The following is a 143,870-nucleotide window of genomic DNA, read 5'->3' on the forward strand; positions in this document are numbered from 1 at the left end:
GCAAGGGATCAGGAGCAAGGTCTATGGTGCATAAACTGTGAGGTAGTCACTGTTACAAACAAATTCCTCAACATGCTAGTTGGCCTTCTGTCTAGTCCCTGGTTCGATATGCTTGTGTTCTCAGCCCTAGTTTATTACACAGACCTTGCTACAACCTGGCACTCTGACTGAGAGGAAATACCTGTGCTCGTTCTTTTAAGTGGTGGTTTCCTCAGGAGCTGGGTGGATCCTGGCTCAGATTCTGAAGCTTCCTGGGAAGGGGGAAGAGTCTCCTCATTCACCTTGAGGGCCCTTGCTTTTCCTCTATTGCCAGTGTGACTCGTTTCAGGACCTTTGACTCTGCCTCATCTGGAGGAGTCAGGGCATCTCTGTAGCTTGGTGCACTCAGGTCTTTCTCAGTGTTTGAGGGGAGCATGGTGCAACCTTTTCCAACTTAATTTTTTTAGCATAAATACACCACAATAAATATGGTATAGCAAGAAAAAGTCAACTTAAATAAAAATGAAAGGGATGGCAGAGGAAGGAAAAAGAGGAAATAGGTGTTGATCAAGGTTCATAGAACTTGCTTATTCCCCAAGTGTTCAGTTTATTTGTATGTCATAAACAAAAACCTTTACTTTCATCTAGTGACTGCCAGGCTTGATGGACCTTGACTATTTCTGTAACTTGATGCTTTATTCTCATAATGACCAAATGGTTTTGTTCTAGGAACTGAATATATTTTCTTGCTTAGAAAGAAGAGCTCTGTTTTGCTAAATTGTCATTGGTTCATAAACTTCTGTTGAACGGTTTTCTACTTTAGCCTTTCTAGTGTTTTTGTCTTGCTACTGTCCTTTTAGAGGGAAGATATTTTGGGTTAGGACAGACAAGCAAGCAACTATGCTGAGGTGTTCCAGTGACATGCAGATGTTAGTTTTCCACTTAGGATGAAAATGAACTGTGTAATAGTGCCTGCCATGTTATAAGTTGTCATTCAGTTCTAGAAAGCCATTCCAACAATCCAATACACTGTGGTGTAAACAGAGAATTGAAATGAATAACAAATTCCACAAAGATATAAAATGGCAGCTAAGACATACCCAAAATCTATCAGTGGAAGGAGTGTAAAAAAATTTAAATAATAAGAATGAGACTTGGTATTTGCAGTCCATTGTGCTGTAACCGCCAAGCTGTTTACTCTGTAATAAATCAAGTGAAGTCAAGGAACTATCAGGGAGTAAGTAGCTTGATAACTGTTGTAAAAAAATGTATATGCCCCTTGCACTTCATTGCTTCTTTAAGCTTAGCTTGTTTCTGTGAAATTAATAAGAATATATGGAGATCTCTTTGGTGTTCCTGCTATTTAGGACCAGAAAGACAGACTAAAACATTTTGAATTCTGGTGCATTTTAAACTTAGAAATCCAAAATCAATGAGGTTCTCTGTTCTACAAGTAAATTCAGAGTAACAGAAGCTGTTTCTATGGAAAATAATTTGTGGTGCTATTTAATCTCTGAACTAGTTATATTTACACTTGAGTGTTCTCATTCTAGGACAACATTGGTGAACTGGATCTTGACAGGCAATCAGAACTTAAAGCCCAGCAGAAAAAAGAAGAGGATGAAAAGGAGAAGGGCAGGAAGAAGGCAGTTCTCTTTGGAACCAGTGATCTGTGTGACTCTATTTTGGCCATGGAAGAAAAAGTGAGCTGTGTGTTTCCATTAGACTTCAAAGAAGCCAGGGAAGTCTTCTTGGTGGGTCAGAATTATGTCAATGAAGCTAAAGAGTTCTTTCAGGTAGATGGATATGTCACTGACCACATTGAAATTGTTCAGGACCACAGTGCCTTGTTCAAGGTACTTGCTTTCTTTGAAGAAGATTATGAGAGGCGTTGCAAGATGCACAAGCGTAGGATCGATATGCTTGAGCCAATATATGCAGGCTTAAATCCTCAGTATTATCTGCTCCTCAGTAGGCAGCTTCAGTTTGAACTAGCAGATACCTATTATGAGATGATGGATCTAAAAGTGGCCATTGGTAATAGATTAGAGGAGCTTGACTCCCACACAATAAAGAAAATAAATTCTCTTGCTCAGCTGGCAATAAAATTCTACGAACTCTTTTTAGATTCACTGAGGAACCCTGATAAGGTTTTCCCTGAGACCCTGGAAGAGGATGTTCTTCGCCCTGCAATGGTGGCCAAGTTTCACATTGCACGCCTATATGGCAAGCTTATTACTTCAGATGGCAAGAAACAGTTGGAAAACATGCAGACCTCATTGGAATATTACTCTTTTCTAGTAGACTACTGTGAGAAGCACACAGAGGCTGTCCAGGCGATTGAAACTGAGCTAGAACTCAGTAAAGAGATGGTTGGTCTTCTTCCAACCAGAATGGAAAGGCTAAGAGCCAAGCTTTCTACTTTCACCTAAATTTCTTCCTTCTGTTGAAATGTGCAATATTAACACAATCTCTGTCCAAAGAGATGATTTCCCTTACAGCAGTTGCCTTGCAATACCCCAACGTCATCTTTTGTTGTGAGCTCCCACCCGTGACAGGCAACATAGAGCCGTATCAAATGGAAAGCTGTCAAATGTTGTAGTTCTCCCCACAACTCAATATTAAATATACAATGAGTGGCCAACTGGTGCTCTGTATTGCTTGCTCTGTACTGACATGTGACCCCTCCTGCCTTATTTTGCTCCATCCACGGTGCGGTCCAGTTTCTGAGTATAGTTTTGTTTTCCAACAGTTTCCTGCCATAATTAACTTTGTAGGTAGATTGTGCTAACAGTTCAATTCCTCCCCACCAAATAGGCTTTAAATTTGATGGCACAGGGAGAATTTTAGATACCTCTTTACCTGTCCCTTAAGAGTTTTTTAACAGATCACTAATTTAATGGTGTCATATTTATTTTTGTATAAGTTCAGTTGTCCTTTATTTAGCCCTTTAAAGGGGGAACAGTAAATAAATATGCCTGATAGTACGTCCTCTTGATAGCCTTTTCTTTGAGTGTGTGTTGCCTATTTAACAGTGTAGGCCTGCTCTGCTTTTCTCCTCAGGTTATAGCCTGAGTCTTAAATATGGTCTGGATTATGTCAGGGCTTTAGTTACACTATTCTAAAATTTAAAAAGTAGAAGATATGCCAAGATAACCAGATATCATGTAAAGAGAACTGGAGTTCTGCAACCGGTATAATTAATGTGCACCTGTATTGTATATGTCTAGGTAATAAGATCAAAAAGGTATAGAGATAGGACACTAACACCCCACCTTATGACCATAGAGAATCTAATTTCTTTAACTGTTAAATTATTGACTTGTTGTAAGCTACCTTGAATCCTTGTTGATAAGACAGTCTATAAACATAATAAAATTAAGTAATTCAACCATGCCTCAGGTTTTGAACCTCCACAAGACTTTTCTACATACTTTGAAGTCTGTTTTAACTACGGAAAGGATCAGATGTAGTAAACACTGGGATTCTCTGGAAACTGATGTTTGGGCTGAGGACTACCTTTTGAATTTTTCTGTGCTTGTTAAGCACAGCAGAATATAGCTGACTTTGTCATAAGGTATAGTCCATGAGTGGAAAACAGGAGTTTCACTTGGTGCTTCTGTAGCAGTGTGCTGTTTTCAAGGAATAGGAATGGCATATGTATGTACCTTCAAATATGCATGTCTACAAGGTATGTATATAATTTCTATATAATACTGAATGCAGCTCTGTGGGGATATATTGGGACACTTGGTGGTTACCCCGTAAGTGTAACGCATCTAGTTTTGCAGGAAATTGTGGTTGTTTATGGTCTCTGTGCATTCCACATATGGCTCCTTCACCCGCATGGAGCCCTGTTGAGGAAACTTGTACAGCTGAGGAATTTTGGCAGGAACCCAACCCCACTGTCCCATCGCATATGACGAGAAGTCCTGTTCTCACTGGTCCCCTCAGTTCTCTCTTGATTGCTGCTTTTTCAGTCTTGTTGGGAAGCTATTCTGCTGTTCCTCATCAGGATGAAAGAAAATGTCAAGGAGGATATTGTACTTTCCATTTTTCTCTTCCATTTGCCTTGTTCTTACCATGTTTGATTTTGTGTTTTTAAATTTCTCTTTGAGTTTTTTTTACAACAGCCTGAGGGCTTATGGTCTTCTGGAGCCCCTTTCTGCAAGTGTGTTGACTGTGGGGGTCAAACTTACATCAACCACCAGGCATTCACTTCTGTTTTTCATAGCTTGGCAAAGGACACAAGGTGGACATGTGCTTTTGGGCCAGGGATTTAAAGAAGCACATGTGGCATAATCAATCTGCAAGCACCAAGTTGTGTGCTGGAATCGGGCATTGTGAGTAGTGGCTAAAACAGTAGCAGAACAGACTGTTGTCTATTTGTTCTTCTAGAGGCTTGGCATTGTTTCCCCCCTTTTAAAGGACCCACTTCAAGAAGTGCAGTTACTAGCCACCTTTAAGAATGCAAGTGACAATCTAAACACTAGATTCATCCCAAGGACTGTCTAAAAAGGCTAATAGCCACTGAACATGTGAAGTAGAAGGTCTCTGGCCACGGTTCTCCGGTACCAGTATAACTGCCAATAAACCTATCCATCTTAAGCGCTAAAATTCAGTCATTCATACACTGCAGTAGGAAGGCAGAGCTGGCAGGCATTAATTCGCATTATGGATCTCCTTACTAGCCTGTCAACATTCCAACCAGCAGGAGCTGCCAGAGCACTGGCTTCATTGAAACCTCAGGTGTTCCCACACTAGAAGGTAGGGACACATTCAGATCAGGATGTGGATAGTGTGGAAAACCACCTAGAAATCCAATGCATTCCACCTTGTGTTATATGATGGAAAACCACTGTCATTATATTGGTACTCTGCAAAATGCTATTTTTACAAACGAGTTCAGAGCAGTATACATTTTACTTTAAGAATAACATTGGAAGTAGGTTAGGCTAAGAGTACAAGATCATTCAGTGGGTTTGCATGGAGATTTGAATCTGATACTTTCTCTGTTCTAGTCCAACACTGGGTAGGTTTGCATGCCACAACAAGCCGCCCAGTGAGTAAGGTACAGCCTCCTGCCCCCACCCCCAGCTGTTCTCCTGTGGTATCCCAGAGATCTTGTGGATGTCTGCAGCAGGCCCCATTTTGTCTGCCCTTCCTGCCACAATTTTGAGCCCGTCTGCTCTTGCGGTGGTTTTTGACTGCATTTTAGCACCCCCCACACCTCTAGAGAGAACATTTTGTGGTTTCCAAGTAGACAGCTTGTTACAATCTTTTCGCAATACCCAAGCAGCATATTGGAGGAGCTGTCACTGATTCATTACCTTTTTAACACAAGATATCCATACCATTTTTGTACATCTTTTCAGTTTCTTTTTTACTTAGACTTGTGCAAGTGTGCAGGTGTGCTCTTCACTCTTGGGTGAGTCTGAGCTGGCAAGCCTTTCCTGGGCTGTGTCCTGGAGGGTGTCTGTTGTCAAAACATAGAAGGCACTCCCTAGAGAGCCTGCAAATGAGTTTCTTTTTCACTTGGCTTTCTCTTGACAGCTGTCAAAAGGTGAACTTTCAAGAGAAACCAAAGCAAATTCATGTCAACAAGAGAAGGTGCTATAAAAATGTCCTGAAAGAGAGGAAAACAGACGCACCAAAACAACAACAGGGAGGTTTGGGAAGAGGAGCAGCCACCTTCTAGGGTAGCCTTTGCAGTCTTGGATTCTCAGATGATGATAGACTATAACTCCTTTCATTCCTGGCCATTGCCCTGAGGATTATAGGAGCTGTAGTCCAACACCATCTGGTAATCCAGAATTAGGAAAGACTAAGGGAAATAAACTTTTATATGAACTATAGGGAAAAATGGCCAACATATCTCCTATTCCTTGAATTGCAGGCAGATAAAATGGCTTCTGCTTTATTCAAATCCTGTTATAATGTTCTGGATTTCACAGTTTTGCCACCAACTCAAGTTTTTGTGTTACAAATTCATGTGATAAGTTTATGGAGTGGGGCGCCCATGTTGCCATCCCCGTGTTTCCTGCACTGTGACTGGAAGGATTGTCTGTCGGGGACACACACATGAGTAGACCTGATGCCACCATTTCTTTGCCCCTCCTACATTAGAGGTGCCTTCCACTCACTATTTGACAAAGATAACTATATTCAGAGGACACATCATAACAGGATGTTTATGCAGTTAATTGCAAGTTCATGGGTAAATGTTGGTTTTAAATGGCAGGGAGGTATCATTGGGAAAATTATCTGTTTGATGCAACTTGGCTACAGTTCTTTGCTCCTCTCTGCACTTCTGCTGATACCACTTTGGTCCTTGGCTAATGCATTATGGGATTCTTCAATGACAGGTCAAGTACCATAGACAGCCACTCTAGAATTAGAAGCCTGTTACTTGTTTGATTCAAGTCTGGAGTATGTTTAGTTTTTGCTGTTTTGTTACCAAGGGGAAAGAGTTGCGAATCAATGCCCTTGTGGCACCACACATACTCTTTTTCTTGTCCTAACAAGACTTCTTTAAAAGACAAAAGCCAGTTGTGCTATAAGCAGCTGTCAAAGGCTCTGGCTGTGTTGGGTGTCCTGTAGAAAGTTGTGGAAAAGGCTAGATGCTATTTCTGCTCATCCCTTATAAAAGTGTGCATGCTTATGCAAGCTACCAAGAGCCATGAGTATAGGATGGGATAAATAATCTACAGGGAGCTGCCTTTGAAGCTGGTTCTGAGTGCTGTAGCTAGGCTGGGCTGCCATCAGGAGTTGGCTATTTGAATATTTGATATTGTGGATTCCAGGGACTTAGCTGGGGACCTTCTAACATTAGTGTGGGGAACTGGCCCTCCTGACATTTTGGCTACAACTCCCAGCATCCCTCAGCACTGGCTACACTGGATAGGACTGATGGGAATTGTAGAAAAAAACATCTAAAGGGATTCAAGTTGCTCACCCTTATTCTTCATGTAATGCACCTACTTTAAAAATTGAGCCACAGTCTGACTCTGAACCTCCTCAGGGTCCTATTCAAAGTGCCGATGATTATTATATTTTAGGCTGCAAACTGCTTGGACTCAGAGTATTCATAAGACCGTTTGCTCCTCTATATGTCTGTCCATCTTCTCAGATCTTGTGGAACGGCTCTGGTTTTTCTGACCATTTCTGTGGTCAGTCCTAGCTACCTTCAGAGGGTGCTCCCTAGGAAGCCTGTTCAGCAAAGGGTTGTAAAGACAACTCTTTAAAATTGTTTTTAATGCATAATGATCCCCTATTTGAATATTTAGTTGTTGCCTTATTGGGGATGCTTTGCCATTTTTAATTGATAGATGATGTATGTTTCATTATGTAGTTTAATTGAGTAGGGCAACAGAATTTTGCCAATTTCATGACAGAAAAGAGCTTGTAATGCAATAAATAAGCCAGAAAGCATGTCTGATAAGCCCTTGTTTTACCCTTATATTTGATACAAATCCTAAATACAATTTGACAATTTATGTGCTACAGATTTAATCCTATGTCATCACCTCCCTCAAAGAGTCTTCTAAATGATTCTAAATTTTGTGAGGATGGTGAGAACTCTATAACTTAGAGTCTCAGCTGCCAGGGTTTCTAGACTTTTAACATTCAGTTGCAACCCTAAAAACAATTATAAAGGCGCAAACTCCATTGAACACCATGGTATTTCTTATTTGTATTTACATCCCACCTTTCAGGGAGCAAATGTTTCCAAGGCAGCTTACACATGACAACAACAAAAATACAGTAATCAGAATCTTTTCCACAGATGATGGCAGAAGGGTGTGAAGCAGGTTGGGAGAAACTGTTCAACCTGCTTCTCTTTCTCAGAATTCTTCCTGCAAGCAGTTGATGTACTTTCAAGGTTTGTTTCATCATACAAGCATCTTCCCTTCATAATTGATATTCCTTTGCTGTAACAAAAACTAGCATACATGCAGCAAGCACAGCTGCAACACATATATGCACACTCTGACTTAATTTACATGAAACAACAACCCAGAGTACACATCCCAATGGGCTGTTTGATTGAATTGGGGGTTATCATTACAAATGAACTCTACCATATGGTGAAAGTGTGAGCTGTTAGCTATGAACAACCCAGAGTTCACGTCCAAATAAGAAACTATGGGTTATCTTTCTGGGTTCTTTGTGATTGACAACTCATGCTGCAGGGTTTACATGTAACAACCTATGATTTGACAATACCTCTAATTCAGTGACAAGCCATATTCAACTCATATTCTGGGTTAATGCTATGGGTGGGCCAGATCACACAATGTAAACTGGCTATGAGGGCTGACTGTTCATTGTGTCTAATGACATTCTGAATTGTATCACACCAATGTTATTGAATTCTATTCTTGTTAATCATGTAGAGGGAAAATGGAGCTATGAAGATCATAGAGGGGAGCCATACTGGGAACCAGAGAGGGTAAATGGAGCTATGCAGATTAAGGAAGGCACATCTCTAACCACTGGAAACCTTATTTCCACATTCAGATCTGTTATTTTAACATTTGGTGAGCCAATCTGTGGTGACAACGCAATTTCCACCTGATCTGCTACAGTATAGTCCTATGCACATTACTCAGAAGTAAATCTCACTGTGTTCCATAGGGTTGACTCCCTAGTAAGTTTGCTTAGGAGTGCAGCTTAATAGACTGCTCTGAGTAGGATGCATACAAATCCAAGTAGTTTGTACCAGTTAGGTGTGAATGACCTATGAGGTTTAACTCTCCATAATCATAGCTCCCCAGGAAGGAAAAGAAAAGCCACAGTGGGTCAGAGAAGTCACACAGAATACTTCTCAGAGGAAACTCTTGAAAATTACATGAGTACAACAGCACTTTCCCGCCCATATTCTCCAGCAACTTGTTCTTGATAATACTGTGGGCGCTTTAGTTGTGATGTTTATGATTGGATAAAATGAATCAGTGAAAATAATAATGGTTTCAAGCTTCTGGTTTCTTGGTACAGAAAATGTTAGTGGCAGCATGGTTTCCCTTCCTGGAAGATCTCAACGCTGATAGTTACAATACAGAAACTGGGCAGTGATGACCAAGATTAATTAAGACAACCCACAATTCATTAATTGTGGGAGGTGGTATAACCACATATCTTGCTGCTTTAATATGCCTTTGTGAAAATACTTGAGGCATAATCCAACAAAAGGGTAATCTAAGTCCCACTGATTTCAAAGAGTTAAGTAGGTACACTTTAAATGTACAAATAAAGAAAAGACAATACTTAACACTACACTATCCGCCTAGAAAACAGAAATATGCCTTATGTGATTTCATATTTTCACATAGTATTAGGCACACAGTGCAATTTGTATATTAAAAGATGACAAGTTTCTTTGAGGGGTATAGAATGAGGCTTATCCATTGATTAACAACTTTCCTCTTTGCTCATTATTCCACTTTAGCAGAGGAGGTTCTTGAAATATGGTGCTGCAATTTATAATACTATGGCAATACAATTCTTAAGGGTGGTGAGCAGCCATAGATATGGCTGCATGATCCATGCAGACTTATGCAGATGGAGCAAGCTCTATTGGAAACATGCATGAGAGTGGACTGTAAGTGGTTAATTTGGTGTTTTATTTATTGCACAGCTTTGCGACATGTCTACTTAACATCTCCTGTGGTCTCAGCATGAAGCAATTGGTGTGAAAAGCAAGGGAATTACATTACCCTCCTAACGGTTAGCCCACAGAGGCAAGGACATATGTTCCCAGAAAATGAGTCCTGGCAACCATAGCCTAGACTTTAGAAAGAAGGGGAGGTGTTAGAGCTGTTTCTGGATTGTATCACTTTAGAACTGCAGGCAGGCCTCACATGATTGTATGTAGTTATTATATGCAATAAAAACACTCGCTGACAGAAAAGAAGGGTCTTAGGCAGCCTATCTTGCTTCCTGTCATACCAGCGTTTCCTATGCAAGATGTTGTTTGTTTGCTGGAAACAGCATTCAATTATGTACTTTGAAAAAATGAAAAGGAACCACAGGGGTCTCCTCTACCTTTTCATATCAAGGAATTTTGAGAGCATGGGTGCTTGCATAAAATGGCTGCCAGAGGGAGGAGCATCACCATTTGCAAAATGGCTGCATGGTCACTCACAAAGCATCCATATCTTAGGAGGTAAGCTGGTAAGACTACAAGAAAAGTAGCTTTCCCAAGAAGATAAGCCCAAGGCAGAAGTGGGCTCTGAACTCCAAAACACAAAGCTGCTCTTTTGAGCCTACATGTCCCTGCTCCAACAGGCATGGGCAAAAATGCCCTCTATAGAGAACACTGAGTTTCAGAGACTAATAACTTTATCAAGACACTGAATACAAGATGGAAGTTGATTTGAGTCCTAAATTCCAAATCATACTTGCCTACACAAGGCACAACAAAATATCAATTTCACAGAAGTCAGTTTAGTAATGTTCAGAGAAACAAACAGGTAAAGCACACATGCAAACACAAACCACAGACAAAACATTCTCCCTTACTCCTCCACCCCTGTCTAAAAGGGCCATCAACTTTTTTTTCTGGGTGGATCAACAAGCCACAATTTTTCTTTCTGAGAACACCTGGAACATTCTGGATAAATAAAATGGAAGCAGCTACCAAGAGAAGCTGTATGGCGACCAGAGGAAGGTAAGCCCACACTGCCACAAATAATGCAAATATGAGTAATAAAAGGAACCAATTTGTCACTAAGTATATTAGTTTCAGAAAAAACAACTGAGCTGAATGAGTCTTGTTGCATTCTGTTTTTCCTTGGTTTTGCAGTATTTTTAGTGAATTGCAGGGCAGAATCAAACCATTTTAACAGGTCCAGAGGCAAGAACCCAGAGGAAAAGATCTATTACCATAAAGCAAGGGTGGGGACCCTCATCTCCCATTAGCCCCAGCCGGCATAGCTAATTGTCAGGGATGATGAGAGTTGTTGTCCAACATCCAAAGGGGTATGGGTTCTCCACCCAAGACCTAAAATCAGCTCTTAAATTAAACAGTTTTTTTTAAACAGCTAGAAAAGGCTGGTGGTGAACTGTGAAGTTTCTTTTGCTTTATGGGCAGTTGTCTTGAAAATGGAAAATACAATCTGGCCAGGCTGTACCTTTGCTGTTATGTCGATAAGTACCCACTAACTACTGTAACCTGTGTGAAGTGGTTCTTAGAGGAAAGTTTATCTGTCCTTATCTGCTTTGGGTAAATTTTTGCTATCCATCTTGGATACAGTTTGAAACATGGTTTGTGTTCATCTATATCAGAAGGACTACTCTGCTGTTTGCGTTCGTTTTGATATAGATTGGATTGTTATGAAACAGCAGTTTGCTCTTTTTAGAAATGGTCCTCTAGTTCACTTGATTTGTGGTTTTTATAGCTAAACTATTCGTTTTCTGTAAAAAGCAGTCTTGAGCTTTTTTTCCCTGATACAGTTCTATGATCATATACCAAGTTTCTGTTTTAGCACAAGCAACAGTAGTGCAATAGTATTAGTTATGTATAGATGCAACATATTCTTATCATAAATTCTTGCAAGAGATTGGCTTCAAATTAATGTATATTAACAGTTTATCCAGAATTCAACTGATTTGCACTATGGGAAAACTCATGACAAATTCACAAAAATCACCACTCTTGTCTGAGGTTGACTGCTCCCTGCCCATCTTCTTGTTTGAGCGTACTTGTGGAGAATAGATTGTTCAAACCATTAGCCATGAACAGAAACTGCCATATTTGCTCAGCTGCTGCAAAACTAACATGGACTAAGTCAGAGAAACCAAAATGGCAGCATCTGGAAAATCAGAAGTGTGTGTGTAGAGGGATCCATCCTGTAGCAGAGTAGCATCATTTATACATTATAGGGGGGTTTTGGTCAATTAGTTGGACTTATCAATTGCAGGGTCCTACTTTATAGAAGACAGCCCTCCATCTGAAAAGCTGCCCATTCCCAGTTCTCCAAAGAACCATAAGAAATGAAATCAAGGCCTTTGCCTACTGACAATTAATTCCTGGACAACAGATTAAGCAGGTAGCATTCCCTGTGATGCTGAGATGCACTATACTTTAGCTTTTTGTCAGTACACATCTTTGCATATATATTAGCACATGTAAATCATATGCAAATCCCTATAGTTGGTGTAAGTTATCATCCTAACATATTGGCATGTTGAGTGAATCCATGCAGTGATAAGCACGTTACAGTTAAATTGATAGCACTGCTCCAAATCTGCCCAAGGTGGGTTAACATGGCTTAATAAATGCAGGTTGAGGATTCTGGAGCTGTGCTAAGATTTTTGGGTTGAAAGGCTGCTAATAAAGGTAGCCGTATGGCTAATGGGGTGGGATGAAAATCTAATAAATAAAATCCAAATTCTTTGAAATGTTTGTGCCTTTTGGCATGCTTCCAAACAAGGCTTCTATTGTTCAATCACCCTTCCTGATTCACAGAATTTCATATTGATGTCATTTTCTATTTGTACCCATCCTGGGCTTTCCCACTCCTCCTTCCTTCTTATTTTCACAGAATATTCTATAAGGAGGAAAGGATAGAATAACTGCATAGAGTCTCTTGAATGGTAGTGCTAAAAGGCATCCAGTGGAAGTACCATTGGCTGAAAGGAGGTTTTGGCATTCCTTACATGATGTAGGATTTTGCTGCTTGCTTTTAAATGCTTTTATGGCATAAAGGCCCTCTTTGATGAGATGAAATCGCCACCAATCATGTTTTGCTTAACTGTGCTGTTGATTGGCCTTTTATTAACATATTGTATCCATTCCTTAAGACAATTGACCTGGTCCATCTGCAGCAGAGCATTCTTACTCAGAAGCAGTGCTTTTTTTGGAAAAAAAAAAAAAGTGCCGGAACTCATGTCTTGGGGTCACACTTTTACACAATGGTCGCCGCCGGCAGTAAGCACTCACGCGACCATGGGCTGAACAAGCCACTTCCACGGGCCACCTGAGGTCCAGACTGGAGGGTGCCCTCCTGTGCTTTAGAGGCGCAAACAAGCCCTGTGCCACTCTCTGAAAATCACCTTGATTGTGTAAACAAAAGGGGGGTGGTGAGCGAGGGCAAATGGGCAGCTGAGTGCTCTTATGTCCTCTTGTAACAGGGCAAAATGGTGGAGGTGGTGGACCAGAGGAGGGAAGGCTGCGGCTTTCCAGGTGATGCTGGACTACAGTTGTCGTCTTCCCCCTCCATCAGCAAACTTGTCTCAAACTAATGGAGCCCAGCAACATCTGGATGGCCACAAGCAAACCGCCCCCACTGCAGAGTCTCTCAATTGGCTGGGCTCTAACATTTCAGACTGCAGGGGGGTTTGTGTGGGCAAGTGCAAGAAAGTGAATGTATGGCTGTTCCCTTGCATCATCCTCAAGCTCAGAGTACAGCAGCAGCACCTGCAGCCTCCCCCACACACACCCTCAGACATTGCTGAGCTATAATTTCCATCAGCCCCAACCAGCCTACCCACTGGCAAAGTAAGATGGGAGTAACAATTCCCCGTATCTGGAGGGTTGCAAGTTCCCCAGCACGGGGGCAAGATCTCAGTGTGGCCTCCCCCCATTACGGTTCTCTCTGCGAGTGAAATGATTTCACCTCCTGCAAAGGAAATGCTGCCCTGGGAGGGCTGCAGGCGCTCCCCAGAGACTGGCCGTCTGGATGCAGCCAGCAAGGCCCAAGCCGCCAGGATGGGGGAAGGTGAGGAGGTGGCCCTCGTCCACAGACAAGCGGGCTGGGAGCAGGCCCGGGCAGAGCAGGCGGGCTGTCCCGGCAGGGAGACCGCGAGGCATGGAAAGCAGAGAGTAGGGGAGGCGGCTGTTTATTGGAGAAGAGGTCTGGGCCCCACCGGGGCAGGAGACTGAAACGCCGAATGGGAAAAGCTTCGGGAAGAGAAGGGGAGAGACCAGGGCAGCTCCAGAGCAGGGATGGGGAGGGAGGAGGGGAAGGAGAGCAAGGCCGGGAGAGGGCTGGGGGTCGCGAAGGAGGCCGAGAAGGCGGAGGAGGGCAGCGGGGTCGCAGGCTTGGCAGGCACGGTGGCAGGCGCGGCCCCAGGGCTAGCTGAGGCCTTGTCCTTGCTGTGGGTGCGCTGGTAGCGGTTGAGGTGGGGGCTGCGGCTGAAGCATTTGCCGCATTTGGAGGGATTCTCACCAGTGTGGATGCGCTGGATGAAGGCCTTGCCGCACTGGTCGCGTGAGTGTGGTCACGCGACTTGACTTGCCACGACCACACAACTGAACCCAAGCCGAGCAGCGCCCTCACAATCAGCGCCGACACACAAGCAGCCTGCAGGTACTATGTTAATGATTTTTGCTGCTGATCTGCTACGCCCGACAGGGTGATTCACAATCACTTGGAAATATCCGCCAAAAAACGGTGCCAGAACACCATTCCGGTGCGTTCTATGACAAAAAAAGCCCAGCTCAGAAGTAACTCCTGCTGAGCAGAGTGGAGCTTATTTGGGAAGGAAGAAAGGGGAACTGAGACCAAGGGAATTCATGCCTTAGTGGCCTGAGTGAACTCTTGAACTTTTTGCTTAGCTTGTTTTTATTGTTGTCAAACATTGTAAAGTTGTTTAGAACCTTGGGTGACTTAGCAGAAAGATGTGCAATAAATAACAGATGTTTCCTAAACTTGCCTATAAGATTGCATCTTGTCAGAAGTTGCTGGAATCTGTTTGAACCGTCCTAGTATGGAGAACCACTGAAGTACCGGTGGTAGTTTCTCAGGTCCTGGGCTGACTCCACCCACTCATACTGGTCATTGGACAGAAAATAATAGAAATGGACTTCCTGACCCAGTTGAGACATCTGCATTCTGGCACTTCCCTTTACTGTTGCTGCTCACGGCCCATCTCTGATGGGGACCTCAAAGCAAAGTAATGAATTATATATATGTATATTAAAATTAGCACCTTTAAGAGTTTGCCTGAAACTCAGCAACCATTATTTTTTCAACCTGTGTTTTGAGCCCTGCAAAATAAACAGCAATAGCTCTGAATGACTAACACTTCTCAGCCAAAACAGCATCTTTTGGGACACAGGCTGTTTTAGCATTCCAAAATAGACATCCTCTTACTGAGTGGTGTGTACTTTTTGGAAACAGCATTCCCAGTCATTACTGTGAATTTGGCACTACCGGTATATCATTACTTTGCCTCATGCTGCTAAGACCTTGTGTTATGAATAAGTGAAATCATCATGTTTCCAAGCCACTTATTCTGTGAGTGCTTCAATTGCAGGGTGGCATTTTCCCCAAAGGCAGTGGAGGTGTTATTCTGCACTAAATTTCTTCTCTGTAGAACAGTGCATATGGCGAACAAGTCTAAGAGGATCTGCTTTTGCTCAAGGAACAATTCCATGTAGGGAAATGCGGTGGCAGAACAGTAACAAGATTTCATTGTGTGGAGGTGTTAAAAGAGGATTCCAAGATGGTTCAGAGACTCAGTCTTGGATACTTTCAAACTTAAACTGTCCTGAAGCAGTATGTTCCAAAATAATGGTGACCTTGTAATTTATATAGGACAAACAGTAATTTATTTCAAATATTTATATCATATTTTGCCCATCCCTGCCTTGTGCAGTGGGCCAGTTGTGTACTTTTCTGTCTGATCAATTGATGCTGACACTACCCCTCATTTTCCCTCTAACCCTGAGTTGGGGATCCCGGAATTGACAAGTTGGTTATCTGCTTAGTGGCCAGATGAGGTAGTGACCAGCTGAAGCTTCTTATTCTGGGCAGCGAAGCCAGCCTCCCTGTAGGTACAATCAGTGAACATAGGTAGGTGAGCCAAGTGGCTAGGCAAGCGGGGAGAATTCCATCTGGAGTATAGAAGTTACTTGTCCTTCTTTGTCTTTAAAGCCACATCTTGGGGTCGTATTTCCATCCCTGCATAAGTAGCCAGAGATACAAGTGCTCCTGTGAAATAATATGTAGTCCTCACTTTTCATAAATGACAGTCATTTCACACAGATAGTCTTCTCCAAAATAATGGCTCTTGTAGTGAGTGAACCTGCTGGCCACTCTTGCTGAGCAGCCCAGAGCCACCATGACCTGGATCCTGAAGAAGAGCTGTAGAAACCCAGGGAGATGCAGAGACCTTTGAAGTGCCCTTCAGGTCTCTGCCCACAAGTTCCCAGGCCAAACCTGGGAACAGGAGTGGTCAAAGAAGGGGAGGAGGGAGAGCCATTCCCTCACCTGGTACCTGGTCCCATGACAAAGCGTTGAGAGAGATAAGCTGCCCAGTTAGAGGGCTTGTGTAGGACTTGCCCGCTGGCCCTTCACCAGTGGGAGCCACACTAAGGGTGGAGCCCAGAGTTATTGAAAGGGGAGGATTTTAGGGGGAAGTTCCCACTTTGGGTTCTGGTTCAACACTCTACATGAGCAAAGGCTTATCTTCCAGCTTATTAGAGGGCCTTTAGTTAGAACCTAAGGGCAGGAAGGGGAGGGCCAAGTTCAGGACAGATCTACCAAGCCTTTGCAATAGGGTTGCAACCCACCACCCTGATGAGGGCCCAGGGAAGACAATAGCCAACTTTTCCTGTCATTGTTTGGACAGTCTGGGGCAATGATGTCATTAGGGTGTGCCCATGAAGACAACCTGATCTCGCCCCCTTTGAGCTAACTTGCAGGCATATGGGAGCCATTGCCAACTTTGGGATGTTCCCACAACTTCCTAGGCATTGTTGAGCAACAGGTGTCTTTGGCCTCCTTTCTCATTGCAGCCTGCCCTCCCATGATGAGCACCCATACAATGTGGGCATGCTCTAGAGCGCTCTCTGTCCCCAGTAGCTCTCATATACTCAAAGCCTTCAAGGAATGTTGCCCTCGACAGAAGAAAGGGTTGCTCAAACCTACTGTACGGCAACCTATAATACAGTTAGCTGGAAGAGGGGCAGAATTCCTCTGTGGATTTGAACTAGCATGTCTGCATCTACTTGGCACATTCCTCCACGGGGGTTTCTTGCTTCCGCCGCCACCACATGTCTTTCCTACACTGGAGCATGTGTTGGGGGATTTGGCCAATGGTAATGGCAGCGATGGGTGGATGATGAACCCAAAAACCCGCTCTCCCTGGGTGGAACTTGATTTGGCATTCAGCCCTGCTTGCTCTTAAGATGATTTTCAGCATGTATTCTGTTATTTTATTGTATTCTTAAGGAAAGATGCCAAGCTTCATGTGTGCACCTGACAGAGATGTTGCTGGACTACAGTATTAGGAATACTGATTTGGATTATTTTGATTAGTATGTTTGTTGGGAGAGGATGAAGTATCTTGAGGAACCTGGTCTGTGTTGAAGTGTCGGACTATACAGACTTCAGATGTTTCCAGTTCGTATAAATGGTATTATGTGCTACACAACGCCTTTTGATAACTATTTACTTCCATCCTTCGTGCAGTGATGCATCTTATATATGGTATTTATGGCCATAGATAGTCTGTAGATCAAATGTATAATAGAATCTTAGGAAAGAAATCACTTTGTGAGTAAGATCTAGATAATATTCCATAGACAGGTGATAATTTTGAAGGTTCAAGTGCTTATCTGCTCATTACGTGTTATTTCTGAATTTCAGAAATAACCCAAAGCATGCAGCAATAAACCACATGGGTCTGCATGGACAGGCAGGCCCATAGCATTAAAAGAAAATAAATCTCTGTTCCTAAATTAATGCTCTGGAAGAATGCAAAGCTCTTAATCTACTTCACAAGTGGCTTTAAAATATCACTTGCTATTTGGTCCAAAGTTTAAGAAAACAGTTAAAGAAGTATGTAAAGAATGGACCCAGTGGAATATACTGCAGGGCCCCTAAACTTCTTGGACTCATGGGCACATCTGGGAATTTGAAAAGCTGCTGCGGGCACAAACACAAAATATACAATCAGTGGTTATTTGCTTAAGTGTTACAAAAACCCCTGAGAACTCATTGCGTGTGCAGGGTTCGTTTGACCTACATGGGTGGTTGTGCTATCCTGGCCTGTGAAAAGAAGTGAGTCATTCACCCCTTTCTCAGCAGAGACCTTGCCTATTTTGTGGGGACTTTATGTGTCTGGTTAGTTTTGCAACTGTCCTGAAATGTTAGTAGATCAGGAACATGCAAAACTTCCAGGGGTCCCATGATGGGGATTACTGCTCATAGGGTTTGTCAAACTGGAAACCACCTTTTAAATGGAATTTCTAAGGGGTTAAAAAAATTTTTTTTCTACTTTACCAGCAGGCATTCCCCATCCCCTATTATTCATCCAAGGTTCCTTATTGCCATCCCCACATAACTGCAATTGTTCACAATTGCCCAAGATTTTTTTTTTTTATCACAAAAACATGCAAAAACTAGTGGGGACAAATTAAACAAACTACTTGGAAACCATGGGCAGTCCCTCCAAGTGCCACCAGGGTACTATGGCGATATTGCTTGTAGGGTCAAAAGGAGGATCAGGAAAGCTAGCTTGAAAGCTCAAGTTCCAAGGAGAAAAAAGATAATGAAAAAGCTGAGGGACGCCTGAAAGCACTTCTGCTGTGAGACGGCAAAGAAAATCTAACACCTTCTTGCAGTGTCCTGTGGGATACCCATGGGAGGAGCCACAGGGGAGGGAGAGGCCATCTCTCCTTGCTGTTGCCAGAGCGTAGGACACGGAATAATCAACTCAAGTTGCGACAACCCAGATTCAGGCTGGGCATCAGGAAGAGCTTCCTCACTGTCAGAGCAATATGACAGTGGAACCAACTGCCTGGGGAGGTGGTGGGCTCTCCCACACTGGAGACATTCAAAAAGAAACTGGGCAGCCTTCTGAGTGGGATGGTGTGCTGCAACAGCAGGAGGCTGGACCTGATGGCCTCCTTGGCCCCTTCCAACTCTACTATTCGATGATTCCCTAGATGGATGTGGTTTTCTGTTGGTATATCAGAAATATGCCAACAGAAAACCACATATAGTGGCTTATAGATCACACTGGGTAGCTTACGTGGATCCATATTTGGGCATATTCAACTGTGCTTGCAGAAGATTTCCCTGCCCTCTCACCCCGACAGCTATTGCTCCAGCTCCCTGAAAATATCACCCAGATGGTTGAGAGAACTTGCTGAAAGAGATGGCTTGTCGTGCAGGGGATGGTGGGTCAGGCAAAGGCACCTTCTGTGAGCAGAACCTTTCATCCATGTAAGGACAGACCTCAATTCAACCTAGAACGTCACTTAATGCAGGTGAGAGACAACAATAAGCAAGGGCTTATTATATTGTGCATGTAACCCCTTGGTGAGGCAGTTGGCTGTATTATCCAGCCAAGTGACAGAAAGAATTTGCCACATCTCCACACCTTATAGACATCTGGGTAAAGAGAAAATGGCCAGAATATCCTAGGTGACAGAATAGAACACGAATCTACCAAGTAGTCACACTTACATCTTGGAAACCACACGGCCTTAGCAGATGGCTCTCTGGATTAAGTCAATATTTGGTCCTACAGATGAAATAGAAGGGAATTCTGGTCTTTATAAGAATGGCCTCATGAAACAAAACCGATACAAGGAAGTATGCAATAGAATAGAATAGCAGGGGAGTCAGAAGGGACCTAAAAGGTGATGGAGTCCGTCCCCCAGCATTACTTTTGCAAGCGGTCACCCATCTACAAACAGACCTGCCCCTTTCCAGCTTAACGAAGGTGACTTGACATGCTAACTTGAGGTATACCTATGCAGGCAAGATGTCAATGTTTCAAACACTGAAGAAGGGGTTAAAAGGAGGAGGAAGTGTCATGCTAATGAAAAAATTCTGTTGAATTGCAAGATAAGTCTTGTGGGATTTATCAAAGGGCAGCAGCTTCCTTCAGGGAAGAGTTTAAATTATCTTTGATTATCTTTTCAGATTTTTGTCTTGATAGCTACTTTAAACTCAACTTTACACGTCTTCACTAAACAAGCATCCCATGGAGTCAAATATTTATGACTTTATATTTGATTTGCTGCCCTACTGGAGTTTCTTCAGATTCTTTCTGGGATTTAGAACAGTTTTTTGCATATAGTTTTCAAGAGTTTTCCTTTCCCTTACACAACCACAGGGTGGTGCTTCATTATAGAGAAATTGCACAAATATGCTATGGGTTTCATGTCACCTATTCATTGATGTATCAGACTTCCCTTGTTACCAAAAAACATGGTTCCAAAGCATGGGAAAGGCTGTTGAAGATGATGATATCAGCTAAAGCATCCACAAACTACTGTGATGAACAATTCTCATCACAATAAATGCCTTGTGCAGAAAGATTCTTGGAACCCATGTTTTATCTCTTACCACAAATGTAGGTCTTTTTCATGCATTATATTTATGATTTATGGTTAAATTATTCTGCAGTGAAAATGTTTTCTCCTGCTTGGGCAACATTCATGTTCATTCAGAGATACTTTAGACAACACTCTTCCCAACCTAGCATCCTACCATAATGTTGTGAGTTGTTGAACATTTGTCTTTCTAACTATGCAAAGGATTGTTGCCCTCAGTAACTCATGGGGAATATTTTATTTCTACTTGAGGGAGGTAGATTGGAATATCTGATATAGGCAATGTGGCGTAGCTGTGAACCTGCCACGTGATCTTTTAATGTCCGTGAAACAGGTGGGGAGATTGCCTGAAAATGAGGGCTGTCCGTTATATCTTTCGATTTATGTGGAAGTGCAGAAGGATAGACTCCATATATCATAATCAAGAACAGATCTAATACTTTTAATTTTCTCATTGGGAACATACCTTTCCTTGGTATTAGTCTGAAAGACTGCTTTGTTGCTTTTTATTAAAATAGTAACCATAAGGAAAAGGAGGAGGTAGAAGGAGAAGCAATAAAGATAATGGAACAATAGGATCAGGGATGTTCTTGCTTTTTTCTGGCAGGGCTGCTTTAATAGTTTCCTGTCAGAAATTGAACCAATATAAGCATCTTCACATGTTGAGCTTGTGCTTTTCATGCAGCTGTTAAGATAAGATATAGGGGCACTGTGGGGGGAAAACCCTGGCAGATCCACCAAAACAGAACAGAACTAAACTGCCCTGGGGTTCTTTTCTGACCCTCTTCGGTTGTTGAATTGCTTTACTTGTGAAGCACACAACTAAGATTCCCCTTCAATGGCGTACACTTACACACAATTCTGAACTTTATAAATGCTTCTCCATTCCTGAGGCCTGTGGGAGAACGGTAGCCCCCCTCCCCCCACCCACAACAGCTGCAACAACCCTGTTTGATAACTGGGATAAAAAAGAAGAAATATTCTAAGCATGTGCAGTTTTGCATTTTTAATCACAGCACCATCAGTACAGGAATAAAATTGACTTGCTTTTTTGCTCCCCTGATACTAAACCCATATCATCAGAATAAGTACCATTAAAAATAATATAACAAGAAAACATTATAAAGTGACTATGTGTAGCTATACATCCACCCAGCTGCTGCCCCCAACAAGAGAGAGAGAGAGAGAGAGAGAGAGAGAGAGAGAGAGAGAGAGAGAGTTTTAAAGAAGGCAATCTGCTGAGATCAATACCAGTCGCAGTGAGCATTGGCATGTTGGCCCATGTGCCCCTGCCAGGCCTTTTGTCACTACCCATTCATCTGCCACTCTCTGGGCAGTCATTTCTCACTCCACCTCTTGTCTTGCCAAACAGTAGATTTCAGTCCCCAGATCACACTCTAGCTGCATCATCCCTTCCGGATTTTATGGCCTATCAGCATAGCTGGCACAGACAACGGGGACGGGAATTGTAAGCCAAAACATTGGGAGTTGCCCACTCCTGCTTAATTAAAATCAGTACAACTCGCATTATTTCTAGGCAAAGGGCCCGGATGGCATTGCCTTCCACATGTAACCCTCTTGGCATTTTCCCACCACAGCAAATTCATTAAGGAGGAAAGGACAGAAGACCTGCACAACATATTTTGATCGGTAGTGCTTGGAGCCCTCTGTGTAGAAGTGTTGAGGTCCCTGCTAGCCCGGTGACTTACAGACCCGCTCAACCAAGGGCCAATGAGGTTCAGTCAGGCGGAGAGTCGTTCAGTTTTGAGCAAAGCAACCGGGTGTCCGCTCCCTACCCGCAGGCAGGAAGCGACACACACACATTCCACCAACTCTTCCTTCTTATACCTTTTGCCTTAATCTCGCCCCCATTGTTCCCTCACCCAATCCCCTCTCAGGGTCTGCCTGACCCTTGCATATCTGACTGCGTGCTGATGTTTATCTACGTCCAATCCCCTTACAGGGAAGCGTGATGACTATGTGCCAGACCTTGCGTAGTGGGTCTTCTTCACACTACCTCTTTGTCTTACTTTATCAACATTCTTTTGCCTTCCCTTTTTCCTCTCCAAGCAGTTTTACAGAGAGCAAATGGCGTTTGTTAGACTAACCAAGCTCCTATGCAAGCGGCTTTTTACAAAAGCAAATAGCGTCAGTTAAGCTAATCAGGCTCCTTCAGAAGCACTCTCTCTCCGCATCTGCTGCCACAATTCAATTTTAATCCTTGGGCAAGAAGAATGGTTAAGGTCTTTCAATACTGGGCCCAAAATTAGATAGGCAGTGGGATTCATATAATCTAACTCTGGCTGGATAAACTAGCTCTACATACCTAGCATATCTGGAAAACTTCTTTGTAATTTTATTCAGTTTGAGAAGCTTCCATGGAAAGATTGATATTGTTATCTTCAAAATATTTTCTGTGACATAAAGGAAGTTGCAGTAGCCTTCTGAGTCTTCAGGCTAAAGAGTCATTCTGTTTAATTTCCTTCTGAGGGTGTTTATCATCTCTTTTTAAAAGAACTGCTTGTCAAAATAGGAAATAGCAAGTGCATTTGAATAGGAAGTAAACACTCTTGTTGTTGAATGTGTGGTCGGTTGGTTACTTGAGGTGTGCTTCAGCTAATTTCTGATGTGAGGAGAAACATTCAAACTAAAATGTGTGGGCATCCAGAGAAAGTGTAAATTGCTCTTTACTTCTTTCAGTATCATCTCTTTCCTTTGGGCAGGGTTGTTGGGGAGCCGTAGGGAGTATGAAGGAGGCTTTTGAAATAAGGAGTTGTTCCCATAAGCCTGTTACTTGTGGCCTGTACAAGAGTTGCTACAGCACAATGTGGTAATGACTCTGGTTTTGCTTCTCTTGCCAGTGAAACAAATGTTTGTATTACCATCCTTCATCTAGCTCATGACATATTAGAACTGCTTGGCTGTTTAATGAGGAAGGAGAGAGTGAAATTACTATGCAGTTCTTCTGTTCTCTGAACAATTACAACTATCTCCTAGTATAGGAGTAAATAGTATAATCAAAATGAAAGAAGACACTGGCAGATTTACCAGTGCTACTTCCCCTTAATTAGTTATCTGCTCTTCTCCTGGTCAAAGTGGGTCCTCCTAACTTCTTTGATCTGCCTTCTAACACCATCATGGGGAAGTAATGACATAAGTTCCAAGGACAGCCCTTACTAGGGTTTGATTTCCTTTGGAAGAAGTGGAGCTGGACCAAGCCAGCTTGCTTCCTGAGGAGATGAACCAAACAGCAATCCCTTTCTGTATGTTCTATGTACAAAAATGAATGGCAAATGAAATACGTTTCCAACAGTGATGAGAGGACCCAGCATCAACTGTGCCTCAAGAGGTTTGGACTGGAAGATACACAGCCTTGCATCTGCAAGTGTCTGTCAAAATAAGGGCCATGAAAGCTGGCTGCCAAGCTAGTTTTCATAATCTCAAAAGGAAAAAGGGTAATTTTTTTTAAGGAAGGGAAAAAAGCAAGAAAGAAAATGGCTGTGGTGAACTCACAATAGTTGCATGATGGGAGAAACACATCAGACTTGTAATGGTGTCCCCTGGAATGCCAATGAAAGGACCAAGGAAGGTGGTGAATAAGACAGAGTGAGTCCAACCATCTGTTGGGTACACTGTGGGTTGCTTGGCCAACCGACAACCCACTTTGGCTTATTGACAAGGTGGATTAGCATGACACGTGAATGTGTCCACTGTATTTTCAAACTTGCATCTCAAGTTGCAATTTTTACTGTGGGGCAGGGTGAATTTGATTTAAATCACTAGTCAGTAAGACTAGATTTAAATGATGATTTTGTGCATAATTTGTATGCATGGCTGCCTTATCCATAGGTATAGGAACTTCACTGAAATATTCCCAAACTTGGTCACTTTTACAGCATGCTGCCATTACAGGTTTTCTCCTCCAGGGAAAGAATATGATAAACCTCAGGTTCTACACAAAAAGATCCAAAGACTTGTGGAGTATTCTGCTCAAAACGTTTCGCTTGCATTTTTCCTGCTTGCCCCTCCTTCCTCACACTTAGCTACTTGTGCAGATCTATTCCACTCTCAAGAATCTTCTTCTATTCATTTAATGTTTAAAAAACTTTGTGCTTAAGAGATAAGGGGTTGATTCAGTGTACATGGATTCGCAAACAATACAATTAAGCTTTTCTCAACTTGGGCAGCAGTGTATAGCGCAGTCTTTGCAAGGGTTTCCAGGGACATGTCTGTAATTTTCCTGCCATTACTATATTTTCTGGTTATATGTTCTTTCCCTTCTCTCCTGGGTATACATACACTGGATATGATGGCCACTGGAGTAGCACTGAGATGCATTTACAAGATTACTGTATGCATCTGCCCTTAAATAATTTCATCGTAATTTGAAACAACTCAGGTAGTTTCTGGGATGTTGTCTTCTCTTCCTAACTGGGTATGTTCAACATACTGAGTATGTTCTCTTTTCTTCCTAATTGTTGTTTTCATGTTCAGTAATGTGCCCCTCCATCCTCTACAAACAGACATTTGTTTTAGGAACGGTATAATTTAGGTCTATATTGAATAATATTGCGGACAGTGAATTTCTAAAATATCTGCCAGAATGGCTTGTCTAATTACTTCAAATACTTACAGTAGAAGTTGGGTGAAGAATAAGGGACTGAAATGGCACAAGAAATCTAACCTTTTATAATACTTAGAGAATGTCCATAAGCATATGAACAGAAGTGATCTGTTGGATATTGTTTACTCGGATTTCAGAAAGGCTACTGACAAAATCCTTCACCGGAGACGCTTGAGCAAATTTAGCAGTCATGGAATAAAGGAAAGGTCCTCTACTGGATCAGTAACTGGTTAAAGAATAGAAACAGAAAAAGAGTGGGAGGAAATAGTAATTTCTTCCAATTAGGGATGTAAACAGTGGAGTCCAACAAGGAACTGTATGGACACCAATGCTTTTCAAGTCATAAATGATCCAGAATTATCAATGAGCAGTGAAGTGACTAAATTTGCTGATGACACTAAATTATTCAGGGTGGTTAGAACAAAAAGCAATTGTGAGGAGCTCCGAAAAGATCTTTCCAAACTGGGAGAATGAGCATCAAAATGACAAATATGGTTCAATGTAAGTAAGTGTATAGTAATGCTTGCTGGGGCAAACAATACCAACTTCAGGTAGAAGCGGATGGTATTTGAACTAGTGGTGGCTGACCAAGAAAGATCTTGGGTAGTGGCAGACAGCTCAATGAAAATGTTGGCTCAGGATGTGGAGCTGTGAAAGAGGCAAAGTCAAGGTTAGGCATAATAAGGAAAGGAACTGAAAATAAAATAGTCAATATCATATTGTCTTTTTACAAACCCATGGTGTGACCATACTTGGAATAGTGTGTACAGTTTTGATAATTTCACCTAAAAAGGGGGATTGTGGAACTGGGAAAAGTACAGAAATGGGCAACTAAAATAATTTAGGAGCTGGAGCAACTCTCCTGTGAGGAAAGGTCACAACATTTGGGTTTGTTTAGCTTGGAAAAAAGGGAGGTGAAGGGAAATCTGAAAGAGATGTAAAAGTTTATGATGGTGTGGAAAAAATGAATAGTGAGAAAATTTTCTCCCTTTCTCCGAATACTAGAACCCAGGGTTATCACAGGAAGCCAATTAGTGGGAGATTCAAGAGAGACAAATGGAAGTACTATTTCACGCAATGCAGTTAAACTATGGAATTCGAACCAATTTGGATGGCTTTAAAAGGAGATGAGATAAATTCATGGAGAAGGCGGCTACCAGTGGCTAGTAGTTCTAATGGCTATATGTTACTTCAGTAGCAAAAGCACTATGCCTGCATATACCATTTTCTGGAGAACCTGCTCCAGGGGGTGCTTTACACTCATGTCCTGCTTGTGGTTTTCCTGTGGGCTGGTGGTTGGACAGTATGTCAGCAGAATGCAGGACTAGATGGCCCCCTGGTCTCATCCAACATGGGTTCTTCTTCTTATATTATGTTGTTACATTCCAGTAACAAGTGAATGTATTACACTTTTTCACTGTAAAAGTGAATGTATTCACTTTTGCCAGTTCCTTTTAACATATGAAATAGCTGTCAGAACCATTCAGAAGTATTATCCATAAGTCCTCCTTGTTGGGTTTTTTTGGTCATTGTTTTGCCTTTTTTTAAGTGGCCAGGCATTTTAATGTCTGTACTATCTCCAGACATGGTTTGTGAGCTTCTCCTCATAGTTTTGCAAGAGTTCACTGTCCCATGAAGGGTTCTGTATTATTATCTAAATTATTTAAAAGTTACTACAAGTCTCTGATGTTTTCTCTCCTTAGGAAGCTTAGCAAGAAGCACCTAGTAGAGAACCATGAAGCTTTGTGGATTTATTCACACATACTGGCCTTCATCTGAGGATGTAATGATGGTTTACAAAAGTTAAAACAGTAAAACAACAATAATATAAATGATGTGTGTTACTGAAGGATGCTATAATATTTATACTTACATGTATATTTAGTATTTCATAAAATCTTTTCCAATTCTTCAAAATATTTAGGTTAGTATAAAATTGACCAATTGACTAGTGCCAAAAGAAAGCTATTAACTGCTGTAAGTTAAATGAAGACTCACACTGAAACAGTACAATCCTGTCTATGCCTTCTCAGACAGAAGCCCCACCAAGAAATGCATATGTAAGGGTGTATAGGATTGCAGCCTAAATGCTTCATCCTTAACTTTCTTCTTTATCATATTCATTGTTGTGGTTTTGTTCTTCTGAGAGAAATACGTATTGAAATTCAGGCTGCAATTCTATGTACACTTGCTTGGAAGTAAATCTCACAGAATTTGGAGGGACATACTTCTGAGGAGACCTGCATAACTTGTGCGGTCAGTCTTTTTCAGACAACATTCTTCCACTGGCAAGTGCTCAAGAACTGCCGAAGTCGGGGCTAAGTTTTGATATTCGATGTGTCACTTTTCTGCGCTCAGGAAGTTGTGACGCAAGTCATGGGTTGGGTTTGAGGTTTTGGAAACCTTTTGTAAAGGCAGTCGCTCTCCTTGTTCTGTTGCATTGGCGGAGTAGCACTGACAGTTGGCGGAGTGTGGAGGTATGCAGGCCAAAACGGAGATGATTGTCAGACGTAATGGGCGGATTTTCCTGACTCTTTGTATAATCCTCTTTCTGGGATGCACAGTACAAGGTAAAATTGCAAGTGGCTGTTCTTTTTTGTAATCTCCTTGTTAAGCTGTGTAACACTATGCAGCAGAAACCAAATGTGAGTCCAGCAGTGCAATTCTTTACATGCCTATTCAGAAGTAAGACTCATTAAGATCACTAGGGGCTTACTCCTACATTGAATGTATCCTAAAACGTAGGACTGTTTCAAACAATGCCCTCCTCTCCTGGACATTATTCTTAGTAAGATCTACTGGGCTAGCATCAGTAGTCTGATGTCATTTCCACATAAGAATGTGGAGGTAACACTCCTGCTCCAGAAATGCTGGAGCAAAAAGCCTCTAAAGCTTCAGTAGGAAAAGAGAGGAAAAGAAAAGTGACAAAGAGTCAAGTGAAAGGACAGTGCTGCAGAAAGAGAATTGTCTTATTGGAGTCCTTTTGTTGATATTGTTTGCAAAGGGCTTGAAATGCTCTTCCAATGTTTGAGTGCTAAAGGAACATTCTACCTTTTCTTTTAGAGGTCACCAAATGGCTTAGGTTTGCAGATCATTTGTCACCAGTGATATCATGGCACTATAATATTCAGCCATAGCAACCCACAGTTGTGATGGATGATGTGAGTTGTGTGTGTATTGCGGGTGGGGGCATTTTCACAGCAACAAAACTTGGGAAAATGTACCACACATATGAAGTGAAAGGAAATGTTGAGTAAAATCTACACATTGATTATGCTGTAAAATGGGAATGGCTTTAGAGGAACATGTTCTCATTCAAGTATAAAGTAACCATGATAAATATGCCAAAAAAAAATTCTGGTTGCTGTAATGTGAAGGTTGCAGAACTAGCCACACATATTGGGAAGTAAGTTTGATTATTAAAGTAAAATCATTTACCCTTATATAAAATTCTATTTGAATTGTGTTAAAATTACTGATAGCAGCTTAAAATGGACTAGTGTGCTAAGCTACAGAAAGTGTTCATTAAAAAAGCAACAACGCTTTAAGCCCCTCTTGGTAAGATTGGGAATGTATTAATCTCATGCCATCTTAGGCAGCATTTCTTTCAGCTGTGTTTGGAAAATAATTATAGCCAAAATATATTGAGTAGATCAATCCAGTGGTTGGCCTAAGGCTACAATCATAAATGGACCCATTTACTTCTAAGTAAACATACTGGTAGCAGCTGTATGAAGTCCGCCCCCTCCCCAAGTATGTTTGTGACGTGAGGCAGGGTGGAAGATGCAGAGCAGTTCTTTTCGTGTCGTCTATGAGAGGATGTGGGCATGGCCTGTGGTGTTTGAGCACCAAGACTGGAGGACCTCAGTGCTTGGACTCTGAAAAATGGTCTCTTAGATGATTTTAGAAGCCCATAGGGTTGTGCTTTTAACAGTTGCATTGCCAATTCAACATAGAGTAATTTAAATTAGCCCTCTAAGTTGTTTCTGGAAAACTATTTAGTAATCAGCAGAAGAATGGGCAAAATATTTGTTGGAAAAGGATGTGCTAACCATATTTTCTGTATATGAATGCCTACATGTTTCATTGGCTGTGTTTGCATGCCACTTTAAGGAAGGCATCCTGACTTAATAAGCCATCATGTAAAAGTGCGTGCAGTCAATTGGTGCCGCTTCATTCCCAGGATAGAAAGATTCGTAACACATCCGAATTAAAGATTATGGTTCACTGTGCTCAAACAAGCTAAGATTCATAAAAGAGCTTTAAGGAATGGCTTGCTGTTGACTTGCATGTCCTAGCTTATTTAGACATACTTAACATTAATCCTACAGTATGGATATAACATGAATCTACCTCTTCTAATTAGCTTTCCCCATGGTTTATTAAGCTAGGATTCCTGGTTCACACTTATATGTAAACATGGCATTTACTTGGCTTATTTTCCTTGTGGAATTAAAGAATATAGCAAGATATTTGAAAAGGTATTCAGTTTCCTTTGTAAAGTCTTCAAATTTCTGTTCTGGTGCAAAAGGAAATTTGTGCAAGCGTGAAGAAATTGTGGGCTCTGTTCGTTAGAAGTTACCACACAGGATACTTACAGCTCCGTTCTATGTATGTCTAATCAGAAAGAAGTTCCACTTTTAATGGATCTGCCTCACAGATAATAACGTGTACGTCTGAAGCCCACAACAGTAAAAAGGAAATTCAATTCACAGTCCAACAACATAGATTTATTTATCTTATATTCTAATAGTGAACTCATTTTCTATGTGTTGATCCTTCTTACAGATCCAAGGCACACATCTATGCTTAGGGGGAAAGTAACAGCAGCAAATTTTGGGAAACTCCACAGTTGCAGAAATATTTTTTAAAAATGAAAAGGCATCTTAATGGAGATAACCCCAAAAGCAGTTCAGTGGGGACTGAGCACTGAACTCTGATGGATGGGCAGTGGGGCAGGAATGAGAAAAATATATAGGGACGTATATGTCAGAGGGCACAGCAGGCTGAAACCCTAAAAAGGAACCGTCTACATTAGGGTGGCCAGATGCAAGAGATATTTAGATGAAAAGCTACACCTGCTAAAATTCCCCCTCCTGATTCATGATGCAAATGTCACGTCCTCCTCTGCCTCCAGCTGCCCTACTTCAAGCGGCAACATTTTGTTGCATGTTCAACTTGTCTAATTTTCAAGTTACCCTTTCCTATTGGGCTAATGAAAACAGTGCTTTATGCTAAGCTGTTGCTGATCTTACGTGTTTCAATAACAGCATTATAATATTAAACATTATATTCGAAGTATTTAGCTTTGCAGCTAGCATCCTAAAACCAGATTTGGTTGAAACAGCGGTCCTAGCCAGTCGGCGTTTTGGTTTTTCCTGCTGTCTGAATGGCTCACCATAGCACAAGCTGCTCTCACAATTTGCCTTGGTTTTGCAAACAGGCTGTTTTCATAGTATCTCCTTGGGCTGATGGTACTGTGCATGACCAAGTGCTGAACCTCCTCTTCTCCATCGGGTGAATTTCAATTTGGAGAAATTCTCTGGGCCTGCATTCCACTAGTGAGTGTAGCTGAAGACAAAAGGGGCAGAAATAAAAATATTAGTATATCTTTAGCGTAAACATCTTGCTTTGAGTAACTAAAACTTGGCAGAGATATTTTAATCCTGTGGAATTGTTTAAACTAAAAGCTACCAAGCAACTGTTGATTGGGGGGAAAGGGGTCAATGGTCTTCTGTGGAACCCCCCACAGGGCTTTAGCTTATTTATCTCCTGTATATAACCAAAAGCCGAAACAAAACCCAAGTGTCACAAGCCTTTCTACAACTATTCCACATATATTGTTTAATTAATAAAACTGTCTGTGTGTCTCAGGAAGCTGGGAAAACAGTTTGCTGCAAACTCTGAAGGAAGCAGAACCAAAAAATTCCACTGTCATACAACCCCAGTGAAACTTGAGGAAAAAGGGCAACAAAGAGATGAACACAACTAAAATGTTTGCCATGTATAATCAGTTAATACTACTAAAGAGAGGGATGAATGATCAAATCTACAAATTGCTCAACATGGTTTCAAGTGTTTCAGTCTGCTCCTTTGAACTTCAGAAAAAGTAAAAATAAAAGGCCTGCTTTGGAATGTGGTTAAGCTAAAAAGGAAGACGTTGAATTGAAACACTTCAGTCCCTTAAGTCTGAAGGTATTTAGGAAACATCTGCAGCAGCTATTTCCCACAAGTGGTGAACAGGCCTTTATGAGGCTATCCAGTGATACAGCTAAGCAATTTTAAACCCCAAATGTTCCCTCTCTTCATGCACCTTTACACAATATCTGTCTTATGGATTACTTCTGTAGTGAAGGGAGCAACTAACATGTCTCTTTTCCATCTACCCATCATTCCATGTGTAACAACTGCTGCTGAATTCTAGACATGTTAAAGCAATATAAAAATAAAGTATTTTTAAAAAGAGAAAGAAATACCTTGAGCACATGCAGTTTCGCATTTTAAACTCGGTTAAATCATAGCACCATCAACACTACAAGAATAAAATGGAGTTTGCTTCTGTTGCCATGTTGCTAACCACATTTACTTGGGAATAAACATTATTTTGTGGCAGGAAAGATAATGTATAGTTAAAGTAACAATGATAAAAGGGCAGCCAGACTCGCTCAATGGAAGATAAGGTAAAAGTCAGATGTTTGAGAACTGCAGGTGGGTGCCCACAGGCGGCCAACTGCAAAATAGACTCAAAGAGCCACATGCAGCTCACGAGCCTCTGTTTGTCCACCACTGTAATAATAAAATGAGCGCCAGAAACTGTACTACTCAGCTAGTCACCTTTGCTTACAACGTTTTTGAAAGGATCCTGCAGTGAGCTGCATCAGCATCAGTCAGACTATGACAGACCAGGTGCTGACATGGCCCGCTAGCTGCCTCTTTCTGGGTGATCATGGTGGGTCTGGAGAGACCCCTCGCCACACAAAAGTTAATCCATCCCAGCCTTTTCCCAGAGTTTGGGCCTGGAGAAGGGCCCCACTGAAAATAATGTCAACAGGAACTCACTGGACAGCGAGAAATGCAGACCAGGTTCAAGGAATTACACTGCTCCAAAGGCAAGTCTGTTGTTAGGAGCTCAGGGCAAACAAGTTCCAGTCCCACCTGCATCACGGAGGCGATCACCTGTTTCCATTGCCTTTCTGTAAACCACCTTTTCCTGCTTTGAGTTAACAAACTGGAGAGCATTCCTTTGAATGGAGCAAGTATTAGTATCTTGGGGAACCTAAATACTGAGTTCTCTTTTTGCTTTTTGCTTCTGCCACTCATGCAAATCAATCCACCTTCCCTTAGTGCCAGACATGGCTTGTCACACTTCTGATTCCTGTCTTTGAGTTGGGGAACTAAGTGAGGCAACAGGGCAAAGGTGGAAGTATTTTGACCTTTCCCCACCAGCTTTCCTTCTGCTGAAAATATCCCCCCTTCCACTTCCCCCCGAATCTGCAGACATGCTACATTAGCGATCCCCCTAATTCCCACTTGGTTCAGTCTTCAAACCTTCACTGAGTGGCCCCTGCCTCCAAATGTACCATTTACAAATCTTAGCTTATCACCAACCAATAACAAGTATTTGTTTGCAGTGATGTGGTAAAGGACTGTGCATCTGAGCATGTGGAGAATGCCTTTGCCAGACCAACCACAATTGCCTTTCCACATTCATTTATCAGAAGGGGAGGTTAAATTTCAGGTTGGACGGCATAATTTCTGGGCAGCTCAGAACACAAGGATCTCCTTCTTTTCAATTTAAGTATAGCCTTCACCTCTCAAGCCAGCATTATGAAAAGGTAACTGACAGTCTGTGCCTTGTCACACCGACGTCCATTCCCATTTTCCTCCTCTCCTTCCTGCAAACTTAACAACAGCAAAGCATCCTTTTCCAGGACCAGGATTTCCACTTGCTTGCAAAAAGTAGAGGAGGCTGCACAGAGCAGATCCTCCGCAGCTCTGCTGGATTGCTGGAGTTTATGGGGAAGAGGTGGAAGCGCTCAGCAAAGCCATTGTCTCATCAAGCTGCAAAATGCTGCCAGCACCTCTGCAGGGAGCATCTCCAGCACCTCCCATTTGTGTGCCCCGTGCCTGCCTTCACACCAGCAACCAAGGAGCTGACTTGCATCGACCGTGCATAAGTGAGACTCCTTTTTAGACTTTTTGTCTTTAGTTTTGCAAAGATTAAGGCTGAAGGACTAGAAATAGCTGGGAGACCGGCTATTTCTGAGTGTAGGAGAGAAATGCACCTTGCCTTTTTGTATTGTTTGTGTAGGCCAAGAAGTTGCTGCTGCACATTTCCTTCTGTCCCCATTTCAGATAATTAGGTAGATTCCTTACATGTGCAGTTAATACCAGACTACATGCTACACATTTACTGATCCTGCTCACATTGGTAGCTGGACCCTTTAACCAAACAGAGCATATAGGGGAAGTGAGTAAAACCTGTGCCCCTTTCCTGCCTTTTCTCCTTGCACTCCATTACTTTCCCCCAATCTAGCTCCAATATTGGCAGTTAGGTAGGAAGAAAATTGCCTAAAGCTACAGGCTCCACCAGGTGGCAACTTTTGCTCCTCTTTCCTGCATGCACCATTTGTGTAAAAAAAAAACAAAACAAAAACCCACCACCAAGATGTAGAGAAGGAACTTAGCTTTCTCACACATTACAGTGCTCAGAGAGTTATCCAATTTGAAGGAGGAGGAGGAAGAGGAGGAAGGGCAAAGGTGAGCAGATGACTTGGCAGTTTCAAGGCTACCTAGTGGAGATTTTCAGAGGGAGAGCAAGAAACAGCCTGTCTTAGCTTTGTCAAGCCTCTTACCTTACCCACATTTGACTCACTTCACTCAGTTAAAACACCTGCTCAGGAAGATCAGCTACCGCAGCTATTGGGAGTTTGTTTCCCTCCCTCCCTGAGAGAATTCTGCTACAACTGTTGGTTTCCTTGTGGGGGTACAGATGTGAAGTGAAACCTCAGAGGTCAAAGGGCCAGCAGCTGAATGCTCTTTTCCCCCCCAAAAATGATATATATGAGAACTCTCCAATTCACTGCAGTAATATATTAGTTGCTTCTGGGACATTAAAAAAAAATCCAGGAAAACTCCATTTGTAGGGTGCATTTCCTTTTTTATACACAATTCTCTCAGGGCTTTTCTAGACAAGCCATTATTTTGAGCTTGTACTTTCTCACAGTTGTTTATGGGCTCTTTAGATAATGTTGTGATCGTCCAGTTTTGCATCTGTTTTTTTCACAGCACTTTCCCTTTTTTAAGAATAGGAAAAATGAGCTATTAAATTACAACAGGGAAAATGGTGCCTAATTGCCTTGTGTATTTACACCAGTCTACTTTCCCACTTAAGAGGCTGTGTAACAAAAATAGTAAAGGAAGAGCTTTTTGCAGAGAGCTTGGATCTCAGTGCTGTGATGAAACTGAACGGAGATAGCAACCCTTAACAGCACCATAAAAGTCTCATGAAGAAAAGCCCCCGATACATGGCAGTGAGATGAGCGGAAGGAGAATTGGGATCTTCTGGTATATCTGAGTAATTTGTAGCAGATTTGTAAAAAGATGTTTAATAACAACAAAAAAGACTCTCCATCCTCATTTAAGGGAAGCAGTGGTGCAGCGGCTTAATGATGCTGGAACTGCTGGCCAGATATGGTTGGTACTCTAGTGGTTCATGCCCAGCCTCCCATCGTTCGCCCCTAGCCAACCTAGCAGCTTGAAAGCATATAACACGGGTAGATAAATAGGGACCACCTCGGAGGGAAGGTAACAGCGCTTCGTCACATTATGCTGGCCACATGACCATGGGATTGTCTTCGGACAGCACTGGCTCACCACCTTCAAAATGGAGAAGAGCACCACCCCTACTAGCCACTGGCTAAGCAGAATAAAATAGGTAGCGTCTCCTTCACTTTTATCTGCATTTAAACTGGGAAGTTGAAACAAAGTCCACGTGGAAGTCCCATGTGGATGGGGAAGAACAGGAGTATTTTTGTGTGGAAGAACTGTGTGTATAGCTGGGCGTGGGATGTGTTCAGTGGCACTTTGTTCCTTCTCTGTCCACCTTCCAGAGGCACTGTTTTGCACTTAGCTCCACTCTGGAGTGGACTCTGGGTGATCCAGTAAAAAACAAAACAAAACACACACACACACACACACACACACACACACACACACACACACAGAGGAGGCCCCTCAGGTTTGCCAATTGTTCTCCTTTGCTATAAGGAGGTCATGGAGATATGCAGGGGCTTAATCCTATTTTAATCTGCAAAATAACTTTGCAAAGGAAATTCAGGAGACAGAGGGTGACAGACATAAGGACATCATCAGTGCTTCAGAGAGGGGTTTTGAACTGGGTATCCCTGCCTTGACCTTCAGAATGATACTGGAAACAGGGCAAATAATATCCATGTTAAATTGCAAATCTAGCAATAGCTATTATCACTTGAATAGAAGAAATACAGTACATCTCACCACAGTGCTGAAGACTTGTGACCAAGGGACACGAGCCTCTTCAGCCCAGGTGCTGTTGACAGGCAAGTGCAAGGACCAACCCTTGCTTCAGATGGTTTTTTTTAATCTTTAAACTAACCAGTGCTTTAAATACAAGATGACTTCAAAAGATAGAACAGTCCTCTGGCATTCCTTCAAGTAGTAGAGGACATATGACACACAGTAGGTACTGGGAACTTTAAAAGAACATTTTCTCTTCTGTTTTCTGTAGAGGAGTTGTACTGAATATGATCATTCTGTATAATTATTTTAATAAGTTTTTATTATTTTCTACCAATAAAACAATAGTCATTCCAAAGACATCAAACATACTGAGTTATCTTATTCTCTTTACAGTTAAAGTATATTTCAGTCCTAAATATAATCCCATTTGTCTAACCAATTATTTAAAAAGTCCCAAGTTTGATAGTAGTGTGTATCTTCTTTTTCCTTAAGAGATAAGTCAGTCTGTTCATTTCTGCACAGTCCAGTATCTTCTTTAAAATAATTTCTTCAGTTGGTAATTCTTCATTCCTCCAGTGTTGTGCCAATACATTCCTCACTGCTGTGATTACATGTAGAGTCAAATATATAATTTGTTTATCAAAGTCATCAGGGAGAATGCCTAATAAAAATACTTCCGGTTTAAATATTACAGGTCTTTGCAACATTTCCCCAAGCCATCTATGTAGTGTATCCCAATTTTATTTTATTTTATTTTATTTTTTTGCTTTATCACAAGTCCACCACATATGGTAAAAAGTACCAGGCTTTTGTTTACATTTTCAACCTATTTGACATATTTGGAAACATGTATAATTTTTTTATATTGCAGGGTTATCATGTAAATATTGTCAAGGATGATAAATAAACCTGACTCTAACAGATGTAAACATTTCCATCAGGGGCTCCAGTGCAGAAGGGCCAATACATGTGGGTTAAATGCAGACCCGATGCCCGTTCTGCAAACTGCATTGAGGGAAAAGGACCTCTTTTTGCAATTCCGGATGGGAAAGCTAACATGATTCTCCCTCCCAAGGCTGATCCAATGCTGTAAGTAAAAGTAACTTCATCTATAAAGCATATTTGTGTTACTCATGAAACTATTGACTGTTCATGAAACATGTGGCGAGCATGACATTTACAAGGTGATGGTGCAGAACCTATGAAATTCTATTACCTGCAAAGTTGTTGTGAAATATTGAAAATTTTATTAGTATCCATCTGTGAAAGTTGCTTCACCTTTGTTCAGATTCACTATTACCCCAATTCTAAAACTACATACTCAGCAGTTTCTTTTTTCTAGTAGGGTTTTTATATCTCTGACAGTAGCATAACAGTTAGAAATTAAAGGGATGAATCTCTTACCACCAGGAAAAACAGTGTCAGAAAATAAAATTCCACATGAACCACCAAGAGAGCAGTGGCTCTTGATCTGCCAATTCTCTCACATTATATTTCTGATCCAGGTTGAGCTGCCCCTTCCTTTGTGCATATTTTAACTTATACAGCTCCGTGAAGCACCATAGACATTGACAGTTCAACATAAACAGATGCATTGTTTTATTTATTACATTTTTACCCCCTCCCCTCTGTATCAAATTCCACTTCTGGGGTAGGGCAAAGCTTTCAGCTTAACCTCCTAATCCTACCTCTAAGCAAACAGAAGCATTCATCATAGTATTTTCTTCTATCCATCCCACCTTTTCCATTTTTCTCCTTCCCCATGTGCTGCTTTCTTTCACATTGACAAATTTAGATGGCAGGTTCCTTACCTGGGGAGTGGGAGGCAGGAACATTTTTTTTTTTTACTTATTAAATTCTGCTGTGAGCTTTCAGCATGGCTGATGCTACATACCTCCTTTTTATTGCTACAGTCCTATGAGGTAGGTTAGGCTGTGAGTGACTTGCCCCAAATTTTCATGTTTGAAAGGAAATTTGAGTGCAAGTTCTTCTAGCCTTTAATTTATTTATTTATTTAATTTATAATTTTTGTATGCCGTTCCATCACGTATAGCCTCGGGACAGCTCACATAAATTTATCCAATCCTTTTTAGATTAGCCCTCCCTCCCTCCCAAACTCCCATCCCTGGGATCCATTTCTTATATGAATGGCCACACATTTACACAGATTCCCCACAACCCCACAAAAAAACCAAAAAATCTGGGCACTTTTTGCCAACTCATCTAAAATGCTCCTTTACTAACTTGCTACCAAGACTGAGATGATGATTCTGAAAGCTTCTCTTCTCTTTAGCTGGAAAGTAGTAGCAACTGTGTTGAGAAATAGTCCATCTCACTTCCAACAATTCGGACGAGTAACCTGTTGGTTTCCTGTAAGGTGCCCCTAATTCCTTACAGCAACACCTGTAATAGATGCAGTGATTACCCCACAGAGGCAGAACTTGTGATCTGAGTAGCCAAACCCCACCTTTCTAGGGTCAATGTTGTCCTCCAGCATTCTCTGGATGGCCCCACTTCCTTTCACTTGACCATTGATAGATGATTTTCTGGCTTTTTCCTTTTTTTAAAAAAAGCTGGACTATATTTTTAAAAAGCTGAATTAAAGTCTGGCCCTACTTCTTTAGTTTTTGGCCCTGTTCCCTTCTGATCCCCTTCTAACATTGACATTCTGACCCCTGAGAGCTGCTCCTAAATTAAATTTGGTCTTTAGGCTAAAACAGCCTCCCCATGCCTTGATTAAACAGTTAGAAATATTCAAATATTCAAATTCTTATATTAAGAAAACACAAATCTACATACTCATTGACCACACTGGGTCCACCCAGTCCAGCCAAAGCATTTTTAATATCCATTGATGTTAGCTGAAGAGATTTTCAGCATACACTCAATTCTTCTGTTGAAAATAATGGCGTGTAAAAACACTTAATTTGGGTTGGATCATGCCATACAGAGCTTTTGTACATAGGATATATATCATGGGCTTGTCATTCCCCACTCACAGTTGTTTCCAGATTCTCTGCAAGATATTATGACCCTCCAGTTTCACTCTCTAAAGAGCACTTTAGAGCAAGTTTTTTTAGAGCAAGGGAAAGTGTGGTAATTATTCTTAAAAGTGAAACAAAACACCTTTTTCATTTCTGTATTTGCACAATTCTGCTATACCTTGAGGTTATGTAGCAGAAAAGCATCAAAGGAAATGCTCTTCATGTAGTGCTCTGATGAACCTACAATGAACCAAATATAAATGCAATGGAAAAGCTTATAAAGACTCTTCCTATCTTAAATATATCCATACTTTCAAATCACTTTTAAAAATACATGTGTTTGTGCTGCAGAAGAGTATGGCGGGGAGAGAGAAATAAACTTCCCAGTGTGGGAAACTCCATAGATGGTAGCAGTTGCATTTTCTCCCTTGTCTATTTGCATTCTTAGAAAGTGATCTCAAGCAGGGAAGTGCATTGCTTCTGGAAGGAGAGCAGCAGTATCTTGATGCATGGAGCAGAGAGCACAAACATCCAGCCATGGTCCTATTCAAAAGACTGAACTTAATGAATAGCTTTCATGCTGAGAAGATATCAATTGTTAAAGTAATGCACACTTCCAGGGACCTGTGAGATCTTGTATCTTGCATGAGCTGTAGTCCACCATGGCATTTCTTATTATGTGAAGAAGACAGTGACCTAATTATAGCTTTTGTAAGTGCCTGAGGCCAATGGATTTCCTTTCAAAATGAAGACCCCAGCTAGCTGGGATATCTATTTCAAAAGGAAACAAAAGATCTTTTGTCACAAAAAGGAAGGTCAAGATGTCTTCTTGCATATGCCACAGTGTGGGACATGGAATAATAAACTCAAGTTGCAACAAACCAGATTCAGACTAGATATAAGGCAAAGTTTCCTCACTTGTCAGAGCAATACAACAATGGAACCAGTTGCCTAGGGAGGTCATGGGCTCTCCCACACTAGAGACATTCAAAAAGAAACTGGACAGTCTAAGTGGAACTGTGTAAATTGTTGACCTGCAACAGCAGGGGGTTGGACCTGATGGTCTTCTTGGCCCCTTCAAAGCCTATTATTCTATAATTCTATGAAATTCACTTATACTTACTTCTCTTGAATAGGAAAGGCCCTTGCTCCAGAGAATGCAAGGAACATGATCATGTCATGTTACTGTGGTGGGGGTTTAACGTGTCTGCGTAGAAGGAGGGACAGATGGTTTACACCTGCCCCTCCTTCTGGTTCTACCCCCAGCCAGAGGGTTCCAGGTAGTCTTGTCAACCGCCCCCCGGGGCTGCCGGTGCTGCTGCTTAATGCCAGGTCGGTCCACAACAAATCGTCCCTCATCCACGACCTGATTGTGGATGAGGGGGCCGACCTGGCTTGCATAACAGAGACCTGGGCGGGAGGGGGGGGATGTCGCCCTCTCTCAAATGTGCCCGCCTGGGTATCTAGTTCAGCACCATCCACGTCTGGAGAGGAGGGGGGGCATTGCTTTGGTTTACTGAGCCTCCATCTCCCTCATGGGGCTCCCAGTCCCCTCGAGGCTGGGGCTAGAGTGCCTCTACTTGGTGTTGGGCGACCGAGACAGACTGGGGATTCTGTTGGTATACTGTGCACCCTTCTGCCCAACAGTCTCCCTGCCTGAGCTGACGGAGATCGTCTCGGACCTGGTGTTGAGGACCCCCAGGATGTTGGTCCTGGGGGACTTCAATCTCCATGCCGAGACTAGTCTGACAAGGGCAGCTCAGGACTTCATGGCCTCCATGACAGCCATGGGGCTGTCTCAACATGTCTTAGGCCTGACCCATGAACGTGGACACACTCTGAACCTGGTTTTCTCGACGGGGCAGGAAGAGGGTGGTCTGAGGGTGAGGAATTTATGTCTGACACCCCTGTCATGGTCAGATCACTTCCTCGTGAGGTTTGTGCTCGAGAACAGCCTTTCCCTCTGTAAGGGTGCGGACCCAATTGTGTGGGTCCGCCCCTGGAGCCGGATGGATCCAGACGGATTCCTGAAGGCCCTGGGGGAGTTTCCAGTTGACAAGGCTGGTGCTTCTGTTGATGCTCTGGTCGAACTATGGAATGGGGAAATGACCAGGGCTATTGACACGATCGCTCCCAAGCGTCCTCTCCCACCGGGCAGAGCCCACTCTTCCCCTTGGTATACACCTGAATTGCAGGCAATGAAGTGGGTTGGGAGACATCTAGAGCATAGGTGGAGGAAATCACAGGATGAATCTGACTGAACACACTTAAGAGCCCATTATCGGGCCTATGCTGTGGTGGTGAGGACGGTGAAAAAGAAATTCTTCTTCGTTTCCATTGCCTCCTCACAATGCCCTCCGGTGGAGCTTTTTTGGGTGGTACAAGGGCTGGTTCACCCTGGCCCTAAGAAAGATCCAGTACCACCCTCGAAAGCCCGTTGTGACGACTTTGCCAAGCATTATAGGGAGAAAATTGCTCAGATTCGTCACGAGCTGGACTGCACTAGTGACCCAGAGGCTTCTGGGGAGATACCAATGTCACCGTCTGGTCCAAAATTGATGGATGAGTTTCAGTTACTGTGGCCTGATAATGTGGACAAGGAGCTTGGATGAGTACATCCCACCACCTGCCTATTGTACCCTTGCCCATCTTGGCTAATTAACAACGCCAAGCACAGGATAGGGACCTGGATCCTGGAAGTGGTTAACGCCTCTCTGAGGGATGGCCGGGTACCTGCCCCTTTAAAGGAGGTAGTAGTCCGACCAGTCCTGAAGAAGGAGTCCCTGGATCCAGAGATGGCCACTAATTATAGACCAGTGGCCAACATCCCGTTTTTGGGCAAGGTGTTGGAGCGGGTGGTGGAGGGACAACTCCAAGCACTCTTGGATGAAACTGATTATCTGGACCCATTTCAGTCTGGCTTCAGACCCAGGTATGGTACTGAATCTGCCTTGGTCGCCCTGTACGATGATCTGTGCAGGGAGAAAGACAGGGGGAGTGTGTCCCTGGTGGTTCTCCTGGACCTCTCAGCAGCTTTCAATACCATCAACCATGGTATCCTTCTGAATAGGCTAGCGGGATTGGGGGTTGGAGGCACTGCCTTGCAGTGGTTCCGCTCCTATCTCAATGGCCGATTCCAGAAGGTGGTGCTAGGGGACTATGGCTCTGTGCCATGGCAGTTATGCCATGGAGTACGCAGGGATCCATTTTGTCCCCTTTGCTATTTAACATCTACATGAAACTGCTGGGAGAGGTCATTAGGAGTTGTGGACTGTGGAATCATCAGTACGCTGATGATACCCAGCTCTACCTCTCGTTCTCTACCAATCCAGGTGAGGCAGTGGCTGTACTGAACTGGTGCCTGGCCGAGGTAATGGGCTGGATGAGGGCCAATAAACTGAAACTCAAGCCAGACAAGACAGAGGTCTTGTTGGTAGGTGGATCGGGCTTCGGGGAAGGGGACCTTGACCTTGTCCTGAATGGGGTTGCACTCCCTCTTAGGGACAAGGTCCGCAGTTTGGGAGTGCTCCTCGACCCAGAGCTTTCACTTGAAGCTCAGGTGACAGTGGTGGCGAGGAGCGCTTTCTTTCAGCTTCGGCTGATCCATCAGCTGCATCCCTACCTGGAGAACGACTGCCTGGCGACAGTGACACACGCATTGGTAACTTCCTGACTAGACTTCTGCAATGCGCTCTACATGGGGCTGCCCTTGAAGATGGTCCAGATACTTCAATTGGTTCAAAATAGAGCTGCCAGGCTGCTGACGGGGACTGGGCGTTATGTTCACATGACTCCAGTCCTCCGTCAGCTTCACTGGCTCCCCATTGAAGTCCGGGCCCAATTCAAGGTGTTGGTTATCACCTATAAAGCCCTTATCGGCTTGGGTCCTGGTTACCTAAAGGAGCCCCTGCGTCCATACTTGCCCTCCCTCCCCTTGAGATCAGCAGATGAGGCCCTTCTCCGGGAACCCTCCGTGAGGGATATTAGGAGGGTAAGCACCCGGAGGAGGGCTTTCTCTGTGGTGGTGCCCAATCTATGGAATGCGCTTCCCAGAGAGGTCCGCCTGGCGCCATCGTTATTTGTGTTTCGGCGCCAGGACAAGATCTTTTTATTTAAACGTCATTTTATTTGTTAATATTATTTATTGATTTTATATCTTTGGCCAGGACGTTTCCAATTATATGGTTATTATATTGTTTTATTATATTGTTTATATTGTTATATGGTTGATATTGTATGTATTGTTGTGAGCCGCCCCGAGGCTTCGGCGAATGGGGTGGCATAGAAGTTCGCTAAATGAATGAATGAATGAATGAATGTCAGCCCTGCAAGATTTGTAATTCCCAAGCTGAAAATGACATTACTTATAAGACATCTCATTAGGGAGTTATTTCTGGGAAGTAGATAAGGAAGATCTCAAACTTGTATCCAAGTTTTCTCATGATTGTTTGATGCCATTTCAGAATGAAGACTTTTCAGCAGCACCCTGGTCTCCCATATAATGGAGATGAATATGGATCAGGAAATTATATGGAGTTAGAGTCTGGGTCAGGCCTTGAGTATGACTTGGATGATCTCAGTACTTCCAATCCCATCATCAGCCTACCAGATGAGAAGCTGAAGCTTAAATTAACAAAAGAAAATTTATTCTTCCAAGGGAACAGTTTGTAATTTCTGAGATCTTATTTCTTCCATGCCTTTTGTGTTTCATGACATGGTGATATTAGATGCAGGCAAAATGTTATGCAAACTATAAAACCAACCTTAAATGCCTTAATGTTTTGTGTGTGCTTTTTTTTAAAGTAAAAAATGTATTCAAAACTAGCTTTTCCTTCCTTTTTTAAAGATGCAGACTAACCTTCTAGAAACTTAGGCTCTCTCCTCAGCTGTAGGACAACAGAATTCGAAGCAACTGGCAATTTGTTCAAATGGAAGCTAAATTAGGAAAAAGGCAATTGATGGTAGTGAAGCAGCAATGCTAGATCAACTGTACCAAGTAATAGGATGCAAAGCACATTTCCTCCTGGCTGCTAACAGAGATGGTTCACGTTTTGTTTGGCTTTTGTGCTGCCCAAGGCAAGTCAGTAGGCATATGCCCCCTAATACTGGGTCATTCTGAAGTATTTTGTAGTACACCCTCATGTTTGCTTAGGTAATTGACCATGCCAGAAGCACTGCAAGGACCTTGAGTTCTGCATTTTTCTCAGTTGGCTGGGCAACTTTTGTTTGTAATGTGGAGCCTAGTAAGAATTTTGAAAATGAACAAATAAGCAGGATTTTGTGATGCTTGCATTTATTTAAAAAGTGGTACTTTGTCTCATAAATATTATGAGTACTATTAGTACTATTCTAATACTCCTGAAATTTATTTGTTTGCATTCTGAGTATCCACACTATTTCACATGCTTAAGTATCGTGTAGTATTTCAATTACATAACCTGGCTTGTGTTTGCAAATCTGCACATCTTTATTCATTTTAAGTAGATACAGCACTTATTTTTACAATATTTTAAGCTGCTTTCTCAATACCTGCATTTATTCTGCTATAATTCTATTAAAATTCAAGCTGCAACTAAAGACTCATTTGTTATTTGTTAAGGGTATAACCGTAAACCCACTTACCAGACAATAAGCTTTACTGAATACATTGGGACTCGCTTCTGCACGGACATGTATAAGGTTGCATGGTAAGTATTTGAAGTATGCTACCAGAAATGTGTCATTGACATGCCATCCAAACTTAGGACACTTGTGAAAAAAATGGAAATCTTCACATCTAAGATGCAATAAATCTAATGTTACAGATAATTCACAAACTGGAAAAGGTACCTAGATGAAATATATCTTCCAGAAACTGGGACGGATTAGTGAAGTTATGTGGATTTGTTGCTTGATTGGTTATTGTCAACCACAGCCCCTAGAAGACTTCCAATCAGTCTCTCTTTCTCTTGCAACTGAGTACACACAAACTTGCAATATGGTGATCCAAAAGCTGGCTCTTGAAGGGCTTTGCAGCCCAGGTCCTTCCAGATGACCATCAAAGAGCATCAGGTGACAGCAGCTGTAAGAAACAGCCCTGGCATCAGCACCTGGGCCTGCATGGACTGATACTAGTCATCACAGCATCCCTGTTTCAAATGTTAAAAACACTATTTGGTAGCCAGGGGACCTCCAGCTTGGCATGTGTGTGGTTACCAACACTTATGTTTAAAGGAAGATTGACTAGCCCAAAGCAATATAAATCCCTGTTTGTAATTCACCACTTTGTCTCAGTCTTGAAGAACTGCTCTGGCCTTGATCTCCCAATTCCCTTTCCTTGTGTAATTCTGGTGGTGGGTCCGTCTCTCTTCTTTGCTGATGTGAGTTATTCTGGGGAACAATCATTGTCCAATAAATGTGACTAAGTAAAGAGGCCATGCTGCTTCTGACTAAGCAGGAACCCCCAGCAGATGAAGAATTATACTGTACCAAACCAAGTCACATCTTGTTTGGCCAAATTAGATGTGGCACTTCACAGTTCACTGTAGAAAAACCCATCTTTACTGTGTTGCTACTACAGAGGACACAAGCCAGAATGAGACCACGACATGGAGGATGTAACCCTTTGCCCTGTGCTGTAGCCCAGTGGAAATGGCCTTTGGTGAGACTATTTGTACTGGGGAGAAAGCTCACTTTCCCTCCTTGATGCTAACAGCAGGTACAAAGGCCCCAATCCAATGGGGAGCAAAGCGTTACATTTCTCATGTTGTTTCTGATTTGGGGGATGGGGTGGAGGGGAAATGTGCTGATTATTGGTTAAAGAACAGGTTATTCAACACCAAACTAGGTGATAAAAGTTGCATCTAGTTTGTTCCCTTAGTCCAGGGGTCAGCAACCTTTAACACTCAAAGAGCCATTTGGACCCATTTCCCACAGAAAAGAAAACACCGGGAGCCGCAAAACCCTTTTGACATCTAAAATGAAGATAACACTGCATATATCGTTTTTTACCTTTATGCTATGTATAAAAATCTATAGTGTGTTGCATTTATGAAATCAATGAACTGCTACAGAGAAAACAATTTTTTATTTCTGCATGCAACAAAACATTTTGAACTCTGAAAAAAAAGACGCTGGGTTGAAAGTTACTTTCAAATAAAATACTCAATGTCTATCTGAGTCCTCCTCGTATTTTAAAATGTAAAAATGTTTTAAATAAATAAATAATTACGAAATAAAAAGCCGAACTTATATTATCCACCAGCAGCAAACCAAACATGCCACCTGCAGCAAACCAAAAATGCCATCTGCTTCTGTGTGCCCTCATCCTTTTATCACGTGGTGAAATATTGAACAAACATCCCTCTCCCAATGTAATAATGTTGCTGAAATTTTTATAAGAATCTTAAAACAAGGAAGTAGATCTATATCTTCATTATGATTTAGCTGCAGCTCTTGTTCAGTCACTAAAAACTGTTATTTTTAATCTTACATTATAAACTAGTAGGATTCCTTTCATATATTTTGAATAGAACAGCTTCCTGCAGAGTCAAAGTCAGTGCTAAAGGGCTGCATGCATTAAACAGCAAACCCCGTAAGTTCGTAAGCAGTAAAAGCAAATGAATCTACCCACATACCATTAAATGTTCGGTTTTCTTCAGAAACTTTGATTTATCCATGGTTGGTGGGGGGGTGGGGAAGGTCAATAAATCGGAGCTGGGTCACAGATATAGGTGTGTTTAGTGATTGATTAGCAGATAAACAGTCAAGTGATGTGAATTGTGACATGTCCCAAGCGCAGCTTTTAACATTTAGATGAAGGATATTACATTGGGACAAAGAGAATCCTTTCAGCAGCATTTCCTTTCGTGTAACATGAGAGCCTGGAGGAAGCTTGTTTAGCAGAGGAATGTAGCGATTCACTTAACTAGCTGATTTACTTAACTAGCTAGCACTGCATTCCCAGTGGAGCTTTGAGCAGATTGGAGGCTGTGCCGGCCGCGTGTTTTGAGCGAACGGAGCCGCAGCAGAGGGGTTCAAGAGCCACGTGCGGCTCCGGAGCCGTGGGGTTGCCAACCCCTGCCTTAGTCAATGGCTCTTGCAGTGCAAGGATTCTTTTGGGAAACATGATGAACTTGGTTGGTTTTGCTGCATGTTGTACAAACATACATTTATTTCTAGTATGTTCTGCTTGTATATGTAAGCAGAAAACAAGTATTACAGACATTGCAATTCTCCACTGCTCTTGGGAAAGTAAACCAGCTTTATTCCCAGATGTTTCTGCAGCACTTCTTCCCACAGTTGGGAATCGGAGGTTCTGACTGAAGCTAAAGATTCAGTTAAGAATTCTTTGATTTTTCTCATGTGGAAGCTTTAGTCACTACAAATACTTAGATTGGTATACAGATTTTTTTTCTCAAGAATTTTCTGTTGCTTCTTGTACAAACAGTAAGGCACAGATTCTTTCTCCTTGATTTTTAACGTTTTCTAACAAGGGTGCAGTTGCTATCTAAAACATAGGCTTAGAAGGGCTGTACCTCAGTAGTTTACATGCAATGAAGAAGGATTTGGACTCAGTCCTTGCCTGGCATTGCCAGATTAAGTTAGAAGAATCTCCTAAAACCCTGAGCTGGGGAGTCTTTTACAGACACTTGTGATGTTTTCAAAGAGAGGGTTCCTAGTGCAAGCAATCAGAAGGCACTGCTCCATCTTTTCCTCCATAATGGATTCTTTGACTTAAGGACCGATATAGGAACAATAAAAAAATAAAAGGATAAGTACAAGTTCTTGTGCTATCTGTGCATGTGTGTGCTTTCTCCTCAACCCTGGCTGATGGCAAGATAAGGCAGTTTATTTTGGATCATTGTTGTGCTTCCAATGTGTTGCCAAAGATGAGAACTTCAGCCCACATAACCCTCAGTGCAAACACCTCCCATTTCACTTTGATTCACATAATGGATGCACTGCTCAAGTCATATTATAGGATGCGAGCTCCATGTGTTTATCACCAGGTGTACACTGTGTTGTTTGTCACTGCACCAGGTTCAGAAACATAAAATACAAGACACCTGCTGGTGATGTAGAAATAGACTGGAGTAAAGATTCATTTTAAGAAAGTTATTACACAGCTTGATGTTGTAAGACATCATGCAGATTCGAAATGAAATTAATAGCTGCCAGCATTATTTCAGGACAGGGGGAAATAGATGGTTTAAATACAAGAACAGAATGTATCCTAATTTTACAAGCATGTTTACTCAAACAAATTCCTCCGTCATCAGTAGGTCTTGTTCTTAGGAATCTTTGTTTCTTGGTAAATGTCATATATATGTTACTTTAACATTTGTTGTTAGTCGCAAAGTCATGCCCGACCCATCACAACCCCATGGACAACATTCCTCCAGGCTCTCCTGTCCTCCACCATCCCTCGGAGTCCACCCAAGCTCATGCCCACTGCCCCACTGACTCCGTCCAGCCACCTCATCCTCTGCTGGGAACAATTTGCTGTCAATTCTTCCCAGCATCAGGGTTTTCTCCAGTGAGTTCTTCCTTCTCATTAGGTGGCCAAAGTATTTGAGTCTCTACTTTCACATACAACAAGAGAATTTATATTTTGTGTTAAATATTCTTATGAGGGGTACCAAACAAAAAAGCACGTACCTGACCAAGCAAGAAAGCAATTTCTAAGGCATAGCTTAGTGTATTGCAGCGAAGTTAACGAAGTCTTGTGGCACCTAAAAGACTAACAAAATTAATCTGGCACAAGCTTCCGTGGGCTCACTTCATTAGACGAACTGAATGTTACACATTTCGGATTTATATACAGTACCTATGGTCTTAACAGATATACTTGAAAGTCCCAGTGAACTCAGTAGGACATATTTCCAATATTTGATAACATACAGAGTAACGGGGGACGGACTTAGTCCCGCTGCTTCCTGCTTCACCTGTTTACACGTGTAGCGCCCTCTAGCGCCCTTTGCCCATCATAGCCGCCCCGTAAGCGACGCTCACCAGAGCGCCCTTACTCTTCCCCACCCCGCGGGAGGGGTGGTCACGTGCTGGGGGCGTGGAGTGAAGTGACGGCCTCTAAGGTCACATGACAGGGGTGCGGGCCGGGGTTGCTACTGTTGCTTGGGGAGGGGGGCCGCAGTCTGACTGACCATGGTAAGTGAGCGGCGGCCCGGTTTAGGGAGGGGGGTTGCGGGGAACCGTGAAGAGAACGGAAGCTGTTAGTGTTGTGTCGCTTCGCCGTTCCGAGGCCTGGAGAACCGTTGTAGTATGAGTGGCGCCGCCTTCCCACTCTTTTTCTTGCTTCCCCTAGTGAGGCGGGCCGGGCCTTGCAGGCTTTTGAGACGGGGAGGCTGAGTGAGACGTTGGCCGTTCCCATGGATACGGACACCTCTCCCTTCCTTCTAGGCCGTCGATCCCTCCCCTCTCTTTTGGGCGCGCGAGGGGCTTCTGTTCGATGGCACCCCCTCTTCCCTCCCTCCACGCGTTCGCCCGCCTTTCTCGGTGACGTTCGGGGAAGAAGCACGCGCACGCGCGGGGGGCTCTCACGCCGCGCTCGAGTTGTCGGCCTTCGGTCGCGCTCGTGGCTCGTCTCTGCTCACTACGAGCGCGAGCCAAGTGGGCTGGGAATGGGCCAGGAGCGGGGGTTCTAGTAGATGGGGTTTCCCTAGACCGATGATGTCTGTGTTGGGGGTCGACGTCTGAAGAAAAAAAACCCCACCGCTTTGGCTTCAAAGCCTTGGTCTGGACTGTTCCCTGCCTCTGGAATGTGGAGGGGAGGACTTGCACGTGCTTCGAAGCACGCTAATTTTACGTATTGCGAAATGATGTCATGAAAAATCCAACATGCTATCGTGGCTATTATCAGGGCTAGAACAACTCTTTTTACTAATACGAATGAAATACCTATATAAAAGGTGCACAAGGAATGTATCATGTTGTAAGCCGCCCCGAGGTTTCGGCAAGGGGCGGCATAGAAATGTTATAATAATAATAATAATAAAAATGTACAAGGACTGGAATGGCAGCGGGGCATTACTTTCTGGCTTTGTCTGCCTAACAGAATTTTCGTTTTCCTATGAATGATAATATACTTCAGTATCCACAAAGCTTACGCTGTAATAAACTTGTTAGCTCTTAAGGTGCTACAAGAGTCTTTGTTCGTTTTGCTGCGCTAGAGTAACACAGCTGCATGTGTGCAAAAATACAGTTTTTGTCCTTTTGCCCTGATGAGTTCCAAAGTTCTTCCTGGAAGCTGTAGTGGATCATACTTAATCAGCTTCAAGAGTATAAAAGGCTTTAGGGGACCATGGGATGCACTGAATTCTCAGCTCGTTGGAGACAGTTCTTTGACCCTGTTCTTGGGAATCAGTTCTCCTTTGCAGTCAACATAGAAGGAACCATACTGACTGATCTTGGAGCCTAAGGAGGCCAGGACACAAAGTATCCTGAGCCTTCTCCAGCCTGATTCTCTCCCCATCTGAGATGATGTCACTAGATTGTATTTTCACTAGACAGCCATTTTTGGCAAAGGACAAGGAGCAGGGAGCTGAAGATTTCCTCCACTGCTTCTACCACTCTGCACTGGATGAGTGGGAGCCTCTGAATTTGAGGGCTTCCGTTTATCTCTGAGATTGCAGTTTGTCATTTATCTGGCTTGGTGTGTAATAATAATAAAGTCAGCCATCCCCAACATTGTGACCTCCAGACGTGTTCGACTACTGCTTCCATAATCCCACAAGCAGCATAGCAGACTAAAGTATTATGGAAGTTGTAGTCTGATGCATCCAGAGGGTGCCATTTTGGAAACGGCTGTTATAAGATGCAGAAATAGTATTGTCAAGTCTTACATTCAAGGATTTCCTCAGAGTTCATTAGCCATAGAAATCTGTGGTATGTTTACTAAATAGCTAATCATACTAGAAGCACTTATTTTTCCACCATTGCTAGCCCTTTTTTCCAACAGAAATTTTATGCCTTTAACAACTACATGACATGCAAAAATGTTGCAGATGATATTCAAGAAGAGCATAGTTTGATCAGACCAAAAGCTTATGTAGTCCATCATCTTCTTGCCCAAATTGGCCAACTAGATGCTCAGAGGAAACCCACAACCAGGGCAGAAAGGCAGTAGCCCTTTATATTTCTATTATATAGCGATTGATATTCATGTTGCCTGTGAACCTGGAGGTATTGGATACAGCCATAAAGTGTATTAGCTATAGAGAGCCATATCCTCCTGTCAGTGGCCATCACCATATGTTTAGGAAATGAATTTAATAGCTGAACTCTGTACTGTATAATGCAGTTCCTATTCTCTGTCCTGAATCTCCCAAAATTCAATTTAATTGGATGATTCTGGAATTAGGAAAGAAAACCATATCCATGTTCTCTGCACTGTGCTCATTCTTTACAACTCTAGTAAAATTAACTTACTTGCCTTTTTCCTATGCTAAACAGCCAAAGTGTTGAAGTCTTTACCACACAGAGTTATCCCAGACCCCTGATCATTTTGGTTGCCCTTTTCTTTACCTTTTCTAGCTCTGTAATAGACTTTTGGAGGTGTGTCAACTACCTAGTATTCCTACTTATACCATATATTTGAATAACAGCATTACAATATTGATCATTTTATTTTTGCTCCTTTCGAATGATCCTAAAAGGGACATTACCATTTCCACAGCTGCAAAACTGTGTATTAATGTTTTAATTGAACTATCTGCCATAAGTCCAAGATCCATTTTTATAGTTCACCACCACTAGCGCAGAAATGAGGATGTTTTTGTTCCATTGCACATTCCTTTATACTTGCTAATACTGAACTTGCTGTTCTATTGTAAAGTTAAACCATTTAGCGAGATCCTTTTGGAATTGTTTGCAAAAACTTTTTATCCTTACCACTCTGAATAATTCGGTGACACCAGCAAATTTCTCCATCTTACTTACCCTCAGTCCCAGAACAATTGTGATAACAAGTAAGAATTGTAATACAGACCCAATGTCTTGCTTTATTTATTTATGTAGACTGTTGGTATAGCACTTGTGTACCACATCCAAGCAGATTCTGGGGTGAGGAACAGTGCAAAGGTAAAACAAGTATAACATTAAAAACAAGATAGCATTAAGACTATGGATGATCAGAAGGAAAGGCTTCCAAAACAAACTTGTTTTTAGAATGATGCTGAAAATAGCACAGTGTTGATACCTACCTGAACTCCCAAGGCAGGGAATTTCAAAGAAATAGGGTCACCACACCAAGAATCTCCTTGTGGCCTGCAGTGATGCCACGGGACCATGTGGAACTGGTAGGAGAGTGACTTCAGTGACCTGAGTGACCAGGCAGGTGGGTAAGGAAGAAGGTGCTCTCTAAGATATGCTGGTGACTGGTCTCAATTTGCTCAGGGCTTTGTGTACTGGTTCTAAAACTTTAAACCTGCTTCACCAAAGGAGTTGCACACTGGAAAGAGGCAATTCCCTGCAGCAGCTGAGCTGCAACTTTCTGCACTAGCTGCAACTTTCAGAGCAGCCTGAAAAGTAGCTCCAGATAAAATGTATTGCTGTAATCTAGTATTGAAGTTAACTAGCACCTGTTTCACTGTGGCCAAGCTATCTCAGTCCAGAGGCCATAGCTGTTGAACCAACTGTAGGTGGTAAAAGGCATTCTGAGCTGTTAATGTTATCTGGGACACCAACAACGGCAATAGATCTAGGATCCCAGATTATGAACCTGATCTTTCAGAGGAAATGCAATCCCTTATCTGGCTATAAACATATCTCTCAGTCTCAGGAACCACTCACAGAGCTTCTGTCTTGCCAGAATTCAGTTTCCGTTTATTGGCCATCATCCAGCTTGTCAATGAGTACAGCAGCCTGATTCAGTTGTCGCAGGATGATAGAATTGTGTGTCGTTAGTGTTCTCCTAGTATTTGGCTCCAAATCCTTCAATGACCACTCCCATTGGTTTCTTATACATATTAAACAATATTGTAGACAGAATGGAACCTATGGAGCCCCACAGTTCAATTGCCAGGAGTCTGAGGAACATTACTCTCTGAAATTGACTTAGCAGATAAGACAAGAATTGTTGAAACAACGGTGCCTCCAATACCTAACCCATAGAGTCAGTCTAGGAGGATATCAGCATGGATCAAAAGCTGATGAGAGATTGAGATTTGAGATTGAGAGGAATGGACAGGGTTGAACTCCCCATCCCTCTTAAAAGAAGTTAATCCATCAGGGCAATCACAGCTGCCTTGGTTCCATAACCAGGTCCACAGCCAGACTGAAATGGATCAAGATAATCAGTATCCTCCAGGAGTGCCAGCAGTGGCTCCACCACCACCCATTCAACTACATTACCTGAAAGAAGGCTTTTTACAATTGAGTAAAATCTCTTTGGATCCAGAGTGGGTTTTTTATATTAAGTTTTATTCAAAATAACCCTACAACAAAGAAAAACTAAAAACAACATCAATCATCAGAAACATTGGACCTGTCGGGTCAGCCCCCACATTTTTTTCCATTTGTGATAACTTAGAAATAAATCTATACGAAGTCCCGTTTCTCTAGCCAATGATAAAAAGAGTACCAAGTTTGATAGAAATCAGTACCTTCTTTCTTCTTCAGTGACAAAGTCAATCTATCCATTTCTGCACAGTCCAAGATCTTTTTTAGGATCAGTTCATCGGTGGGTGGTTCTTCACTTTTCCAGTGTTGAGCGAACGCAATCCTTGCTGCAGTAATTACATGTAAAATCAAGTACATTTCTTGTTTACTAATATCAACAGGTATAATGCCTAATAAGAAGACTTCAGGTTTAAAAGCTAGGGATTTTTATAGCATTTCCTCAAGCCATTTATGTATTTTAATCCAATATTTTTTCGCATTATCGCAAGTCCACCACATATGATAGAAAGTACCCAATTTATGTAAACATTTCCAACATCCATTTGACATATTTGGAAACATCTTAGCTAATCTATTTGGCAACATACCATCTATAAAACATTTTATACAGGTTTTCTTTATATGAAGTTGCTAATGTTACCTTAATATTTCTCTCCCACAGCTTTTGCCATTTCTCTAATTCAATATTATATCCAAAGTTTTGTGCCCACGTTATCATAGTTTCCTTAACCTGTTCATCTTCCATTCTCCTATCGAGTAAGAAATTATATAGTCTTTTAATCATTTTCTCATCGGATTTAAGCATCACCTGATCAAATGCTGTTAAAACTTTATAAAAGCCCCACATTTTATAGTCTTTAGCATATCTCGATTGTATCTGCACCTTATGCCACCAAGAAATATTAGATCCTTGTTCTTGTGTTTCTTGATTCAATTTCAATCCTCCATCATTATCCAAAATGTTGTTATATCTTATGATCCCTTCAAAGTTCAATGTATTTGGATATACAAGAGATTCCATAGGTGAAAGCCATCTTGGTAATTTATTATACAATTTTGTCTTTAACTTTTCCCACACTGACATTAATGATATTAAGTCCTAATATAGTGACTTAAAAAAGAGCCATGTAACTTAGCTTTTCATACCACATATAAGCATGCCAACCCATTTGCAAATCATGCCCTTCAAGATACAAGATTCTCTAATTTCTTAAAGTTATCCATTCTTTTAGCCACATTAAAACAGAAGCTTGATAGTACAGCATCCAATCAGGGAAACCAAAGCCCCCATTCTCTTCAGCCTCCTGAAGTATTTTTAGTTTAATTCTTGGTTTCTTCTTTCTCCATATAAATCTTGAGATTTGAAAATTGAAATCATCAAAAAAATTTCTATCAGTTTTTATGGGAATCATTTGGGATAGAAACAAAAGCTTTGGTAATACATTCATTTTGACTAGTGCTATTCTTCCCAGCAAGGATAATTGCAAATTAGCCCATTTTTCCAAATCACTCTTAATATCCTTAAATAGATTATCATAATTGTCTTCTTTCAGAGTGGTACACTTAGCTGTAAGATAAATTCCCAAATATTTAACCTTTTTAACAATCTGAAAGTCTACTTGTTCCACCAGAGTTTATCTGCTCCTGTGTGAGATTTTTTACTAACACTTTCATTTTTCTCTATTTATTTTCATCCCAGTAACCTTGCCATATTCTTCAATCCTTTGTAGGAGTTTAGGCATTGTTACTAAGGGTTCCTTCATTATGAAAACTAGGTCATCTGCAAATGCTTGCAATTTATAGCTTTAATCTCTGATTCTAGTACCTTTAATGTTGATATCGTCCCTGATATTTCTGTTTAACACTTCTAAGATCAATATAAACAACAGAGGTGAAAGTGGGCATCCTTGTCTTGTACCCTTTTGTATATCTATATTTGTAAATTCTCCATTGATTATAATCCTAGCAGACTGCTTTTGATAAATTCTTGATATTGCATTAATAAACTTTTCACCAAACTCCATTTGAGCTAGCTGTTGCTTCATAAATTGCCAGTTAACATTGTCAAAGGCCTTCTGTGTGTAAGGCTTGTGCCATTGGTTTTTCCGTATGTATCTCATAATACTCTAATGTCCAGGATAGTTCTCAAGTTGTTCCTCATTTGTCTTTTAGGTGAAAAACCATTTTGATCCGAGTGAATAAAGTCTGTTAGATACTTCTTCAATCTCAGAGTGGGTTTTTTAAAGGAATGGCTGCACTCTTCTCTAAGGACACCAGGAACCACATCTTCATGGAAAGATGCATTTACAACTTCATGTGCTCAACCTGGTTAGGCCCCTGGGCTAGCTTTTGTTAGCAGGAAGGGCAAGATCAAGAAAGCATATGGTCAGCTGCATTCTTCCACTGTAAAACATCCATTTTTTACAGGCTTGCTTCTTAATTACCGATCCATGATTACAGGATCTCATATTATCTCATGCTATACACTTGCATTTATTTGCCAAATTTATGCTCTTTGTCTCCTCATTTGGGCAAATTTTATTTTCTGAAAATGTACTTTAACATTTTCCTTGAAACATGCTGGCATCTTCTTTCGCATGATGGTACCTTCCCTGATCTATTGCATACATTCTAGCTGGGCTTGTGTTCATGTGCCTTTGACTAACTTCCAAGCATTTTGGAGAGATTTGTCACTCTTGACTTTCCCTTTCAACTTCCTTTTTACCATTCACCTCATGTTTGAGATGTTCTCTCTTTTGAAATCCAGTGTGACTTGACCTTTTTATGTGTACTAAGTTCCTGCTTATCATGCAACTGTTAGAAGCACAGGAACCCTGCCAGGTTGTTAGTTATGCATTTCACATTTTAGCTCTACATCTTAAACTCAATGTGTAAACGTCTCAGGCATTGTAAATGATGACATTCCTGGATAATTCCTTCAGTCTTCTTTGAGTCCAGGCTCTAAATCAAGAGTGGAAAACCTTGTGTCCTCCAGATGTTTAGAACTACAGCTTTCAGTAACTCTGGCCAGCATGGCCATGGATCACGCTTGCCTAATCTTGCTCTAAATGTATTTAGAAGTCATCCCATTCTGTATTTTATTATTTATTTATTTATTTAAAACATTTTTATGCCGCCCCCATCACAACAAAGCCTCGGGGTGGCTCACAACAAATTCTTTGTGGACAATGCAATAGAAATTGTATTAAATGGTTCTACGTGCATTTCTATCAGTTTTTTAAAAAATAGAAAAAAGCATGAGCTTTTGATATGCATACCTCTTTTCCTTGTTAAATGTTTTATTCTTCCCAGTAGGGCAGCATAGACAAGCATACTTTGTGTTTTTAATGTTTTTGCGTGTATTACTGATAGTTGATAATGTGATGTATTTGAGAATTTTAAAATGGAAACAAACCCTGGCAAGCCCAAAATGATTCAAAATGAGAAGACAGAACCAATGCCAGCTGTCACTAAGTGCTAGTTAGGCACTTTTAGGGAACCTGGCATCAGTGCTTTCTTGTAACCATGGCAAGAGCAGTGATTGTCTCCGAGCAGCTTGATTATTACACTGTACTTCAATATTTTGCAGGATTCTATTAAGACCATTGTTAACCTATAGCATGACCAAATCTGTCCTTAAATAGTGGTGACTTCTTTGATGGTGTGATGGGGCAGGGAGTATGGCAATAAGACCAGATAACTTGATTGTTTGAGTGATAGACATGGAATGTTGTCCTTTCCCCATTCTTCTCATTGTGGCCTTCAGGCAAAACCAGTTGCTATTTGTGGTTCTCTGTTGCAGTTTTAGTGCAGCTTTCCCCAACCTGGTACTTCTCCAGATGATTTGGACATCAACTCCTATCAACATATGGTGAATGAGCAAAAACATTGGGAGTTGTAGTCAAAATATCTAGAGGACACCAAGTTGGGAAATGATGTTTTAGTACGTATTGTTTTTCTTGTAGAAGTGCATATGTATAAATTGACTGAAATTATAAGTTATTTGTACCATTCTACACTTAAATGCTGTAACTAAATGATTTTCTATTTGTTTACAATGGTTATATGGTTACAAAAGTTATTAAATTTTTATAATTGTTGTGGGGTGCTATGCAGAGTGCTTCAGCTTGCTTCTCCTGATGAAAGATTTGTAGAATTTGATTTCTGTTTCTATATCAGACATACAAATGTAATGGAAACCATGTAGAGTTTTCCCTCAGTATTTAGTTTCTGCTATTTACCAATTCTTTGTGGCAATGGTGATTGTTCTTGATAAAGTTGTTTAGCGTATCCAAATTAATATGTTTTCTTTTTCTTTGCAGAGTTTTCTTGGAGGCTTGTTTGGTCCCATTTGTGAGATTGATGTTGTTCTTAATGATGCAGAATCACGAAAAACAGCTGAAATCAAAACAGAAGATGGTAAAATAGAAAAACATTATTTGTTCTATGATGGAGAATCTGTTTCAGGAAAGGTAAACTCAACATACACCCAGAAATCAGTATTTCATAGAACATGTTGGTCAGAAACAATATTAATGAGGTTTAAATTGTTTATCATCAGTTAAATGATTTATCATCAGTTAAATGATTTTATTTTGAGGTAAACCCAGAGGTACACAAGCAGATTTCTATTTGTGCAGGAGATGTTTCCCTTGCACTCCCACTCTTGTAATGCCCTACCCACACAGCCCAAATCTACTTCAGAGAGTCTGCCAACCCTTTAGATTTGATCTACCACTGTTGTCAAAATTAAGAAAGCAAGTTGAAATGTATACTATAGGTGAGGGACTGCCAGGGGTGGGGACTGATTAAGATGATCTGCCCTCAGAGACCAAAAACTCTGGATGGTTTGTGGGATATTCTGCTTGATATGGCTGATGGCTCTCTCAAATCCCTGGTTAATCTCTGGAATACAGAGATTTCCTAGATAGTTGACACTTTCAGTTGATGCCCTCTCTGTACTAGAGTTTGTACAGTTCCATGGTATGCACCATACCTGAGAGCAGCAAAACTCAGGAGACAGCCAGAGTGCAGATGGAGAAAAACTCTATTAGATGCAGTTGAGCTTTGATAAGTGCGTATAATCAGGTATTTTTGGGGGCAGCTAATAAATAATACATCTACATCTATTCAGCCTTCTGTTTGTCACCCAGTGGAGCTTTTTCGGGTCACCCAGGGCTTATTACATGCTGGACCCAAGGACATCTTGGATGCATCTGAGGCTCACTGTAATACATTTGATATGCACTACCAAGATAAAATCTCTTGTATCACCAGAACTTGGACTCCAGCATTATAACAGTTGAATCAAGTGAAGTGCCCAGAGCACAGTCCAGTCTAATATTAATGGATGAGTTTCAGTTGGTTAAGTTTGAGGATGTTAAGGTGTAACAATGTCTATACAAGATCCATGCTCCTGCTCACAGAGAGGACAGCCAACTGGGCCAGGGAAGTGACCAGTGCCTTAAAGAGGAACCCCTCTCTCAGTCTGGATGATCCAGATAATTTTAGGCCAGTAGCAAATGTTCCCTTCTTAGGCAAGGTCCCTGAGCAGATGTTGGTCAACCAGCTCCAGGCACTCTTGGATCCAGATATATCTGTCTCATCCATTTCAGTTGGGGCCCAGACTGAAACAGCTTGGGTCACTCTGTGTGATGACCTGTGCTGGGAGAGATGGAGGAGTATGACCCTGTCAGTACTCCTGGATCTCTCAGTGGCTTTTGATACCACCAGCCATGTTGTCTGTCTGAGATGACAGTTTGAATTGAATGTGGGGTGTACTGCATTGCACTGGTTCTATTCCTACTTGGAAGGTCAGCTCCACTAGGTAGTGCTTCAGAATATTGCTTGGCTCTGTTGATTTTCTGGTAAGGGGGTCTTCAGGGATTGGTCTTGTCCCTGATGCTGTTCGACATCTACATGAAAGCACTAAGTGGAGTTTTGGAGTGAGTCATCATCATATGCTGGTGACATGCAATTCTGTTTCTCCTTTTCACCCTCCGCAGATGAGGCTGTGCATGTACTAAACTGGTGCATGGCTGCAATATAGGGCTAGATAAGGGTTAACAAATGGAAGCTCACACCAGGCCAGACTGAGATGCTGCTGGTGGATGGTTCCTCTAACTGGATGGAGGGTGCGCAGCCTGTTCTCAATGGAGCATGTTTGTTGCTCGGGGGTTTTCCTTGACTCAGCTTTGTCATTTGAGGCTCAGGTGGCCTCAGTGCCATGCAGTGCCTTCTCCAGCTTCCACTGATGGTCCGTCTGCATCTGTCTGAATTGAATTAGTCTGACTTCAGTAATGTATGCACTGGCAGTCTCTAAATTAGATTACTACAATGTGCTTTATTTGAGCCTGCCCTTGAAGCCAATTTGGAAGCTGCAGCTTGTGCAAAATGCAGCAGTTGGATTAAGAAATGGATCCAGAGGGTCCAGACATATAACTTCCATCCTGGCCCACTTATATCGGATGCCTATATGATTCCATGGCCATTCAGGGTGTTGGTCTTAATCTGTAAATCCCTTCAGGGTTTGGGTCCACAATACCTGATGGAATGCTTCTTCCAGCTACAATCTACACTCAATATCTGTGCCCTTCCTCTAGATTCCACCTCTGTATGGTGGTATCTGGAGGAAGGCTTGATTGGTGCTGACAAGAAAGTGGGCCTTCTCTGTGATAGCCCTCACATTTTGTAATGTTCTTTCCACTGAGGCCTGCCTGGCACCAACTTTACTATCTTTTTGGCATCAAGTTAAAACTACTCTCTTCGCTAAGGCATTTACCAACTCCAAATAATGCATGTGGGTGGTGGGAGGGTATTGCCAGATGTTTTTCTGCAGGAAAACCAGTTTTGGACTGGTTTTAGCTGTAGTTTTCATTTTTAATGCAATTTGATCCCATTTTATGGTTGTTTTATTCTATATTGTATTTTATTGTATTTATTACTGTTGTTCACAGGCCAAAGAGTTTCTAGTATGCATGTTTAACAGGAAATGCCCTATGACTCTCAGAATTGTCCAGCCAGTTGTATTTTTTCAGTCTAAACAGGCACAGGATTCTGTCCTAGCCTCCTTTTTTATTACCTAGTATTTCATTCAATACTGGAATAGGAAATAATATAGTCAACCTAAATATTTTTATTATCTGAGCTTTTGTAATTGGATAGTACCATATTAAACATACATGGTGTTTATGTTATTTGTAATTAGATACTAATTGTGTACTATTGTTTTGCTAATTAAAAAGGTTGGGTTGAGTATTACAATCTTCAAGGAGATAAAAACATTATGTTCTTTTTATGTAGAATATTGTACAGTTGTTTGAAATGAATTGTACCTAATACATTTTCTGGTGGACTGGTCCACAAGCTTGTCTTTAGAGGACTTTAGGTGCCATATTTGGTTTTGATGTGGAAAGGAGATAATAGTCTTTTAAGGACTCTGGAAATGATACCAATCTGATATCAGATGTTGCTGCAAATGTTGCTACCTTCGATTATGGGTAGTATTGAAATGTAATAAATAATAACAGTAACATAGGTTATATTTAGCATGTGCTATTTTTGCAACAGTAATAGTTGAAACATTTCCTTTAAGACAATGCCTGTAACACTTGCAAATGGCTAAGAGAGATTTGGCATAGTAAGGCTCTAATGTGCACAAGGAGATTTTTTTAAGTTTTAGAGCTATCCCATTTTCTTCTGCATCAGGGAATTCTCCATGGGTTCATTAGCTACTGGGGGTGTGAGCATTCCCTGACCTGAAGAACAATAACTGTGTGCACCTCAAGACATCGGATCAGGACATCTGTATTCTTCTATCCTGTTACTCCTCATCACCCTGTTCAGATGTTAGATGGGGTGGGGAAAGCATGCCATATTTATCTTTTGGACTCTGAAATGTTTGTCCTTTTCTATACACGGTCGTGCAGTCATTACTAAATAGTTACTTCACCTGTTTCTCTTCCCACAGTTATGAGCTTCTTATATCTATGTAACTTTTGTAAATGTGGGTAGGGAGAAGTGTTGTTTGCTTCCGGCAAGAGCCTAACTGTTTTTCTTGTGGAAGAACTTTGAACTGGAGTTGGAAGGAATAAAAAGTCATCTTACCTAGTCTAGCATTAGAACATAGAACAGGTAAAGACAATGAATCTGTAAAATGATTGGGTTTATCTGCTTTATCTGTCACAATTTTTCCTTCCCTGTTGGGATTTGTTGTTTTTAAACTATTGTCAGGTGTTCCGTGCCACAAATGTGATAGAAATGCATGGTATATATAGTTCTAAGAATCAGTCCTTGTGTAGAAAAGTACTGTACACCCATGCAAAGAAGTGTTTCATCAGTGCCTTGGTTTTTGCAGGTGAATCTAGTCTTTAAACAACACGGCAAGAGGTTAGAGCACCAAGGAATTCGAATTGAATTCGTAGGACAAATCGGTGAGCTACAGAAGTGTAATTGAGCATACTTTTAACTTAAATGCATATACCCATGAGTTATCAACATCACAGCCTGGAGTGATCACTAGGGCTGTCAAGATAATTGAATAGGAAGTATGTTGAATATGTATTTGAAATAATAGCACTTGAGATGGAGAAAAAACAGTGGGGAGTGTAGTTTGTTTTGTCAAGCAGCACTTAGAAGATTATTATTATGTTGGTCTTGAGATACAGTAAGTAAAGATAATACTATTTATTGAAGTAGATTCCCTGCAGCTTTAACATTTATTCATACAGCTTGTACATTCTGTTTCACCCGTAAAAGTTCAGTAAAATATTTCTGCCTACAATATGAGAAATGCAAATTACATTTTGGAAAAAAAAGTTATGTTAGATTGCCTTCAAGTTCTTGAGTTACTGCTTATAGATGGTTGTTAGTTGTATTTTCTAGTTGAATGGAAAGGCCTTGCAGTGTACCTGACATAGTGGCCAAGTTTTAATAAGCCAGGATCTGTCAGCATATTTACATATGCTGCCTGATCACTAGTGCTTGGCTTCACCTGGAAGCAGCAATGGGGAGCTACCTTTGAGTAAGAGGGCAGATAATCCCCACCCACTCCTTTGGCAAGAGATGTGACTTTACTGAGTGTGGACTTCCTCTGATTGGGAAAGGTCTGCCTGCAGCAAAAGTACCTTAACTGAGGCTGGGTTCTCCTAATGCTTTACTCTCTCTCTCCAAATGAGCTGAATCATAAACTATGATTTGTTGTTGGTTTATGATGCTGGCTCGTTTTGGAGATGACAAGCTAGAGTTTTCAATAAACAAACCATAGATGGGCCATTAGTTGTTTACTTGCTGTTGCTTTCAGGATAACCTGAGCAGGAGTGCTAAGGCAAGTTATGTAGGTTTGCTGTTTGTACATGATAAATTCAAGATCTTCTGTAACCCTGGCTTGTCATGTGTCTGAACAGAGCCACAGAAAGATTATTGAAGAAAGTCATGCTGCAAAATACTACATTTACCATTCAAAGTCTTTTTTTAAAGTATTCGTGTTACTTCTAGCAACATTGGATTTCTTATTTGTTTCCCTTGATACTTACAGCTATCCAAGTGTCAAGCCATTAAAACACTATTCTTCAGGAAAGCTTCTCTTATGTTGTCTTTCTCACTGTATTTTTTAATTTTGCAGAACTTTTCAATGATAAGAGCAATACTCATGAATTTGTAAATCTAGTGAAAGAACTGGCCTTACCTGGTGAATTAACACAAAGTAGAAGTTATGACTTCGAATTTATGCAAGTTGAGAAGCCATATGAATCCTACATCGGTGCCAATGTCAGATTGAGGTATGAAAACTGACAAGTACTTTTTCTTTATCTATTGTTACAGCAGTCCTATGTAAGCTGTAGTAGATAGTGGTATGCATAGATTTTTTTTAAAAAAAGAGTAGGTTGAATCAAAAGTGACCTCTCATTTGTGGAAGGGAGTTTGACCCAACAGAGCAGAAAAAATGGAATGTGATTTTTGTCAGTTTACCCCTGTAGCCACTTGCATTTTTAGAAAACTCGTTAGGAAGGTTGGGACTGCAGGGACAATACCATGCTGGAAAAACATTACTGATGGAGGACTATCAGTTTCTGTCATTCATACTTATTTATTTGCTGCAATGTTAAATAGAAGCAATATATACAAAATCTGTTGTGATAGAGGAAAAAAATCCCAAAGAAAAAAATGAGTGATCCTGACTTTCTGCATGAAATTATTGTCACAGTAACAAAACTAGATACTTTTAAAAGGCTTTAGGTGCTTTGTATTTTCAAACACTTATTTACCTTAATGGTAAATATTTTCCACACACAGCTTGTAATTTATTCTGTGCATCTTTTAAAAATAGTAAGCGATGCATCTGGAAGTTAAGTGCAAATGGAGTCACAAAATATTTTTCACTCTGCTTAAAGATCTGTAGCAATGCTGAATGAATAGAACTTTGAATAGCAATTTCCCATGCTTTGGGAATGTAACTAACGCCTATGAACGTCTTAATAGTGGCTTTGTAACAAAATAGGTAGAATTATGAACTGATTAGTTAACATAGCTTTAATATAATGTTCTGGTATTAGCTACCCTTTATGTGTTTGTCTATACCATTCATGTAATTCTGTTGTAGGTACTTCCTTAAGGTGACAATAGTAAGAAGATTGTCAGACTTGGTAAAAGAGTATGACCTTATTGTTCACCAGCTTGCAACTTACCCAGATGTTAACAACTCTATTAAAATGGAAGTTGGCATTGAAGATTGTCTGCACATAGAATTCGAATACAACAAATCCAAGTATGTATGACTCTGAATAAGCAAAACGTTTGACCTTGAAAACTGCAACCAGGAAAGATCTGTTTGATGAAAATACAGCACATAGCAATGATTACCACATGATTGTTTATGGTCTGTAAATAGGGATATGTAAGTCTGCATGGTTCTCTAAGCTTGTTGCAATCAGAAGGATTGCTGTTGTCTTGAAGCAGCTTTTCATATGGTTTTTGCAGTTTTTCAGTTGTCCAGAATAAAGACAAGTCTAAGCATGCAGAAGAATAAGGTGGTAAAGTCCTGAGTGTGATAAAACAGACTTAGAACAGCAGGTGGGAAAAATCTCATTTTATATTGTTCTCTGTTGTAAAGAAAACTGGACTAGAAAACAGAAAAATAGCACAGCAGAGAGTATACCAAGCTACCATCTTTTCCCCTGATGTACTTGTTCAGGAGGAGGAGACTTTTACAGGAACAGCATTCAGAAACTAATTCTAGAAATGTTTTAAATACATACATACATACATACATACATACATACATATATACCTGCAGCTTAGAATAGTAGTCTTGCCATCTCAGGTAAATGGGAAGAGTGATCCACCTCTCATCACTGAAGCTCAGTCTGTGGGTATGTACAGTAGTTTTGCCCATATTTTGGAACACCTTTTCCTGAGAGACAGAGTCCACCCGATGACATGTAAATTCTAGATGAAGGTCATTCTTTTTTAGTGGGCTCAAGGCCTCATTTCTAAACTCTGGTCAGAATTACTTATTTGGTGGATGGGTTTCTGGGCTTCGTTCTATCTTATTTCAGTTTTAAATTACACTGACTATATTCCTGTTTATCTATGATGAAACAGTGAGGTGTAGATCTTTGTAAAGTGCAGAGGAAGCCTAGGTCTTTTGCTTGCCTAGGGCTTTTTGTGCCAGCTGGTTAAGCAGAAAACAAGGGATCTCTGCTGCTCTCTGATGATATTAATATGTGGAGCCCTCTTGCTTATCTTTGGTACATATCTGTCTATTTAGTAGAGGCCTCTACTTCACTGCCAGTATTTATCCTTTAGCATGTTTGGATATGGTTTTACAGTGGCTCTTGAAAATATTCTGCTTCATTGGGGAATATAACTTTTTGTTGCTGCAAACTTTCAGTGGTGGGATTGTCCTTCAGTGAAATGAGAAAACCAGTTCAGTAGAAAAGCAATGAAAATACAAATATGTACCATAAAATTTTCTAAAATAGTTAATATGTCTAAATTCTAATATTTATAAGCCCTATTTCTTTGGTTTAAGGTATCATTTAAAAGATGTGATTGTTGGAAAAATATACTTCCTCTTAGTAAGAATAAAAATTCAGCATATGGAGTTACAACTCATCAAAAAGGAGATCACTGGAATTGGTAAGATAATAAAAAGGAAAAGGCTGTCAGTCTGATGAATGATTTTATTTTTAATTTGGGATGTTCTAAATCTATTTTTTCTATTTTTTTTATAATATTCTGTGGTACAGCATTGTGTCTGAACGTTTTATGGTTATCTTATGAAAAGTGAGTGTGATTTTAAAATTAACTACATGTAGTGACTAGATCTTATTTGCAGAACTAATTCAAAGTGGCCTTTGCATTGTTTCTGTAATTCAGGTTCTGGAATCCTTTGCTTCCACTTTTATCTATATCTGTGTATACTCACACTTTTATCTATATCTGTGTATAGCTTTTGATGATCAGCCATTGTTTTACTATCTTGAATGTACAGGGAGAGATGGAAAACCCTATTGTACAGTAATGTTGCATTTTAAAATGTAGCAAAGTTTCAGAATTATATAGCATGAAGGTACTGATGGCAGATGAAGGGGTCATAATGGCAGTAAAATACTGAAATCTGTTTAGATGGAAAATGGGGTGGTACCTGTTGCTTTAGTAAATTAATGTACATTTGATTGCCACTGTTTTAATGTAGCTTAGAATAGTCCTGGGGATATGAAATGTACAAATAACTTGTTAACTACCACCAATAGGAACTGTCTTTTAAAAGTTAGGAGCAAATGCTTATTTTCTGGTTATCTGTGCAATCACATAGACAAGAATGTTTGGTCAAGATTTGATTACTGTGGGCTTCTGGCCCACAAAAATATATACAAGTAAAAATGAATAGCCTGATAATTGTTTAACCAGGGCCCAGTACCACAACAGAGACGGAGACTATTGCAAAGTATGAAATAATGGATGGTGCACCAGTTAAAGGTGAGTCAGTGCATGCCAATATCTGTGGATTATTTTTATGCTAAAATGGAGGCAATTTCTTTAAAATGAATTATTTAAAATGAATTTATTTTTGTTTAATAGAGAATAGGATCATCTTGAACTCTAAATTGATACATATTGGAGATCTACAGCACTAAAGCAAGTAGGAGCTCATAATTCTAAGATTGCTTCTAAGACCACTTAATGAAAGCTCTTAATACAAATAGCATTTGTGAATATATACCTTCCTCCTGTGAAATTAACAGTGCCACAAAGATGCTTATTTTGTAAACTTTTGGTTACATACAGGTTACTCTACTCCCATGTTTTCTAAAATAAGCAACTATTTACCATGGAAAAGCCTATTTAAAAGATAGAGCCTTGTGCTGAGATCTGATGTGAGTGGTTTAAAATAGGAATTCTCCTCTTTTCTTGAAATTGTCCTTTAAAAATTCAGTTGCCTCTGAAAAAGAGCCTTTGCAAAACTATTTGAGAGCCCTCAAAACATTAATTGCCAGGATCTAGTCTAATCTGTTAAGGATTCCTTGTTATCAGCGAAACTAACTCAGACTTCTTTTTGTTTAAGGTGAATCTATTCCCATCAGACTCTTCTTAGCAGGCTATGATCCCACTCCTACAATGAGAGATGTGAATAAAAAGTTTTCTGTAAGATACTTCTTGAACTTAGTGTTAGTAGATGAAGAAGATAGACGGTACTTCAAGCAACAGGTATAAGCTTCTGCAGACTGGGCTAATATTATAAGGATTTATTTATTTTTGGTATTTTTTTCCTGTTAAAAATATTAAGGGGAGTTTGCAAGTATGAATGCTACAACCCAATAAAATATTCATTATGACTCTAAACATATTCTGCTAAAATAGCTATAATAAATCAGAATACTGGTAAAAACCTATCAAAGCCTATTGCCTGCTAAAGAGAAGGCTTAATGACATAATGTTTGCACACAATGGCTGTATTCATGTCTAATTTCAAGCCATTGCAGGAATATCTTGTGCTTACCAGTAAACATGGTGAACAGTGGTACATTTGGTTATTTTGAATCCCCTTGAAAAACCAATGCTTTGTTCAAAGGTTTCTGTGCTTCAACATTTCTTATTGTTACATGTGAACACATTTACAATGTTTTCTTGTCAATTTGCTTAAAACATGTTTCAAGCAATATAAAAGTACCTTTCCTGTTTTTCTGTTAAAGGAAAACTTTTACACTAAGCAACAGACTTGCCTGGACTGCTTGTTTAAGAATGTATTTAACTGCTGTTTTCAAATGTGGTGGAGGGGGTTTAATTGTAATATTTGGTTTGAAGCCACCTTTTAATGTTTTGGTAAGGAAGTAATCTTGTACAAATTGTTGCTAGTTGGATATATTTTATATAAAAACAATTAAATGCTGTAAATTAAAGAAACTTCATTTCATAAAGTAACACGCTTTTGTGCAAAAAAGAGAGCAAGCTTGACTCAGTTTTTAGTACAGCTGCTTCAGTCTCAAGTCTCTAAAATCTGTATTTTCTCCTGTTTTTAAATAGGAGATCATTCTTTGGAGGAAAGCTCCTGAGAAACTAAGAAAACAACGAACCAACTTTCACCAGCGGTTTGAAAGTCCAGAACCACAGGCATCTGCAGAGCAGCCTGAAATGTGAACTGGGTATAAGGGGTGAAAGAACTGTTGATAGATCAGCAGGTTAAAGGTGGCAACAGCCTGTAGGGAAGAAGGCCAAAATTCACATTACAACAGTCTTCCTCATCTTACAGTGCTGCATTTCCCACATTACTAAAACATTCTTCAAATAAACATTCAAGCGTGTATATACATTTAAAAAAGTGCTTTCTCAAACACTGGAACTTTCTTAAGCTATTTTATACTGCACATTTTACTTTTGTCTGGTGTGATGCACTCAGATATGCATAAAGCTTAAAAAGTCTAGTTATGTGTTTCCATGCATGTAGGCTGGTACATTTAAGTTTTGCTTATCATTGATGATAGACTAAAGCATTTCCTCTTCCTACACCATATTTCATACATACATATCATACATACTTCCTCAATGTCTGTTTTCTGTATCCTTGGAAACTTATTAAAATATGATGTACTAAAATGACAGATTCAGGGTTTATGATGAGGTTTCCCTGAAAATCAGTGCTTACCCCAGGGAAGTAGGTGATATGTACAAAATGTTACATACTTGAGATAGGTCTGTGACCATACTATTGTTTTAAGAACCCCTTACCTTTCTAAGGAATGTGCATAAGCAAGCTTCTTTCTGAAATTAGCTTTATAAAGAGGGTGGCTGCTCTTCTCTTTTTTCTTGTTAGCTCCTCCATCCAAACTCTATTATCAGGTTCCAATGTCCCTGAAGGCTCATATGCCCGGTGTTAAAATATTAAATTCTCCTATTCAATCCTGTTTTGATGGAGGGGGTATATGAGAGAAAAAATTTTAATATAGCTTTTACTGGTTACACTGTTGAAATCTGGGTCACATGCACAAAAAATAATTTTGCACTTTCACCATCATCCTTGAGACATCCCCCAGATATGGAAAAACATCCATTTTCCACTGTCAGGAAATCTATGCTTGGAAAAAGGTGTATTGAGTCCCAATGAGGTGTTAGAATTCTGTGTAGTAAAAGAACTTCTATTTTGTCTTTATTCTGTCACTGAATGAATTTTGTGTCATTGGACAAACCTTGTTAGTCTCCATTTGATCATAAATAAGCATGTAGCTTTCAGAAAACACACTTTTTGCTTTGGGCACAGCATGGAACCTGCTGAATAGAAGGCAACTTGCATTTATATTTCACTTGGCCTATCTACCAAGAATGTCTCTAAACTTCAGTGCAAGTGTTATTGGTTACCTTACTTTATGAGTAAGCAAAATTACTAAATTATACTTCTGTAAGAACTGTTTTATTATTATGGCACTTTGATAAAGCAGTCAGAGATGCTATGTGCTGGGATATTTCTCTTAATATGGATGTCTATGAGTGAGAGAAGTTAATTCCCTCATGTAAGTGCCTGTTCAGAACTTCAAACAAAAATGCCAAATATTTTCATGGACACTTGCATGCTGCAATCTGAAAACTATTCCAAGAAATTTTGAAAACTGATTGTATTTAACCAGCCTCAAATTGTGCAACTGTGTATAATAGATATAATGAACTGCTATTTGAATTATTAAAAAATAGCTGTATTCTCACTAAAATACCTTGAATGTCTTTAATCAGATGCTGTGCTATATAGTGAGGCTTTCAGTTCTGGCCACTCATAGAATTATTAGGTAACTTGAAGTCAGGATTGAAATATCCTAAATAGTATCTAATCTATTTTTGGGGAGAAGAGGTTTTACTGTCATCTCACAAGTTCAGACATTATTACTCTTGAGGGTGGGAAGTTGTTATTTTTAATGGATTGGATGCCAAGCTTTGTGCATGGATACCTTCTTATGGGGATTAGATACTTCCAACAGATTAGCATAGATCAGTTTTTCCCATATTGACCTCTTGTATTTATCTCATGTTGTACTGTATGTGCATGCTGATCCCCATTTGTTTCACTGTACATACATACATTTGCAGAGGCTAGCTCCTCTTAGGGCTATCGGGACTCTTGATCAGAACAATTATGGAATTCTGAATTGGGGCATTTTTTGAACCTAAATGATTTGTAGCTTAAGTAATTTAGTGATATCTTGACAAATACATTGCTGTACTTCCTAAATTTTAGCATGTGGGTGATGTGCTATTAATTTTTACTAATTTAGTCACAAACCTAATTTGACTACTAGACTAAGCCTAAACATGTTTAATTAATTCAACTTAAGTATGGGGTGGAAGCTGCGGGGTGGGGGGTGTTCAGGTTTTTATTCCAGGTATTTTGTTTTGGTTTCCATTTTTTCAAGTATTTAAAAACAATCCAGTCTCTTTTACATGCTGATGCAGAAAGATTGTCTACCTCAAAGATGCTCCAAGTCCAGCAGTCTTCGAAGTAATCCTAGTAATAAACAGCTTGCTAGCAACTAGTTCACGTTACAGGATGGTTTCTAGCACCAGCGCTGATGGCTGGACCACTCTACTGATATTTTCCTACATATACTATGACCAACGAGGTGTTGTTTAACCCTTAAGGATGGATGTGGGGGTTTCTTAAGGACATGGACTTTCCATCGCATATCCCTTACTTTTGGCAGTAAGCCTATTTACCCGATGGAGTTTTTTTAAACAGTAGCTTCTGTGCTTTGGCGGACCCTGTGTGTTTTTTCTCTCATTTAATGGTTGGTGTGGGACAAGACGCCTGATGTTTCTTCACGATGGGACGTGGACAGAAGGAGCGGTATACTGAATTTGTATTTAAGGGATGGAATGAATGAGAGGGCGGAGGACTTCATTGTCTAATATGCATCTATAAATGCTGCCTGAGGCTAGTGGAAGAGGCTTAGTACAGCGGGCAGAGGAAGCACTTGCTACAGCGTGATCTAAACGCACGTGGTCGCCTTGCAATAGACTTCACAGCAATTGGTTGACGTTGGCACCGCCTGAGGGGTTTTCTTCGCCAGGAGGCGGGCGGAGACATTAGTGTAGCTCCAACCAGGTGCATTTTCAGCGCTCCGCTTTTTCAGGCACTTTATTAGCCTTCCCCGGGAACTCGGGACGCCCGGCGATGACGACATAGCGGAGCGCCAGCGGCTTCGAGGCACCGCAATGATCGCGTCGATGTCTGCGGGCTGCTGCGCGCGGCTGCTTTCCCGGATCCCGGCGGGCCGGCTCCTCTGCGGCGGCGCCGTCGCTCTTCGGAGTCGGCGTGCCGGCCTCAGCCAGGCACCCTTCTCTCTCGCTACGACGAGAACCTCCTCCGCTTCCTCAAACGGAGATGGAGGCGGCGGCGGCACGGGCGTTAAAGCCCCGGACACTTCCCTCTTCGTGCCGGTCCAGGTGTCTCCTCCGGAGCCTGGCCCGGAGGGAGATGTGGGCGCCGAGCTGACGCGCCCGCTCGACAAGAGTAAGCGCGCGGACTGTGTGCAGGGAGAAGGGGAGGGGAGGAGACGCGCTGGGAGTCCCCTGTTCAGCGCCGTTTCGCGCTTGTCCTTTTGCTCTTGACTGCGCCTTCCTCGCCCCAGGGGCTCGTGCTTATCGGTGGGATGGTTGATAAGAGACTGAGGAGGGGGTCGTGAGAGGGTTGGCCCGGCACATGGACGGGGTCAGTGAATTAATTGCGCCTTCCCGATAACCTAATCCCTAAAACTCAAGCGGATTGGCTCGGCTACGGTGGCGTTGAGAGTGATGACACCAGGTCTGAGCTCTGTATAGCTGATGCTTTAGAACTAATCAGATTGCTTTCCCCTGGTGTTCTTCTGTTCTGGTGGCAAGCTATTAGTAGGTTGTAATTTCTGTGTGAAAAACAAGACATGGAAAATAAATACCAATTTAAAGTTAAAAAGCAATTTTTTGTAGGGTACTGGGGAAGAAACTAGAGGCAACTGATCGCAGTTTTCTAGCTGGGCCCTTTTGTTTTTGATGGAAATATCCCTTCTCTTAGTCAAATAATCTCTCAAGCTTTCTCACAGCAGTTAAGTCAGTATAGCACAATCAATTGGTGCTCAACACAGAAATTAAATATTTGATGCCTGTCAACAAAATTGGCACCCTGAAGTCTCCCCAGAGATGGCATCCCACAGCCCAGGCTCTGTTACAGTGAACGTCATATCCCTGTTCTCTTGTTATCTGTCCAATTTCTGATGGAGTATTTTTGGAGGTCTCAGTGGGCCTTCAGACTCAGTGGGAGTCTGAAGATAAAGATTTACAATACTTGAATTTGTATGGAAAAGAATAAGGTTCCATATATATTTAGTTGTGTTTGTGTGCTTTTTTGGAAACTGTCAATCTGTCTCATGAGGGAATCTTTCAAAAAGTGCATACATTCCACACTTTCATCTATTAGTGATCCCATATCAGTGAAGTTCTTGTGTATTTCCAGAAACCTTAACAGATGATACCATTGTGTTTATACTCCTTATATTAATTTAGTAAATTAAATACCATGAAGGTAAATATTGCAAAGATTGTCATTTTTCAAAGCAGGTATAAAGGATCTAGATATTTCTTGATCAAATACGTGAAAGGTGTAGAATAAACAAATGTGTTAAACCAGTTGGCATGACAGCATCTGTATTTTATCTTCTAGGTGAAGCACTGAAAGTATTAAATAAATTTTACAAGAGGAAAGAAGTACAAAGACTGGGAGCAGAAAATGGACTAGATGGTAGGAAATACATGGTTTGGGGGCAAACTGTTACTAGATGTTTACATGCCTTGAGAGAAGCACACGTCTAGATTTTATCTCTTTTTTAATGTTAAAACTTTCTAGGCAAATCCTGCTTCTAAAGCTGGTTATTTGAGACCAACAGTTTATTTGAATATCAGTTTCTAATAGTATGTTCAAATTATCAGGCATCTGAACTGATTTGAAATCTTTTGAGTATTTCAGTGACCACAGTCCTTGGCATGTAACTACCGCACACTAAATGTTGTTTAATTGTTGTTTCCTTTAAAAAGACTTCGTGCAATGCAACCTATATACTCAGAAGTAAGCCCCATTACATGCAATGGAACTTGTGTAAGTGTATCTAGAATTGCAGCCTTAGTCTACTGTTACTAGATTTTAATCAATATTTTAGGCAATTAAACTACTACACGCAATAATAAAATTAGATTGTTTGGATTTTTTCCCTTTCCAGGTCGTCTTTTTCATCAAGCATTTGTAAACTTTAGGAAATACATTATGGAGTCTAATTATTTGAGTCCTGATATACACATTATTCTAAATGATATATGCTGCAATGCAGGCAAGTATATGGGACATCCACTTATTTTATATTTATACTTTTTAAAAGTCCCTTATATAGCATTGGAAATGTTGTTTATAAAGATCTTGTAGCATCTTTGTTGGTATTGCATAGGGGCTGGAAAGGTTTTGTTTAATTAATTTCTTAACTGTGTTCCTGTAGAGATTTGGCCCACTCCTACTGTAAAACAGCTTTTCAATTCTGATTCAGAAGTGGGGGTGGGAGAGAAGTTGGAATTCACAGCTCAAATGGAGACTGGACCCAGAGATAAACCAGACAGTCTCTGTGAATAAGACAGTTTCAGGTTAAGTGGGATAGTAAGCAAGCCAAGTTGGGTAGGGGTGAACTTAACATCATTGCTCCAATCATACAGTTGGATTAAGAGGGCAAATGAACCAAACCACATCAGATATTTGCTGTGATTGGCCCCTGAGCAGCATGATCACCTTGTTCCTCAAAAGGCATTTTGGTTTTTTTTTGTTTTTTTTTTTTTTTGTGGGGGGAGTATAAATGCCAGGTTAAGAGCACTCAAGTTTTCTTGTGAAAGCACAGCAATTAAGAACTGGCTTCCCAGGTAATTTGTTAAGTGTACACTCCTATGGCATTGTCAGTGGTGGGAGAGTAGCAAATTTTTTTGCAGCTCTGAGATCCTTCAGTCTTTCCCTTCAAAGGCTAAGCCCCTGCCCTGTTTCCCCTCACAGTGGCATAGAAATAACCATGCCAGCTGCCTCCCCTGAGGTTGTAAATCCCCCCCAGGGGGGAGAAAAGGAGCATGCTGGGGAGTGGGCATCCCACTTTCCTTACCTCTCCCTGCCCACTTTATCTAGAGGGCTGAAAATAGGTGTTCAGAGGAAAATCAAGTGGAGATTGCTGCCACTGTACTTTGTTCAAGGCATAGGATGCATATAAGCCTCTGTGTTTGGTGTTTCCATGCATTGAGGGCAGGAGGTGCTAGATCTTGCCCTAAAGTGAGTAGCTGTTAACTGGCAAAATCCACCTAAACAGATTTAGCAAGGTTGTCATTATTTTGAATGCACTGTTGGGTGATGGTTTACTAGCCTGTTTTAAAATCCACTTTTCTCTTTCTCCCCCCAGCGCACGTTGATGATCTATTTCCATTTTTCATGAGACATGCAAAGCAGATGTTTCCTATGTTGGAGTGTATGGATGATCTGCGCAAGATCAGTGACTTAAGATTGCCACCCAACTGGTTAGCTTTTTAAGACTGTCTATGCATCTTCCCTGTGATAATTTGCACCAGTACCTATGTTGAGGCAATGTTTATTTCATGTTTCTGCCACGTGTTTAATTTTTTCTGTGCTTTGCATTACAATAAACTAGGGTTTTGATTTTTATTCGTTCATTTGAAAAATTGTACTGTGAAATCTTGGATGCTGAGGCATAAAATCACGTTATCTTATGTGATCATGACTTTTAATAAATAAATTTAGCATTCCAGTTTCAAAGGATGCATTTTCAAGTTAATGAGTTTCAGTCACATTTTTAAATGTGCTTAACTGGGTCTGGTTTGCACTCTTAACACCAAATAGACCAGGGATGCTCTGTGGACCTCCAAGGTATCAGTTTTTCTCCCCATGCTGAAAGACAACACCTCTTACCATGGATTGTATAAATTTCCTCTCTTCCCTGATTAGGTAGAGATTCTAACCCTCCTTGTTGGAGATGGTGGAGGTACAAACCTGCTTCAGTAAGGCAAACAGCTTCATTCTGACAGTAAAAGCAGTCCTTATGTGCAGAATGTTTGGGGAAGGCATCTCTAAGACATTCTTCTGGCATTCTTCTGAACAAGCTAAAAGTCATAAGGCCTTGGAATGGTTTCAAAAAACTGTACTGGCTTTCAGACACTGGGAATGTTCACAATGCTACTAATTGAACCTTAATAACCTTCTCACTGTTTTTCTCATAAAGCCCATACAATGCAACTTTAGTCTTAATTATTTGAGAAATTATACTGGGCATGCATTTATTAGATGCATAAATGGTATCTTTATCACCAGATGCTTAGGGCAACCTTTAATAAAACTAGGAGGCATAGGTGCTAAAATCACATTATACAACAAAATAATGTGATTTTACATCACAGCTCACAATAATACAAAAGAAAAAGGAGCTCTGATTTTGCCAAAGAGAATAGCTTGTTTTCTCAGTTCTTTCTGATGGCCAAGAAAACAATTTCCCCTTGAAAGAGCAATATCCTTTCTCAGGTGAATGACTTGGATGAATCCAAATAATTATGAAAAATAGGCCAAGTAGCACATATTGGAAAGGAGATGATCATTCCGAATGTATAAGCTGATTTTGTGACTTTTATGTATGTTTCTGTGTTCCAGGTATCCAGAAGCCAGGGCTATTCAAAGAAAAATTGTGTTTCATGCTGGACCTACAAATAGTGGCAAAACCTATCATGCAATCCAGAGATACTTAGGAGCAAAATCTGGAATATACTGTGGCCCTTTAAAACTTCTGGCACATGAGATCTTCCAAAAGAGTAATGACGCTGTTAGTATGACAAAGTATACCTTTGCGTTTGTGACTGTGTTGCAGCTTGTGACATTATGTGAACTGTTTTTATGATGTTCAAAGTGTGCATGATATTATTTTGCAGTTGCTTTAGTAGTACCCTAAGAAAGCATTTACGGCTATACCCGTACATTTTGTTGTATCTACTTTAAGAAGGGCTGTTTTCGCATGAGACAGTAGTGAATTCTGGCGCTGAAGTTGCAGAATTTGTGAAAGGACTATCTATAGTTTCAACAGCAGAATCTAGGCCTCATGATTGCTAAATGTGTGTGACTCTGTAACAATTATTTTATTAAGTTTCCTGTAACACTATCCCTTGAGAAAGTGTAAAACAATAGCAAACTATTCGAAGTCCAACCTCTGGCCAAACCCTGTACAGCACTGTCGACCCTTTAGGAACCTTAGGAAAATGCAAGGAAGGCCTTTCTTTACTCCTTTGTGCCAATTGTCATTACCAGTCCAGGGCTGATATGTGTTTTTCTACCCATGCACATTTTTTGCCATCATATTATTTTGCTGTCACAGTGACGAGAAACTTTTTTTGTATCCTATTGCTATATAGTTGTTTTGAGATGGAAAGGGTCATAGCTCAGTAATAATGCTTATAGGAGATTCCCATCTTTCTTTTCTTTGTTTATTTTTGTCAGAAGCATCACAATTAAAATAAGGCTTATTATAGAACATGTTATATTAGAGCTTATTATAAAACAAGAAATTTAAAAATTAGAGTATAAAATTAAAGCATAGACAAATTAGACAAATTACAACTCCTCCATTGGTTCCATCCAGTGTTGGTACTTTGTGGCTTTCTATAGGTCCATTATACCTTTAAATTCTTCAGAACCTTCTGTCGATCTAAGGAAGCTCTTCCTAGATTTTAATTTCTGATGGGCTGGTTAAGAGGGAGTGTTGTTTAGATATTGATATTTAAGTCTCTATATGCTGTGGCTTCTCTGTGGATAGTAGGCGGAGCAGTACTGGCAAGAGGGTAGATCTTATCTAAGGGGGTAGGTTTAAGGCATCCGGTGATAATTCCGCTAGTTTCATTCAATGCAACTTCTACTTTCTCAACATGTGCTGATTTATGCCAAACTGGGCAGGCGTATTCCCCCACCAAATGACAGGGAGCTAAAGCTGTTGTCTTGAGAACCCTTGGTTTAGTGCCCCAGGTAGAACCATGATTCCCACATTCAGTCTCCAGGTAATATTCAGAAAGGTGAAACTCTGTCTAGAACTATAGAGAGTTGTTGCTAATCTATGTGGACCAAAGATGCAGAACTTCAGATAGGGCCAAATGAGGCCCTCTGAGGTTCCCCAGACCATCTCCCCTTTCCTCTAGCCACCAATCATTTGCTGGTTTCCTGTCTTCTGTGTAGCCTTTTCTTATCTGTAAGATTATAAGAAATGAGAACTTTAGTGTACAATCGTATGTATGTTTGTACACTCTGTGTGTGTATTCACTTGTTATTGTTGGATCATCTGTAATGAACCCAAAACATTGTAAAATGTCTATAGAATAGCAATATAGTGAATAGTTTATAGTATAGTTCCTCAGGTCCAAGGGCCAAAGTCAGCTTTCCAGGATTCTCCAGATGACCAAAGCCCCTTTCTTCTAATCACTAACTGTTTGGCTGTTTCCCAGGTTTTGCACTTCCCCCATTTGGAAAGATTGAAGTGCCTTTTCTGTGGTGCATTTGCCAACAGTAAGAGCTTTAGAGTAACATGGACTGGTGTTCTTGGTACTGCTTCCTTTGATCCTATCACTTTGTCATGCCTTTTGTGCATTTGGTTTGACCAGCCACTGGTATACAGCCTCCTAGGGGTATACAGATGTTGTAAAAACTGTTTCATTGTGCTCCCTGGATTGTTAAATACTTTTTGCTCTATTGCCTGCTCATTAATAGAATTGGATTTTGTGCAGAGGGATTCATACACATTTGCCTAACTCCAAAAGAACTTCAGTGCTCTGAGTGTAGGCATAACTGGTTTTATATAGGCCTGTGGTCTGCTTCCACCGAGAAATGGAGTTAGAACATATTAGGTATACTTGTAGAAAGCACAGAAACGATACCTGTGGGTTGTACATTTTTAAAAAGTTGATTCATTCAAAGCCATGTGGAAGAATGTGCCTTTCTCTGCAGCAAGTCCGGGAATTCTCTGATGAAGAAATGCTGGCTAGAGGGAATGATGGGGAGGCAGGAAGTATAGCTGAGCCTGGGCTTCTGGAGCCTTCTCTCAGGGGCTTTTGACAGAAAGTCCCTAGCTTGGTTTCATCTGTAGAAATATTGGTTTAATCCTAATTCCACCCACTGATAGAACACTTTCATTAGCAGAACCAGGAAAAACATGGTTTTTTTTACAATTCTTCATGCAGCCTCCCTCATCAGATCCAAAGGGTCAACCTATAGAAAGCTCTAGCAGTTCTTTCTGCCTTGCTCTGTAGAGACTCTCCTGTGAGAGTCTCAACAGATACCTTTTTATTTCATTGTCTAATTGAAAATGAAAATTGTGCTTGTGGGCTTTTGTAAAAGGCCCTGATTGCCACATCAAGTGCTTTTCTGGACTGCCTCTGGTCCACTAATATGGGCCAGTGTAATCTCTTTGGAGAAGTTCTGTTGCTTATTCTTTTACTAGTAAACAATGTTGTTTCTTCTTCAGAAAGTGCCGTGTGACTTGATAACCGGGGAAGAACGAGTCTGTATCGATTCCGAAGGCCGACCCGCTTCCCACATTGCGTGCACTATTGAGATGTGCAATATTACTGCCCAGTGTATGTATGCTTGTACACTTTTAATGTTCTTTGGGGCTATAGAAGCATATTATGTTTTAATTTTGAATCTGCTTCTACAATGTTGTGGCATATTTTCGTTTAGAATTGATCCTGTGTGAGGCTGGATCAACAAGAATGCAAAAACAGTGAACCAATAATCATTTTAAAGAACTCATGCTAGATATTATTGCTTCTGAATTGTACCTTTCAGAGTTGGTTCTACAGGTTCCTTTTACCACATGTCATACTTTTTGTCTTTTTAAGATGAAGTGGCTGTGATTGATGAAATTCAGATGATTAAAGATCCTTCAAGAGGTTGGGCTTGGACACGAGCACTCTTGGGTATGTCTTTCTGAGAGCTAGCATTAACAAAAATATCATACCCTGTCAAAAGACCACAGCTTCCTTTCACATGTACCATATACAGCATCTATTACAGAATATTAACACAGAATATTAAAAATAGCAGTAAGGTTCGCAGAAGCACCATGTAGCCAGTGGCACAACCTCATCTGGGTGTAGTAGTTGTCAGCTTCAGTTTCATCTCTACTAGCAACGTTTGCTGCCTTTGTCAGTTAAGAAGCAATCCACATCTTAAGTCAGCAATTCTGTTAAGTTAACAAACCCTTTTGATCAAATGGATCAAGACTGTACTTAGTGGTTGCACCGGCCTGATGGACTCAACATACCTTGAATGGAGGCGGCCCTAGGAAGTCTCATTCCCTTCCCTTTGAAATGTTCCGCAGCATAGCAGCGTTATGCAGCAGATGGCTACTGGTGTGGCAGCACCGCTGGGAGCAACCGTGAAATCTTTTTCATTGCCATGAAAGCAGGGTGCAGAAACTTTGGGCACAAGAGCTAAATTTTATTCTGGATAAGCTCTTGGGGGCAAGTTTCCAGGGGTTGACAGGGCCGAAGGCAAAAGGGGTGGGCCAAAAATCCATTAATACCACATCTTTTATTTTAAAGCTCTTACTGCCAGTAGTGAAGACATAAGGGAAGCATTTTGAGAGGAAGCCTCTCTAAAGGCCAGTCTGAATGTTCTGCTGCCCACAGAAACAAGTGTATGCTAGAATTGGCGTGAATTCCAAGAGTCGTTTAAGGCATGCTCAAGGGGCCTGGACTTGCTCAGTGGAAGCCCCCTTCCTTTTTGTCTTGAATAGCAGCCCCTCATACAGTATCAGTTGTCTGGGGGAGCCCCCTTTAAGTGGGCTTACCTTGTGGGTTGAGGGGCTGCTGTTTAAGAAACAGACATATGGTAACCGTTGCAATGAGTATCACATCCATTTTGAGCTGCTGTTGGAAAATGGAATGCTGTCCAATTTATTCCTTTATCAAAGGTTATTAAATTTAATACTTTCCATGGATGCCTTTGCTGTTGTTTACTATAGCTGAAACAATAGAATAACAACCAAACCAATGAAATTGTGAAAATGTCAAAAGTATTAAAACATTAAGTGGATTAAGCAGTCACTGAAGTTAATAATCAGAGCAACAGATTAGGAATCAAATGCCAGCTGGAAGAGGAAAGTCTTAACATGGTGTTCAAACATATACAGCTTCCATATAGCCTGAAGTGCCTGATCCTGCTTAATCTTGGAAGCTAAGCAGGGTTGGGCCTGGTTGAAATCTGGATGGGTGACTTAATGTTGTGGACTGCCCAGAGAGTTTGGCTATTGGCACAATAGAAATTTAGTAATAATAATAATACACTGTGAAGATGCTGGGCAGCTCTCCTAGAAAAGCCCCGGGCTTGCTATAGAGAAGTCTGTTCGCTACATGTATACTCAGGAGCAAGCCCAGGGAAGTATGCAACCTAAAATGGAGACTAGATGTTATTGGCACTACTTCTGGAAGCTGTGTCAATAGACAGGGGGCTCCACTGTGTTCGCATTGCATGTGAATGGTGCAGTGTTAGTTTGGAGGCATACAAGGCTTGCTGGGCTTTCCTAGCTAGGGCAGTCTGCAAACAGAGCATCAAGATTCTGCTGCTACCATATGGGAATTACAAATAATATGTTTGCATGCGATACATGTATTCCATTTAGATTGCTTCACAGTCCTATTTTATTGGACATGTTTGTTTTGCTTTTGCTTTCAGGACTCTGTGCCGAAGAAATCCATGTTTGTGGTGAAGCTTCTGCTATCAGCTTGGTGACAGAGCTCATGTACACTACAGGGGAGGAGGTTGAGGTAAGCAGCATACTTTGGTTCATCTTTCAAACCCTGTTTGCTTAAAAGATTGATTTGTTGGTTAACTTGATCTAACCAACATATCTTCCATCAGCAACATTTTAAAATACAATCTTCCCAAAGGTGTTTTTGGCATTATATGCCAAGAATGCTTTTGAAGTGGCTGCCCTGCAGTTTGTGCTCCAAAAGCACAAGAATTAAACAAAAGTCCTCTCTTAATTGGTATCCTGCTTTCCACGGGGACAATAGGCAGGACGTTAGAACCACAGTTATTCCTTCCTGCTTGAGGAACAGCAGCATTTAGAAATGACCAAAACAAACAATAGAAACCAGTGGCATTACAGGAGTAGTAGCATCACCGCCTCCACCAAAAAAAACCCCACAAAGGCATAGAAATGTTATAATAATAATAATAATAATAATAATAATAATAATAATAATAATAATAATAATAATAGGAAAGCACTCCATGGGGGCTTTCTGTGTTTGCTTTCTTCAGAGGGCGTCCACTCAGTAAATTAACTGGATGCCTTGCTTAGGGCAGAAAAAGTAATTTTGGATCCTTCATTCTCAATGCCCATTCTTACGGCCTGTGAGCAGGTTCAGAAAGGAACTCTCTCTCCTCCCCTATCTTGCATCACAAGCTGCTTGAAATCCTGGGGCCTTTGAAACTCAGTTTGAGCACAGAGGACATCTTGTTGCATCCACACAAACCTTTCTGAGCTCCGCAGTAATTCACTTGATTGCTCTTGTTAATTACAATTCCATTATGGATGGGATTGTAAATGTTGCTGCATGTTTCTAGGTGAGAAATTACAAGAGGCTGACCCCTATAAAGGTGTTGGATGAAGCACTGGGATCACTAGATAAACTTCGCCCTGGAGACTGCATTGTCTGTTTCAGTAAGAATGATATTTATTCAGTGAGCCGGCAAATTGAAGCACGAGGCCTGGAATGTGCTGTCATATATGGAAGCTTACCGCCTGGTAAATACTCTTAATACATGGTGTGGGGGAAACAGCTCTGCTGTGAACCAATGAAATGTGAAGAATATGTTTTTAATTAGGGTATTGAAACTTGTAAAGCATGAAAAACTTCCTGACGGTTAAAGCAATATGGCCATGAAACTAATTACCTGGAGAGTTTGTAGGCTGTCCCACACTGGAAACATTCAGGATGCAGATGAAATCATCTTCCATGTAATTTGAATGCATTTGGAGGCAGAATCATAGCAAGGCATTAGTTGAGGCTCTGGCAGATCCAGGTGGCAGCTTCAAGAGTAAGGGCAATGTAAGGGTCTGCTGTCATGAGAGAGAGATGGGGCCACATATCCAGCCCCCCACATGGAGGTGCTGGTTCACACAGGTGGTGTTTCCGTGTGAGGACAAGTGGCATTCTCTGAAAGTAATCTCAGTGTGCCACTGAACTGGTCCTTTTTTGATACTACCTTTATTATTATCCTCTGCAGAGTGCTGTTACGGAAGGGCAGCTTAAAATGGAAAGTGCTGTATTTTAATTCTGAGTCAGTTAAAAATGTAAATGTAGCATCAGTTCAAAACATCCACTGTTATTGTGACTGTTCTAGGAACAAAACTGACTCAGGCAAAGAAATTCAATGATCCTGAAGATTCATGCAAAATCATGGTTGCCACAGATGCTATTGGAATGGGACTCAATTTGTAAGTATCCTGGGTGAATTGGATTTTTTTTACTTCAATAAGGAAAAATGTGATGCTAGATCTGAGCTTTTTAGGAATTCGTTTCTTTCTGTTATGTATCCCCTGTGGCTCTTTGTGTGTGTTCAAGCCTTTACGTAGTTAGGTGACAAACTTGACTGGGACAGGACTTCTAATTGTATTTGCCCTGTTAATTGATGCCGCTCCACCAATGTAAATATCTCTAGGTTGCAGGCTGCATAATGAAGCAGGTCTCGTTAATGGAACTGGCTTGGAGTTGTTTTGTCTGGCCACATTCAGATGTATGAGAGTGGGCATGTTTGTCGCAGAGCGTTAGAAGGACTTGAGGGGCAGCTGGAATTTGGTCTTTGCATCACTGTTTGCCTGTATCTTGACTGAATTTCCACAGTGCCCAGGACAGATCCTGGGTATGCAGCAGTCCTATACAAGCACGAAGGAAACCTGATGACAGAGAAATTTGGTAAACTGCTTCTGCTTATGACTGGACTGTCCAGAGATGTCTGTGCTGTTTGCAAAGTACATTTGGGTTCCCAATTAAACAGTGTGTCAGTTTAACTAAGTTCATATCTGGAGAAAGATGTTGTTCATCAAAAATTGCAGCATTCTTGTGCAGCTTGCATTTTATCCCTCATTTGTACTTTTATTCTAGGAGCATAAAGAGGATCATTTTTAACTCCCTCATTAAACCAACGGTAAATGAAAAGGGTGAAAGGGAAATAGATGCAATTACGACGTCCCAAGCTCTGCAGATTGCAGGCCGAGCTGGAAGATTTAACACAGTGTTCACGGAAGGGGAAGTCACCACTATGCATCACGATGACCTTCCTTTGTTAAAGGAAATCTTGAATAAACCAGTGGATCCCATACCAGTAGGTCCTTAAGTACTTTGTTCTTGTTACAGCTCTCTCAGCACTAGATCACCTGAACATGTGTCGGGCTGCCTTCCACAGGGACAGACTATTTATTAATCTAGCTTGGAATCATCTGTTCCGATTTGCAGCAGTTTTCCTGAGTCTGAGGCAAATGTTTTCTCCATTACTTGCTTCCTGTTCCTTCTCCCCGTGGGAGCATCCGTGCAAAGCGTGTGTTGCCCCACTGAGGTATGGCCCCACCTGAAATGACCTTGGTAATGCCATGGTTGGATAGACTCCAGAGCCATGTAGCTACTTTTATCTGCTGGCTCATAAGCAGGCAATCAGATTGATTTGGAATAAAAAGTAACTGTGGAAGATGCAGTAGCAATTTCCATGAATGGGAGTGAGGAAAGCCTGGCTCATGGAAATTAATACTACTACTGATCTTGTATTAAGCTTACTGCATCTTAAATTACTACTGCTTCTCATCTCATCTTAAGCTAAGATGTGAAAATGAAGATACTATCTTTAAGCTGGCTTTCTGGAGTCTTTTCTCTATGGAGCTCTTTGGCTTCCTCAGTTTGATAATTACATTCAGGTTGGTACTGTGAATGTTAGAACTAAATGGGCCACCTCATTGTACTGCAGCTTATTTGAGCAATGTCTTTGATAGTCACATACGTATAATAAACTTTTAAAAGCTTAATTCTTGTGCAAATGACTTTTCTCTCCCCTCCTTCCCCTCTTTTTTTTCCAGGCTGCTGGCTTGCACCCCATTGCTGAGCAGATTGAAATGTTTGCTTATCACCTTCCTAATGCCACCCTCTCAAACCTAATTGTAAGAATCAGCCAATTAACTTGTCTATGTGCAGCAGTTTAAAACAAGGGTATTCAACCCGTGGCCTTCCAGATACTGTTGGACTACAACTCCCATCATCCCTCACCATTTTGCTGTGCTGGCCAGAGCTGATGAGAGTCGCAGTCCAGCAATATCTGGAGGTCTGCAACTTGTCCATGCCTCATTTGAATGCCGACTTACTCTGCTTAGGACACAACAGTGGCCATCTTGAGTAGCTCTTTTGGGCACAGATGCAGAAACAGCTTTTTTGCAAGTTTTGCTTCTGCAACTGGTGAGCTTTGCAGTTTTTAAAAGCTTAACAAGGGCTTGTCTCTCTCACTTGGGAGCTGCAGTAGAAAAGGGCCGGCTGTGTATGTAGATTCCTTACATGCAAATAACCCTCGGGTTGTGGAATTCTGCGACTGGGCTGCACAACCACAGCATTTGGTTCTAGGCACAGAATTCAGTCTCTCTGAGACTCTAAGCTTTAATTTTTAGTGGGAAGCTTTTAGCCCTCACGTCTACAAAGGTAAACTTGGATGTGTATGGATTGAACAGGGATTTAGGTAGTCTGGAGAGGAAGGAGAACCCATGATGTTTAAAGATCTTTGCTCCTTCCTATAAACTGTTAAAAACAGAGCAAGAAAGTTGTAGAAATTGTATGTATTTATTTAAAGCTTTTATATACCATCCTATTACTGATGTCTTGGGACGCTTTACAACAAGCACAAATAAAATAAGATAAAAAATGGTACAGCATCCAGTGATAAATATAAAAACCACAGTTAAGACTAATTTACAATCAGAATAATGGGAGAAAAAGGTTTTCATCTGGTGCAAAAAAAAAAACCCCGTGTTGACGCTAGGCATACCTCTCCGGGGAGCATATTCCACAGTCAGGGTGCCAGTGCAGAGAAGGCCCTCCTCCAGGTAGCTACCCTCCTAATCTCTTTCAAGGACGGCTCCCGAACAAGGACCTCCACCTCTGATCTCAAGGGGTAGGAGGGCAGATAGGAAAGAAGACACTCCTTCAGGTATCCAGGAGCCAAGCCATGTAGGGCTTTACAGGTCATCCCCAGCGCCTTAAATTGGGCCTGGACGTCAATTGGTAGCCAGTGTAGGTGATAGAGGACCGTATTATATGTGAATACCTGCTGGTCCCCATTAATATCCTGGTCGCTCTGTTCAGAACCAACTGAAGTATCCCGACTGTCTTCAAGGGCAGCCCCACGTAGGGCACATTACAATAATCCAGTTGGGCAGTTACCGTAGTGTGGGCCACTGTTGCAAGGCACTGCTCATCCAGGTAAGGGGGCAGTTGGTAAATCAGTTGAAGCTGCAGAAAAGCACTCCTTGCCACCTGAGATTCCAGGGACAGCTCTGGGTCGAGGAGCACTCCCAAACTCGTCTCTTTTGGAACAGAACTGAGAACCCTACACGCAGGAAGGGCTCTGTCTACTTAAAGGTGGGGTGTTAAACTTTTTTAAGCCTAAGAACCAAACTGCATTGCAAAGGCAGAAGAGGCGAGGCCTGAAATACCCGCATAATTTAGCTTAAAAGTCTGACTACTGGCATTTTGACTTTTTAGAGTGAGAAAACTGCAAAAGGCAGGACACTACCAAATGGGCAGTGGATGGTGAAAAGGAGCTGGCAGATTAGAACCTAAGGCAGGCCAAATTTAGCCTACAGTTTGAGGTTCTGCATCCCTAAGTTAAAGAGTGCTTTTTTTTTTTTTTGCTTTTTTTTTATAAACAGGATATTTTTGTGAATCTTTCTCAAGTTGATGGCCTCTACTTTGTCTGTAATGTTGATGACTTCAAGTTTCTAGCAGACATGATTCAGCACATTCCACTTAACTTGAGATCGAGGTATGTGTTCTGCACAGCACCGATCAACAGAAAGCAGCCATATGTATGCACCTCACTTCTGAAGGTAAGGGCCTTGCACCTCTTTCATATTACCATGGGTTGGTGCATGTTTGTGAGTGCATTTTGTGGGAATAGATTATATTATACTTTAATGGTGTCAGTTACTTCATCTTCTGGGGATCTTAGCATGGTAAAACTTCAGAAAGAATCATGATTATAATTTAACATGAAGATTTCACTGGCTTATTCCTATTATAGGATGCTTCATTATTGTGCATTTTGTGACTTTAGCATTAAAGTCCTTGTACCCTTGCAGCATTAAAAACTCTTAACTGTTCTTTAGTGGGAAGGTAATTGATTGTTCTAAGCAGGACGTGTCATTTGCAGCAAGTGTGTGAAATTGATGGCGATTGCTTTTGCTGTGAAGACTTCTGTTGACCTCATTAGGGCTGTAGACAGTAGGTCCCTCTAAGCAACATGTTCCATCTCTCACTAGCTTGCTGCTTTAATCAGTGTTGGTTTGCTTAGTTTGGCAGAGCATAGAATGAAATCCAGGATCCCTTGCCAATTTCAGAGTATTCAGATATTGTTAGAAAATACTTCTGTGATCCACAAAAAGAGCAGGGGCACTGAGATCTCTTATTATCCCTATAATAATGGGAAATAAAATAGTGGGAGTTTATATGACTTTGCCTTCATTCTCTTTGCACTGGAACCAAAGCTAAGCGCCTGCAGCCCTGGAAATTTGCAGTTGGCCAAGGGCCAGCTCCATTAACCAACCCAGCTGACTGTTCTGAGGGGCCCATCTAAGATCCTGCTAATGAGGTCAACGTCTGCTTCACTTGCTGATCCCGTGAATGTGTGACATTTTGGGGGAAACAAAGCAGGAGCAGTTTACTGGGAAGTAGTTAGGGAAATGCAGAACTGAAGATTATTAACTATTGCAAAACAGGAGAATCTTTTGCCTCTTCTTTCCTTTTCCCAAAACATAACTTTTCAGTTATATTTTGCTGTTTATTAAAAGATGAATGGTTTGCTTGTCAGTGCTTCGGCTTCTGTAGTGAATCAAAACAGTATAAAAAACTTTATACTGATTTTCCCTTTTGATTAATATGGAAGTCAAGCAAGATATGGCCTGATTGAATCTGGATGGATGACTTACACGTTGTGAACTGCCTAGATTGCTTTGGCTATGGCCAGTTTAGAAATACAATGTGGTGGGGGTGGGAGTAGTATTATTTATTATTTGCATTTGTATACCACCCTAATAGCCCGGAGGGCTTTCTGGGTGGTTTACAAACATTAAAACCCACCAATCCTAAACAAATAAATGAATTGGCTATACCACGACAGTATAAAATAACATAGTTAAAATGAATTAAATAAATAAATATACCATTAAAATTAATTAACTTTAAAATATTGGTTAAATAAAAAGGTCTTGACCTGGCGCCGAAAAGCATATAATGATGGCACCAGGCGGACCTGTCTGGGGAGCGCATTTCATAGTCGGGGCGCCACTGCAGAGAAAGCTCTCCTCCGAGTACTCTGTCTCCTAACCTCTTTCAAAGAGGGTTCCCGGAGGAGGGCCTTTGCTGCCACTCTTAGGGGGTGGGAGGGCATATAAGGGAAAAAGGTGTTCCCTTTAGGTATCCTGGTCCCAAGCTGTTTAGGGCTTTATAGGTAATAACCAGCACCTTGAATTGAGCCCGGACTTCAATGGGAAGCCAATGGAACTGATAGAGAACTGGAGTTATGTGAGAATAATGACCAGTCCCCAACAGCATCCTGGCAGCTCTATTTTGCACCATCTGAAGTATCTGGACCATCCTCAAGGGCAGCCCCATGTAGAGTGCATTACAGTAGTCCAAATGGGAGGTAACCACTGCATGTGTCACTGTTGCTAGGCAGTTTTCCTCCACATAGAGACGGAGCTGATGGATCAGCCAGAGCTGAAGGAAAGCACTCTTTGCCACCGCTGTCACCTGGGCTTCCAGGAATAGTTTCAGGTCGAGGAGCACTCCTAAGCTGCAGACCCTGTCCTTTAGAGGGAGTGCAGCCCCATCCAGGGCAGGGCCCAGGTCACTTACCTGGAAACGTTGATCACCTACCAACAGGACCTCCATCTTGTCTGGATTGAGCTTCAGTTTATTGGCCCTCATCCAGCCCATTACCTTGGCACCGGTTCAGTACAGCCACTGCCTCACCTGGGTTAGTTGAAAAGGAGAGGTAGAGCTGGGTATCATCAGCATACTGATGACTCCGCAGCCCAAACCTCCTGATAACCTCTCCCAGGGGTTTCATGTAGATGTTGAACAGCAAAGGGGACAAAATGGATCCCTGAGGAACTCCATGGCCTAGCTGCCATGGTGCAGAGCCATAGTGCCCCAGCACCACCTTCTGGAATCGGCCGGCAAGGTAGGAGCGGAACCTCTGCCAAGCAGTGCCTCCTACTCCCAGTCTCCCTATCCAGGAGGATACTGTGGTCGATGGTATCGAAAGCCACTGAGAGGTCCAGGAGAACCAACAGGAACTCACTCCCCCTGTCCCTCTCCCTGCACGGGTCATCATACAGGGTTACCAAGGCAGATTCAGTACCGTAACCAGGTCTGAAGCCGGACTGAAATGGGTCCAGATAATCAGTTTCATCCAAGAGAGCTTGGAGTTGTCCCGCCACCACCCGCTCCAACACCTTGCCCAGAAACGGGATGTTGGCCACTGGTCTATAATTAGTGATCATCTCTGGATCCAGAGATGTCTTCTTTAGGACAGGCTTGATCACCGCCTCCTTTAAAGAAGCGGGGACCTGGCCTTTCCTCAGTGAGGCTTTAATAACCTCCTGGATCCAGGAACCAATCCCATATTTGACTTTGGTAAGTAACCATGAAGGGCAAGGGTCAAGTAAGCAGGTGGTTGGATGTACTTGTCCAAGCACCTTGTCCAGATCATCAGGCCTCATTAACTGAAATTCACCCAATAAAGCTGGACTAGACGGAGTTCTGGACACCTCCCCTAGAGGAACTGTATCAGCTGTGGAGTCCAGCTCGCGATGAGTCTGAGCAATTTTCTCCTTAAAGTGCCGGGCAAGGTCATCACAGCGGGCAATGAGTAGTAATAATAACAATAGCAACTACTACTTTAGAAGCATAGGCCACCCACAGAGACCAAATCTAACATCTGGGATCCTTCAGATAGGCATCCCCATTTCCCTTACCAGCATTGGCTTGGTAGTTTCCCGGCTGGAGCACAGTTCCCCTTCCCTCCCCATTCTGCAAAGACTTTTGCCTTCAGCCACATCCACCCCTGAAATGTGGGCCACAAAAGCAAAATGGGAATCAGGCCTTGAGCTGGAAGAGGTTCTGCATGTCTGGTTTGTACTATGGGCTGCTCAAACTGCTTTGCTACCTGTGCTGAGCGGGAAGCAGGAGAGAGCAGTCTGTTGCAGAAGGTATTTAGCAATGTGAGAGATTAATGACAGCATTGTGCTTGTGGAAATATTTATTGCTGAATCCATATTTTCATTTTCTAGTTTGCACGGCAGTTCAGTAGGAACGAACCATTGACATTTGACTGGCTCTGCAGGCATATTAATTGGCCCCTGACCCCACCCAAGAACATCAAGGACCTCGTACATCTAGAAGCTGTTCATGATGTCCTCGATCTCTACCTTTGGCTGAGGTATTAGAGTGGATGCTCCCCCCTCCCCCCCCCTTAATGTGGGTAGCTTTTGGGCATGAGGTTTGGAAGAAGAGCTAATTCAGACAGTGCCTCATAACATGCTACTGTCCAGCCCTCTTGCAAGACAGTGTTAATTTAGAATGCCGGGGTCAACTGCCCCTTGTCCAAAACTTCCCTGTAACCCACGACAGAGAGACATTTTCTAAATTAGTCTCCTCCTCGATGGGTTAGGATTCCATGTTCAGGGAGCTTTTGATAGGGAGACATTTTGGGTTACAGCTCCCATCATCCTTCACCATTGGCTATGCTGTCTAAGACTGGTGGAAGTCAGGGATGAGGTGGGATATAAATGCAGTGTGTGTGAGGGGGGTGATGGTAATGATAATCGCCATTCACTTAATGGGGGACAGAAACAATACTTAAAAGCAGAGAGTAGTTAAGAGGGTTGAGGGGGTAGTGGCTGGAGTTACGGACTATGATAAAGGAGGTCTGGTATCAAATTCATGCTCCCTCTAATCTGCCGCACATGACAGATGTGAGTATAAAACCTCCTGTGCACAGCTGCCCTTGAACATCTTAGAACAGTGGTGGTTTTCTAGGTGGCTTAAATAGATTGGGTAGGATTCAGACTTGGTGTCATATGGCTGCCACTCGAAGAAGAGGGTAAGGCCATGACTTTCATAAATTCTTCCTTACTGCTTACTCGTTTTGCTCCCAGAAATGCTGCTCTGGAAGGCTGGGGCACTCTCCGGATCAGCATGGCAGCTAATGCAGGAAGTTGGAAGTTGGCCTAGGTTGTTCCCCATGCTCTCTTCCTCCTCCCAGGGGCAGTCTCCTGGTTCCCTCTGCAAACTGAAGGTTGCAGAGTGGTAAGTCTGGATTCAGCCTAGCATATCAGCAGGCTACACTATTTAAACGTCACACACATAAGTAAAACTATGGTGTGATATTTAAACCTGTATTTAACTGTTTTGTCATAATGGTCTAGTACAGTTCTTCGCATTTATATGCCACCTTATCTCCTCAGAAGCCCCTAATATAGACTAGTAGTGCTAATTGGAACAGGCTGTGTCCACAAATGCTTAGGCCAGAATAAGTGTGTTCATCTTTAGGATACCACCCGATGAACATGGCTGTCCTCCTGGAAATACGTATATTTGTATCTTAATCTTACCAAAGAGGCTAAGAGCTTATCTAGTGAGATAAACACTGAGTAAGCTATATCTTAAGACTACTGAGATCTAAAGGACCTTGTAGAAAGAGGGAGAAGAGTTAACCTTTCCCAAAGTCTTTGTTTTCAGATTTTACCACCATACATGTTTGCTTTCTTACAGCTACCGGTTTATGGACATGTTCACAGATGCTGCCCTTGTGAGGCAGATCCAGAAGGAACTGGATGATATTATACAAATTGGAGTGGTCAATATTACGAGACTAATCAGAATTTCTGAAGACACTTCTGGGACTGTAGCTGGGTCAGATGATTTTCTTCTTCAAAGGGCCACCAACAGTGACGGGATGCCGAATGCCAAAACCCTTCCCCACGCTACCAGAAAGGCTTCCCCAGGCAATGTGAGATACCAAGCACAACGAAAAGGAAGGGGCGCTAAGGCAGTGGACCCTAAGCCTGCCAACACTCTGACTCCAGTCCATGGTGCGCTCACCGCCAGACTAATAAAGCAGGGGCTCCTCACCCAGGATATGCTGAAACAGTTGGAGAATGAGTGGCTACTTCATCGTAATGCGCATGCCAGCAATGCAGATGAAACCATAAGTCCAGACAAACACGAAGGGGAGAAGAAATAAAACATTGGCTTTTTTTTAAACAAAAATGAGTGTTTTGTCCTTTGATCATATTTTTATTCTTTTTTAATTCTCTTTTAATTCTCACCTTTATAAACAGCAAAAAATAGTCAGCTTTGAATTCTGTAATTCATTGTGCATTGTTTGAGATAGTGTGCATTGTTTGAGATAGTGCTTTACACCAGATGAAAGAAAAAGATAAGTGTGTTTCAGGTGTTCCATCTGAGAGGGAGGACAGGAGAAAGGGCAACTGCAGGAAATGGGTGAGCAAATGGCATTAAAAGAGCTTTATCAGTGTTAAGCAAAAGTAATAGGTGCAGTGACTTGTATTTCCATTAGTGTTGTTTCTATTCTATACTGTGTAAATTGATTCAAAGGAGCTGTAAACCTACTCTTAAAGGTTTAATTTGGAGAGTGCAACACATACTTGAGTTATGTTGCAAAGTTCAGGCACATTCCTCTAACAATGGAGCACAGTTTGTCATTCAGTTAATCCCACCAAGGTACATAGTTCAAAAGATTATAAATAGTAATATGCAGACTCAGAGGAAGTCGGATTAACAATGACCATCTGACTTAGATGGAAGGTCAGCACCTTTGAATGGCTTTCTGGAAGAAGGAAGCTCCTTGTATATTTTGAAAGTGTTTTTGGAGGAAAAGTTTTTTACTTAATAATAGTGACTTTAACTTCAGTACTCTTCAGCTGTGTCCCATGAACCTGTACCCCATATTTCTCCATACAAGGCCAACAATATTTCATGTGCACAAGCAGAATTAAGACTCTGACCCCCTGTCCTTTCACACATCCATACTTTGCCCTACCAGCCAGTTCCTACTTGCCAGTGTTTGCTTATGTGGTAGTCACAGCTCAGGGGAGCAGGCCCAGGGAGATGACTTTGCTTCCAGGAATGGCCATAATCCAGACAGGGAAGGGCTATAGCAAGGATTTAAAGGCTGAACGGGGCTCACAGTGCCATAGAAACCTCTTCAATATGATTGAAGTTGAAAAGTTACCGTATTTGTCATTTTTTTTTACTGCTTAAACACGGCCTGCTACCTCTGTCATTGTGAATTTAGCCCTAGCAAATAAGATTGCTATTTTGAGGAAGTAGTGATATAAAGTGGCACCAATCTAAAATTGGCTGTGTGGGGTAGAGGTATAAAGTATTCTGAAGTTCTGGAAGGATCTTGGCGACCACTTGCATGAGTTGGGGTGAGACTAAAAATGGGTGGAGTGAAAAGTGATGGGGTCTTTTTAAAAACCAAATACTATTTAATTAGCCTAATTTTCAGTTCATTTGCTTGTCCTTTTGCCCAAAAGTAGGATATCCTGCCATGCCATATTTTCCTGTTGCCCCCAGTTCAGAACAAAAGAAAAATAGATTGTACACTCATGCCTGTGTATCCAAGGTTCCCTCACATGTACCAGTACAACTTTATACTGGTGTTAAGAATGTGCTGAACATGGTAGCTGTTAACTTTTTGATCAAATGCTGTGGTTCTTAGACAAGGAGTGTTTATGGCTGGCAGGCTGTGATGAAGAGTAATGTATCCTTACTAGTTCCCAGTCTGCACAATGAAAGAGTACAACACAGATACACACAAGCCTTGAAAAACCTGATCAGCACCAAGCTGGCTCCATATCCCTCTTCTAGTCCCAAAGGTCTAGCATGGATGAGTGCCATGCGCCATGAGTTGTACTACAACTCCCATCATGCCTCACCATTACATGGACAAGCAAGGAAAGTGAATTGAGCCTGGGTAAGGACTTTTAAAATTCAGGGATTGAACTTTTGAGTAGCTCCTAACTGAATGTACTGTAGATATTTCCAGAAAAATAGGGCTTTTTTTTTCTAATGTGGAAAAGTTCAGTATATGCCAAGGAGCTCATTTGTGCCGTTCTGAACATTGCTTTTGGTGTAAGACGTAAAGTGATAATGTAACGTGCTTTTTTTCTTTGCAGAAAAAGGAAAGGGCATGCTTCAGTCTGCTCATCAGCTAGAATTGGTTGTCACTCCCTTACACCCTTGGAGGTAACCCCAGGGGTTGTACCAATGAAAATGTCTTCAGAGGGCATTCTTTTGCTTTGGCTTTCTTGTACTGCACTTTCTAGCTAGGAAACATTTGGATTGTGTACTTACGTGGAGGTATGAAATGAAATCTCATGTTTTGAACAGTGACTCTTTCAGAGCTAAAATATTAACTCTTCTCTAGGACATTCTTTGAGATTGTGCTGAGATTAGCATTTCCTTTAATTGTGTGTGCCCATAGTGTCTCCATAGTAACAGTTCTAAGCACTCAAGTTTGTTCAAGCGTTTTGAAGCCTGATTTGGATGGAAGTTTTCTTCTACGCTAATGATGTAGGCACAATTAGATTTGACGAAGAGTACCAGTTTCACATGATTTTAATGAACAGGGTTAGTACTGCATGAATCTCCGGGTAACAAGTTCTGGAGGTAACTAGCACAGAACAGAAATCTCCATCTGTTAGAGACCTAAATAGCAGTTTAGGATGCCTTAGGTTTGGGGAGTATAGTGATATAAGACTGGTGCTTTGCAACCTTGACTTTGATCTGGTGGGAAGGAGTGTGAAATTTGCAAGATATTTTAATGGTAAAATACTTTTATTGAAAATGTTTATAGATCATTTCTCTGTCCACCAAAGCAATGTACAATTTAAAATAGTTGTACAGCAATACAATAAAGTCACAGGAGGAAAATTGAATCTCCTTCAAAACAAGTCAAAGGACAGTACTGAAATCCATGGGAAAACAGCACTGTTCTTACTGCTCATCTCAAAGTTGGTAACTTGATGAGATTAATCTGGTCCTTTTTATGGAAGGAGCTCCTTAGGTGGAACTTTATGTTCTTGCCCAAGCTGACCGCATGCATAAAACTAATCCTGAATTTATCAACTCTGCTTAACTATTTGCTCTTTTAGTTCTAATGGAGAAGGCTTTCCATAACTATTCTTGATTATCCATGGTCAATAAGAATTGTACTCCTACTTTCCTTGTGCTTTCCTTTAGCTTAATAGCACTATTGCCTCTTTAGGTTATTCAGGCAGCAAAGTAATGGGAACCCCATATTGAACTTCCATAATGCATCCTTGCTTAACAGAAATTTGCGTCCTGTAGGCTCCATATAAGGCAAAGAATAGCTCCCCACAGCACTGTGCTGGGAAAATACAGCATTGTGCTACTGTTGACTCTCAATCCACACACTCTGCTTTCAAATGACAGCATTGTGAGAGTGGCACAATATTTAACCGCCCATGACCCTGGGTCCTAACTCCCTGGCTGAAGACCTGTGCGTTTGGGAACCTTTTGTTTATCCTCCTCCTTCAGGAAGTCATCTGAACAAAAGAGAGCATCGCTCCACTGGTATTGTTAAATGTTCTGTAGCGGCTGCCCTTTAATTGAAGGAGTGAGAGCAGAGGGAATAATGATGTCACTAGGGGACAATGAATCAATTGTTCTTCATATCTCTGTGCAATTGTGTACGTTAGAGACCTTCGAATGGAGGTGCAAGGAAGAGACTGAGGACAGAAGCTCCATCTCTGCATTTGCCAAACATCAGCCTGGGGGAATTTTTAGGGCAGCTTTACATCTGACATTTTACCACATGGAGATAATCACTGTTGCATAGTGTAAACACCTGTGACATCAGTGCTATGCTTAAATTGGGAAAGCCCTTGTTTGCCTTGGCTTTCCAGCAAAGGGAAGGATTGTGGCATTCTTGATGTAAGCATTGCTGCAGTCTTTGCCTACACCATGTGCATTTTATCTCCCTACAGAGAGCCAATCTGTTACGAAAAGGTTATGAATGAAACAGACTCTGCTGATGGAGTGAGGGAGTGCAACTTATAATAATGGCTGAGCATGCTCACTGGATTATGGACCTTTCTGATCTCCCTAATATGCGATTTCAATGCGACAAGTGAGATTTAACAAGTTTATTTATTTATTTATTAAAACATTTTTATGCCGCCCCATTCGCCGAAGCCTCAGGCCGGTTTACAACAATAAATTAAAACATCATAAATAACATTTTAAAATATATACATTAAAATAAAATACAAATATACAATATAAAATAAGCCACCCTGGCCAGATAAAATTCAATAATATTAACATTTAAAATGCTGCTTAAATAAAAAGGTCTTCGCCTGGCGCCGAAAAACAAATAACAAATAACAAGTTGAGGTTAGCACAAAAGCAAGGGCAGGGAGACAGATGCAGAGGTGGCAGAATAAGCTCTTAAGCAGTGGTTGCACATTCAGATTTGTGGGTGCAAATGTCGCAACCTCACTACAGGTTAAATAGTCCACAGTGGGTTGTCCTGTCCTACAAACAGACCCAGTGTGTGTGCTAGCCATCCTTCTTACCTGACTCAGTCCAGATGCTCTCTGGGCTTTTCTGCCACTGTCAGTAACAGCAAACATTAATTGAATTCCTGCAATTAATGGCATATCTAATTTGCATTTCATTTAATAAGTATTTTTATACCACTGGTCTATGACAAACAAAACCCCTACCAAGGTTGTGTACAACCTCTCAAAAAATAACAAAAAAGAGCATTTGCAACAACAACAAATGCCTCATTCAGACATTAAAAACAATTAAAAATGACTCGGGTGGTTTTAAAAGGTAGAGAGATGAAAGCAAGTCTATTAATGCCTATTGGATTTCACAGTGAAACAGAACTTGCATGTCCAGTGGCAGGTTATCATGGATGTACTAGAAGAACAGTGGAAATGAAGAAGTTAAAGGAAGCACTTTCCGCATTCTAAGTTTCAGAGGCTCTGGCTTTGGAATTCTGCACTAAATGGATCTTTCTTTGATACTGCAAGGCAGGTATGTGCCTCCAATTCCATGGTACCCTCCAAATGTATTGGGTTGCTTCTAAACAGATGACTCCTAGCATCTCCGCTTGATGTAGCCAGGTATCTGCCAAGGTCCCCCACTGCACCAGGAGTCCCCTGACAAGAGCCCCCTGGAATTGCTATTCTTCCCGTTGCAACCTGTTCCCTGCTCACCAAGGTGGTGGAGGGAGGGGTGGCAGATGCCATAGGCTACTTGCTCATGACTCTCTGCCTGACAAGCAAGGAAGTGGTGGCAGTGATGAAAAACAAAATGAGCAATAGCCATTGCCAACAATGGCAGTGAGATAGCAGACCCACCAAAGGAGGAGACCCATTTTGAGCCAGCACTGTGAATTAGGGGGTGACAGGAGCTGTGGTCCAACACTTCCGGAGGACCCCAGACTGGAAGGCTGGCATGCTCCCTTCCCTGGCATGTCCCACTGAACTCAGTGACTCTTATTTATTTATTTTTCGATTTATATCCTGCCTTTTTCCTACAAAGGGCTCAAGGCAGCTTTCATCTCCTCCTCCATCTTATCCCCACAACAACCACCCTGTGAGGTAGGTTGGGCTGAGAGTCTGTGACTGGCCCAAAGTCACCCAGTTGGCTCCATGGCTGAGCGGGGACTCGAACCCATATTGTCTGAGTCCCAGTCCCATGCTCTTAACCACTACACCTTAACCACTACACCACACTGGCTCTTCCTTCTGAGTAAGCACACCTAGGACTGTAAGAGTCTCTTTCACTTGATTATACTTGCTGATGTGGGAATTTTGTGGCAGACACTTTATTGTACAGAGGTGGCACACGGCCACCTAAGAAGCATTGAGAAGAGCTGCTTAGACGGGACTTGAATTTGTAACAGACTTAAGTGCATAGCAGGCTTGTCTGGGAAAACACACGTAAAGACCTTTCTAATGTTGCAATGCCAACCAAGACAAAAGAAAAAGAAGTGACTGTAATTTTCATAATCCCCCAAGTAATGTGTCTAAGTGAGATAATGTCCATTGAAGAGGCTTTTGCTTTTATTAGTTTTTCCTACTGGACGTGTGCCATGCAGTGGAAGTTCACGCTGGGTTTTGGGTTAAGCAAAGAATACTCCATAGCAACGGGGATTGTTCAGACGGAGGTGAAAATCCCCAAGTTGGGCCCAGTAACTAATCATTCCTTTTCTCTGCTCTTGGCAGATAGCCACCTGCTCAGTATTAGACTGTACCAAGTGGTGGGAGGAACTGGGGGGGGGGGAGGAGAGGAAGAGCCTGAAGTTTAATGATTGAACCAACCATCACACGGAGCGGATTGAGTTCAGGGCTTGCTCCGGGGTCGCCGAGTAAGGTCTCTGCTGGGAAACGGCCGGGGCGAAGCAGATGTGCTGCCGCCTCCCTCGCCTCTGAATCACATCTGGAGCCAGTAATTCGCCGCCAGTCTGTCCACTCTGGGCCAGTGCAGAAAATGTTTGCTGTGCATTTGGTGGCCTTTTATTTTACGAAGCTGAAAGAGGACCAGATCAAAAAGGTAAGACTCGGCTGTTTTGGCTGCTGTTTTAAGGCTGCTTTTTTGTTTTGGGTTCTTTTTTCCAAGCCACTTTTGCTAAAAAAAATAAATAAGCGGGGCTTTTGTGGATAGGCTTAGTGTCTTACTAGCAAAGACTGGCTGGAGATGAGGTGTGGGTTTTTCGGAGGCGGGAGCTGATTTCATTTGCACTCTTGAAAATGAAAAACCCATATATTTAAGTAGAGAGACCTGAGTATAACCATTGTGAAAAGTTCTAGTTATCAATATAACTTTTATGATTTACTAGCAAGGCATTTCTTCTTCCCTCACTCTCCCTTCATGCATCATATTTGGAACTGAGTGAGACTTGAGTTGCTAGTTGGCATCATAAACTGTATTTTAAATGTAAGGGACTGAAGCCCTATAAAAATACCCAGCTAAAGCCACTCTCTTTCATCTGATCGAAGATAGATTGAAATCATGACACCGTTCCAATCCGATTGACAGAACTGTCTCAAATATCCCGCCTCAAAATTGCTGTTTTATAAAACTAAAGAGCAGATGTCTCTATTTGCCTTCACCAACTTACTCTACACATCCTCATCCATTATGCCTGATTTTTACCACACAGTATTAAAATATTCAGTAGCATAAGAAGTATACTTTATATGAGGAGAAACCAGGTTTCTTAGCAAAATCCCAATTCTGAGTGAGAAAATATAAGTGCTGGGAAAAATGCAAGCACACTCATAGAACTGAATCATTCTGGAGCTCTTTAACTAAAAACTATTTATTTCTTTATTGCATTTCTTCACTGACCAACAGCCAAAGATTAAAACCCTAAAATGCAACATAAATGCAGTGCAAAACCTTTAAAAATTTACAGCAGAATAACCTGGAATAAAAAGCAGGAAAAGATTTATAAACACAGCAGTATATTTAGAGTGAAATCCTAGGTATGTGTAGACGGAAACTTCCTATAACTCCCAGCATTTCCAAGCTGTTGTGTAGGTCTTTTTATGTATAAACATGAATAGCGATGTGCTCTTAAAATCAAAAGGATCAAAAGGATCAAAAAGCTTGGGATATAATTGAATCTAACTGGGAAAGGCTTTTGATTCTGTTATGTGACTTCCTGTTTTTGTTCCTCACCAGTTTCTTGGCCTTCCTCTCTGCTCACCCACTTGTCTCCCTGGTCTTTTAGACTTTCTTCCACCATTGTATAGCCTTCCTAGAGCTACATGTGGATCATCACTTGTGTGCCATAATCTCACACAAGGATAATTAAGTGAAGCCATTTGACCATCTGAAAAAGAAGTCAATGGATCAGTTGGGAGAACTCAGGCCTTATAATACAAGATGTTTACTTTTCAGGTTTTTGAGGGGGGTTTTTATAACAATTTCCATCAGTGGCTTCTCTTTTTAAAAAGTTTTTCCCCCCTCTCTCATATTATATTCCTATTGTGACCCTTCTCCAAGGGAGCATACATAGGAATCATCACACTGTGTTCTCGTAACAGCCCTGTGAGGTAGGTTAAACTGAGAAAAGTGACTGATGCAAGAGCACTGGGCAAGCTTCCAAACTTTACATCCAAGAACAAGTGACAGCCTGTCCATTAGACCAGACTTTCCAACCTGGTGGCCTTCAGAGGCATTTGGACCTCAGCTTCCAGAATTCCTGTCCAGCAGGGCCATTGACTTGGAAATCTGGGTGTTGCACCCCAAAAGTGCCTGGAGGGCACAAGGTTGGGGAAGGCTACATTAGAGCACAGTAATCCTTCAATGTATAGATAGTGGGCTGGCTCCCAATTTGAGGGGGATTGGCAAAGGATGCCGCCCCTTATCTCAGTTCTAGTGACTTTATCTAGCAGTAGAGGCTGCAGGTAGCATCAATGCAGGGATTAGTGAGCCGCCATTTTATTTTCCCATTATGCCCCAAAGCAATGCTACATCCAGAAGTATTATAGGAAATTGAAGTTACGGCTCCCACACCTAAGCCTTAAAAAAGAAAAAAAAAACTAGATTAGAGACTTTGTGTGTTGGACTGCAGCAGTCCTATTCCTTTAATTTAATAAGTAGTCCAACAACATCTGTAGGGTGTTCTCCACCTCTGAATTAAAGGGAGGCCCAGGGGAGTTGCCAGCCAGGAGTTGGCAGAGGCCCCGTGAACCCAGCAGTAATCAAGAGATGCTGAGGGTATATTGATAGTGAATACTACTAGGCTATTATCATGTATAAACTGTGCTACCTATATCCAGACTCCTTGTAAATTCCTTCCCTTCTCAAACAATAAATGTTTGGTGTAGCAGCCAACATTATCTTTTATTTTTGCTCTGAATGCATTGGCCTGCTCTACTAATCTTAGAGACACATTGATACCATGAAGGGCGTCATTGTACTTGGTCAGTGTTCACCCCCCCCCCCCATTTATTTATTTAGTTGCTTGTTTTATTTCTATGCTGCCCTATAGCTGAAGTTCTCTGGGTAGGTAACAAGAATTAAAGTACAAAATGCACATACATTTGATTTTCATGCAGTTACACATACACAAAGGATGACTTTTTAATTTGTATTCTTCTCATATAACATGAATTATACACAAAGGAAAAGTCCCTCCCCAGTTATTTTTAAAACATGGAGAAAAAATAGTGGTTGAATATTCCTTAAGCTTATAATTCAAATAACAGAAAAAGTTCAGTTGTTCTTCAATGTATTAATGCCTGTCTTTGGCCAACAGTCAAGTTGGTCACATGTATTTTTCTGCTTTTCTTACTGGGACTCAGGCAATCTGGATTCTAGTCCCCACTCATGCATGGAGCTCACTGGGTGACTTTGGGCCAGTCACAGACTCTCAGCCCAACCTGCCTCACAGGGTTCTTGTGGTGGGAATAAGATTGAGAAGAGAACTATGTATTTCGCCTTGAGTTCCTTGGAAGGAAAAAAGGCAGGATATAAATATAATAAATAAATTCTTCCCATTGTTTATTTAAATATGAGGCCAAGTTGTATATGCTAGTGGTCAACCTGTTTGTTTAAAAACCAAATGCAGGAGATCTACTGTTAAGTGTTAATAATCACACCTCCAATCTGTTACTTGATCCACAAAGCAAATAAAAATTATTAGTATTATTGCAACATTTTTATATTGCTCCATAGCCCAGTGGGCTCTTGAGATGGTTTATAGATGTAAAAATAAATAGAAGCAACGAAATAAAAATAAAAATGCAATGTCTGGTGGAGGGCAGCAGTGGAGGCAAAAACTAACAAGTGTGGTGCAAGCCACCCAATGCTCTGAGCCACTCCAAAGATCCCTCAAAAATACAGTATATCAAATGGGAACTGGCATATTTTGCCCCACCAGGCAAGAGGTTCAGGGTGATTTTAATTGGTGAATTTGGTGTGCATGCAGAGAGGCAGGTTGATGCACCTTTCCCACCACCATGGTCTCGGTCTGAATCTCCCCCCCCCCCCCCCCACACCATATTAGCACCTGCACAGCAACAGGATTTCCTATTTATTGATCTACATGCAGGATTATAAGAAGCTCGTTATCCAGATTGTGGGTGTGTCTAACTCATCTTGTCAGCAGTGAGCTGCAGCACCTGTCTAGCTTTCAGGCAGAATTCTTTCTCAGCCTCACCTAGAAATGCTGTGTATTGCTCCTGAGACCTTCTTGCGAAGTGGATGCTCTCTCATTGTGCTGCAGCTTTTCCTGAACATTATCCTTTAGTTCTGTACTAAACTTAGGCTTGCCTCCAGTCACATATAACATGCACAGAGGGTAGAGGTGTGATGTCAAGAGAAAAAGCTGTGTGGATGTTCATATATCTTCCTCCATCCTTGGCTTGTTGCTTTTTACCTAAAGTTAAACACTGATCCTGGAGAAAAGCTTGGCTGATAGAAGAGCATTTTGGAAGGCAAAGTCTACAGAGATGCCTGCAATGCAATGCATATTATTTCAACTCCTTGCACCTTTATGTCTCCTTTACGTTAAAAATAGGACCCCCTGCATCTCCTCACTATCTGCTGATGCAGCTGGCTCACTTCTAGTTTGGCCTCTAGGACCCAGCACCACTATAACGTATGTGGGGAGCACATAAGAGATGAATGAGACCCAGAGTTTCAAATTTCCCTGTTAGGTAGCGTAACAGAACTGTTAGTAAGTGTGTACGTAATTTGTAATCTCTGATAACTTTAGAAAGTTTAATTATTGCCTACCAATAGAACTTGGGCTTTGACTAGATAAAAAAAGACTAACAAGGAGAAACTACTACATTGCCAACAGTTGATAGAGCATGCTTTTGTATCATGTCCAAAGCCTGAATGATGCCTAGTTCCAGAGACAGTGTTAGCACATGAGGCTGGAGCCCAAAATCTCTGGGAGTTGATCTGCCCTCTTACCCTCCTTTCCATGGGCCCCTGCTTAAGGAAAGAATGGCCCCAACAAGCTTTTTTGTATCTGATCGCCCTGGAATAGCTGGCTTCCTGCCTACGTGGGTTTCCATTTCTGCTGCCCACCCTATTTGAATCCTCTTTCTCCCTGAGGTTATTTTGTGAAATCCTTTGTCCCGTCCACACATCCGTTTTTTTAACTGATGTCCTTAGGAGGCAGGGTTGTTGAGAGACTTTAGGGTATATGCAAATTAGCATGTTTTCCTTATATTTGGGTTGTGGGGTTGAACCTAAGAACTTTTTGATCTAGTTCCACTGATATAAAGTTCAAGTCAACTATTTTCTTTCATTTTTTTCCCTCATGCTGGTTTTTGTAGTGTCTTATTAACTCAAAGCCATGTAAACATTTACTGGAATTTTCTTCTGTATAGAGAATGGTGATACTGAGTGTAGCCATTAAGAAATGGGGCTATAAATCAGGAAGGCCTCCTGTTGGCAACTTACCTCTTTGGGCCAATGTTTTAAGCCCCTCTGATTGCCACCATTCCCATCTGCAATGTAAGGCAGCTTTGCCCACTGTGCTGCCCTCCTGTTGTTCTGGACTATAAATCCCATTATCTCCAGCCAGCATGGCTAATGAACAGCCATGATGGTCTGAAATGGCTGGTGGGCACTAGGTTATGGGTGACTGATTCTGGTAATAATACTGACTAATCTTACAGGGCTGCTTAAAAAAATGCAGCTAGCAAATCATGTGAACACTGATGACACTTAGATAAATATTAATTATGCCTGTCATGTGGACATCAATCTCCCATTTCCTTTCACATCTTTTGAACTGTATCCAGGCTCAAGTGTAGCAGCTTTGTGCTCAGATTATCATCACCACTTTTGTATTATCTTGCATCAGTTATTTCTTAGATTGTGAACTTTCCCTGAACCTTCTGAAATACCTAGTTAAAGAGTACCCCAAACATGTGGGAAAAGGTGGTCTTGCATCAGACATTCTTGTAATTACTACTTGGGATGAAAATGAATAGCAGTTGCTCAGAAAGCTCTTCAGTTTGACTAAATTACAGTGCAGAGGTGTTAAACCTCTTTCAGCCTGAGGGCTGAATTTAATTTCAGGTAAGCTCTTGGGGATGGCGTTCCAGTGGTGGGAGGGGCCATATGTAAGAAGGGGTGGAGCCACAGACAAAAGGAATGTGCTAGGAGAGGCATTACACCTTTTAGATTATGGAAATTCTACAAAAGTCAGAAAACCACTATGCTGCTGGTGTTGAGAGGAAAGGGCATGGGGGTCAGGAAGAGGAAGTGTGGCCATCTGGGGAATCCTGGGCAGCTGGATTTTCCCCCCTCATTCCTGCTCCCCTGTTAATAGTGCTATTGATTATCAAAGGTGTTACCACATGAGTGGCAATGCCATTACAGTATTTTGTGATTCCTCACTGCACTGATTTGGTTTATGCATGACTGGTGCAGAAGGGGGAAACTATATCATTTTTGTATTTGTAGTATGCAGTCAAATTTGTTTGACTCATTATTTTGTAATGAACCATTACTACCAGCAAGCCTTCTTAACTACCTTGAGGGCCACAGATGGGCATTTGATAGTCCCGGGAAGGAAGAGACCCTTTTTATTTGTGCTGCCTAAATTACAGAATAGCCTCCCAAGAGAAGTACATTAGCAGCTTCTTTTACTTCCTTGAAAACAAGCCTTTAGGACTATTCTGGCAGGCATCTTTTGTAGAGCTTTTACCTATAGCTGGCTGTTGCTAATAGGGTTTATATGGCAATATTTGATGATAATGTCCTTATTACTATTTTTCTTTGTTTCTATTATTGTTACATTGCTTTTCTCTTTTGTTCTAATTTTATATCTTTATTTGTAAGCTACCTTTGATTCTATGGTAGAAATAAATATGTAAAAGATGGGACATTTTAGATCATGGGTCCTCAAACTATGGCCCGTGGGCTGGATCTGGTCCGCCATGCCCATTGATCTGGCTTGCCACGCATGTGCGTGGTGAGGTGCCGGCTTGCTCGCAAGGAGATCATTTTGACTCTCTCGGAGAAAAGGATCTCTGCGCGTGCATATGCCCCCCCCACCTGACCCGCGCCCCCTGTCTGCACCGCCTTGGCGGCCCGCGCCCATTCCTGGCACCTTTCAACTGGCCCTCCATTCAAAAAGTTTGAGGACCCCTGTTTTAGATCCTGTAAAGTAAGGCTGAGGTTCCAAACCATGGCCCAGGGATTCCTAGTGATGTCTGGTGCACCTGGAGATGTTTGTCGTGGCTCCAATAAAAAGAAAAGAAGTGTGGAAGATTTGGTGATGATCCTGCCACATGCCAAAGAAGCAATCAGTTTAAAGAGCTTGCCTCCTCAGCAGTGCAAATAGTTGCAATAAAAGCAAAACACCAAGTACCTTCCTGTTGGGCGCATGGTTTTTCCAGACAGAGGCATAGAATTTATTAAAATAGATCATGGCCATAGCTGAGCAGCCACTTATTGCTGATTAACAAGTTGTTCATGTTCTCTGTTCTTTGATGATATAAAGTCAAGATAATGACCAGGTTCACCCGAAACACTGTGGCTCGCCATGGATTATTTAATTCAGGACAAGCTGTAGCACCAATGGACACCATTTTGCATATTTAGCCTCCAACTTTGGTTTCTCATGTCATGTGAACCCAACCATCATGGGTTATGTGAGGACTGAATAACTCTCTCATCACCCTACAACAGAGTATGGATTAAATCAGGTTTGATTTTCTCATGGCTGGGTTTGTATGATGCAACAATCCCTGCTTGAGGGTTGAATAACCACAATGACAGCTGGCAACACAGCCTTGTCAAGCATTAAAGAACCCGCAGTGGGTGATTGTGCCATGTGAACTGGCCCAATATGGAGGTCCTCAAAGAACAAGTGAAGAACAGTGGTCCTTAATGGAACAAGTTTAAGACCAAATAATGTTCAGACTATCTTTATAATAAAGACCTTTTTCTCAATCTGGTCTGCTGGGTCATATGCTAACAGTTTACTCTTCTTAGATTTGGCAAGTAAAGCACAACATTGTCTAACTGGGGGCATAGAAAATGTTATTGCATCACCTGCTTTTTATCTGATCTTTCTGAAAATGGCAGAGTTTCAGGGCATGCCCTCTGAAAATGCAGTACAAATGTTAGCTTTTTGATAACTTTATCAATCCATCGCATGGAAAAAGAGGCTCAGTTGTGAGTGCTTCTTCCTACTTTACTAATGGATGCTATAGGAGATCACCACTTTGAGTGAGCATATGTAGAAATCCATTTTGTGAAAGTAAGCCCAAGAATTTCCTGAACTTATTCCAGAAGTTCTATATACATCAGTATATAAGTTGTCAAGGTAGGAATGAATTTGGATGCACACCATATTTTTAGGCATCTCAACCATATCTGCAAAATATAATATGGAAAATGCCTCTGAGAAGTTGAGCTCTTCATGGTCAGAGTGGTGCTGCTTAAAAGTTCCAGGGATCAGGCCCACAGGAACCCCCCCTCCAAAAAGTGTGCTAATTTACATATGCTCTAAAATCTCTGGGTGTATCTTTAAAGGACCCTTTCACCTAATGACACCACTATTTGTTTAAAGTAGGGGTCCTCAAACTTTTTTACCAGGAGGCCAGTTGAAAGGTGCCGGTGCTGGGTGCGAGCCGGAAAGGTGGTGCTGCTGGCGGTGCGCGCGGGCCAGTGCAGGGGTGGGGTGCGCGGTGAGGGGAGGCGAGGCGTGGGTGGGCACGCGCCGTGGGCGCACGAGGCAGAGGCTTGCTTGCTTGCTTGGAGATCGTTTTCTCCGGGTGAGCAAACCACTGCCTCTCCGCCGCAGCGGGTGCGCACACGGGGGGTCCAAATGGGTCCGATAAATGGGCATGGGGGGCCAGATTCAGCCCATGGGCCGTAGTTTGAGGACGCATGGTTTAAAGGAATGCATGGATGGAGGAGATACAAGCATTTCATTTCAAAGAAAAGCGAAAGACAAAACTCAGGCAGAAAGACTTTTTGTGGGTAGGGGAGCATGTGGAGGCGCAAGGCCAGCTGACCCAGGGGATCACACACGACAGGGGTCTTCAGCCCCCTTTTCTTTCAGCAAGTGCTCAGTAAGCAGGGTGGTGGGGGAGGTGGCCTTCCTGAGATTTGGGGCTCCAAATTAACGATTCAGGGGTTCACAGCTGTGTGCAAGTAGAATTCCCCTGCATAAGTCAAGAATCTTCTCTCCCTTGTGATGGCACATCGGTGTCCTGGCAATGTTTACTAGGTTTCCAAAGGACAGCACAGTGGATAATTTCTGCTCATTTGGTTTCAAAAGGGATCAAGAATGGGCAAGATATCCCCAAATGTGCCCCATGAGTACAAGTTGATGTCTGGCTGAGTACAGAACAGACCTATTTGTTCAACACCCTTGCACATGAAATTCCCTTCCCATTAGGTCACTCACATGACTGGCTTCACCCGTGCTCTCCATCAACACCAATCTACCAGCTCCCAGATCTGCTCTACCTCATGTATATTTGTATCCGTAAAGGTAGACTTGGATTTATCATGGATAGTTTCACATTTGTAAACTCTTTGTATAGCCTCTTGGCTGCGATACCTGGAATGTTGGGAACTATACATTCCTAGCACAAAATGAGCTTCTTTCTAACTCTAGCAAAGGTAGGAACATGATCACAAAGTAAGATTTCTAAGCATCCTAGCAAATCATAGGGAAACGGCAGGGAGCAGCATGACAGGAAACCCTGTTTTCAACTGATTAAAAAAAATACTGTTGATGTGCTCAAAGCCCGGGGCTTGGCACATGGGTCTTTGTAGCTATGCATGCATGCGTGTATTCCTAGGGGTATGAGTCACTATTCACCAGTGTTAAAAAAAAAATCACTTTTCAGGTGCAAAACACTCCTTATTTCCCAGTCACCAGTAAAATAAATTATTCATTTGTCCTGTTCTAGGTTGATCGGTACTTGTTCCACATGCGTCTCTCTGATGAGGTCTTGCTTGACGTGATGAGCCGTTTCCAGGCTGAGATGGTGAAAGGCTTAGGAAGATACACCAATCCAACAGCTACCATTAAAATGCTGCCAACATTTGTACACTCGATCCCTGATGGTTCAGGTAAGCAGTCGTTTCCATTTCAGATTGTAGGTCTCCGCTGCGATTTTACAAAAGCCCTACAGAATCACGTGTTATGGGGCAGGGAGAAGCCTTAGAAGTAATTTGAAGGGGAAATGCAGCTTCCTCTCTTCCCTCCTCATGGTCCCCCACTGAGGACAAAAAGCAGATTACCACAGGCTGAGAATACATACTGATTGTATACAGAATGTCCAGGTTCAGGCGGTGGCATTTCAGATTGAGGCAGGAAAGAACTCCTGTCTGAAATTCTGGACAATGCTGGGCTAGCTGGCCAATGGCCTGACTTGCCAAAAGGCAGCTCTGCATAGTGGGTAGGGAGCAGCTAGACCTGCTGAATATGACTCTTCAGATGCTTTCAGAAACAAAGAAGCAAACAACCATTTAACTCTTCTTTCCCCTGAAATCTCAATAGTAATAACACATCTTTATGACTGTCTGTAGCAAAAGTACATATATCTGTATTAACATTAGTAGAATGTGCCTCCCTTGAAGACACTGTAGAATTAGAAAAATTAGGAAACTACCAAAATGTCTGCCAATCTGACTTGGTTCCTAGTCCCTAAAAATAGGTGAGCTATTTTCTCCAAAATTGGAATGTACCAGTTTTTTGCAGCTCAGCGCTCCTTAAATATATCTATCTTCCAGTTTTAAATTACTTTAAGTTTAGCAATCATCAGTACATGTGGCATTTATCACTATTTCTCTATGAAAAGTAGATTCTTCCTCTAAAATCAACCACATTGAGCATCAAGAATCTACAAGAATAGAAAAACTCTAAATTGTATATGTGTCTCTGATTATCTCTTGGCACTGTTCGTGTTAGTTTTTTCCCATTAAATATGCTTGAGCTTAAGATCTGGAGTTAAGTTACATGGTAAGTTAATCCTTTACTGTGATGCCAGATGTGATGAGATGCCAGATGGCTGGCAGAGGCATCTCCAGAGAAAACCAGGCTAAGTTGTCTTTTAAGACACTCATGTGCTCGTCTGTACAACCCGAGTTTCCAAAACAGCTGGCTGTTAAAAATATTCTGAGAATGGTAGCAATCAATGATGGGGTCAGATAACATAGCAGCTTACAGTTATTTTATGGGTGAATGTGAGTTGTTGTTGAAACACAGTTGTCCAACAACAAACTGCACGAACAAGCCATGGCTTGTTAACCACAAACAACCCATTGTTGGGTTTTGAACTCTGAGTAGTTCACAATGGTTTTTTAACTTGGCTGGTTTGTTAGCATTGTAATCCGCATTTCAACAACAGCTATTGGTTCAACATAGGGCCACACTCAGCCCTTGACTGTCAGTTATTGTGTTGTTGGAGGCCAGTCAGTTTCTATAAAATGTTCTCCATTTTCAGACTCTATTTGGGCTTACAATGAACAGTTAGGTGAAGTTTGGAAAACCCAACCATTTTTATCTGTGTTACAGAAAAGGGTGACTTTCTTGCTTTGGACCTGGGGGGCTCTAAATTTAGAGTCCTAAAAGTTAAAGTGTCTGAAGATGGGAAGCAAAAAGTTCAAATGGAAAGTCAATCTTACCCGACACCTAAAGAAATTATACATGGGAGCGGGACTGATGTAAGTAGTACGCTTTACCTCTAGGACTTGCCCCTTATGATTTAATGTATTTTGAGACATGAAAACAAAGTAATTTTTTTCTGTTGGGCCAATTTGTTTGTTTTTATACAGTTTGTCTATTTTAAGTTATATATTACAATTTAATATTTGTTTGATCTCAGTTATAATTCACTGTGAAGATGCAGCTTTGGCTGAAAGCTTTTTAATAACTGCACAGGAAATACAACCAAGTTTAATGTAAATTATATTTTATTTCCTGGACCACTTCAACTGCATGACACTTTTAGTGGGCATATAAAGCCAAAGCTGTTGTATATGAGTATAGAATAAGATGATGATTGGCTTGTGTTTCTTTTTTATTTTGTGGTAGCTGTTTCAATATGTAGCGGACTGCCTTGCAGACTTCATGGAAGCGAAGGACATAAAGTATAAGAAACTGCCTCTTGGCTTTACCTTCTCTTTTCCTTGTAGACAGAGCAAATTAGATGAGGTAAGTGCAAGATAATATATCATTTCATATCCAGGGGAAACCTTGAGCAGAATTACTAACTGGTGTTACTGTGCTGAGTAGGTGACCTAATAGTTAAGGTGGCTACCACTGCATGCCACTATTGGTTATCTATGCAAGAGGACTTTTGGAAGGCCATCTTTGCTCTGAGTAAGAAATACAGTACATAGCATTGTACAATTCTAATTTCTAAAACTCAGGGGCTGAGGATACACAGCAGATGGGCAGAATTCAGACCTGGCGGCAGAATCCTACCCTCCTGGAATCACCAGATGGTCAAACTGTCTTCCTCTGCCCCAATCTCCTTTCCCTCATTTAATAATTTCCTGGTTTTTATGCAGTTTTTCCTATTCTAAAAAGTTGGAAACACTTCCCCTGAGGCTTGGGTAATGACAGTAAGAGCTTTCAGCAAAAATTGGCTGGTATTCTTGCTATTGGCTCCACCCCTTCACCTTTGGCTTTTCTGTTTATGCCATCTTCCTGTGAGTGTGTGTGTGTGTGTGTGTTAACTAGAACCCCAAGATCCATCAACTGGAGCCTGGTGGAAAAAACATACATTTATAATGGGAGAATTCTGAGCCCAGGAACGTTAGTCCTGAACTGAAGAGGACTCTCAGTTCCTCCACATAAGAATCCATTCCAGGTTTATTCCTTGTTTCAGCAATATAATTTAAGATGGTGGGAGTATTCTTGTTGCTGCCATACTTAAATGGTGGGAGTTAGAAATCCTTGTCAATCTACTGCAAGGAGTCAGAAAACTGGCGGTCTACTGCAGACACCTGCCAGTAGAGATACAGATCTACCGTCTGCCCCAACCTGCTTTATCTTATGCAAGCTTATAATCAGTATCATGTTCCATGTTCTTTTGTCAGCTAGATCTGTTTTTTTAGATAAATTCTGAGGACTTCACAAACTATTTGGAGACGGATGGAAGCTGGCCAGCCTTTCAGCATTGTGCATAGTGTGTGTGCCTAATTAGTGATGAGCGCCCTTCCATATAATGAATTCACTGCTAATGATGTTTGTTTGTTTAATTCCTACCCCACTTTTTTTTCTTTTAAAAAAATTTTTGCATGAAGTGGCTTATGAGAAGATCTAGGTTGAAAATGAAACCCTAACTAAAATGTGGCATAAAACAAATAAATTAAAATGCAGCCATACAACAAATTAACAGCACCAACTAATTAACACCACCTTCAGTAACAGAACAGCTTATATGCCAAAAACCTGTTTGAACGTCTTTGCTTGCTGGCAGAAAGACAGCAAAAAGGGAGACAACCTTGCCCCTCTGCCTTTGGTGGCGGTACCTAAAGAAGAGCTTTCCCCACAGATCTTAAAACCCAGGTAGGCTTGTGTGGATGAAGGCTTTTTCCAAGTAGCCTCAGCCCAATCCATATAAATGATGTAGGTCAATATAAATCATAACCAGCACTTCAAATTGTTTTGAAACTTTAGCATGCTATTATTTTAACATAGTAGGTAGCAGAAGGAGGGTGTTTTTTGTTATGTTGCTTGGTAAACCACGTATACATTGATGGAGTTATGTTGTCATTACTTACTCATAAGATAAATGTTCTTTCTTGAAAGGGGGTGCTGATTTCTTGGACAAAACATTTCAAAGTCCGAGGAGTACAGCAGACAGATGTGGTGAAATCTCTTCGTGAAGCCCTTAGGAAACACCAGGCAAGTTCCTAATGCTTGGATTGTCTTTCAAAATACAAGATGTGGTCCCTTGTAGCTTAGGTTTCTGAAATATTTTTAAAGCCCTGCACCTAAAGACATTGCTCGATTAACTCCAGGTGGAATAGCCCTAGCACTAGCAACCCGAAGGTGCTGTCCCACTGTTCCATTATTTTTTCTCCTTCACAGATTTTTTTGCATGAAGGAAAAAGATGGAAGAAGTGATAATAAAATATGGGGCAGTAATGAGTGGAGATCCCCCCCAATAAAATTATGTGAATAAGGCAGTGCAATGGCGCCATAACAGGCTTGTCTAGATGCAGCCTTCTTTACAAAATTATTCTTGTGTACCATTTCTGGAGGTCCCCAGGCTGGGGAATACCTGCCCATACTGACACAAATGAAGGAAAGGCAGAAAAGGTCCTTCAACACTCAGCATTCCCCAGCTAGCCATGTTGGGAGTTATAGGCCTTTTTCTCCATTTCAAAGTACAATTTATTTATTTATTTATTTATTTAAAACCTTTATATCCCATCCTATATGAGAAAATGTCCCAGGATGGCTTACAAAATTATTACAAATTATTACAATATTTGAATACTCTTGCTCTAATTCTTTTGCATTTTTAAGGAGGCATTCCAGCTAGACAGGTCCTGGCAATGAACAGGCATGGCACATATATTGCATCTTTTCCATCTTAAAAGCGGAGGTTTTGTGTGGTAAAGCAAAATCTTGAGAAGTCACATAAGGGGTCTACAAATGAAAGATGATGATGTCTGAAATGCTCATTAAATTCCTTGTTGAAGGAAGGTGTTTGCACAGTAAAGCCCCATTTGGAAGGACTGAAAGTGTATCTGTCTAAAATTCATTTTAGCTTCCCTTTGTAAAGGCTGTGGATTAAGTTCGTTTCTTTTAGAGGCACAGAAACTTAGTTTGCATGAATGACTGTAAGACTATGAATAGGTTTTAGATTAACTTGACTGACATGTTGCATTTGGCCCATTAGGATATTGATGTAGATGTTTTGGCTTTGGTAAACGACACAGTAGGAACAATGATGACCTGTGGATATGATGATCAGCGATGTGAAGTTGGTGTCATTATTGGTAATTCTATTAACAATTTTACAAGAGGTGGGATAAGGTTGGCTTAACTTAAAGCAAATATTCCAGAACTGTAACTCAATAGTTCCATGTTGGATTTCAAAAAAAGCAAAGAAAAGGATATATATATTTAAGAACCCCAAACTTATCATTTTTAATACTTTATTTGGATGATAGAACAGCCATAGTTTGTTAACAGTATTTACTTATTTATCTGGCCAGGGCGACTTCTTTTCTTTTATAACTTTTCTTTTATAACTTCTTTTATATCTTTTATATTTTTTATTTATTTTATATTATTAACTTTAATTTTATATTGTTATTTTTGTATTGTATTGTATTTTATTGTGTTGTAAGCCGCCCCGAGGCTTCGGCAAGGGGCGGCATAGAAATGTTCTAATAATAATAATAATAATAATAATAATAATAATAATAATAATAATAATAATAGTTTGAGAGCTTGGAGGAGTGAGTGTGCTGGCTATTGGTTGCTTGTCCTCTTCTACTTGGCATTGCTAAACAACCCAGGAACAGTTTCTGGGTTGTTCATGTGACATGCGAACCTAGAACTCTGGGTTACTGAGTGAGAAACCAACACCCTCTCTTACTCCTGTGAGCCAGCTGTAGATTGCTCATTGTGTGAGAACCAAGCCATGATGTCAGGCTTTGTAAAAGAATTTATTTTAATACCTCCATTGTTGCATCATGCTATGTTTTTAGAAGGGTTGTTTTAGCTCTTTAAATATTATTGTGGCCCTGTATTACATGATGTCAACGGTTAGATAATCTCAATTACTTATCTCAATTTTAAATGGCTTTATACCGTTTTTGTTCTCTTATTAATTGGTGCTTGTTTTATTGGAATTGTTAGTTTAATTTATTTCAGACTGCATGTTGCCCAGAGATAGCTTTTTATTACTGGCTGATTAATAAATGAAAAAATAAATGGGGATTGCAACAATGCCATTTTTACTTCTCCTTTTTTGCATTTTCTCCCCTTTCAAAATGAATCTGCTGGATTTAGGAACAGGCACAAATGCCTGTTACATGGAAGAGATGAGCAATATTGACCTTGTGGAAGGAGATGAAGGAAGGATGTGCATCAACACTGAATGGGGAGCCTTTGGAGATGATGCATCCCTGGATGACATCCAGACGGAATTCGACAGGGAAATTGACTTGGGGTCTATCAATCCTGGGAAACAATTGTAAGTTTACTTGCCGATTTAGCATAAGGCTTCTTTCTAGTGATGTTGAAGGAAGCATGTGTGCGATCGTTTAATGAGCATGTCATTATGCTGCTTTGAATAAGTTGGTCAGCCCTGAGCACCATATTTAGAGACCTGTAGCCCAGCCTGAGAAGAGGGTCTGAACAAGTGGAAGCCTAGAGGTGAATTCCCACCCCACTCAACATGCTTACGACTTCCAAATGGCTATAAGAGGAGGTGGCTGCAACTCTCTCATATTTTTTGGGTTCAGATAATTCAGAAGCAGATGGCTTTTAAAAAGAGTATACACAGAAGCTGATCCTGTCGCAATTAAAAAAAAACCCAGACATAATTTCCTGTACCAGTTTATTTGCCTTAGCTAAGGTGTGTTCTTTTTTAAAAATTAATTTGAAACCGTTCCAATCTACAGGAGCAGGTAGTTTGAAATACATATTTTGTTAATAAAACATTCCTTCCAAGTTCCTCTACTGTTAATGAAGCTGAAAACCCGTGAGCCCTGAGTGAAGTGCAAGGCTGGGAGAGAAGGGGAAATGAGGACAGGAATTCAGGAACACAGCCTTGGAAGCCGCTGCAAGGGAACAAACAGCGCACGGCTTCCTTCCCTCTTCGCCTGACAAGCTCCATCTGGGGGCTGAGCGTGCCCAGAAGGCCTTGAGCCTGACAAGAAAAACCGAAGAGTCCACTGGGGGCGTACAGTCCAAAGAACATTTGCGGTTTATTCAGACATACAGGAGGTACATGCAGCATGTAGGAAACTCCAAAGGGACTACCAAGATGGAGTCTGTCCAAGATGCTTTGATAACGTATCCTGTACAAACACAGTTTGGAGGAAGGGTTCTAGATCACCTGGGCAGTTTGCCAGAGGCGCATAAGATGAGAACAACAGGAATGAATGTGATTAAGAATGCAAAAGGAAGAACCTTCGGGACAGACAAACCATCAGCATATCTAAGTGTAAGTAGGGAGCCAGACTTGCAACAAGGATTCCAGATTAGGAATCCCACGTTAAATCTCAAGCTGTTCTTACAGCGTCAGGCTTCAGCCATATAATAGCAAAGCTTTCCCTTGTTTTATCCTGCGAGACCCCGCATTGGTAAATTCTGGGCTTCAGTGGAAATGTCCTCTTGGTAGTGCATCTTCTCTGAGTGAATTCTTTCCAGCCCACAAGGATTTTCTTGATGAGTCCATAGCAGAAGATGAATGAGACACAGCTCCTCCAAGCCCAGTTTACTCATTACTGGATGAATGGATTGTGTTAAATCCATGCTGACTGTATTTCAGGAATTGTTAGGTATCTTTCATTCTATCATCCACTTATTGATAGTTTTTTAAAAAACCAGAATTTCATTCTACTTGTGCTATTCTTCCTTAGTTAATGTTAGTGCATTTGCACGAGTGGAAATAGCACCAATGTGAATCCAACTCAGAAGTGAAAAAAGGTCTGCAAATCTGCAAAGTTAGCATGATACGGAAAAAGCTGGTTTGCTGCGAAATCCCTGCCAATTTGTAGTGGCAATAATAATCAGTCTGCATTTAGAACTTTTGTAATTGTTTAAACCTTGAGGTACATTCTCTACTGTATTTAATGATATACATGAAATGCTTCAATCAAAGAAAATTCAAAGTGATACACAAAGCCAGGTTTTCACACAGAGAGAAAAATCTTCCAAAGAACCCTGAGATAAATGATTTGTGCAATTTTGGTGATGCAGGTAAGGGATGGGGAGATTGCCTATGAGTTTCCAGCTTGTAGTTCTTGCTGAGTGTTGTATGAACTCAGAACTTACTGTGGTTTCCAGCTCTTCAGCATTACACTTGCTTGACAATCATGTTGCTTTTAAAACCAATAAAAATGGGACTTTGAGTCATGCTTTGAACCACATTCTGTAGTATATGACTTATGGAAGGATAGATATTATTTATGGGAGCCACAGAAATTGTAACCTCTTGTATTTTTACTCACTGCTGCTGAGTTATTACTTTTAAAAAGAAAAATCAAGTTGTTATGAATAGTTCTCTCCTGATGTTTTGAGATCTATTTTGCATAATTACATAGTGCTATTAAAATACTTTTCCTTAGAAACCTTTAGCTGATATGGCATATTTAATGACTGTTTTCTATGTCATGACAGGTTTGAGAAAATGATCAGTGGTTTGTATTTAGGAGAACTTGTTCGACTCATTCTTGTGAAAATGACGAGGGAAGGCTTGCTTTTCAATGGGAAGTTATCAACAGCTCTCTGTACCAAGGGCAAGATTGAGACGAAACACATAGCTGCCATGGAAAAGTAAGCAGTTTTAGTCTGTTTTTCAGATAGTTTTCTGCAGATGCGACCCGTTTGCTTCCTTCAGTTGCACTCTGAGCATGGCCAGTTTTACCATGAGGCAGAATGAAGCAGCTCCCGCAAAATGCAGATTCTAGGTGTCATGGAAAGTAAATTGTTAGTTATTATTGCATTTCTTTCTTTCTTTCTTTTTTTTACTGCTAGGGAAGGAAGTGAGGTGCAAGTGGGAATTTTCCCCCTTCACATACCTAAATATGCACACCTGAAGCAGGCAGGTTGGTGTTATTTGCTCATCTGCCTCAGGCGGCAAAATTTCTTGGTCTTGCCTTGATGGAGAATGGATTTTGGGCAACTTTGTTTTATCCTCTGCTTTAGCCTCACAGAAGTTCTAGACACAACAGAAGCGCCAGGAGAGGCTAAACTCAGGCACGTTATTTAGGGAAGTCAGAAGAAGCCTTCCCCCCCACCCCACCCACCGTCCCTTTCCCCTGTAATTCCAACCACGTATGACCAGATCTGTCCATGGCCTGCCCTCTGATTATACACAAAAACTGGCTGCCCTTTGCCTGCTTGGCCCTCTACTGAAACGATGCTCACAAGTCTGTTTCTGACTGCTTTGTTTCGTGGTAGATATAAAGAAGGCCTTAGCAATACAAAAGAGGTTCTGACAGAACTGGGCCTGACCCCGTCTGAAGATGATTGCATTGCTGTTCAGCATGTGTGCACTATTGTTTCATTTCGCTCAGCAAATCTCTGCGCTGCGGCCTTGGCAGCCATACTGACACGGCTTCGTGAAAATAAAAAATTGGCACGGCTCCGCACAACTGTTGGGATGGATGGGACTCTGTACAAGACGCACCCTCAGTAAGTCCAGACTTGATAAATCACTGGAGTACGTAGGGGAGTTGTTACTCCCAGATGGAGAAAATACCATTGCTGATCTGTGTATAGGAATTCACTTGAAGTGGTTGCAAATGAAATGGCAACCAGCAGACATGGCTTTGAATAAGCATTAAGCAAATTCATGGTTCACCGACTCCTGCTAGCCTTGATAACCTCATGTAATTTCCTTGGTCAGAAGCAGACTGTCTCTAGTTATCAGAAGCTGGGATCGAACCAAGAGGAAATGGCTGTTGTTGCTATTCCCAATTGAGCTTCCTGGAGATAGGCAGTTCTCCAGTTTTTCTGACAGAGTGCTGAATTAGGATAGTCCCTTCCAGTGGCACTCACAAATGAGTCCATTATTAGGCCTGTGGACACCCACAATTTTGTCTCGTGTGTGTACACATGAATTTGCATGAAATGTACTAGCAGTTATACTTAGGCTCCAGCAAAAGCTGATAAAATATCCCAGCAGGTATCCATGTCTGCATCTCTGTGTCTGCATCTCTAATGATATATCAGAAATGATGTAAGTTCCTCATTTCTCCTACCAGCTTTGTCGTGTCATTCTTTTATCTGTTAAAAGGGCACAGAGAATTGGGTAAAAAAGTTTAAAGATGGCATGCATCAGTACAAAATTTATCTGTGTAATAACCTCCTCCCCTGAGGTTAGCATTAATACTGGGCATTGCCTCAACACATGTCTAAAAGAAGCCTTAGCTGGATAATGCAATAACAGTTAGGTTAATTAGACAATATTTATTAAATAGATGTTTTGGTAACCATCAGAACAAAACCAATTAGGCTTCATAGCCTAAGTTTCATAAATGGAACAGATAAATGTCAAAGTAGCAATCCAGTGATTAGATATTTTCTAACTGCTGGCGTCTACAGCAGTTTCTCAAATGCCCAGATGTGCCCATGGGTCCCAAAAGGTTGGGATCCTGTGGAACAAATCCATGTACCTCTTTCTAGGCTTCTGGTGTGTGAACTCAGTGGCATCATCAAAAAGATGTTTTTGATTGATCTGAGCATTGCAAGGTGACATGAGAGAGATGGCTGTGAAGTATGAAGATGTCTGGTTTTTTAAAATATATTTTAATTGTTTTCTTAAAATAAATATGATACAGAAGGAAAAGGGTATACGAAATGAAGTGAAATAAAATTGCCAAGGGATTTTAAACCAATATAACCAATACATTAGTAATCTGCAAATTTCCAAAGAGACCAAAACTTTTTCTATCTTTTGGTCAATCAATACTCTGTTGAAGCTTGAAAAAAGAATAACTATAATTCTCTATACCAACATATTGTCCAGCCAGTTCAAATCAGTTATAAATCATCAACAGCATTTTAATAAGCTTCATTTTACATCATATTATGTTCAGTATAATACAATTTCCATTTATCATGGAAGTCTTCCATAGGTCTTCTGTTTACATAATTAGTTTTGCCATCACTGCATGCTATGCCGACTTACTTTTCCAGTCTTCAATTGTTGGACGTTCTCGTGTTTTCCATTTAGAAGCAGTTATAATTCTTGCTGCAGTTATTTGAGTATTTGAATTTGACATGTGCTTTGAAAGAGTCTCTGGCATTATGTTCAAAAGTTTGTAGTACTTGCCAATTTTTTCTATATCTTTCGGGATGATATACCACAAAAAACATCTTATACTGATTTTCTCTTTAGTGTGGTGCCTGTTAATGTGTGTTTAAAATACACAAATTGTGTCCATAATATTTGCCAGCACTTACCTACTGGGATTTTTCTTTTAGGTATGCTAAGCGTCTCCATAAAGTAGTTAGAAGGCTAGTTCCCAACTGTGACGTCCGATTTCTCCTCTCTGAGAGTGGCAGTGCAAAGGGAGCGGCAATGGTGACAGCGGTAGCCTGCAGACTATTGTCTCAGCGCAAACAAATCGACGAGGTCTTGGCACATTTCGTATTAACCAAAGAGGACCTCATAGATGTGAGAAACAGAATGAGAGCAGAACTGGAGTATGGCCTGAAGAAGGACACACATCCTACGGCCACTGTGAAAATGCTGCCAACGTTTGTTTGTGGAACTCCGGATGGCACAGGTAGCGTCTTAGAAGAGCATCGGCAACAAAAACTGCCAGCGGTTTCAGAAGATGAACATTTTACTTCCTGTCTATGAAGAACTGGTGTAAAACAGCGTTTGTAAGGTTTTTTCCCCCCTGAATATCAAGTTCCCTGGCACAATCCCATGCTTGTTTAGACAGGAACTCCCAGGATGCCCCGCTTTGCGATACAGTTTTCTGAGATGGCAGTGGATGTTATTTATGAGGGATAAATGTAACCATTCATCCCAGTCAAAAAATGCCCATTGCCCTGTCAGCTCACCGCCTCCTTTTAAAGAGGGCCTGGTGTTGTGACAGCTAGCTTCCCCAGAAAAGGCAATGGGATGCACTTTTGTACTTTCCAAATAGCCAGAGAATCAGGAAAATGTGGAAAAAATGCATCCCCATCAAGACAATTAGGTCAAAAGCAGAACCCCAGTGAGGAGGTCTCCACGAAGTGGTGGAAATATCACCCCTACTCTTTTGTAAGATCAGTTGCACCTTTTCTTTTCCCTGACAGCTTGCCTTTGATAGCTGTCAAGAGAAAAGAAAAGGGAAAAGAAAAGGCTTTCCTTGGGACAGTGTTCAGGGTTGGTAGCTGTTGCGCTCTGACAGTAGATACCTCTCAGCACTCACCCACTGAAGGGCCTTATTTCTATACTTGTACAACTGCATTTCTGCATAGCATGGGTTAAAAAAAAACCCTCAATTTTTGTGCATGATGTGTACACAAAAGTAATAATAAAACGACAGCCCCTCCAGAGTGCTGCTTGGACACTTAGATGGGACTCTTTGATGTTTGGCTGCCAAATGGAACTCATGAAAGTCAGCTGTCGATTTAGACTTTGTGATCTTAGAAGAAAAGGGGAAAGCGGGGAGACCTGTCATGAGCCGAGATCAGCTTGTGATCACAGCAGGGAGGGCATTCCAGGTATGCAGGATGAAGCCCCCATGCCTGCTAAGCCTCTTTTCATTGGTTGGGGAGAAGATGCTCAGTAGGGGAAGGAGCTGCTTGGTTTCACTTCATCCTGAAGAAAGAGTCATGTGGGGGCGACTCTGCCTGTCAGCACTGTAGGTACCTTCTCAAGTCCTTGGAGCTTGGGAAGAAGGAGTATGCTGTTACCTGCACCTCCAATGGGCTGTGCTGGGTTCATACTACTTAGTGTATGGAATCTGGATTTGGGGGTAGAAAATAATCAGATGCTCTTGACTTAATTGTCTGGACTCTGACCACTTTTGCTGTGCCCTAGGCCCAACTCATGCCAGGTGTTAATATGGGTCTCGGACATGATGTGAGTCCAACTGTTGTGTGGATATAACTAGCAAGGTCAACTTGGACACCCGCTGCCTGCATGTCCACTGCACAGGCAGAGGTCTGGTTCTGCATCTTTGATTTTTGGGCTTTGCATGCTCAGTGGGAGAGTAATTTGGTGCAAAGAAGGGGCCTGCTGGCATTCCAGGGTGTGGGCAGATTTGATCTCAGCTTGGTTGCTGATTGAGAATAGGACTTGAGTAAAGTTTTTAATTTTTTTCTGTTGCAGAAAAGGGCAAGTTCCTTGCTCTTGATCTTGGTGGGACGAATTTCAGAGTTTTGCTTGTAAAAATCAGAAGCGGAAGAAGCAAATCAGTCCGAATATACAACAAAATCTTTGCTATTCCTTTGGAAATTATGCAAGGAACAGGAGAAGAGGTAAACTTAGTTGATTCTTTTTGTTCATCAAAATACATTGAAAATACTGATTTTAAATATTGCCTTTCTCTCCTTTTTGTTTCTTTTTTTCTTTTGTTAGCTATTTGATCACATTGTCCAGTGCATTGCGGACTTTTTGGAGTACATGGGAATTAAGGGTGCACGGCTTCCTCTTGGCTTTACATTTTCTTTCCCCTGCAGGCAAGCAAGTATTGATAAGGTAAGGAGTGGAACACATAGATGCTGAGATTTGGCATGTGACTTGGCTTCCTCTTATAATTTGGCTTAATCTCTGCATTTGTTTTTGCATGTTTAGAGAGAATTATGTTTTACAATACCCAGCATTCCTCAAGCAGCATGGCTGTCTTGAGGGTAATGGGAGTTACGGGATGGATTTCTGTTTAAACATACATAGGACTGTGCATTTAATTAATGTTACCTTTCCTATTTCTACCCAGTCCTCCTTTGCCAGATTTTTAGGGCTAAACTACATGCTAGGTCAAACATGTCCTCATTATTTTGTTTACTTTGGTGTAAGTGTACAGGGCCAAATCTTAGAACCAGTTCAGCTTTTCCAAGAGAGAGAGAGAGAGAGATTGAGATTCAGGAGGAAAATGTTGCTGGGCTGGAGGTTCAAGTCTTCCCTACCTACCTGGTAAATAACATAGTGAGGTTCAGCTGTGCACAACATGTTTAATACAGTGTGTAGTTCAGCCATTAAGAGTCTTATCAAAGGCTTTGTCAGAAAGTCTATAAAATCCATCCATGTTGTGCTAGATAAACACAGCCATATTTTTGTAGTCATCTGAATTAATTCCTTTGAGCAAGGCATGTTTATCTGCACTGCCAATGCATACAACTCATGTAATATTAATGCAAAGGACTGAGTGTATGTCAGATAAGAAAGTAATTCAGGTTAGTCCCAATTTCAATTGGTGGGCATTGCATTTGTAATTATTGAGTAGGGATGTCAGGGAAATGTACAACAGAGTCAGAGGAGCTCTGATTTCTATGAATCTAACCTGCAGTTTTGGTAATGGTTAGGCTTTTTCTGCCTCATCTGAGCTTTTAGGAAGTATTTGCATTGTTCGTGGGGGTGCCTTAGGGCAAGTATGGGTTAATCCTAATGCACCTGAGTTCAGGTTGGGCTGTAGTGGAAATGTGCTCGCTGTGGAACAAGTTAGTTCCCTCCAGTTTCCAAGCGTTTTGGTGATGGGATTACTAATGAACCGTGGGGCGGGAGTGGGGAGTGCATTGGGCAAGGGCTGAATAGCTGGGGCTAGGGATTTTCAGATTTCACTAATCTGTCTGTTTTGCAGATTGTCCGGTATCTTTGTTCTGTCATCTACTCTTCCATGGAATTAGATTTTTTAAATCAGAATTTTGTTCTAATGGTGCTAATTCTATTAGCGCTAATGTACACTTGCACTACCTATTACTACTTAGTGATAATTCACATTCATCTGGATTAGTGAAAGTTCACAAGCTAATGTGAATTAGCACCAGTTTACCATGAAATTCTGGTAAAAACCTTTTTAAAAACCCTGAAAAACCTCAAAAATCTGGTTCCACCAATAGGCAAATGATAGAACAAACAACCCCTGACCATTTGCAAAACACATTTATTTATTTATTTATTTATTTATTTTTCGATTTATATCCTGCCTTTTTCCTACAAAGGACTCAAGGCAGCTTACATCTCCTCCTCCATCTTATCCTCACAACAACAACCCTGTGAGGTAGGTTGGACTGAGAGTCTGTGACTGGCCCAAAGTCTCCCAGTTGGCTCCATGGCTGAGCGGGGACTAGAACCCAGATCGCCTGAGTCCCAGTCCCGTGCTCTTAACCACTACGCCACACTGGTTTGGGTTTAACAAAATCCATATATCTACCAGTCTTTACTTTGTAGAAATGTGTGCTTTTCTCTTGTTGGCAGTTGCATCAAAGCAGTAATATTTTATTTGTATCTTACTATTTAACTATGTAAATAATTAATTCATGATTTAATTAGATAGTCTTTCCATAAGTTAGCAACATGTGTATGCACAAGTCCATCCTTTAAATATTCCATATATTATTCTGGAAATCTAATTTGCACATGTAACATTAACCAAGGCATGCTACTTCCTCCCTACCCCACCACCAGACGGGGCTTCAAGTGACAGCAGGTAGCACAACTCCTAACCACATCAGCAAACATTCTGCTAGAGGGAACGAAAGCACGATTAGGCTGCATTCACACAGTGCCCCTTTTCTGCTGTAAACCATCCCAATTATCCTCCCATGATGGAAGGCTGCAGTGCTTTCCTTGTGCCTTCTGTTCCAGGATGCATTATCCTCCGTCAGGAGGTTTGAGCATTTGATTGTTTTTCTAAAATGCAACTTACCTGCATCACCCCTGTTTGAAACAACCCCAATTATTAAGTGTTCTACCTTATATCTTCTGGGAGGGATTGCCTGTTTTATCTCATATTGGTAAACACATTTCATTTGACTTCTTTAAAAACTACTTTCCCACTCTAGGGAGCTCTTGTTGGGTGGACTAAAGGGTTCAAGGCAACGGACTGTGAAGGAGAAGATGTTGTTGATATGCTCAGGGAAGCTATTAAACGAAGGAATGTAAGTGGGGTACAACTTGTACAATCTGAATCTCAGTTATTTCAGCATGGCTCTATGTCAGTGTAAGAGAAGGTGTGGTGTGACTTTCAGGACACGGTGCCCAGTCAAACAAGGGACCTGGGCACATGTAGAACAATGCAATGTCCTACATGATGCACTGGTTAAAAAAAAGTTTTGGACTGCACAGCATTAGAGGAAACTTTGAGAAAGTGATTTTAAAACACTGCCGAGAGCTCAGAAAAAAAGAAGTGAAAGAAAATGAGACCTACTCTGGAGATGGCCGAATCTTGGACTGGGGAGACATAGGTTTAAATCCCTATATGGCTGCAAAGCTCACTGAGTAGTAACAGAGCCGTCAGTAATCGCTTAGTTTCATCTCAAGGGTTGTTGAGGTATGATAACCCAATGAGCACCATGGAAGAAAAAGGGGATATTGAGGTCTAAGGCTTTCTTGTCCCCTCAGTCCACTCTGCCCTTTACTGTCCTTATTTCTGGAATTGTCTCCCAGCAAACCTGCCATGCCCAGCCATTCTCTTGCAGCAAATCCCCTCTCAGAATCTACCTTGTCAGTGGAGGTGTCCTTAATCCTTGTCTCTTACAGAGAAACAGCCTAAGTATTGTACGTGTAGCCCATCTATTCTGTCTGTGTGTCCTCCCCTCTATCTGCTTCTTCTACGAATTTGGATTGTAAGCTGCTCAGTCAAGCACTTGTTGTCTTAATGTTATTCCGCCAAGTGTCCTGCATGTTGTTGGCACCAAATAATTCATCTCCTCCTCCTAATAAAATTGTTGTCACTACTACCATTAATAGAAGTCCAGATTTGTTTTGTAACATTGTTTATCACTTCTGTATTACAGAGCTAATAATTGCATAGCAAGATTTTCTAGGTTTGCCTCAAATTTATACATAATGGAAGAATGGTCTAAAATGTCTCTCCAATGGTTTAAATTATTCTTGAGCTTACATTAAAAGTATAGCTATCCCCTAATGACAGGATTTTTCTTACGCTTGATCCATTTGCTTTTTCTGCGGCAGGAATTTGATTTGGATATTGTGGCCTTGGTGAATGACACTGTTGGGACGATGATGACATGTGGTTATGAAGACCCACACTGTGAAATGGGCCTCATTGCAGGTAAAAACTAAACCTGCAGATGTCCCCGTGTGCAACCGAATAAAATATGTAACTGACAGTGAAATAACATTCTAAAATGCCCGTGCAAGTAAAAAGTAGACCTACTCAATAGCTACCACTGAAAAACACTATGGTGGAAATATGCAAGTAGGGCTCCACAAATGTTAGTTTAATTTATTAAGGTCTGTAAACAAAGAATTTCCTTTTCCCCTGAATTTGCATTTTTGTTTGTGTTCCTTTTTCTTGCCTGCATTTTTAGCATTATTTCAACATAATATAAAAAGCTTATTGGCTGTTAGTAGGAATTTATTTATTAGATTCATGTCCCACCTTTTTCTTTTTAAAGAATTCAAAGTGGTTTACATCAAAGGTGGCCCAAAGTTACCCAGTTGGTTGGATTGCTGAATGGGAACTAGATCCCAGATTGCCTAAGTCCCAGTCCTGTACTCTTAACCACTACACCACACTGGCTTTCAAAAGTAGCCACCTTTCATTCTCCCATGGAAGGTTTAATGCATAGCTTGAAAATAATTTTATCATTTATGCTAGTGCAGGGATCAGAAATTCTGGGAGATTTTTCAGCTGATTCTTACCTTCTCCAAAATCCCATCACAAATAAGATAAGACTTTGTATCTTTGTGAGCCCTGTGATGAAAGCTTGGGACAGAGATGTTTTGATGGGCTATAGAAAAGATCCTGAACGAGACAGCTGCTAATCTTTACCATTATCTTCTCCAAGTCGCATGGTGGAGGAGAGCTCTGAGCAAGGGGTTTGAATGCTCCTAGACATCCTCCTGTCTTGAAGGCCAGGATGCCTCAGCATGAATGTGCAGAGGTCAGGAAACAAGGCTTATCAATGAATAATCTTTGGATGCTGTTGGAAAAGAGCTATGGGCAATTCTAAATGGGCCACTGCACAGTTTAACAGGTTTAACCCCTGAGACCTCTGGTTAAAGCATCTCTGGTAGCAGAATCTTTGCATAAAGCAGAGGTGTTACTTGGTAGAATGCAGCACTTGGTTCCCAGTGTCCATTTCCTGGACCTCAATTTTGTATAGCAAATGGTCAACAGCAAGGATGGACAACTGGTGGTCTGGTTTTCTTGTGACGCAGCCACTGAACAGCATTTTAATAGTCTGTGCTAGACCTGTCGCATTTTAATCAAGTTATTGTGGAAATGTTGCTCCCACATTGCTCCTGGGGGAAAGAAGCAATAAGACCTTTTGAAGGAGGGCTGGGGGGTGTTGTCGCTCATTCATGATCTCTCTGAAAGTGAAAGGGCCACTGCCAACCCACAGCTGCGGGGTTCCTTCAGCGAGCGCATCCATTCCTCACAGCCTTGATGGTCTCCTGCCAACAGAGGATATGTCAAGGGGCAACCACTACGGCTGGAGGCCTGACGCTTTTCACTGGAGCCTCAGCTCTCTAGGAGGCCTCCTGAAAAGATCCAGGGACCCTGATGAACTGTGTTGCATCTGATCCCCATAGATTAACTGGGACTTTTGCTCACACACGCTTCACCTCCTGCTGCTCCCTTGAGTATTATTTCTGCTTGAGTATTTATGTTTTTACACTGTCACAATAGGCACATGTCTCTCTGGATGTTGTGCACAGTTTTTTCCCGAAATCAAATGCCCTCTTTTCTATGTGTGCATCTTTTTTTAACAAGTAGGCGTATCTGTAGAAGGCAGGCTCCCTTACAGACGTTAGAGCATATTTTAATTTGTATATACAAGTGTGTGCATTTTTCATCCTGTGGACCTGAGCTTTGGGTCTCTTGGTACCATCTTGCATACCATGCCAATCAAACACATGTGCCCTCATCTCTAATGCCAGCACTGCTGGGTGAATCCAACCTTATCCAAGAACCAGTGAGGGGTTGGGGCACAGGGGACATGCTGAGTCAGACCACTGGTTCATAGGCAGCACCAGGGCTATTAGAACCACTTTGGTCTTGCTTCTCCGCAGGCATTTCAATCATGTCTCTTTCCCTCCAGGGACAGGCAGCAATGTGTGTTACATGGAAGAGATGAAGAACATAGGCGTTGTAGAAGGAGACGAGGGCAGAATGTGCATCAATACAGAATGGGGAGGATTTGGTGACAACGGCTGCATAGATAATTTTAGGACGAAATATGATAAAGAGGTGGATGAAGGGTCATTGAATCCTGGGAAACAGAGGTATGAATGGGTGTCCTATTACAGCATTTGGCAGCGGGGACATACAGAGTGTTCCAAGAAAACTGACATCATTTCATAGTCGAATAACAGCCAATTCTCGCTCAAATGATCTCAAATTTTAACAAAATGTGTAAAAACTGACTGATGTTAGTTACGCAATGTTACACAAGACATGCTACAGTGTGTTTGGAAGGAGGTGGACTACCAACTTGACGTATGTCGTGTCACGGGCGGTGTGCATATTGAACATTTGTGAAGCTTTAGGAAATGGGTTATAAACTCTACATCCCTTTGAATATCTTGTTCAAATTTTGATAAATCTTTTATTGTTCAACATGAAGCCTATTTAATTTTGTTTGTGTAGGACATGTAGTTACTCAGATATTCACATTTCAAATAATGTCATTTTTTTGGGACACCCTGTATATGAACTTTGGAGAAATCTCTTTGCCCTCATCCTTGTGTTGCTTTACATGTAATTTTGGAGAACTACATTCAAAGATATGGGTCCATGTGGAGTCCCACCAAAGAGCCAGTATTCTTACATGGTACGAACGATGTGCTGGCCCCATTTAACAGCATGCATATTTTATAATTGGCAATATGATCAAAGCTGCCTTTTCCTCCTTTTGTGTCAAAGGTATGAAAAAATGACCAGTGGAATGTATTTGGGTGAAATAGTGAGGCAGATCCTGATAGACCTGACCAAGCAAGGGCTTCTCTTCAGAGGTCAGATTTCGGAACCACTGAGAAGAAGAGGAATATTTGAAACCAAATTCCTGTCTCAGATTGAAAGGTAAAACAATACATTATACCAACAGGGCACCACTGCCTGTTCCCTGAGCCTGAACACAGAATCTGTTTCATAAGGTTTTGAGAAGATGATTGTTTCAAGGATTATAAAATACCTTGTATTTTATAAGAACATAATATGACAAGAAAATAAATGTTACTGATCAGATAATTTCCAGAAAGGATCTATGTTAGTCTGCTGGATCAAGACAACAAAGAATCTTGTAGAGCCTTAAAGGTAAATACATTTATTATGGTATGCACTTTCATGGGCAACATTTAATCAGAAGTGAAGTTTTACCTTGAGCTCCAAGTATGATTGGCGAGGGCGTGCATCCTAGTGAAATCAGAGGGAACTGAAAGTGGGCTATCAAGAAATATCTGTTTTGTGAATAAGGAAAGCCCCACTGAATGAGTGGAAGTCAAGATTTTGCCCTAACAAATTTATGGCATAACTTTTCATGGGCTTGATCTAAATCTTCTGATGCATGGAATGCTATTTTGAACTGGAAAGCGATAGCTGGAATTCAGTGCCTAATACCCCTCTGTTGGTTATTTAAGTTTTATATTTTAGTATAATTCATTTGAAGGAGAAGAGTAAAAATGGCTTTGCCTTGGCAAGTCTAGTTATTAAAATCCAAGAGTAAATCATCCATATAAAAATATAAGGGGAGACAAGCGTTCATGAATTGAATGAATGTTTTCATGAGTTTGGAAATAACTTGGGTCTAGATTTATACTTTGTTGAGTAACATTGCAAGGCAACTTACTTGATTGAATGAATAGGGTAGAATGCTCAAGAGTTTGGGTTATTTACTAAATTTAGACTGCAGTCAGATACAATCCACCCTGAGAGTAAAAGCCATTAGAGCGATAGTGTTCATTGTAAGGCACTCTAGCTAAAGCAGGACTGCCCAATTCAGTTCTCTGGAGGCCCCAATCTGGGTCTTTTGGGGTTCCTCAGGAGGCCATGCCCCTTTCTCCTGGCAGCATACCATTTTCCCAGCTTTTGTGCAGCTCCTCCCCACTGTAAAAGGTTGGTCTGTTTTTACTGGGTGCAAAATGCTGATATTTTGGGTCTTTGACCACCACTAGAATGTGCCCCTGAGACCTTCTCCGAACTGAGAAGTTCTTTGCCATTGGCCTAAGGGAAAGACACTCTCTACCTTTATTCCATCTTTGTATAGAATTATTTACTTTTTGTTTTTAAAGGCCAGGGCCAGGGCGGGGGTGGGGGGTATAACACCCAATAAAGAGCTTTGGGACAAAGAGATGGTCCTTGCAGATCATGTTCTCTTTTTCTTGTACCAGCACTATTTTTTAGTTCTGTCTACCAAGGGCTGCAACTCTCAGATTCTCCAGATGTGTTGGGTAACAGTGTCCATTAGTTAGAGACCATGCTGGCTGGGGATGATAGGAGATGTTGTGCAACAGATTTGGCAGTGCTGGGCTGGGGAAGGTGGCGCTCCATCCTCATGAGAAGTCCTTGTGTTTTCACGGAGTGCAGTGACCGGCTTGCCCTGCTTCAAGTGCGAAGAATCCTGCAGCAGCTTGGGCTGGACAGCACTTGCGACGACAGCATCGTCGTGAAGGAAGTGTGTGGGTCTGTTTCCAGGAGGGCAGCCCAGCTTTGTGGAGCGGGCCTGGCTGCTGTGGTTGAGAAGATACGTGAAAACAGAGGCCTCAAGCACCTGAAAACTACTGTAGGTGTGGATGGCACCTTGTACAAACTGCATCCACAGTGAGTACTTAGCATCCCTTTGATGCCTTGATTTTTAAAAATCAATAAGGATATTAATGAGATATTTTCCTCGGGTGATAAGAATAAAAAGAATGGAAATTATAAGTGGGACCAGCAACAAAATGCTGACGTACGGGCTGCACTTGTTCAGGGTTCCAGCCAGCCATGCCTTTTTCTGCGACATTCCATTCCATTCCCCCTCTTCCAATTTGTTGCCCTCACCTCCAACAATCAGCCCGCATTCTGTGGCCACAGAGCATTCTCATCCCTTGTTGGGTGGCTTTGTGGTTTGCCCACTGTAGCAGTTATCCCTAAATATTTGTTCTGTCCTTTGGCAACCTTTGAGATTTTCTCAGGTATGCTGATCCCTTGCTCATTTGTGTGTGTGGTGACATTTGAGCTACATGGAAACTACATTAGCTGAATGAATTCAGTACTGCTAGGTAGAAAGTACCTTTCTTCTTTAATAACAAATCCTGCTATTTCTAATAAGGTGCCTAACAATCTATTATGTATATTACTGTATGCATATGTATATTTTAGAAATTAGTAAGAAAGAAGCTGTGTTATAAGTAGATCTTTCTCTTTCCATGTGTGTGTATGTATGTATGTAAATTAGGAATGTCAACCATATTAGACAAATTTAATTGATTGATCAGGTGACTTTAAATCAATTTAAACACATTAGCGTCTTACCAAAACCTTTTGACATATTGAAGGAAATGAGAGAAGTTTTATACTTAGTTAAATGAAATGTTCTATTAATTGGATCGGTTTGCTCATTTACGAGCAGGCAAACAACCTGTAGAACTTCTTTCTGTGGTTTCGTATCCTTTAATACAAATCAGGAACTAGGGGTTGTCTCATCCCTAGTAAGCCAGCACAGAGCCGGGGAACAAGTAGACAATGGCATCTGCTGTTCTTCCTTCTCACTACCCCATTGTCTGGGGTAGTGTGAGAAGCAGGGTGCCATGGTTGAGAAGGACAACTCCAATGGGAACCTGCCAGAGGCCCCACCATACCCACCCTTGATGCTGGTCCTGAAAATATTATTAATAATAGCAGTAATACATTGCATCAGTATCCTGCCTTTGATGAGCATTTCGCTATTTAACACATAATTATTAGTATGTAGAACATTAAATCTTTTCTTTATTTGTTCCTATGTTTAGTTTTTCTAGAATCCTGCAAGAAACAGTGAAAGAACTGGCGCCTCAGTGCGATGTGACATTCATGCTGTCTGAAGATGGTAGTGGAAAGGGAGCTGCCTTAATTACAGCTGTTGCAAAACGGATGCATAATGTTGCTGAAAATTAAGTTGATCGCACAGGCATGTGTATGCAGGAGCAATTCTTTCTGAAAGGTCATGTAAAACCCACTTAGGTAGATGTTCAGAACTAGTACTTACTTCTTACTTCAGAAGTAGTACTTACTTACAACCAGCCTCTGGTTGGCCAGCTGTGCAGACAGAAAGCAGTTTGCCTTGCCAAAAGTAATGTAGATTTGGCTTATCTGGACACAGGTTGTCCTAAGTTGCCTTAAGTACAACAATAAACTTGATGTGTCTGCACCGTGCCTATCGCTGTTTGTAATATAAAACAGCCAGGCCATATAACAAACGATCATTCCAACAAATCTGTTTGTTTTAAATGTATTTATATGATCTGTTGCCCCTTTCCACTTTCCTTTGAATAACTTCTCATTCATTTATAAAAATCCTTTGTACTGTATGCGTCATAACTGGGATATAGGGATGCCACTGTATAGCATCCCTAGACGCACATCTGGAGAGCACTGGAAATGATGGGGGTGGCCTCCTATCCCATCTGGAGAGCACCAGGTTGGAGAAGGCGTCTGTCTAGCTTTGGATAGCTGAGTGCCTGTTCTACTTTTTATTGCATTTTTTAAAGAAGCAAAAAATCTGATATGCAAAATGTAATAAATTAATCTTCTTTTTCCAAGAAAATGTTGTCTTTAGTGTGTTTGGTTTGGTTTCATTTATTTTTATTCATGCTCTTTCTTTGTGAATGCCCTTGGCTTAGTGGCAGAGCAGACGCTTTGTTTGCCAGCGGTTCCAGGTTTGATCCCTGGCATCTCCAGGTAAGGCTGGGAAAGACCCCTGCCTAAAACTGCTTATCAGTACTGAGAAGAGGGCAGCGTCCTTTGTTGCTTTTAATCGGATGCACTCCATTGTAGTAGGTATGTTTGGTAAAGAGAAATCAGAATATACATCTTAAGAGTGTAATATTCTGTGGATACATGATAAGTTACAAACTGTTTTTTATACATGGATGTACATCCAAGCACACATGTTCAGACATGCAGTTTGGATGTTTGGAAGGATCTTTTAGCACTGAGCACTGCTTGTTTCTAGGCTTGACACCTTAAGAATTAAGGAGATTGATAATTAAAAAAGCTATTCCTTATTCTAAGAGTCATTAAATTAAACATCAAAAGATCACACTAAGACAAGGAGCTCTTTATAGGGTTTGTTCTTTTCCTAGATATGTTCAAGTCATAGGAGTTCTGCCAGAAAAAGCTCGCAGCCTAAGTCCATGATAGATGACAAAATGGTACCTGTATGGCTATTATTACTATTTTACTAGGATATTATATATAGTAATGTGTGTATGTTTAATAGTACATTATTATAGTAGTTGTAGTAGTAGTTGTTATTATTATAGTAATATTATGTATAGTTGTCTGTAATTAACAAGCAAAGCCAATTGGAAACATTTTAAAGATGGTATTTAGTGTTCCTAACTTCTCTAAAGCACTTCATCCTCTTTGGAAAAGCTATCAGGAAAACAGATGTTCTGCTGGTACAGCTCCTCCCACAACTGTGTTGCAAGGAGGGCAAAAGCTGTATCTGTTGAACCATGACCTGCCCTTCGCGCCCTTAGCGTCGTGCATTATGGCTCGCCCTAATTTTAGCCCATGGGTGTGAGAGGAAGTTGGCAGGGAATAGGGAGCAGGATATGTGAAGTGAGACATTTACACAGACTTAATGAAAGTCCATCAGCTAAATAATTAGCTATGGAATTAAGGCATCTAAATCATGTTATGAAGGGAAAGGAATAGTAAACTTTGTGATTACTTGACTTTAGCTGAGCATTATATCAAAAAGGCTAGCTTTTACCCTTCAGGCTTTGGCTAACAATACAGTACATCGTTTCAGATGATGCTGGTACAAAGCATGAAAGGAATGTTGCAAATTTGCAGGCCTACAGAAACATTTTGTAAAAGGAACAGAAATCTCCCTCTCATAACAATTAACTTCTTAATATTAGCTAATGGGACATTTCAGTTAACTGTATATTACCTGGGATTTGAAATAGATGCATTTGGTAGAACTTAGGTAGCAAAGTAGGAGGTTTGAGCAGATAGGCGTGTTTGTGTCTAACAATAGCTCACAGGTATTCAAGTCAGGTTGTCAAGCCCATCTGCACAGAGGTGAGATTCTGTACATATAGGAGATTGCCCTGAAAGCAGAGCATTTGGTGTGTTGACACAGAAGTCAGAATCAGTTTTCTTGGCATGAACATGCTTCATAGATGGAGTTAGTTTCTACAAACAGGAACTGAAGAAGCACTGAACTGAAGAAGCACTGAACTAGGCATAGTTCTGTTAGAAGAGCAGTAATTTCACATTACTAGGATGAATTCCATTTGGACAAGGTGATATAGTGGCTTTCGGTATGATCTAGGAATTCATCTTTTATCACCACTATGCCTCAATTCCTCAGACACCCTTCTTGAAAACATCAGGTATCTGCCCAGTGTCTTATACATAAAAATAATCCATTCAGCTTCTCTAGAATCACTTTATTCTCCTTTAATACTCCTTTGAGTTGAACTCTGTTATTATCCAGCAATCTTTCCTATTGCCTAAGGAGGCAGATTCTGGAAGCGAACACTGGCAGCCACCCAACTGTTCTTCCTGGAATTTTTGGGTGCTCCCTTTGTTGGAGGCAGGATTACGCATACCGTACAGCCTGTCCTGGGGCCCATAAACGAACCTGCCTCAGGTGTGGTGGAGGATGCTATCCCACCACAGATGTCGAATGATGCTTCAGCTGCCAGTCTGGCCAGCTTTTGCATGTAGGATGGGAATGAGGTGCCTTTTTTGTCCTTGCCCCAGGTGCAAAATGCCTTAGATTATATCTAGAAAGTTGGAACTTCCTTACCTGAAATATGCATTCTGACTGAGCTTCCATTACTGTGGCTTTAAGTAGCCTTCGGGCATTTTGGAGAGATTTAACCTTTGGTTCCCCCTTCTACCTCCATTTCACCAGTTCCCTCATTTTAGAGAATTTTGTTCTTTTGAGCCAAAGATGACTATGTCGGACTGCCTTGGTTTTAGGTTTTTTTAGGTTTTAGGCATGAAACAGCTGTTCTCACACCTGCATACATGACAATAATACAACGAATTCTTCCCCAAGTTGGTACCCTCCAAATGATTTGGATTTCAACTCCCATCAGTTCCATACAGTAACACAAAGGAACACTGGGGTTGAAGTCCAAAAGTTCTGGGGGACACCAGGTTGGAAAACACTGCTATAACGTGTGGAAAAATATGTTACAGATCTTACATCCAGACTTTCCCAGGTACCCAGCATGTTGGAATTCCAGAGATCTGTCTGTGGAGTGAGTTACTGCTTTTTAGTTACATTTATCCTGTGTGTGATTCAGACTGGCAGAACTTCTTACCAAGTAAGTGATTACAAGATGTATTCAACTGCATTAAGTGAACTTTATGGAGGAACACAACTCTTGTATATATACAAACTTGGTTAGTACTGGCATTTTTGGAAATGTTTCTGTTGTTTTCAAGTTTGTGTTTTCAGTGCAGCATTGTGTCTCTAAGGCCCAGGCAGTTTAGTCTGAAATTTAAATAATTGCACAGTCATTAAATTTTATACAAAAAAGGAATTGACTCTCAAACCAGCAGCTATGTTATCATGATCAGAGCTATAGCAAAGCCTTCATTCATTACAGCAAAGTTTCACTGGAGGACATAATCCTGAATTATTATTATTTTGTTCCTGAAAGATTAAGAAGAATTTGTTTTCAGACAAAGGGGTTTTAATTCAGCAAAACAGATGGAGTGTGTGGTAAATAACCTTTTTATTCAAAAAAAGTTCTGCTCTTTCACTGTGGCATGCTTGTGACTGTCGCTAGAAACAAGTTACAGCAGGGTATTTTCCTTATTGAATTGTACATCATAGCATTCAAAGCTAAGATGTTGATGCCATAAATTCTTCAGTTAGTACCACAATTTTAAGCCATGATTTTAATTATTTGAGATACATGCCTTTGGTTCACTATGTCGGCTATCTCTCTTGCAGATAAAGAAAAATCCAGAATTTATGAGGGTCAGCCATTCCATTGCCCAGGATCCCTCAAGATGATGCCTTTGACATACAGGAAAGTAGGTATTTGTATTGCAAAGGATTGGTTTCACTTTTGGAACTGGACTGTTTTTAATGAACAATAGACCTATGACTAAGACAGTTGCTTTGCTTTGTCAGCCATGAAGATGAGAGAGTCATCCTATAAACTGAATTAATATTTGTAAGCTGATAGCTCCCAGTATTTTCTAACATTTCCAAATCTACAGTTTCACGAGAATTATATATGTAATTGGTGATTTGATTATTTTATAAGTGAGTGAACATGCCTGTGTATCTAAGTGAAACCACCGACATGGATAATCATCTTACCAGTGAATATACTTTACTAGTCTAAGAGAAATGCTATATAGGAGCCTACTTGTAATTCTCTTAATCATTTAATTAGCAAGAGCATAACTGGGTAAATATTGAACATGTACTAAATTAGGCTACCTATGTAGTTGGGCTGCAGGTGCAAACGACCGTGTCTCCCCGCTTCCTCTGCTAATGCCATTCCACACAGAGCTGGTTCTAAACGGGGGAGGCTGGTTCATCTCAAGGTTTCCCACCCTTGTCCTAAGGGGAGGGAGCTCCCCAAAGCAGGTCAGTGAGGACTGAGCTGAAGCTGCTATGACCACAGAGTGGCGACAGCCAGAAAACCAAGCAAGAGAGGGAATGGATTTAGAATATCCTGAAGGAAGGCGCAAGAGTAAACATAACTCCATACTGCAGCATATTGTCACATGTCCTACTTGTATGGAATAAAGACGACATATGGCAAATTAGAAGGCGGTGGGCGCAAAGCTATCATTTTCATATATACTATTTATGTCGATTTAAATATTTGTGTCATGTTTGCAGACCTGAATTTCTCTTTCTCTTTTATAGACCTTTGCAATTACAATGCAATAGCGCAAGAAATACTCCAGCTATGGCCACAGAAGAGGAGCCGGATGGAAGTGATTCTTCAGAAAGCAAAGTAGGTGGCTTGTCTCTCACCATTAAGGAAAGTATTGGGTCTAAGTGGTCGCTGAAGCTCATGTGCTGGAAACTGGGAGCAGTTGTGCAGGTTTGCCACAGGCCTTTGTACACAACCCCCAGAGGAGGTCACAAGCTCATTTTAGCCTTCATGCAAACCTCCAGTGGTGCCCCTGGATGTCTCTTATTTGCAGATGACATGCAAATTGCAACTGAGGGCAGTGTTTCTGTTTACCTCGTTTGATGTGTGCCCCTCCTCCCAAGTGGTGCAAAGAGGGAAGGTGCAGCCTTCCCAGAATGAATCAAACTAATATTGAGTATTATTAAAATAATTAAATTTTATTTTATTTTATTTTATTTAAATTAAATTAAATAATAAAATAATATATTATAATGAAATAAAAGAAAAGGCTCCTTATATGCAATGAATGTTGCTGGAGTGGCCCGGGAGGAATCAGTGTTGTTACTCCATTTTCAGAAAAGATCTGCCTAGGGGTACGTGTTCCCACACTGAAATCATACTGTCTGAGAGAACACAGAGCATGACAATTGTATGTCTGCATGTATGTATAAATGCTTAAACAAGGGCATGGCCATGGCTTGGGAGAATTGTGCCATTAGTTAGTAATTCTGTTTTAACAAGAAATTGAATGGGTCCATATAACCCATGTTCCACCAACCTCCATGCCGCAATAAAAAAAAAACACATTTCTATGTTTTCTTATGCACAGAATATTATGTCTGTAGTATTATTCAGAAGACGTGATATCTCTACAACATCAAAGCTTATTTCGGGATTAGTGGCATGTGCTTAGCCTTCTTCCGATATGCACTGTGAGATATTCTGCCTACATGACTATTATGAACACAATAGCAGGCATATAATCCAGAAACTTGCTTACTTGGAAGGACAATGAGCTCAAATTAAGGGAAATTATTTCCAGGAAGGTGGGCTGAGTTTAGCTATCCACAGCCTGGACTCAGAAGCCCATAGGGTAGAGGAAAGAGTGTACATTTCTTGGGAATGCACCTTCCTTTTAGAAACACTCCCTGTAATTCTGGAAATCAAACTGTGTTTTTTTTCCCAATGTGAACTTTGGAAAAGATATGATAATGATTATCTTCAAGAAATTGGAAAATGTGCACCTTATATGGCTTTCTTCTGATCACTAGGGGGTGCTAGTGCATAAATAAAGCTGTTGAATTCACTAAAAGTAGCTGCACAGTTACTATCTTAGGACAGGTTTCCCCTACCTGGTGCCCTCCAGACATCTTGGACTTCAATTCCTATAATCCCCAACCAGCACAGTCAATTGACCATGCTATTGAACACATCTGGAACATATAAGACTGGAGAAATCTGTCTTGGAATGCTCTCTGTTGAATCTAATCAAATTGCTACATTTAATGCACCTTTAATTTAAACTTAGTGGTGGGAGGACCATTCACACTTGGTTAATGATAACTCACTTCTGCTCTCTTCACTATATTGATATTCACAAGTGACTCATTCCATACGAGGCACTATCACAAGTAAAAATACTGTAAAGATAAACATCAAGACATACAACCCTCACCTTCTTCCCCGACCTATACCCTTCAGCAGCTGCAGTCTTCCTCTTGGTTGCAAACAGGACAGATCTGCACTTCAAAGGGGGAGAAATTTAAACTGCTCTATCTCAGCAATCCATCCAGCTTGTAGGTCTGATAAGATTCACAATCCATGCCAAATCATAGGCAGTTATCTTGATTTTAGAAAAGAATATAATGTTCAGGCAGTAGAATGGTAAATGCTGTTGGGCCCTTTACCTTAATACATAGCAGGCTTTGCTAACCTGGTGCCCTAGTAGCCTTGCACTGGGCCAATTTACATGATCCTGTAAGCCGTCCTGAGATATTTATATAAAGGACGGCATACAAAAGCCTTTAATAAATAAATAACTAGATAGATAGATAGATAGGCTGTGGGCAGCCATTTTGAATATTCAAGCCCTGACCGTGGCTTCTCGTATCATCCAAACCCTGCAAGGGAGAGTTGCCGATGTGCTTAACACACCACCCACATCCCTAAAATGGCCCCTGGGGTCTAGTTGGTTTGCTACAATGACCATTGCTGGGTTTGGACATAGCAAGCCGCTGCTGTGGCTTGAATATTCAAAAGCTGCCCGGGAGAGATGTCAGAATAGGGCTCTCCTGCCTCCAGCCTGCAGCCCGCTTGGACGAACTGCCCTGCCTGCTTCTTCAAGATCTTAAGAATGACTGTGCAGAAGGCATGAAGGGGGATTCTGGGAGCAGGAATGCAAGGTGACCTGTTCTGCCACGATCCAGTGCATGCCAGGTGTGCTCTACCTACCCCCCTTCTCTCCCTTTCCAAAACACCACAGGTAGATCACCAACACTGGCTTATTTGCACGGCTGGAGGATCAGGGAGGCAAAAATTGCCCTCAGGTTAACCAACATCCCCTGAGTTTGCAGGCTTCTGGACTTCCCCTTTGGATTGTACCTTTAATGTGATTTAAATGTTAAATTATATAGACATTTTAATGGAGTATTGTATTTCCTTTACCTGGTTTAAATTTAAGGAAAAAAACCCAAAGATTTGCTCTTCTAGTAAGGCTTTTGGGGCATCCTCAGTTTCTGATTGGTTGCATTTCATTTTAAGACACATACATAGCATATATGTATTTTCTGCATATTTGCTGTGAATAATCACCAAAAGAATATTAATTACAATTTTTGAAACTACCAAGCTTGCCAAATATTGCAATTACTGTATGTTCATGCTATACTAACTTGTGAAAAGGAACACTTTCTGCACCATATCACTGAGTCCATCACATCTGGAAGGCGCCAGCTTGGAGAAGGCTGAAATATAGCCCTCCTGCCTTTATATAATAGCCATGCTCTGAATAACCCTAAATTACTGCCAATTTCCATCAATAAGGAATTGCAGCAACTTTGCACTTACTGGTACTTGCTGATAAAATTCTCCGTGCTTGGCCTCAGAAAACAAAATTTGGGAATTCATAAAATACTGCCTCAAAAAAAGACCAGCTTTGCATGCCAGCTTGATATATGTGCTGCTTTCTACATACCAATGTTTTTCAGATGAGATAGTAATATTTGAACCAGGCTACCATTAATGTTTAAACCTGTAGATAAAATGTCAATTAAAGTTGACACTGCATGCATGCATATACAGAAAAAGCCCTATAACTCCCAGCATGTTCCAACCAGTTGTAGGACTGTAAAAATGCATAGGATTGTACCGTAATACATATTTAACAATGTTACTGGTTGTAAACCGTCAATGGCCTTGCTCTGCTGTGACCAGCAAAACCAGAATATATTATGAAAAAGGGGAAAAAGAGTAGCCTCTATTATGCCTGTTTGCTTCATTCATGCAGGCCACATAATCTGAATTTCCTGGGCACATCCTTTGTATTTTGGGCTGTGTGTGTTATTACAGCACTTGCAAGATTCAAACGGCATAGAAAAGCAAAGGGTGGAGATTATACTCTAAAGGTGAAAAGCCTGCAAGGATACCTGAAAACCCCTGAAACTGGAAATCAGTTCCGCTGTTCAGTTCATGCCCTGCGACTCAGCAAATTCAACAGTCTAGTTGAGACAGGAAAGTAGGGAGGTTGGTGTGACACTAGGATACATCGTATTTAGGTGATCTCTACTTTCTTCCCTCTCTGTCCGCTGGAATGTCCTTGGAGATGCAGCAGGAACGTGTAGTTCATTTCCAGTTATGAGGCGAAGATGCTCTGAGCAAGGAAGCCCAGCTTCCAAGATTCGAGCTGTGTTCTAAACTTGGAACTGGGTCTTCAAATAATCCTATGGCCCTCGATGATTCCGTCGAGGGGCCATACAATTGCACTGCCCTAGGTCTGAGCCTAGGTCCATCATAAAATCTAAACCCTTTATGTAATGGACAAAATATGTAATGCACAGCAAATCTGAACTATATTGTCATCAATTACATCTTAAATATTTATGTTCCAACAGGTCATGTGTCAGAAAGGTATCCATGTATTATGTATTATAAAGGTAATTAATATTTCCTTGTTTGTAAAGTCTCAGGCTTTGCCAAGCCTGTACGGTTTTTACGTTTTGTAGTGTAGAGTACCCCACAACTCTGGTTTTGGAAAGTTCAGAATGCCATGGTTTGTTGACAAAATATAACTTGAAAAAATATTTCAGTTTGTATTTGCCTTTAAGCTTACATTGAATCCTTTCCCCCTCTGCTTTTGTCTGTCTCCTTTCATGACTCCACCATGAACTTACCTCCATATACGAGTTCAGTCTGTGGCCACACCTTACCAGATAAGAAGGGAGCAGCTTACTAGTTAAATACACTAAGAGGAGGGAGGAAAGGATGTGGCCAGGACAAGTAGCCAGAACTGGCACACAAACTGAAGAGTTCCAAAGTCTGCTGTAATTGTTCGCTTGCCAGAAATTCTTTCTTCCATGATCTCTTGTTGGCTGTTACAGTGACTAACCGCTATACCTTCTATTTAGTTATGGTAACCAGAGAAACTCGTATTAGCAGAATACTCATATTAGTATTCTGTAATTGTGTTACAATGATGAAATTAGACAAGTTCAAAAGCCATTTTTCAGGCATGCAACACTTTATTGATTAGTAATTTATTAAACACTTTTGATGGCTTAAAAAGTGTATCTCATCTGAAAGCAACTTAAAAATACTCTTAAACCATCTTTAGAAACTGTATCCACTTTCGGTGATATGGCTTGGTGGTGCAGTAGATTAAGAATAATCTTTGCATTGCTCTGCGGACTTCGGTATTATTGCTAGCACTGTATTTTCACTATTATATGATCACGAGAATCATTGCAGTACTGCCTGTTGCACAGGGATGATACATAGTGCGGTGTGTCCATTTCCCTTTTTGTGTTAAGACTTCCCGGCTGCTGTGGTTTGGAAACATGAGTTGTGTGTGTTACTGTACAGATTTATTTTTCCACACACACACATGCATACACACCCTGGTTGTCAGCCATGACTTTGAAGTCAGCTGTTCTCAATTTTTCTTTTGGAATGGGATTCTAATGCAGAATAAAGGGACATGGGATCAAAACACTGCCTGACTTTGTTGTGTAGATCAGCTCCAAACTCTCCCTTACAATCACACTCTCTGTCAAGTCATTTGCCTATTGACCTTGGTGTGGCTGTATTTGAAATAGGTAGCCTTCCTCCGCTGACTAGCTTTCTGTAGAGATGGAGTCCAGTTTCCCCACCGTACAACATTCCCTGCCAGGCAATTCAGATTCAGAATGTGAAGTAAATGGGGTAGAAAGGGAGGAAGGAGTTGGCTGGTGACCCTGAAAAATCAAGGTTTACAAGCAAGATTGGGTCCTCCAATACCGACTGTTCATTTCTATAAACTCGTGTCCTTGATCTTCCCCGAGGGTGAGTTTCTGAGGTAAAATATAATGGACAAAATTGGTTTATAGCAGAACACATGGTGTTGAAAGATATATATTCTTTATACTTTTTTGTTTCAAATGCTTTGGTAAACTGGAGAGGCGTTCATTTGGGGAAATGAACAGAATGTAGAGACAGATACTTCCTTTAGTGAGAATTGTTGCATCTGGGCCATTTTAGTCATGTCCCCTTTCACCCTGACAGGCATTAGCCTTGTTACCTTGAGTGGTGAGATAAGGGCTGGGCTGCAGCTGCCATCCTGATGCCTGCCAATGGCTATATTGCTTTCTTGTCTCCACTTCTCAGTGGGCATAATGCCAGAGAGTTCAATCTCTTCCCAACTACAGTATCTTAACACATCTTAGCTCAAAAATGGCAGCATTTCTGGATGGGTGTTTTTGAGAAAAAGTAATGGATTAGCCTTAATGGTTTGGCATTAAAGAGCGAAGGCTGTGTGTTTCCCCTTAATGTTATGAATCTCCTAAATTTTCTGTAGAAGACCTAGTACAGCTAGCAGCTGACAGGGCTTCTCCATCTTTGCGGGTCTCATGTTTCTCAAGAGAACAACTTGCCCTTCACAAATCCACACTCTCTTGGTGTGTTGTACCACAAAAATAGTTTTTCCAATGAGTGCACATTTCATGCTGGGTGGTGTGTGACCTTTCAGTGCATTCAAATAATCCCCTCAGGGAATTCTTTGCTGATAAAATCTGCTAGAAGGGAATATGAGGTAAAACGCTGAGGCTCTCCCTGTGGTGGTGTCCACTTTCCTATCCCCACTGCTATTCAGTGAGGTGAAAATTGTGCCTAGAATAAAAACAAAATTTCCTTGCCATTTCTGAGATGCCCTTGACTTGCATAATGTGCTAAAAAGTTTTGTTGTCACCTTTTTATGGCCCCTAGCCCTGTGCTTTGATAGTAACCTAATGCAGAGAGATTCCCCACTACTTTCCCCCACACAGAGAGAAACTAAACCTACTTAATCTCTGTCTGGAATAATTTTTAACTGATCTTAAAGGCACAGACAGGAACAGAGATGGCAGCACTAAAAGAAAGGCTCAGTTAACAAAACAATTAAGGCTTGCAATCCTGTACCCACCTACCATGTTTCCCCGAAAATAAGACCTAACTGGAAAATAAGCCCTAGCATGATTTTTCTGGATGCTCGTAATATAAGCCCTACCCCAAAAATAAGCCCCAGTTAAGATTGTCAGCCAGACGGACGGGGAAACACAGTAGTACGTCCGTTGCAACACACAATAGATGTATTGAATGATAAAATAATGTTAATACATAATTAAATATATATAAATAATATTATTGACATTAATACTTAAAATAAATGATATTATACATTTTAATTAAGTATTTATAAATACCAAAGTGGGCTCCTTTGGACGAGAGGTAAATGCCTATGTAAACTGATGAACACGAGACTTATTACCGAATGACCAGAGTACAGACGGATGTGCTCTGTTGTAACGGACATACTTAATGCAGGGATGCAAAATGCAAGATGAGTGTAAAAAGAAAACTATTCCGTCAAGTACAAGATAGGAATCGTGGAGGAATCTTGGGGCAAGAATCTTTTGTAAGAAAACATAAGACATCACCTGAAAATAAGCCCTAATATGTCTTTCAGAGCAAAAATTAATATGACCCAGTCTTATTTTGGGGGAAACACAATATCTGGGAGTATACCTTATGGAAATCAATGTTGTTTACTTCTGAGTAGATATGTATAGGATAGTATACACAATGACTCTGAAGGTGAATCTTAGCCATTTTACTGACGGAAGAACATGTATAGCTGACTCATTTGGGGTGTGATTGGAATATTGAACGGCTTGCTATCTGCAAAACATTTGTGCCCCAAACTGTTTCTGGGGAAGGGAGGTTTTCCAAAAATATACTACAAGACATCTGACTGCAATAGGAAGGAACAAGTAGTTAAATATCACTTCTAGCAATGTAAAAATAGGCTTATAAAGGCACATGGACTAGAAGATGCTGCTTGGATTTGGGAAGGTTTTCTTGCCTTCATGGCTTTGGCTTAACCAAAAGGCAAATTTCTGGTTAAAATGTTAAAGGATATAATAAGGTACTGCAACCAAGATATCACTGTCAGTGCTATATTTAAGCCCATGGTGTGTTCCTATATTTAGTAAGCCATTCGAGCTCAAAATCTTTTGTCACCCACTTAAGCGTTTGTGAATGTGTGTGTTGTGTGGAACCTGCTGACCCAGGCCACCACAAATGGCGTAAGCCTCTGCTTCAGCTCAGAATGTCTTTTGGCCGCTCTTAAAGAGAAAAGAAAAAAGCTAGGGGATCCAGTCATAGATCTTTACCTATCACTTGTATTTTGGCCTTACATGTATTGTATTTCTGTCCTGTGTCTGCTTTTAACAACTGCTTTATAACTGCTCATCCTACCTCCCAGTCAACCTCCCTTGTGCTGGACTGACATCAAGTCTTGAGGCAGAACAGGTGCACCGGAAACTCCCAAGCTGGAGCAGAGTGCTGTCTCTGAACCCTTTGAGACCTTTGGAAACGGCGGCAACCTAGGAGATATAAGCACACATGCTTTGGGATGACAGGTCCCGCAAAGGGGAGGGCTCCCCTTCAGTTTGGTGTTTCGGGAGGCAATGGCATACTTTGTCTCCTTATTTTCCCTCCCTCCCTCCCTCCCTCCCTCCCTCTCTCTCTCTCTCTGTTTGTCTGCCCGTTTCTTCATTTTAATACTGTGTGTGTGTGTAGAGGAGAGGTTACCCTCGGGAACAAAAGGGATCATCTAATGGAAGAGTTATACCCTTGGGGTTTACAAGCTGTTGTTTGCCCTGGGTGAAGAACAGGGTCTTACAGATGCTTTTTTTGCTCAGTTTGGACACTTGTGGTGGCTTCCCTGTTAATGAGACTGGGTATGGGGAGAAGTTGTTTGCAGGACTCCAGGTGAGGGATGGCATGAGCATGAACCACTGGAAGGAGGTTTGAAGGGCAAAGAGGTACATGTTCTGGTTGTCCTCTATGCTGCTTGGTGGGTTGGCAAGCTTGCCATATATGTGACCAGTGGCTGCTGATAACCACAAGTTATATTTTGAGATGGGTTGGTTGTGTGTACTTAGTGGAATGAAGAGAGTATGTGAGGTTCTGAGTGTCTGATGATACATTTAAGTTGTTGAGTGGTGTTGCGAGTGTGTGGGAAGTTCTGGTGTTGTAAGGAACACTATTTCATGGACCTGTGGAGGTAGTACTTTTTCAGTGACTTGTAGCATAAGGAGATAAAGCAGCAGGAGGGGGCTAGGACATCAGAGTAAAATGAATTATAGGAGTCTATATAATGTTATCTGTACCTTGCAGTTGATCCACTAAGCCCTCTTTTCTTCTTGTGCTGCCATTTAGGTCAGTCCCTAATAAGGGCACGCTAATTCATGATTTGGTTGTGGAAGAGAAGGCTGGCCTGGCATGTTTTACTGAGAACCGGATGGGTGAAATAAGTGAGGCTGACCACATGGGTACGTGGTGCAGCACCACTGTAGGCTAGGAGACCAATAGGAAGGGAGTTACAGCGGTTGACAGACCTCCATCTCTCTCATCAGGAAAGCACTTCACCTTCCAGCAGGTCTTGAGCGGTTGCAGCTGAGGTTGGGTCATAGAGACAGATGCTTTTGGTGTCTTGACTATTAGCTATCAAACAGGGATGCTGCTGGTGAACCTCCCACATTTCTGTTCACTCTGACAGAACTGGTCTCATGTGCAGCGCTGCAGAA

The 143,870-nt window shown here is 41.3% G+C and overlaps 5 protein-coding genes across 7 annotated transcripts in view; all 5 read left to right on the plus strand.

Moving 5' to 3' along the window:
* LOC123018404 (kinesin family binding protein) overlaps nucleotides 1–3,370 on the plus strand; it is a 12,093-nt gene extending 8,723 nt beyond the window's left edge. Inside the window, exon 7 of the mRNA XM_044420465.1 lies at nucleotides 1,533–3,370. Within this exon, the coding sequence (XP_044276400.1) occupies nucleotides 1,533–2,411 (879 nt within the window). The 3' untranslated portion in view covers nucleotides 2,412–3,370. The remainder of the gene's footprint in view (nucleotides 1–1,532) is intronic.
* Nucleotides 3,371–27,337: 23,967 nt separating this feature from the next.
* Nucleotides 27,338–43,955, plus strand: SRGN (serglycin). Its single transcript, XM_044420466.1, has 3 exons — nucleotides 27,338–27,469; nucleotides 36,341–36,488; nucleotides 42,847–43,955. Exons 1-3 carry the CDS (start codon nucleotides 27,379–27,381, stop codon nucleotides 43,052–43,054), a joined length of 447 nt encoding a protein of 148 aa, XP_044276401.1. The 5' UTR covers nucleotides 27,338–27,378; the 3' UTR covers nucleotides 43,055–43,955.
* Nucleotides 43,956–54,991: 11,036 nt separating this feature from the next.
* VPS26A (VPS26, retromer complex component A) lies at nucleotides 54,992–68,982 on the plus strand. 3 transcript variants are annotated; one of them, XM_044420469.1, is made up of 9 exons: nucleotides 54,992–55,165; nucleotides 57,103–57,252; nucleotides 61,137–61,212; nucleotides 62,403–62,559; nucleotides 63,381–63,545; nucleotides 64,812–64,918; nucleotides 65,693–65,761; nucleotides 65,864–65,924; nucleotides 66,348–66,466. In XM_044420469.1, exons 1-8 carry the CDS (start codon nucleotides 55,163–55,165, stop codon nucleotides 65,917–65,919), a joined length of 783 nt encoding a protein of 260 aa, XP_044276404.1. In that variant the 5' UTR covers nucleotides 54,992–55,162; the 3' UTR covers nucleotides 65,920–65,924; nucleotides 66,348–66,466. The 3 variants fall into 3 exon arrangements, with proteins under 3 accessions (XP_044276404.1, XP_044276402.1, XP_044276403.1); XM_044420467.1 differs by lacking the exon at nucleotides 65,864–65,924 and adding an exon at nucleotides 67,307–68,982 and having other exon boundaries at nucleotides 55,148–55,165; nucleotides 66,348–66,490; XM_044420468.1 differs by lacking the exons at nucleotides 65,693–65,761; nucleotides 65,864–65,924 and adding an exon at nucleotides 67,307–68,982 and having other exon boundaries at nucleotides 55,149–55,165; nucleotides 66,348–66,490.
* Nucleotides 68,983–70,492: 1,510 nt separating this feature from the next.
* Nucleotides 70,493–90,889, plus strand: SUPV3L1 (Suv3 like RNA helicase). Its single transcript, XM_044420470.1, has 15 exons — nucleotides 70,493–70,775; nucleotides 71,958–72,035; nucleotides 72,511–72,618; nucleotides 73,714–73,828; nucleotides 74,970–75,138; nucleotides 77,818–77,929; nucleotides 78,194–78,271; nucleotides 80,031–80,122; nucleotides 80,928–81,108; nucleotides 81,708–81,801; nucleotides 82,469–82,688; nucleotides 83,431–83,511; nucleotides 85,267–85,443; nucleotides 88,909–89,057; nucleotides 90,392–90,889. Exons 3-15 carry the CDS (start codon nucleotides 72,555–72,557, stop codon nucleotides 90,861–90,863), a joined length of 2,004 nt encoding a protein of 667 aa, XP_044276405.1. The 5' UTR covers nucleotides 70,493–70,775; nucleotides 71,958–72,035; nucleotides 72,511–72,554; the 3' UTR covers nucleotides 90,864–90,889.
* Nucleotides 90,890–96,999: 6,110 nt separating this feature from the next.
* Nucleotides 97,000–130,199, plus strand: HKDC1 (hexokinase domain containing 1). The gene is made up of 18 exons (XM_044420472.1): nucleotides 97,000–97,240; nucleotides 106,597–106,759; nucleotides 108,207–108,355; nucleotides 108,726–108,845; nucleotides 110,451–110,546; nucleotides 111,550–111,649; nucleotides 112,671–112,854; nucleotides 115,008–115,163; nucleotides 115,791–116,024; nucleotides 117,819–118,123; nucleotides 119,665–119,813; nucleotides 119,914–120,033; nucleotides 122,337–122,432; nucleotides 123,469–123,568; nucleotides 125,565–125,748; nucleotides 126,389–126,544; nucleotides 128,048–128,281; nucleotides 129,454–130,199. The coding sequence occupies exons 1-18, from the start codon at nucleotides 97,178–97,180 to the stop codon at nucleotides 129,596–129,598; spliced, it is 2,754 nt and encodes a 917-aa protein (XP_044276407.1). The 5' UTR covers nucleotides 97,000–97,177; the 3' UTR covers nucleotides 129,599–130,199.
* Nucleotides 130,200–143,870: the final 13,671 nt, after the last annotated feature.

Source organism: Varanus komodoensis, unplaced genomic scaffold (assembly GCF_004798865.1).
Source record: "Varanus komodoensis strain SLA01 unplaced genomic scaffold, ASM479886v1 scaffold11, whole genome shotgun sequence".
In the NCBI taxonomy this organism is placed as follows: domain Eukaryota; kingdom Metazoa; phylum Chordata; class Lepidosauria; order Squamata; family Varanidae; genus Varanus; species Varanus komodoensis.

What these genes read in the sequence shown, in the direction of transcription:
- SRGN (XM_044420466.1), top strand. Translation starts at nt 27,379, where the DNA reads ATGCAGGCCAAAACGGAGATGATTGTCAGACGTAATGGGCGGATTTTC. An exon ending in TCTGGGATGCACAGTACAAG is followed by an intron (nt 27,470 to 36,340) that starts GTAAAATTGCAA and finishes CATTTCCATCAG; the next exon opens with GGGCTCCAGTGCAGAAGGGC. An exon ending in CCCAAGGCTGATCCAATGCT is followed by an intron (nt 36,489 to 42,846) that starts GTAAGTAAAAGT and finishes ATGCCATTTCAG; the next exon opens with AATGAAGACTTTTCAGCAGC.
- VPS26A (XM_044420467.1), top strand. An exon ending in TGAATTCGTAGGACAAATCG is followed by an intron (nt 61,213 to 62,402) that starts GTGAGCTACAGA and finishes TTAATTTTGCAG; the next exon opens with AACTTTTCAATGATAAGAGC. An exon ending in GGTGCCAATGTCAGATTGAG is followed by an intron (nt 62,560 to 63,380) that starts GTATGAAAACTG and finishes ATTCTGTTGTAG; the next exon opens with GTACTTCCTTAAGGTGACAA.
- SUPV3L1 (XM_044420470.1), top strand. Translation starts at nt 72,555, where the DNA reads ATGGAGTCTAATTATTTGAGTCCTGATATACACATTATTCTAAATGAT. An exon ending in ATATGGAAGCTTACCGCCTG is followed by an intron (nt 81,109 to 81,707) that starts GTAAATACTCTT and finishes TGACTGTTCTAG; the next exon opens with GAACAAAACTGACTCAGGCA. An exon ending in GATCTCTACCTTTGGCTGAG is followed by an intron (nt 89,058 to 90,391) that starts GTATTAGAGTGG and finishes GCTTTCTTACAG; the next exon opens with CTACCGGTTTATGGACATGT.
- HKDC1 (XM_044420472.1), top strand. Translation starts at nt 97,178, where the DNA reads ATGTTTGCTGTGCATTTGGTGGCCTTTTATTTTACGAAGCTGAAAGAG. An exon ending in ATCAATCCTGGGAAACAATT is followed by an intron (nt 112,855 to 115,007) that starts GTAAGTTTACTT and finishes ATGTCATGACAG; the next exon opens with GTTTGAGAAAATGATCAGTG. An exon ending in TTCCTGTCTCAGATTGAAAG is followed by an intron (nt 126,545 to 128,047) that starts GTAAAACAATAC and finishes CACGGAGTGCAG; the next exon opens with TGACCGGCTTGCCCTGCTTC.